General features: G+C 37.5%; 7 protein-coding genes and 1 non-coding gene across 10 annotated transcripts; 7 read left to right on the forward strand and 1 right to left on the reverse strand.

The window, feature by feature from the left end:
- Positions 1 to 2381: 2381 nt before the first annotated feature.
- LOC140885895 (small nucleolar RNA R71) lies at positions 2382 to 2487 on the forward strand. The gene has a single exon (XR_012151307.1). It is a non-coding gene; the product is annotated as a small nucleolar RNA R71 (small nucleolar RNA).
- A 20500-nt stretch (positions 2488 to 22987) lies between these two features.
- LOC140883473 (ran-binding protein M homolog) lies at positions 22988 to 26778 on the forward strand. Its single transcript, XM_073289954.1, has 10 exons — positions 22988 to 23447; positions 23648 to 23794; positions 24024 to 24110; positions 24195 to 24240; positions 24579 to 24655; positions 24855 to 25005; positions 25625 to 25693; positions 25760 to 25819; positions 25921 to 26007; positions 26211 to 26778. The coding sequence occupies exons 1-10, from the start codon at positions 23092 to 23094 to the stop codon at positions 26535 to 26537; spliced, it is 1407 nt and encodes a 468-aa protein (XP_073146055.1). The 5' UTR covers positions 22988 to 23091; the 3' UTR covers positions 26538 to 26778.
- An 843-nt stretch (positions 26779 to 27621) lies between these two features.
- On the forward strand, positions 27622 to 33806 carry LOC140879650 (O-fucosyltransferase 9). 3 transcript variants are annotated; one of them, XM_073283460.1, is made up of 10 exons: positions 27622 to 28441; positions 29103 to 29172; positions 29611 to 29687; positions 30847 to 30935; positions 31179 to 31328; positions 31633 to 31837; positions 31945 to 32112; positions 32504 to 32671; positions 32755 to 32945; positions 33029 to 33806. In XM_073283460.1, the coding sequence occupies exons 1-10, from the start codon at positions 27998 to 28000 to the stop codon at positions 33198 to 33200; spliced, it is 1734 nt and encodes a 577-aa protein (XP_073139561.1). In that variant the 5' UTR covers positions 27622 to 27997; the 3' UTR covers positions 33201 to 33806. The 3 variants fall into 3 exon arrangements, with proteins under 3 accessions (XP_073139561.1, XP_073139560.1, XP_073139559.1); XM_073283459.1 differs by having other exon boundaries at positions 29620 to 29687; positions 31131 to 31328; XM_073283458.1 differs by having other exon boundaries at positions 27623 to 28441; positions 31131 to 31328.
- Positions 33807 to 36647: 2841 nt separating this feature from the next.
- LOC140881728 (probable transcription factor At3g04930) lies at positions 36648 to 38231 on the reverse strand. The gene is made up of 2 exons (XM_073287263.1): positions 36896 to 38231; positions 36648 to 36802 (listed from the first exon to the last, which is right to left on the reverse strand). Exon 1 carries the CDS (start codon positions 38106 to 38108, stop codon positions 36915 to 36917), a length of 1194 nt encoding a protein of 397 aa, XP_073143364.1. The 5' UTR covers positions 38109 to 38231; the 3' UTR covers positions 36648 to 36802; positions 36896 to 36914.
- A 5685-nt stretch (positions 38232 to 43916) lies between these two features.
- LOC140882194 (uncharacterized) lies at positions 43917 to 47266 on the forward strand. Its single transcript, XM_073288015.1, has 2 exons — positions 43917 to 46691; positions 46792 to 47266. Exons 1-2 carry the CDS (start codon positions 43982 to 43984, stop codon positions 47130 to 47132), a joined length of 3051 nt encoding a protein of 1016 aa, XP_073144116.1. The 5' UTR covers positions 43917 to 43981; the 3' UTR covers positions 47133 to 47266.
- A 1253-nt stretch (positions 47267 to 48519) lies between these two features.
- Positions 48520 to 51717, forward strand: LOC140884471 (uncharacterized). Its single transcript, XM_073291245.1, has 2 exons — positions 48520 to 51230; positions 51327 to 51717. Exons 1-2 carry the CDS (start codon positions 48533 to 48535, stop codon positions 51677 to 51679), a joined length of 3051 nt encoding a protein of 1016 aa, XP_073147346.1. The 5' UTR covers positions 48520 to 48532; the 3' UTR covers positions 51680 to 51717.
- Positions 51718 to 60481: 8764 nt separating this feature from the next.
- On the forward strand, positions 60482 to 63976 carry LOC140878815 (uncharacterized). The gene is made up of 6 exons (XM_073282442.1): positions 60482 to 60612; positions 60805 to 61183; positions 61640 to 61875; positions 62026 to 62275; positions 62546 to 62673; positions 63226 to 63976. Exons 1-6 carry the CDS (start codon positions 60482 to 60484, stop codon positions 63974 to 63976), a joined length of 1875 nt encoding a protein of 624 aa, XP_073138543.1.
- Positions 63977 to 131759: 67783 nt separating this feature from the next.
- LOC140878816 (strychnine-11-hydroxylase-like) lies at positions 131760 to 133153 on the forward strand. Its single transcript, XM_073282443.1, has 2 exons — positions 131760 to 132762; positions 132863 to 133153. The coding sequence occupies exons 1-2, from the start codon at positions 131884 to 131886 to the stop codon at positions 133151 to 133153; spliced, it is 1170 nt and encodes a 389-aa protein (XP_073138544.1). The 5' UTR covers positions 131760 to 131883.
- The last annotated feature ends 11026 nt before the right edge of the window (positions 133154 to 144179 follow it).

The raw sequence follows: 144179 nt of genomic DNA on the forward strand, positions 1-144179 counted from the left end.
ATGCATCCTCCTGAAAGCAAACGTGCCATAGGGACACGTAAAAGTGGTCTTCTCCTGATCCTCTGGTGCTATAGCAATTTGATTATAACCTGAATACCCATCTAAGAAGCAGTAATAGCAATAACCAGAAAGTCTATCAAGCATTTGATCAATGAAAGGAAGTGGAAAATGATCCTTACGAGTAGCTTTGTTCAACTTCCTATAGTCTATACAAACTCGCCAGCCAGTTACTGTACGTGTGGAGATTAACTCATTATTTTCGTTTTTAACTACAGTAATCACACCCTTCTTAGGCACCACTTGGACCGGAGATACCCAACTACTATCAGAAATAGCATAAATCACTCCCGCATTCAGCAACTTTAAAACTTCTTTCTTAACTACCTCTTTCATGGCGGATTCAACCGCCTCTGATGATCAACATAAGGAGTATAAGACTCTTCCATCAAAATTTTATGCAAATTGTTGGACTAATACCCTTAATGTCAGAAATTGACCATCCTAAAGCAGTTTTAAATTTTCTCAGAACTCGCAACAATTTATTTTTTTCTACATCAGACAAATGAGCAGATATAATAACAGGACAAGTAGAATTTTCACCAAGGAATTCATAACATAGGTGCGTAGGCAATGCTTTCAGATCATGAGTTTCAGGAGATACCTCAGGTGCACTATTTTCCAATGCTTCAGATTCCTTAGAACTCACCATTTTTTCTTTCGGAGCGCAGTCTAGGAATATTTTTTGTTCATGTAACTCCCAATCTTCTTCCTTATCAACCACCTCGTCCGCCACCAAACACCTTTCTAGTGGGTCATTACTTCCTGCACATGAAAAGGAATTATGAGAATTAACAATTTCAATGCTCTTACATGTACTCACCTCTCTTGGCTCCCTCATGGTATGATAAATGTTGAAAATCACAGCTTCACCACCAACACGAAGTGTGAGCTCTCCTTTATGGACATCGATCAGTGCGCGTGCAGTAGCTAGAAAGGGTCGTCCAAAGATCAAAGGAGTTTCTTCATCTTCATCCATGTCTAAAATTACGAAATCTGCGGGAAAGATGAACTTGTCGACCTTCACCAAAACATCCTCCACAATACCTCGAGGATATGTGAGACTCCGATCAGCCAACTGTAAAGTGATGGTGGTTGCCCTGACTTCTCCAAGCTCTAAGGTCCTGTAGACAGAAAAGGGCATCAAATTAATACTTGCTCCTAAATCACATAACGCTCGATTAACTTTAGAACCACCAATAAAACAAGGGATAGTAAAACTCCCTGGATCCTTAAGCTTTTGTGGCAATTTTTTCTGCAGGATTGCACTACATTCTTCTGTCAAATTCACCACTTCATTGTCTTGCAATCTTCTCTTCTTGGACATTACATCTTTGATGAACTTTGCATAGTTAGGCATTTGTTCCAAGGCATCTGCAAATGGAATATTGATGTGTATCTTCTTAAAGATATCTAGAAACTTGGAAAATTGCTCATCAAGTGCCTTCTTCTTAAACCGCTGTGGGTATGGAAGTTGTGGCTTGTACATCGGTTTAGAGTCAGATTCCTTCTTGGGCTCTTCAACCACCATTTCTTCAGCCACTGGTTCTTCTACTTCTTTTTCTCTGCACTTCTCTTCATCTTCTAACTTCTTCCCACTTCTTAACTCAACTGCTTTGCATTGTTCTTTTGGATTCACTTCAGTATTGCTGGGAAACTGCCCTCTGTTTTGATCCTTCAAAGCATATGCAAGCTGTCCAATTTGTGTCTCCATGGATTTCATCATAGCTCCTAAACTGCACATGTGTGTCTCCATGCTGTCCATTCGAGTTTCAGTCCTCGACATTCGCTTGTTAGATTCAGTAACAAATGTAGACACCACATCTTCCAACGACGCTTTACCTTCCCCTTGATTTGTGTTGAATCCCGGAGGGGGTTTCAACACATTCTTGTTGTTGGCATAAGAAAAGTTTTCATGGTTACGTAAAACAGGATGATAAGTATTAGGAGGAGGGTTACCTCGATAATTTCCATAGCCTCTGGGATTGATATATTGAGCTTCCTCAGGTGGATGAGATTCTTCTATGGCAACTGATACACCTGCAGGTTCTGCGATATTCACCTTGTTCAGAGAAGCAACTTGTGTACTCAACGCAGATAACTGTGCAGTAATTGATGTAAGAGGATCCACACTGTACACTCCCTTCTTGACTCCCGTACGTTCAGATGGCCATTGATAACTATTCATAGTCATCTGTTCCAGCATATCATAAGCTTGAACGGGGTCCTTGGCAAATATAGTACCTCCAGCAGCAGAGTCCACCGACATTCTTGTATGCGTATTTAATCCATTGTAAAAAAACTCTATTTCTTCCCAATCTGCAATATTATGATTAGGACAACGCCTTAACAAATCTTTGTACCTTTCCCATGCCTCATATAGCTGTTCAGAATCATGCTGTTGGAAGGTACTGATCTCAATCTTCAACTGGGTTGCTTTGGATGGTGGAAAGAATTTCTCTAAGAATTTCACAGCCATGTCTTCCCAAGTTGTTATGCGTCCTAGCGGCAATGCCTGCAGCCAACTCCGTGCCTTGTCCCTGAGAGAAAAAGGAAACAAACGTAAGCGTATTATATCCTCAGAAACACCATTTATTTTAACAGTATCAGTAATCTCTAGAAAAGTGCGCAAATGTAAATGAGGATCAGCAGTGGCAGTTCCATTGAATTGGTTCTGCTGAACCATGTTAATTAATAATTCCGGCTTCAACTCAAAGTTGTTGGCATTTATTGTCCCTCGAGCGATTCCAGAATAGTGAGCCTGGATCGTCGGCCTGAAATGATCTCTAATTGGCACCAAGGGCAATTCATTAACATTTCTTCAGCCATGTTAAGTTGTTCTTCTCTCCTAGCTCTTCTCAAAGCTCGTGCAGTTCGTTCAATCTCTGGATCAAAGAGCAAAGAATTCGCACTTTGAGATCTTCGCATAAACTGAAATTAAAAACAATAACAAATTATTAGTAATTAGATTAAAATAAAGAAAAGCTCTAAATTAAAACTTCGACTAATTGGTAACAAGATTAAAAAATAATCAAAATTATTCCCCGGCAACGGCGCCAAAAACTTGTTGTCAAAAATTACTCACAAGCGTACGAGTATCAAGTTTTAGTAAAGTGAAAAATAGAGTGTCAATCCCACAGGAAATAATTTGAAAATATTCAATACTTGCAATTAAAATAGTCTTAATTTTATTTAGAAAATTAAACTTTAGAAGGGTAATGACAAAGTAAATAAATATAGAAAATTAAAAAGCACGCACAAACACAATCCTGTAAAGATTATCAATCAAAGGAAAATAGTCTAGAGGTTTGATTTCACCTGGTCTCAACAATATTTAATCTCAATCAATCTATTTTCATGAATTCATTTAAATTAATAACAAAGAACACATAGATTATACTATTTCTCTCTCCCGAGTATCAAATAGAATGTATCAATTACAGATCGATTTCAATATCCCTATACAAAATCTACTTGTAATGATATGTGTGAAACAATGTTCTTTTTAAGTTCTATTAAAGTTATAAGCTCTCCCGAGTCATATAAACAATTAAAAGTGTGAATTCTATTGATCATATTCTAAATCCCCTCTCCCGAGTGCCGGATTCTAAATAAATATGACAAATCAATTTATGGCCAGTAAATTGAAAAGACTATCAAACCTAGAATTACAATTAATTTAGAAGAATTCTATTCATAAAAATCAACCATTCATAAATATGTCTTGACCAGGCTACATCGACCTCTAGACTTAAAAAGTTTAGTTCATAATAAAATTCATAACAATATAAATCATGTTCAGAAATTCAAACATAATTCAATCTCAAAAGAAATAAATAAAGTAAAGATAACAAATCCGAAGTCTTTCTTCCGTGTCTGGTTGAAAAGTCTTCGTCTTCGTTCCAAGCAACTCCAAATCTCGATCGAAACTTTAACAACTTTTCTCTCAAGATTATTTTTGTGTAGTGGCCGCTTCTTCCTCTCTTTAGGTCTGAAAAAACCCTTAAATATATCCTTAAGATTCGTCCCAACACCTTCCAAAAGTATCCAAAAAATTCCCAAAATTAAACACAGCACTTCGTAATACAGACTACGACGCGCGGGCGCACCACAAGAGAGGCGGGCGCGCATAGCTTCCTGTGGAAAAATTGTTGAGTTTCACTTCAGTTGACGCGCGGGCGCACCACGACAGGCGCGGGCGCGCATAGTCGTCTGTCCAGGTTTCTTCAAACTACGAACCATCTTCGCTTGCTTCGCTCTTTACTTGACTTCTATGATTTCTTCTATCATACATTCATTATTTCCTGTAATTCCTGACATCCAACAAAAACAACAACTTCCACATAATACAGCTCGAAACCAAGCAATTATCCAATAATATCAACACAAATTACGTGCACAAAAAGCACTTATCAAGCGCTAACAAAGGCCCATTTACAAAAGCCCATTAACTTTCTTTCTCTGTACGTTCTTTTCTTCTTTTCTCTTCCTTTTTATTTTATTTTCTTTCTTCTTTTAATTTATTTCTCCATTTTCTCCTAAATCTCCATTTTCTTCTCTTTTCCGATTAAATTCAATAATCTCCTACAATCACAAAAACAACAAAACAACCACATAAATCTGCTCGAAACAAACAATTAACAAATAAAATCATATATAAATTAAGTGTATAAAATATACTTATCAATTATGCTCTCACACAAAATTCATTCACATAAAAGAAGGGTATGAGTTTTAAATTTTGAGAATTTCGATAATACTTTGCTCTTTTGTTAGTTTGTGACTGCGTGCGATTACGTGAATTGAATATCAATAGTTTAAAAATTCAGAAAACAAAGAAGTACAAAATTTACGAAAATACACAAACGCATTCAACAAAAAGATCCAAGGTATGAATTACAAGACTCTTGTTCAATTTTATTTTATTTTCTAATTTTGATATATTGTTTAATCCTATTTTGATTTAATGTTTTTGTTGGGATCGGTTCAGAGGGTAGAGGGGGGGGTGAATACACTCTGAAACTTTTCTTCTTCTTCTTTAAAATGATCAAGTGAGGTTTAGTTCACTTAATCTGTTTTCTCAACTTCTAAAACGTTTTGAACAACTAAAATAGTGCGGAATTAGTTCAGAGGTTTTAGTGATGCAAAGTTTATAAAGCAATGTATGAGCAGGATGTAAGATAAATGGCAGTAAAGGCTAAAGCACGATTTTATGGAAGTTCGAAGGCTTAATCCTTCTACGTCTCCCCTTCTTCCACTTAGGAAGGAATTCACTAGAAGACTTTGGTTATTACAACGTCTTGTAATACACCCACTTCAGACTTAGGACTTATCCAATGCCTAATCCGAAACTCCTAGATTTACACAGATAAGATTCTCAGTTCTTATCAGACTGGTGGAAGCTTTCAGAGCAGCTTCAAGTCTCTTCAACACTGAGTATAGTTGAGTTGAGCTTCTCAAACTGCAGAGCGGTCGAGAGGCTTGGAAACCCTAGGATGATCCTTGATGATCAGATACGTGAACTATAAGCGAGGGTTTATTTGAGCAGCAGATGAATGATCTTGTGAGTGTGCTCAAGTATATCAGATGAGGACTTCTGATATTACTCAAGTGATTGAAATGTCTCTCTTCGTTGTCTCGTATCACTTGTTGTTGTTCCTTTTTTGTTGTTATTGTTGTTGTTTTTCACTTCTTGAGCAATCCTCCCTTTAAATAGGTCAATCATCAACGTCTTTATTTTGAACGTTCTGATGCTGCATTGAATGCACATTTAATGCTCATAAATGCATTGATGATTCTGCATGAGGATCGTACACTGCAGACAACTTCCAGGGTCCAAAACTGGAATAAACGGTCGAGTGCTTTATCTGCAGTCATTCTGTGTTTTTGCCATTTTGGTGCAACCTGTTGTCTTGATTTGCAGGAGTCAACAAATCTTCTGATACGCCGGTTCTGCTTTTAATAAAGGATCCTGCAAAGAACATCTTGTCACAGGTACTTGTCTCGAGATATCTTGATAGGCAGTTGGCATTCTACCGGTAGGGATATTTGTCCTCTGCTGGTTTGAATAACCAGTCGATAGGCTTGAGACTTCAACCGGTCGAGAGACATAGGCGGTTGACAAGCTTCCGGTAGATGGATTTATCCTTGTGTCTTCAGCCAGTCGATAGGCTTGAGACTTCAACCGGTCGAGAGACATAGGCGGTTGACAAGCTTCCGGTAGATGGATTTATCCTTGTGTCTTCAGCCAGTCGATAGGCTTGAGACTTCAACCGGTCGAGAGACATAGGCGGTTGACAAGCTTCCGGTAGATGGATTTATCCTTGTATCTTCAGCCAGTCGATAGGCTTGAGACTTCAACCGGTCGAGAGACATAGGCGGTTGACAAGCTTCCGGTAGAAGTTGTAGTAGATTCCTGAAATACAATGGTTGGCAGCACATTCCTATACAATGAGTTGTTGTTTGTTATCACCAAAATATCGGATTCAACAATTTCCCCCTTTTTGGTGATGACAAAACTTAAGTGCCCCAAGAACAATATGAAAGCAGTACAATGAACTTCATTGAGAGAATGAATTTCATTAAGTACAATAAACATTTTTATTACACCTACAGAAGAAAGTCAAAATGAGATGCAGCTGAGATAAGTGAAGATTGTTCATCTTTTGAACCAACTGGCTCCTCCCGACCTATCGCCTGACCTGTCGCCTTCTCTTCTTCTTCTGTCGGCTTCTTCCTTTCTTTTGGACTCTTCTTCTCGTCTTCTTGCCTCTGCTGCTCTACGTTGCTCTTCTTCCCCCTTTTTGGCATCACCTTGGTTGAGTCGAACGATGATCTCAGTGAGTTGAGTGCCAAGGCAGGATTGCATATTGTCAATCTTTGCATCGAGTTGAGCAAGTAGAGTAGCTTGCATAGTGTCCATCCGATCATTCAACTGCTTGTGAAGGCGATTTTCAGATCGGACAACTTGTTCAGAGACGGTAGAGAGCGTGTTGATTTGAGTGCGATGATGATTAGTGATCTCTGTGGTCATACGAGCGAGGTCTCGAGACACGGTCTCGAAATGCCAAATCATCGTCTGGCGTGAATTATCAACGGAGAAGGAGGAGTTAGTGATATCTTGAGAGAAGGACCTAACCGTTTGCGTGAGCTCATGTAGCCTATTAATCAAGGTATGATCTAGAGCTGCGGCCATGGCGTCAATCAAAGACTCATCAGTCTGAAGCATTTGCCCTTGTTGGTCATTTCTTGGTGAAACCGGGCTAGACTCACGATGATGTGGTGATGGTGATCTGGCTGGAGAGCTAGATGATGGACCCTCCAATAATGGTACAGTTGGAGATGTAATAGTATCGACTGCAGCCAATATGGTTGGTGGAGTATCAGGATCAGCACTTGGTTCATCCATAATGAGATCTTCCATAAAATTTTCAGTGGATGGAGACGGTTGATGTGCTTGATCAGCATCAGTCACTTGCTGTACTGGAGATGCAGGTGATACAATAGTGCTTGGTGTCTCCATTGGGGGCACTATTGCTGCACTACTGCAAGGAGCCTCTGTCACAGAGGTGACAGGTATCTCTTGTGCAACCACTTCTGAAACATCTTGTGGATGACTTGGAGAGGTGAGAGCGGTCGTCACTGGAAAGGAGTGAGCAATCACAACTACTTCCGGTTGAGTGACTGCTTGGACTGCGGTGGAGGAGGGGTCGACCGATGAAGAGGCTGCCACACTCGATTTTAGAGCAGATGATTGAAAGAGGTCGGCAGTGATGAGATCGGTCAGAATCCCATCTGAAGAAGAAAAAGCATAGACGTCTTCCTCACCCTGATCTTGAGTGAGAAAGGTCTTCATCATCACTTGTCCTTCCAGCACATAAGCTTGTAAACAGGCTGCTGAAGCTGGTGTGTTGTCAATGTTGAGAGCTTGATAGTGCTGAAGCAGTTGAGTGATTTGACGTAGACTATCCTGTAGTCCAGTCAAAATCACAAAGTCATCGGCAGCGGTAGAACTCTTAGAGTTGAAATTCTTGGCACGCTCATTAATTAACAGAGATAGCAGGCTTCCTCGAAGCTTCAAGTCTATGAGCTGTCTTCTTCCCAAAGCCTCCACGATGTCTTTAGTATCAGCAAATAGAAGCATCTTTTGCTCAATAAGGTTTAGAGATTTCCATTTAGGAAATATTTGAGCCAGAGTCAGGTGTGTGCGGGAGTGATGCCATCTGACAAAGCGTTGTAGGTGACGCTTGACAGTGCGGAGGATATGTGAGATGATCAGATTGAGCTCTATCGTAGCTGCTGGTTGAGCCTTGGGTGTGTAGATCATCACACCTTTCCCTTTGTCTTTGGGATCAGCTAGAGTGACCTTAGGAGCTGATAAGGCACCTTCCCGGATTGTCACACCCTTTGTAGGATGAGGAGCAGTAGAAGCAGCAGCGGTAGTGGTCTCGACCGTTGGCAGGGTAGGAGCAAGGCCAGACAGAGACTTTAGCTTCTTGTGCTGCCTCTTCTTCTCGCCTGCAGGCGTAGATGACACAGCTGCTTTGGATAGAGAAGGAGATGATTTGCTGAAAGCTTGAATCAGTGGAACATTCTCACGTGATTCGTCTTCAGAGTCAGATTCGATGATCAGTTGGCGCTTGGCAGACTTTTTGGTGTCGACTGGTTTGGCCACGACCGGAACCGTTGAAAGCGGTTGTGGGATAGCAATAACCTTTGCGGTAGCGGGCAAGGTGTCGACCGTAGTCTCCTTTTTGTTCAGGAATTTGTGAATCGTGGACTTGTTGAGCCATTTGGTGGGATGCAGAGGCTCAGTTTTGGAGAAGTCCACTCCAAGGATGCTCAAAATGTGGCAAATTTGCAGAGCAAATCCCTCGGATTGCCCTTTGCCCCTGATCATTTCACATAGAATATTGAACAGAATGTCTGACCAGTTTATGTTGATCTTGGAGGCAATACACGCCATGTATTGAAATTTCTCCAGTGTCACTTTGTCGTAAGAACCAGCCTTGGCCAGAAGATTCTTGGCTACGATGTTGGTCAAGAGCCTGAATGGAGCTTTGAGAGATGTCTTCTGGGCCGGCAGTTTGATTGGAGCATCAGTGGTTGAGAACTCCTTCAACCAGTAAGAGCAGTTACCGTCTGGAAGATCCGTGCATTTTGTCAAACCCCTGGAGGGCAGATCAAAAGTGCTAGCAAAGAACTGCTGATTGAAAGAGTAGACTTCTGTCTTGATCACGCATTTGATAGTCCCATGCTCGATTTGAGCGGTAGTGAAGAACTCCTTCAAAACAGGCAAATCGCAGATGGCACTGCATTCCAGAAATTTCTTCAGTCCAGAGGCTTCAAGCATGGTGAAGACCTCTGTAATTCCTGCATTGTTTGCCTTAACCACGGAGTCAAAGTTGATTGCCAGGCAGGTCTTCTGGATCGACATGATAGCTGTAGATAGGAACTAGAGCAGAAAGTAAGCAAAATCTAGAGAGTAATTCGATGGAGCGTTTAGTGCAATATGAAAGCTTTAGCAAATGTGAAAGGTTGATATACGAGTGTAAAGAGGTATATATAGGAACCTATGGGCCATAGGGTGACGTCATGAAAAAGTGTTTTTGAAATTCAAAAAAAATTTTGAGGAGAAAAATCACCGCGCCCAATTAATGTCAACTGGTTCAAAGCACAAGGCTGCTAGTACTAAGCCTGTCAGACACTAGTTTAAGGCGGATGATAAGCCACTATTTATGGCAATGTAAAAGCTAAGCTATTAATGTCATAATGGCAATTATTCCCCCTAAACACATGCATACTAACTCAGATCTACTAAGCCAAGAATATTTCGAAAATAAGAAAACTTAGCGTCCGGTAGAGGCTTGGTGAATATGTCTGTTGCTTGCTGATCGGTAGAGATGTATTCCAGCTTGATTTCTTTCTTTAAGACATGATCTCGGATAAAGTGATGCCTGACATCAATGTGCTTTGTCCTAGAGTGCATCACTGGATTGTGAGTGATGGCTATGGCACTTGTATTGTCACAGTAGATTGGAGCTTCACTCGACCGGATTCCATAATCCTTAAGCTGCTGTTGAATCCAAAGTATTTGAGCACAACAGCTGCCAGCAGCAAGGTATTCTGCTTCGGCGGTCGAGGTAGCAATTGATGTCTGCTTCTTACTTGACCACGAAATCAGTCTATCTCCAAGGAATTGACATGTGCCGCTTGTACTTTTACGATCAATTCTACACCCTGCATAATCTGCATCTGAATAGCCAATAAGATTAAGATTTGAATCTTTGGGATACCAAAGACCCACATTAGTAGTTCCTTTAATATATTTAATGATTCGTTTGGCAGCAATGAAATGAGATTGCTTAGGTGCTGCTTGAAATCTAGCACATAGACAGACTGAATACATAATATCCGGTCGACTGGCAGTCAAATAAAGCAATGAGCCAATAAGGCCTCGATACATGGTTACCTCGACCGGAATTCCCCCTTCATCTTTATCAAGCTTGATTGATGTACTCATGGGGGTAGATGCAGTTGAGCATTGTTCCATTCCAAACTTCTTTACCAATTCCTTGGCATACTTGGACTGATTGATAAATATTCCAGTTTCAAGTTGCTTCACTTGAAGTCCAAGAAAGAAATTTAGCTCGCCCATCATGCTCATTTCAAACTTCTCCTGCATTAGCTTAGAGAACTTTGAGCACAACTTGGGGTTAGTTGACCCAAATATAATGTCATCAACATAAATTTGTACTAGTAACACATGATCACCTTTTACAAATTTAAACAGGGTCTTATCGACCGTTCCAATTTGGAAATCATGTTCCAGTAAAAATTTTAGTAATGTGTCATACCAAGCACGTGGTGATTGTTTTAATCCATAAAGAGCTTTGTCAAATTTATAGATATATTGAGGATGAGTAGGATTGACAAAACCTGGTGGTTGTTCAACGTACACCTCTTCTTGAAGTAGACCATTGAGGAATGCAGACTTGACATCCATTTGATAAACTTTAAAATCCTTAAAAGCTGCATAGGCAAGAAAGATGCGGATTGCTTCTAGTCTTGCAACTGGCGCGAAAGATTCCTCAAAGTCTATGCCTTCTTCTTGTCTAAATCCTTGAGCAACAAGTCGAGCTTTGTTACGCACAACAGTGCCATGTTCATCGAGCTTGTTACGAAACACCCATCTAGTTCCAATCACATTTTGATTTTCCGGTCGAGGAACTAGATGCCAAACATTGTTGCGGGTGAATTGATTCAGTTCTTCTTGCATTGCCTCGATCCAGCTGGCATCTGATAGGGCTTCATCTATCTTCTTGGGCTCTACCTGAGATATGAAAGCTGCATGCAAGAATTCATTAATCATTTGACCACGTGTTTTTCGAGGAGCAGAAGGGTCACCTATGACCAACCCAGGTGGATGATTTTTGTTCCACCTAAAATAATTCCCTAAAGGGTTGTCATCAATTGGTTGATGAACGTCCTCGTTTACTGGATCATCATTGGCAGGAGGATCGTTATCCACCGGTGGATCCACTTCTGGCCTTGTTTGATCACAAACGGTAGAGGGAGCTGGATCATCCTTCTTTGGAGGATATAGATCACTGTCACTCTCTTCCTGTAGATTTGTGTTTTCCAATCTGTGACTCAGATCATTTATGCTCCCTTGAGTTTGTTCTGTACAAAGAGTAGATTCATCAAAAATAACATGAATGGTTTCCTCGACCGTTAGTGATCTTTGATTGAACACTCGATAAGCTCTGCTAACGGCTGAGTAACCAATAAAAGTTCCTTCATCTGCTTTGGCATCGAAGGCTGTCAAATGGTTTTTGCCATTGTTGTGGATAAAGCATTTGCACCCAAAAATTTTGAAGTATGAAATATCAGGTTTTGTGCCATTCCAGATCTCATATGGAGTTTTGTTAAATCGTTTATTAATCATAGATCTGTTTTGAGTATAGCAAGCTGTGTTAACTGCTTCTGCCCAAAGCCTTTGAGAAACATTTGAATCAGCAATCATAGTTCTGGCTGCTTCTTTTAAAGTACGGTTCCTTCTTTCAGCCACCCCATTTTGCTGTGGGGATCTAGCAGCTGACAACTCATGCTTGATTCCCTGATCATCTAGATAAGTCATAAGAGTGGTGTTTAAAAATTCAGTCCCTCTATCACTCCTGATCCTATCTATCACAGTATATTGTTCATTTTGCAAGCGTTTAAAAAGCTTAATCAGGTGAGGTGCAGTTTGATCTTTTGAAGAGAGAAAGATGACCCAAGTAAATCGAGAAAAGTCATCTATAACAACAAGAGCATATCTCATTCCCCCTAAGCTTCTTACTGGTATAGGACCAAATAGGTCCATGTGAAGTAAGTCTAAACATTTGGAAGAAGACATACACCCTTTATTTTTAAAAGTTGCTCTCACCTGCTTTCCTAGTTGACAAGCAGGACAAACTTTGTCTTTTATAAAATCTCCTTCGGGCAGTCCAGAAACCAAATCATGCTTCCTCAAGTTAGAAATGGACTTAAAATTTAGATGATTTAATCGCTTATGCCACAGCCAATGTTTATCATGATGAGCAGTAAGACAAGTAGGTGAGGAAATATGTGAGCAAGACCAGTTTACCTTGTAGGTGTTTAGGTCTCGTACACCGGTCATAAGAGTCTCACCTTTGTCATTTTTTATGAGGCAAGTGTGTTTGTGAAACTCGACCGAATGATCATTGTCACATAGTTGACTAATACTTATCAAATTATAACATAGTTTGTCAACAAGTAACACATCTTTAATAATGATGTTACCATGGATAATGCTTTGTATTCATTAGCCATTTCCTCGAACTCCTTGGATAATGCTTTGTATTCATTAGCCATTTCGTGTAAAGCAGTAACCAAATCACTGTGAGTAAATTCAGGTGAGCCAAAGTCAAATACCTCCTCAGCTTCTTCTTCGATGTCAGCCATAAGGCATTCCACCTTTTCATCATCGCTGTCATCTGAAGAGCTTCCGGTATTGGAGTTGTCGGAGTCAGACTCGGCCCACTTGCTTTTGCTTTCGTCTGCTACTAGAACCCTTTGGTCTCTTCCTTTTCTAAGGGTCCTCTTGTCCTCCTTGCCCCTTCTTCTTTCAGAAAATTGCTTCTGATCATTGCTCTTAGGCTTGGTGCACTCTGCAATGAAATGGCCTGGCTTGCCACAGTTAAAACAAGTAGGACCATCGTTTGTATGGTCCGATTTATGATAATTTTTAAATTTAGAATTGTTTTTACGCATAAATTTACCAAATTTCTTGACAAAGAGTGTCATGGCTTCATTGCTGATTTGCTCAGCTGATCTCTTTGGAGCTTCCTCGACCGGTGGACGTATCACGGTTGAGGTTAAGGCCTTGGTTGGTTGAGAGGTAGATGGTTCATCTTCTGTTCTCATGTTGAGCTCGAACTCGTAGGCTTTAAGATCTGCAAAGAGATCATGCAGTTCAACCTTGCTCAAGTCTTTCGACTCTCTCATGGCCACTGTCTTGATCTCCCATTCTTTGGGCAGAGCTCTCATAACCTTCACAGCAATTTCACGGTTAGTATAAGTTTTACCTAAAGCAATAAGATCACAAATGATACTACTGAACCGTTCATCAAATTCAGCCATGGTTTCCCCTGGCTTCATTTTGGCGTTGTCATATTTTTGAATGGCCAAGGTGAGCTTGTTTTCCTTTGTCTGGTCATTCCCTTTACACAGCTGAGTGAGCTTCTCCCAAATCTCCTTTGCTGTGGAACATGACTTGATTTTGCTGAACATATTCTTGTCCAGTGTTTTGTATAGGATGTCCCGGGCCACATTGTCAAGATTGGCCTTCTTTTTGTCCTCAGTGGTCCACTCAGCTCTTGGTTTCTCAATCATTTGTCCTGCACCATCGGCTAGAGCTGGGTTGACCTTCATAATTTTGATAGGACCGTCTGTTATGACATATAGCATGTCATCATCCTGTTCTGCAAGATGTGCCTGCATGCGAATTTTCCAATCATCATACTCTTCTTTAGAAAACATAGGAATTCTGTTGAAAGAAGTCATGATTTTAAAACTTTAGATCAACAGTTGAGAAAGGAACCCGCTCTGATACCACTTGTTGGGATCGGTTCAGAGGGTAGAGGGGGGGAGGGTGAATACACTCTGAAACTTTTCTTCTTCTTCTTTAAAATGATCAAGTGAGGTTTAGTTCACTTAATCTGTTTTCTCAACTTCTAAAACGTTTTGAACAACTAAAATAGTGCGGAATTAGTTCAGAGGTTTTAGTGATGCAAAGTTTATAAAGCAATGTATGAGCAGGATGTAAGATAAATGGCAGTAAAGGCTAAAGCACGATTTTATGGAAGTTCGAAGGCTTAATCCTTCTACGTCTCCCCTTCTTCCACTTAGGAAGGAATTCACTAGAAGACTTTGGTTATTACAACGTCTTGTAATACACCCACTTCAGACTTAGGACTTATCCAATGCCTAATCCGAAACTCCTAGATTTACACAGATAAGATTCTCAGTTCTTATCAGACTGGTGGAAGCTTTCAGAGCAGCTTCAAGTCTCTTCAACACTGAGTATAGTTGAGTTGAGCTTCTCAGACTGCAGAGCGGTCGAGAGGCTTGGAAACCCTAGGATGATCCTTGATGATCAGATACGTGAACTATAAGCGAGGGTTTATTTGAGCAGCAGATGAATGATCTTGTGAGTGTGCTCAAGTATATCAGATGAGGACTTCTGATATTACTCAAGTGATTGAAATGTCTCTCTTCGTTGTCTCGTATCACTTGTTGTTGTTCCTTTTTTGTTGTTATTGTTGTTGTTTTTCACTTCTTGAGCAATCCTCCCTTTAAATAGGTCAATCATCAACGTCTTTATTTTGAACGTTCTGATGCTGCATTGAATGCACATTTAATGCTCATAAATGCATTGATGATTCTGCATGAGGATCGTACACTGCAGACAACTTCCAGGGTCCAAAACTGGAATAAACGGTCGAGTGCTTTATCTGCAGTCATTCTGTGTTTTTGCCATTTTGGTGCAACCTGTTGTCTTGATTTGCAGGAGTCAACAAATCTTCTGATACGCCGGTTCTGCTTTTAATAAAGGATCCTGCAAAGAACATCTTGTCACAGGTACTTGTCTCGAGATATCTTGATAGGCAGTTGGCATTCTACCGGTAGGGATATTTGTCCTCTGCTGGTTTGAATAACCAGTCGATAGGCTTGAGACTTCAACCGGTCGAGAGACATAGGCGGTTGACAAGCTTCCGGTAGATGGATTTATCCTTGTGTCTTCAGCCAGTCGATAGGCTTGAGACTTCAACCGGTCGAGAGACATAGGCGGTTGACAAGCTTCCGGTAGATGGATTTATCCTTGTGTCTTCAGCCAGTCGATAGGCTTGAGACTTCAACCGGTCGAGAGACATAGGCGGTTGACAAGCTTCCGATAGATGGATTTATCCTTGTGTCTTCAGCCAGTCGATAGGCTTGAGACTTCAACCGGTCGAGAGACATAGGCGGTTGACAAGCTTCCGGTAGAAGTTGTAGTAGATTCCTGAAATACAATGGTTGGCAGCACATTCCTATACAATGAGTTGTTGTTTGTTATCACCAAAATATCGGATTCAACAGTTTTTGTTCACATTATTTTGGTTTAAGGTAGAATGTTAATATTTGTTGTAATTTCACATAGATTCTGAAAATTCGAGGATTACGGGTTTGAAAATGAATATTTTTCCTATGATCGTGGTTGCGTATCAAATTTTATTGATTATTCCTGTAACTGTAGCATCAGTTGAGAAAAGTTTTTCCAAGTTAAAATTATTGAAATCTTATTTGAGAACCACAATGAGTTAAGAAAAACTGAATGATTGGGCGATCCTCTGCATTAAAAAAACATATTGGAATATATATCTTATGACGACACAATTGATGATTTTGTTTCAAAAAACATAAGAAGAGGCAATTTTAAATAATATTTTTTGTTAATTAAATTATTTTAAAGAATTATGTAAACTTTTTTTCATTTGTGTACTTTATTGATTTACGTATTTTGGTTTATTTTAATTATGTTATTTGAATTTATATATATATATATATATATATATATATATATGAATTTTCAAGTTAATACGAAAGAGCCCATAGTTTAAACTTTGCCCAGGGCCTCGTTTTTCTTAGGACCGCCCCTTGGACCGAGTCAAATAGGGAACAACTCTCATAAAAGTTTTGTGTTTTTTAATGAGAGAAAATCTATAAGATTTTTTAAATATTTTTTAATGTTTTTTAAATATCTATTACTATTATTAAATCTAAGACTAATAGAGTCAAAAAATGATATCATGGTCCAGTATTTTCTTTATTTTTTCCACATTCTTTTAAATTATTTCTTTATCCTTTAAAATTGCAGTTTAGTTCTTTCATTAATTTTTACAATTATGGTATAGCGTCGTATAGATATAATCAATTCAAATTGAAGTATGGTGAAAATTATGATATTTGCCCCTATTTTAAAAACAAGACGCTATGCAAGCATATGCAACACTTATAGGATTGCCAAAAATGAACCGGATCGTCAACCCAATACGAGTCGACTCGAAAACTATCGAGTTAGAATTGTGCGATTTTGGGTTGGGGTCAGATCGAGTTGGACCCAAAAGCTGACCCTAAAAATTAATCGAGTTCAGGATGGATTTGGGTTGACCCGAAATTTTTTTATCATTATTTTCATAATCGGGTTGATTCGGATTAAAAAATAAAATAAAATGAGGTTGATTTGAATTGATCGAGTTAGTCGGGTTCGGATTCGGATTGACCATTTTGGACTCGATTCAAGTTCGGATTATTTTCATAGTATCTTGTTAACTGGTCAATCATATATTTTTTCCCCCACAAACCATTATCATCATATAATAGATACACCCCATTAAAATCTCCAAGATTTATTTACGAGCCATTAAAACATTACTCGAAGAAGCAAAACATATTTTGAAAAAATATCAAATAAAGATGCATAATATAATGTATAATTCATTATATATATTCAAGAAAAACTTTATGATTCATTGATAATATTTCATTAACAATTGTCTTTATTATGGAAGGTTCTAACAATATGTAGTTTATCATATCAACTTAGATAATTATAGCTAGCAGAGATGGAAACACGGATGAAGAAGATTCTAAAATGGTACTTTAAATGGTTTAAGCCATGATTATTAAATTTGTAAAATACAATTAAACAAGCTTATGGTAGTGCTATCTACGAAACTCCGACCACAACAATTCTTATGAGATAATCGCACTGTTCATTTTTATCATAAGGATCTATCTCCTACTCAAATCGACTCATAAAAAAATATTATTTTTTATGTAAAAAATATTACCTTTCATTTCAGATATGGACCGTGTCTACACGTCTCACGAATTTAGACTTATGAGACCTTATCATAAAAGCCATACAAACTCCCAGATTAAAAAAAAAAAAAAAAAAGTGGAACTAAATAATTATAATAACATGTGTGTTTATGTGAATTTTTATGTATTTCAACCAGGTTACAATATGATAAAATAATCGCTTGCTAGTACCAATATAATGGGAAATCATTATTTTGATTGATTACATGGCAGGAACTGCAAAATGAAATTTAAATTGCATGAATTTAAAATCCAATTCCAATTTTAATTTCAATTCTAATGCTATACCAAATTTCATTTTTTTAGTTATCCAAATTACTGTAATTATTGGGTTACTTATTTATACTAGTAAATAGCACATGCGATGCACGTGGTGACATTTTGTTTATATATAATATATCTATTTATTATTTTTTATAATTATCAAGATTTTCACGGCATCATAATAAAAATCATATAAACTTTAATTATTAATTATGAAAATCAACTGAAATAATAAAATGATCATTTTTTTCACTTTTAGTCATGTTAACGGTGAATTTATAATTTCAATCCTGTAACTTGAATGTTTTCATTTTTAGTCATTTTATGATGCATTTTTATTTTTAATCATGTCACTTGTATATTGTTTTTATTTTGATCATTTAACTCCCATGTTTTTTTGGGTTTTGTACTTATGTTGTGGTATATATATTTTCATTTATAGTCATGTAACTTTTATATTATTTTTATTTTTTGTCATTTAACTTGTATTATATTCCTATATATTTTTATATGACCTTACTTATAGTGTAAATAAAATGGCAAATTTCTTATTTCACAATGATAAAACTTTACTTTTTTATTCAAACTTTTAGATAGGTAATAGATAATAGATAGATAGATTTCACAATAATAAAATTTTACCATTTTTATTCACATTTTTATGTAGGTAATAGATTTAATTTATTCTCCTACATTAATTTCGTAAATATATGTTTTTAACTTTAACTTTTAATATTATTACAGAAAATTTTAGTTTTTAGTTTTGTTCTTTTCAAGATTTATATTCTTATATTTTTTTTAATTTTAACTATTTATATTAATACCGTAAGTTTTGGTTTTTTCCTTTTCTTCTTTTCAAAATTTATTTATCTATTTGATTAACTGCAACTCGATTAAGTCACAAACTAAAATTTAGATTATTATTATATATTTTTAAATTGCCTAACATTACATAAGTTGTAATATAAATAAAGACAAATTGTGAGAAATTAAAAAATGGTTCTTTCAAAAAATAATAATTAAAAATGAATTATTTAATGACATTAATGGACGCATTAGTTGAAATTTAATGAAAGTGTAATTTATTTATGGATATTAATATTTACATATAATATAATAAAAATATTTATTTACTTTTATGTTCTAACTAAAATGTTGTTTTACTTTTATATCTTTTTATATTTTTATATGACCTTACTTATAGTGTAAATAAAATGACAAAGTTGTTATTTCACAATTGTAAAACTTTATCCTTTTACTCATACTTTTAGAGAGGTAAAGTAAAATTAATTTCAGTAAAAATAAAATTTATTTGTCAAACATATATATATATATATATATATATATTTTAGAGTGAAAATATTTATTATGTTAATTGTTTTGAATTGAAATAAAACACAATCTAATAAAAAATTATTTATTGTCTTTAATAATTTTAATAAATAGATATTTTAATTTTATTTTTAAAAATCTAATCATTTTTATGTTAATCAAAATAATACACAATTTAATAAAATAAATATTTATTATATTTAATAATTTTAATGAATATAAATTTTTCCAACATCTAATCAATTTTTTTTAATTGTCTTAGATTTTCCTAAGAAATATGTACGATAAAATATTATTTCTCAAATTAATTTTTATTATCAAATTTTAATTCAATTTTGGCGTATCGTTGTTTTCAAATTTTCTTATATTGTAACCAAATTTTATTTTTCTATTATATATATATTTTAGAAAAAACCACTTTGATGCTCACGTATTTTAAATTTTGTTTTCTTAAATTCATAGAAAATAATTCAAACCAATTCACTGAAGGTGAAATTTTATAATTAAATAAGATGCGAGTTAACACAATGTATTTTTAATACCAAAAAATTATATGAAAATAATTTATTCATTGATTGCATTTATATTGTAATAATATATTATTAAATTTATAAATATAGTATGATATTTAGAAAATCATTAACACGTGTCTCATGGGTTAGACACGTGAAAATATATTAGATATAACATAAGACAAATAATAAATTTAATTTATTCACCTTTAAAATAAAAATAAAAAAAGTAATAATTAAAATTTCAAATAATATTCATTTGTTTTATTGTTTCTAAGATATAGTGAATTTTTAATATTTGATAAGGTCTTATATTTGAGTCTTAAATTTATTTAGATTAAATGTGGATTACATTTTGACATTTATTTTTGGAAAAATTGCTTTTTTGATTCTATAAAATTCTTTATTTATAATTCCGATACTCTGTGTTATCAGATTTCAATGTCTGTTATATATTTTTTTTCTTACGATTTTAGAGTCTTTTTTTATGTGATATTTTTGTAGTGTAGACGTTTATAGTATTTCATCAGAATTTTTGATAAACAATAAGTAAAATTGGCAAAAATCGAAACACGCAAAACTAAACTGAAGTTGAAATTTTGATATCGCTAAAAGCCTTTTATATCTGTTAAGTCCTTGTGTTTCAAATTTTGGACATAAAACGCCTACAAAAATACGTATGGATAAGGGGATACGCTCAAACATAAAAACGTGAGGATATATGTGCTCAAGATTTGAAAATACAAGGAGTTAATAGATAATTCATTTTTCATAATGGATTTTTAGAAATTTTGAGATTTCACAGGGGTATGTATGTAATTATTTCATATGAAAATATAGACCCAAAATCATAATTATCAAATATTAGCAGACTAAAATTACAATAATTTTCTTTATTTTTCCATCATTATCTTTGATTTATTTATATTTATGAATAAAATTTATAATATTTAATTTTATTTAAATTCCAAATTATACATAAATTTTATATTATATATTTTTTTCTTATTTTTTTACGTTCATTTTTCACCAAGTTTTTGTGAAATTATTTATCGACAAATTCTTTAATGAATTTTTTTTAATTCTATTCACACTTTTAAAGATAAAATTATTAAATATACATAATTTTTTTAAAAATAATTAATTTAAAATATATTTTATTTTTCAAACATATATTCACTTTATATATCAATTTTTATATTTTTAAAACACTATGTAGAAAATCTCATCTCAATACAATTAATCGAATGAATATACAATCCAAATGCAAAATAAAAAATCCATACTAAAAAACTTAGTCATTCTATTTATACTTTTATAGTCATAATAAAATAAATATATATTATCTTTAATAATTTTAAAGAATACATGCATATTTTTATTTTCCAACATCTGAATCATTTTTATATGTTAATAGTTTTTATATTTTCCTAAGAATTATGTTTCGATAAAATTTTATTTCTCTAATTTATTTTTATAATCAAATATCTATTGAATTATGACGTATCATTATTTTCAAATTTTCTTATAAATATGTCGTAACTAAATTTTACTTTTTTATTATATATTTTTTTTAAAAATGTGTTTTAATTTTTTTTTCTTAAATTGATAGAAAATAATTCAAACCAGTTCATTGAAAGTGAATTTCTATAAATAAATAAGAGGTAAATTGACACAATGTATTTATAATAACAAAGAAACTATATGAAAATAATTTAATTTTTGATTTCACTTATATTGCTATAGTGTATAATTAATTTTACAAATGCAATATGATATTTAATAAATCAATTAAAATGTTGTGTTTAAAGAGTTCAAAAAATTTTAGTTTATTTTTTATTTTTTTTCTAATATAGCAAGTTTTTATTAATAGATTATTGCATTATGAAACTTATTCTTCATAAAATTTATGGTGATGTTATATTTCTATATATTATATTAAACGCAAATTTCGTAAAAGTGTAAATATTGCTTAAATATTTTAAATGATCAGTTATTTTATTGTCATAGTACAAAAAGTATGTGAATTATTTTGTTAGTGTAATTAATTATATTAATTCATCATTTTTATTAGCATCTTACTATTATATTATCATAATCATAATAGTTTTTTCCTCTTAATTTACCTCATAATTCTATATTTTTCAAGACAAAAAATCATTATTATCCATAAATACTAATATTAAAAATAAAAATAAAAATGATTCACTTAGAACATAATCCACAAGAGCTTTTTTTGCTTATTAATTATTAATTTACCCCATACTTTTACATTTTTTAAGACAAAAAATAATAATGATTAATTTATAAAATTAAAAAATAGTTTATAAGAAAAAATAGTTAGTAGAAATAATGCTTTATTTTATAATTTTCTTCTCATTATTATTTTTTAGAATGAATTAGGAATATGATAACAAGCATTAAAATGTATTCAATGGGTAAAATAATAATAATAATAATAATAATAATAATAATAATAATAATAATAATAATAATAATAATAATAAATGCATCAATTAAATGAATGAACAACACATTGTTTTATATAAATTGCACATCCCAAATTTGACCCTAAATTTTACAGCATTTTTCCACTTATGCCCATGCAATTAATACCAATCATTCATATCTTTTGGGCAATGTAGTAAATACAAAATGTAAAACTTTGCCCTTTATTCATACTTTTATAGTAGAAATAGATTAGTAGTCGGTTAAACAAACTAGGGGTGATCACATTTTTTCAAAAACCGCCCGAACCGACCACCCCGCACCGCCCCACACCGTCGTATCACATGTTTTGAAATAAACGCGGTTTTTTAAAAAAATGAAAACCGCCCCGCCGTCATGGTTTGGTTATAAATTTTGGCCTAAACCGCCCCGCACCGCACCGCCGTGGATAGAGGTATTTAGCTAGGGTTATATTTATAGCACATTGTATATACATTATGCACAATAGATTCGATCATATGCCGTCTTCACTCTCTTCTCTTTCAACTCTTTTCAAAAAAATTTCCCCTCTTTCTCTCTTCATAATCTATTTACTACTTCTCTATACAAATATTAATCTTCAACCTTGTCTAAACATATTATAGTTGATTAACTTTATTTTGTCGTTTGATTGTTATTTTATTTAGTTTTATTTTGTTTATTATAGTTTTCATTTATTATTTTAATAATTTGAATGGTTTTATTTTTTCTATCATTAAAAAAAATCGCGAACCGACCGCAACCGCTTAAAACCGCCGAAAACCGCGAAATAGATTTTACATATAAAACCACAACAAAAAAAATAAAATATAACCGAACCGCAATTGGCAATTCAATTTGAATTTATTATAAAAAACCGTCGAACCGCACAGTAATTATCCCTAAAACAAACTATTCAAATTCTTATTCTCATTTCACCTGCTCTCCACTCCACTGCCCACCATTTTCTTGAATTCTCGCCAGAAATTTTCCGACCACCGTGAATCTTCTTGATTCTTGAATTTCCGATCAAATGTCCGAACAACTTACGGCCTCCTACTTCCTTCGGGCATGGCACGACGCTTCCAGATCCTCAAAGCCCGATGATGGAGCTCAAAGTACTGATGGCGAGAGCTCCCCGAAGGCGCTAGACACCCAGAAGGGTTCGCGCGGTTTCGCTTTGATCGGACCCGACAGGCTCTCGGCTTCATACCCGCATGTGAGTAAACACATGCACGACGTGGGGATCGTGCAGGCCGATCGTCCAGCGCCGCGGAAGCGGCTGGTTTATTATTTCGAGGTTTTCGTGAAGAATTCCGGGTCTCCGGCACGAGTTTCCGTCGGATTTACTTCTGTTGCTACTTCTCCCAACATCCGCCATCATCCGGGGTATTGTCATTGAATGGACAATTTATAACCTCGAATTTGTACTGTTTCTGTTTTACATTTGAATTATCAAGTTCTTGAACATGTATGATATTGGTTTTCAAGGTTAAGAAGCGAATCAATCAAGAATCGAATAAAGGCGATGAATTGAGGTCAATCATAATATGACTGTTTCCGTTATGTTATGTTTTTCTGTCTGGCAGCTGGGAAGCTGGAAGTTGTGGATATTATGGATCGGATGGAATGGTTTATCGAGGACAGGGAGAGGGAGAGACGTTTGGCCCGACCGTGGCAATTGGTGATACAGTGGGCTGTGGTGTTAACTATGCTACAAACCAATTCCTTTTCACGTAAGTTTGGCAGATAGCCTCTTCGGAATCGACATTTTAAGTTGAAAGTCCCGCATTCTTTTAGAATAGTTTGTTGTGAGCCTTGATGGATGAGGCTGAAGTATAAAAAGCTCGCTTTATCCGACGGTTTTGTGCGACAGATGTCCATTAGTCCTGCAGGATGTATTCATTTGATGACAATTGGTTCCTTCACCATAAGATTTTCTATGATTTTTCCCCTTCTCAATAGGAAAAATGGAGTTCTGATTGGAAGTGTGGAGAAGAATGTGGAGGGTCCCCTGTTTCCGACGATTGGTCTTCAAACTGAGCACGAGGAGTATGGATCATATCTATGTGAACTTCCTATTTTTTCCCTTAGTTGTTTTGAACTCATTATTATTATTTTACCTATGTGTGACAGGGTGACTGTAAACTTTGGAAAGAAGCCATTTCTTTTTTATTTAAAAGTAAGATTTGGTTTCAGTTGTGTAATTTCATAATTCTCGGCTTTAATCATGCTAACCTTGGTCATGTTTTATTTTCTGATTTGTGAGAACACATCCATACAGGATAGCATACTGATACTTCCAAGCGAGTTTTCGTTGCTTGAACCGAGGATAATATAACAAACTACCGATACATTTGTTATGCTGAAAGAAGTTTCATTTGTCACTTTATCTCGATTGTGCATCTGCTTGTTATTTGCTATAAAAGAACTTCTTGTGGATTGATGAGGAATCTTGTTAATATATAGTGTCGTACTCAATTCGTTGGTCTCTCATGGTCTATTTTATCTATGAATCAGGCATACGAAGCTGCTTATCGAGCAGAGCTACGAAAGACTATTGATGAAATGGAAATACCTCGATGTCATGGTTTTCGGTTAGTATGAGTACTAAAACAGATAATTTGGACATGATATTCCGAAGTTGTAAATTTCCGTCTTGTGATACTTATTTGAACTTTCACTTGAGCTAAATTATCCTTCTTTTAAAGATAAAACTTCCGTTAAACTTATAATGGATCGTGATCACTAGCTTCTGGTACATTGATTAATACTGTTGGTATTTTGGTTTTCCAGAATGGTTCGATCATATTTAAAGCACTATGGGTATGAAGAAACACTTCTGTCATTTGATTTGGATACAGAAACTGCGGAATTGGTACAAGAAAATGTGTCCAACGAGGAAGCCGACAAGTATGCGTTGAGTCAAAGGAAGGGGATTCGTCAGGTATGAGCTAAAGCTTATATTCCGTCTCTAAAAGTTTTTTGAAGTGTTTATATTCTGGATTCCCTTGACGGCAGAATTTGGAAAAAAAACTTGATCAAAAGTGTAGTTTTCACCTCTTTAATTGTTTTAATCGTTGACTTATATTTCCTGTGTGACAGAGGCACAACATTAGCTAACATAACATAGAATATTAATTTGATTGCTCCAGATAGTTGAGTATTTAAAGATTCGATGCTGTTGCCCCGTAAATTTGTTGGAGATTACACGCGACTCCTGCTGAAACTTATGACCTGTTGTTTCTCTGAAGATGATGTTCGAAACTAATTTCCTACTGTTGGCTCTGACAGAGAAGGAGAATAATTGGTTGGGTGTTGCTAAACATTTCTTGGGTTTATTTGGTTTAGAAATCATTATGAATTCAATCACCTTCTGCATAATTATACATAGTATTCTGCAGCAGCAAGAATTGGTAGTAGTGGTTTTTACTTCACCAGTGAGTTAGTCGAATTGTTATGAGCGCAAGACAGTGATGCATTCGTAGTTGTTGATGAGCAGCCTTCAGAATTATGTCTTTGCATTAAAATTGTTGATTTATATTGACCTTTTCTTGTTGATGTAGATGATAATGCGTGGCCAGGTTGACGACGCAATAACAATGCTTGACGAATGGTTTCCTGACATTATGCAGGTAGATGCCGTCATGCTTGTCTTTTGTAGATGATTTCATGTTTTCATGATTGTGCTCTTTCTGCAGAATCATCTTTCGCCCATTTTCTTTTTTCTACATTCTCTGAAGTTCGTTGAGCTTGTCCGGGTAAAGATCCTTTTTTAGATCTATCCGTGGGTGGTAGAACATCTGATGAGTCGAAATTTTTCTGAAAATCTGATAATATATTCTGTTCATCCTTGCATCAGGCTAACAAGAAAACAGAAGCTATTGTTTTGGGTAGAATTGAGTTTGATAAGTTCAGGAGCGTGTTACAGATTGAAGATCAAGTTCAGGTAGATTTGTTTCACTGCAACATAAACTGGTTTCATGAACCTATTCCCTGCAAGCATGTAGTAAACTATTGTATGTAAGTTTGGTCTTATAGGATGTACCACATCTAAGAACAGATCGTCGTTGATTATCTTTATGCATTGTTGGATTTTGATCACCAGACATAATATGCGAACTTTAACCAGTCGGTTTCCATTCCTGGCAGGATTGTGCTTCCTTGCTGGTTAATGAACAACCACACAAATCCGATGTAAGATATCTTCTTGAAAAATCTCACCGGGAGCTGGTGGCTGATGCAGTCAATGCAACGATATTGTCCTCAAATCCAAAGAGGGATGAAGAATTTTGCGCGCAATCGTCTCTGGAAAGATTAATAAGACAGCTTACTACTTGCTTTTTAGCGCGTAGGGCCTTGAATATGCATCAGGGTGAGGCTTTTGATCTCCGCATATTTCTAGCGCGTAGGGCCTTGAATATGCATCAGGGTGAGGCTTTTGATCTCCGCAGATTTCTGGAGAGTCGTAACAAATGATTCCTGTTTCTTGAACAGGCTTGCGCACGCATGTATATTCAGTCTGTACTCTCTCACACAAATTAACCTTCATCATGTTACTACTAGATTGCTGTTGATTTGCAGCACTGCTTCGATTTTCCAATGAATTCCTTGCATTAGACGAAATTTTATTGCTTTCACATCTAGTTAGCATGCCAAGAATCGATGCATAAGTCAAATAAAGAGGGTTGTACTTGTCAGGAGACTTGGTTTTCCTTTAGATGTCGCGAGATTTCGTTGCTTTTTTATTGTATCAATTTGAACATTAGCATTCATTCTTTGTTATGTTTTCTGGTTTTGATGAATTGAAATGTATAATTCACTGTGGCCTGAAATAAGTTCTGTAAAAGAGAGTGAACAATGATTCTTTGGGCACTTCTGCTAAGCTAATATGCTATCAAGGCATGACAAATCACGTAGACCACATATGTGGCTTATGAGTTATGACATGAGCTCTTCTTTTTCATTCCGTTCATGCTATATGTATAGTAAAAATTACAAATATGATCACACACTAATTTTATAATTTCAAAATTAATATATAATTAGATATACCTTTTTCGTATATATCACTTTATTTTATTTGAAGGTGATTTGTAAAACATGGCTTTTTGGTGGAACACAATTTTTTTTTAGAAGAAAGGCCCCACTTATCCACCATATAAATTGCATTTGTACACCTATCAATGCGTGTCCTTAAATTCAGTAGTGTTTTTCGGTTAAAAAAATAAATGAGTAGTTTTCATTAGAGACAACGGTGGATCCAACATGATTGGATTTATTGTTTTTTTTTTAAAAAAAAATAATATTTTGGACTGTATTTGTTAAATAATAATAAACTGGAATACAGATTTCCATTCTATTCTAGAAAAAAAAGATTGCAGATTTTCTTGGAATCTTTGAAGTCGTATACCATATTGGGTGCAGTAATTTATGTGAAAAAGGACAGTTCTTAACTTTGTTTATTTAATAATGATCAATATAATAACAAAAAAAACTTAACTTTAACATTAATTTGATTCCTTAACTGTGTGAGCTTTATTAATTGTGAAATTAACTTTCCATATGCGTAGCCAACTACTTTAAACTTCTCCACTACCCCCCACCCTCCATTAATGTCTTCATATGTGATATGTCCCTTGTTTCTCGCCGCCACACACTTCCCTCTTCCACTGCCACGCCGCCGTGTCATGCTGCAGTTGAGTAGCGGCGAAACTACGCTACGCTGAGGCTGTTGGAAGTGAACGCAAGACCCGTTTTTTGGCAGGTTATGGTACTCACTATTTCACCGACAAGTTGACAATTTCACTTGGAAAAGTTGAGTCTTTTTCTACTCTGACGCCAAAGATCCGAGCTTTAAGTCGGTGGCTCTGCTCCATTCTGAATTTTACTGGAAACCCACTTTTTCTTGCTGAAATAAGTGGAGGATTTCGAGAATTATGCATGGGTTAAGCCGGCTGAGCAACGGGACGAGTTCTTTGTCCCCGCCTTCTTCTCCCCGCCACCGTCACAGCCGTGGAAAGGCCGCCTCAGCTACTACAGATTCCGGTGGCTGCGGTGGTGGAGGGGGTAGCTTCCGTGGCGGCGGTGGCGGTGGTGGTGGGGGGAAGGAGGAGTTGAAGAGTGTTGTGGAGAGGTTCGGATATTTATTGATTTCAATAATGTACAGGCGGAGACGCATGCTGTTGTTTGCTCCTTTGTTTTATATATCTGGGATGCTTATGTATATGGGTACTTTGGGATTTGATGTTGTGAATAAAAATTCTAGTAGTGGTAGGGGAAGTGGTGATGTAGTGGGGCCTGGATCTGTTTACCGGAGCCCTGAGGTCTTTGAGAAACTCTGGCCCTTAATGGAGGCTGAGAGCAATAAGAGCTCAAATATGGTAATTTTATTCTTTACATTCTGTTTTTTTTCCCCCATTTCTTGTGATATTGTATTGATTCCATGGTATCTGTTGCCCAATTTTGAAGAATTCTGCGCCAACTTTTTCGATCGGTTGGATTTTTGTAGCTCATATTGGTGGAAATAGAAATGCATTAGAAATTGAAGTTTTGTTTTATTTTACTTTAATTTTCAATGGATGTCGACGAGTTACTCCTCGGATATCAATGGCAATGCTGCTCAGTGTGAAATACTGATGTGAAAGAATGTGCCTGTCACAATTGGGTAGATAACAATTTTGTCAAAACAAAGTGGTTTTGGGAAGGATTACTGTATTATCGTGCAGTTCCATTTATGGTTGGGTTATCCAGTCACACAAATGGTCGATTTTGATTACTTCATTATTCAGTCTAAGAAGGGGTGAACTTTTCATTCATTGACTGTCAGCAATATACAATGCCATTTACATAAATGGAGAAATTCGAGTTGAAGGAGTGATGATGCTTATATCTTAGGTGGTGTCTTTGTATGGCTTTTTTAAACGTTTAGTTCTTCCTGTCTTCTTTGAGAATTTTGTGCTCATATGCATCCACAATGAAGTTTCATCTCTATATGAATTTAACTTGCTGACTCTAATATTCATGGATGAAAACTATATTCAGTTAATGAACGTATGGAATCCCAAGCTGCGTCAGTGGAAGCCTTGTCTTGGGCAGACTGTTTCTCAGTCAGGTTAGTTATAGGATTACTTGCTTATTTATTTGATTAGTAGATCTCTCAGTAGTAAACATCACACATCCTTTCGGATGCACGTCTTTTTGAAAATGCGTAATTGTTGGTATACATTGGCAGTTGAGACTGCGAGGTCTTACACTTCCAACAGTGCAAATTCATTTATTTCACTTACGTTAATGTGTTTTACTAGTAAAATCAAGCAACGTGCCGGTAGATGTGGCAGTTGGAAAATTTTGTGTAATCTTTTGTATCATTATGACATCCTAGACTTTTCCTAATTCCTAAAGGACAAGCATCTTTTTCCTTCATTTGGAATGCATTGGAAACTTTGAGGTTAGGTATTCAATAGTGTTAGTTTTAAGTTACTTGCAGAACAGATGGTTTGTCTTCTTACCTACTCAACTGATGTCATGCTTATCAATTCTGTGTTTCTAGAATTTTCAGAGTTGCCGAAGTCAAATGGTTTCCTGATAATTGAAGCAAATGGCGGGTTAAACCAGCAAAGATTATCGGTATGTCTTTTTCAATTAAATACATTTGAAGAAGAATTTAAGTAACTAACATAATTTCTAATTAATATATGAAAGAATATATGATAAATTATTGTTTGCTAGATCCTAAATTTTTTTTTAAAAAAGTGAACACAAAATTTCAACATCAGATGTTATTTCAAACATTCATTATCATAAAAAACATTATTTTATTGGTCATATTTTAAATGTTAATGATGAGAAATTAAATTCGATAATTATCATAAGAGATTATACTGCCATAAATAAGTAAATATAACTTTTGAACTTTGTCATTATTATGCTTTATTCACACTAATCTTGTTTTAGCCCTACGTAAATTAAAGTTAATTTGATGTTTTCATTTTTTTTTGCTCTTTAATTTGGATTAACATTCATTTTTGTCAATTTGTGTTCAATTCAAATATTGAGATGTTAATTGCATTTCTTTCAGTTCACATTCTTCTATGCTAACTTATAATTTTCTATTTTGATTGAAAGTAATTTTCTACCTTGATATTGCCAAATTCACCATAAATTAACTATTATAAATTTGAGCATGCAATATATGTCGTCTAAATTTTTTATAGTAGTTGCTGAAATAGAACAAGAAAAAAGTCGAAAAATTAGTTATTAGGAATGGGGAGAGAATATAAGGAAGATAAAATACTAAAAAGGAAAAAATTGATTATCATTTCAACTAAGTATCAATCAATACTCACCCGTACCTTTTCAAGAAAAAAAACTTGAACAAAATAATATAACTATTGATCAACATGGTATTTCTAAATCTAAATTTGTTCATTTGTATCATTTTTAACGGTTATTAATTATATCTATGTGCATTGTACATGCATTTGTTAGTTATAATATAATATAAATATCATATTTTTTAAGATTATCAGATTAAAAACTTCTTTTCCTATAGGAACATTTATGATCTTTGATTAATTTAAGCTTTCAAATATTCACTAGAAAAAGAAGTGGGGTTTTTGGTATGTCATCTTCGAAGGTTTTGAAAATATCATCAAATATATATTGATTTCAGACTGCTAAGGTGAAGTGTCCTGGCATCATGCTAGACAGGCATATTGGTTGCAAAGCGAGATGTATCTGTGAGTGCAAAGTTGGTGAAAATTATTTGTTTTCTTTTTTAATACAGATATGTGATGCGGTGGCCGTGGCAGGCCTGCTAAATGCTACTCTTGTCATCCCCATATTTCATTTAAATAGTGTTTGGCGAGATTCCAGGTGATGTAAGATGATTCCTTTTGATATTCGTCATCTGTTTTTGATGCTCTAAATATCATATTCTTCTGCATGCCTTTGGCATTCTGGTTCATCATATAGCCAATGCGATCAGCGATCAGCGATCCTCTCTTTTTCTTAATAGTCAATCATATTTGAATGCATTTTAAAATATATTTGTTTTCTCCTATATTGCAGCAAGTTTGGAGAAATATTTGATGAAGAGTTCTTTATATATGCTCTCAGAAATCGTGTTAATGTTGTTAGAGAGCTACCAGAGGATGTGCTCCAGCTATTTGATAATAATATAAGCAACATAGTGAATTTGAGAATTAAGGCGTGGTCAAGCCCCTCTCATTATCTTCAGAAGGTTCTGCCAAAGCTTCTGGAGCTTAAGTATTGCTCTCTCACCTTTTGTACTGTGATTAATCTTTAGTTTTTGTTTTGAATAATACCAAGCAATTTGGTTTGATTCTTGCATGATAAAATGAATTTGTCCAAAGCCCATTTCCAGAGTGATGTTAGATGTTGCAGTGCTTGTCGATCTTTGCATTTTTACAATGCTTCATTTACGCAAAAATGACATATTAGATGATAGCATGATACTCATTTGGTATAGTATATGCAGTTAGCTGGTATAAGCACAAAAAACCTACATTCTTGGAAAAATAACCTGCTGCTTTTAATGGTTACGGGGCAGGGCCGTCCGAATAGCACCATTCTCTAACAGACTAGCCCATGCAGTTCCTCCATCAATCCAAAGCCTCAGATGCTTGTGCAATTTTGAAGCACTTAGGTTTTCAGAACCCATACGGATGTTAGCTGCTAAGATGGTTGATCGGATGGTAAAAAATAGCTCCAAAACTGGGGGAAAATACGTTTCAGTACATCTCCGATTTGAAGAGGTGCCACGGTTTTAGTTGTTTATTTACACTTTACCCTGGAGAAATTGATTATGCTTTTTCGTGGTGTTAATTGCAATCTGCTTGAACTACAAAGCCTCTTCTTTCAGGACATGGTTGCATTTTCATGCTGCATTTATGATGGCGGTGAAGAAGAGAAGCACGAGATGGATATTGTCCGGGAACGAAGTTGGAGAGGAAAATTTCGGAGAAGAGGCCGAGTAATAAGACCAGGAGCCAACCGAGTAGATGGGAAATGCCCTTTAACTCCACTAGAGGTATGGTTCAAGCTACCTATTTTTCCTCCCTTCTATCTCAGTTCTTGTGTTGGTATAAGAATGTTGCCTGTGAAACATTAGAACTTGTCATTGCATTATCCTTTTTCAGTTAGAAATCGAATATCATATAATGAAATCAAATGTTTGATGTATCTTTGATACGATTTAATTGTGATATAGTATAGGGGAGATTCTATTAAATTTATCCCAATCTTTTTATACCTACACTTAGATACGAGGATTGTAACTAAACAAAAGAAATTAATAATGGTTTTATCCTTGAGGCATAAGCGGTGAATGTAGGTCTTCTTGAGCGAATACGTAATAATGTGTTATGTTGTATTCTCGTATTTTTACTACTTAAAATTCAATGGTTTACTCTATTCTTTAGGTGGGAATGATGCTACGGGGAATGGGATTCGATAACAACACCTCTCTTTTTGTTGCCGCGGGCAAAATTTACAAAGTGGAGAAGTATATGACACCCCTTAAACAGATGTTTCCATTTCTGGAAACAAAAGAAACTCTAGCCTCCCCTGAAGAACTTAGTCCATTTATGGTATGATTCAGAACCTATAGCTATATTCAATATTACTTTTCTTGTTCTCAAGGGGTCGAAACCAACAGAATCTTGTTATTCAGGGTCATTCATCAAGACTGGCTGCTCTTGATTATACCGTTTGCCTTCACAGTGAAGTTTTTGTCACAACCCAGGGTGGTAATTTCCCCCATTTCTTGGTAGGGCATAGGCGTTATTTTTACGAAGGACACGCCAAAACCTTAAAACCTGATAAGAGAAAGCTAGCCCAATTATTTGATAGCCCGAGTATCAGGTAACATATACACATATTATGGGTTGCAGATGTCAGTTTCACACCGAGTATCGCTAGCTTTCTTATATGCAATATATGTGCAGATGGCGAGATTTCAAAAGGCAGTTGCAGGATATGCTTCATCACAGTGACATGAAAGGGGGCGAGCTAAGAAAGTCCGGTAACTCCCTCTACATGTATCCCATGCCAGACTGCATGTGTAAAAAATCAGACACTAAAAGCGACTTGGGATTGGGAAACTCAACCAAGTTATAGCTTCATTCAAAGTATACAAGTTTTTGGTTCACAGGGTTCGTATAGGTATAACAACAATTATGCAGCATTCAATTCTATCATTATAAGCATTCAATTATTTCTTTTTTGAAGATGATCATAATATATATATTACACACACAACAATTGTTTCAGACAAAAGCCATATATATATTCATTAGTTTTCATTATTTGTCTTTTTTCCCTGTTCATTTCTTTATCTCAGATTCTAAATTGGTGTTATGGCAGACAACTGTAAGTTGGGAATAAAGATCATGTGATACAAGCACCCACCCTTCTTTATCTCAGATACTAAATACTAGCAACCTTTCATTATCAGCATCTTAAATATGCTTGAGTTTGATTGTTTAAGTATGAAAAGGAAAGAAAAGGTAGGCTAAATTCTTCTCCACATCTGGCCTACCAAAATTCAAATACTGTAGTTAATGACAAGCACTGCTCCAATCCCATAAAGGCTCCCTATGATCCACCGGGTGTATTTCACACGGTGTGTCTGGACCATTCATCATGCATGAGGCCCCACAAAATGTGTAGGTCTCATGTTCAACGCATGGTGGATGTTACATCGGGTGAAAATTCACCTGGTATAGCATAGCCTTTACCACCCTTTTATCAATCAAGGTGTACATCTGCTAGTACTTGGGAATTAAGTTTTGGGAGTAGTCCCAGCTTGTTGGATCGGCGAGTTCGAACAACATGAGCCAATCTTGAAGCTCGGAAATCAGCCACCATTTCTGTAAAGTAATGTCCAAAGGAGTGGCTGAGCCAACTTTCAAGCAGCCTATTTCTGGTGGTTGGTGTTTAGAAAGGATGGCCAACGTTGCCTGTGTTTCTACGGCAGCAACGGAACTCGACTACGTTTCTGTGGTCGGTTTCAATTCATTGATGAATATCTAAGTGGATTTCTTGATGGAAATTATTCTTGCTATGTTGGTTTCAATCTGGTAACAAGTGCCATGTGAAAGTTTTGAAAGGAAAGAGCATAATAATGCTTGCCAACTAGTATGAACTGAGTTTGCAGCGTGTTGAATTCTTCGGGAGTTTAGAGGATTAATTAATTAATTAATGGACAAATAAGTGTGAATCCTTTGTTCACACACACACACATGACCGAAGAAAGCAACTATTACTACTCTTCTAAATCCGTCTTTATCATCGTCCTCGAAACATACACCTTGACATCAAAATAAGACGCGGATTAGTTCATGGGACGAGACGAATAATTAAATATATGTCGATAGCATAATAATTTATAAATTTTATATTTTTAAAACTTCAGCTAAATCTCAAATTAAATGAAACAAAGATATGTAATTAAATAATTTATAATCAACAGTACTAAACGGTCTTATTGGATTCTTAAAAAAAACGTGTGATCAAATAATTCACGTCTTTATTAACATTTCATGTCGTAATTTGTGTATTTGACCAGAGAAATAAGGGGTTGTGTCATCCTAATGATTGTCTGCCAAGATAATTTGTTTTATGGTACAAGCATTTGTTTACGTGTCTATGCATGGAATTACTCAAATAAAAGTAAAAAAAAATTAAAAAAATTAAAATAATAAATTTGTCTCTTGTATTTTATCTGGCAGAGTTGACATATCCAAATAAATGGGTGCCACTTTGATATTATGTTACTTTATTGCAAGCCCCATTGACTCTGCCATTCGACTTCACCAAAATGAGGACCGAATCACCAATTCATGTCGGAACATAGATTTGACATAATGAAATGCGAATCATTAACGCATTATGTAACAAAACTTTAAAGTGAATATTTTAATCATTTATTTTCCCTTCGTGGATTAGGCCCAGTAAAATTTTTCATCCATTTGTGGATGAGAACTAACATACATTTTAATAATAATTTTGCATAAAATATTGGTTTTATATATATATCGAACCCCTACGTCCTTGCTGGAACCACTCCATCCTCTACCTCGATAACTTATTTTCTTGGTCTTAATTTATCCAAAAAAAAAAAAAGATTTAATCCATTGTTTCTTAGACGCGGAAAAGGTTTGGCACTTTTCAATCTTCATAGTCTTTTACACGTTTTCACTTTTCAAATTATATATTCGAAATACAATGTAGTTATAAATTTCCTTCCAACTTAATCCTCCTGACTGATGCAGGCAAACAGGAATTTGCCTGGCCCAGTTGTTCCATCATTTTCAACCGTGAATGATTTTATTTTATTTTATATCACCAAAAAATATGAGTTATATATATTATTATATTATATTATATAATAAGATTCATACCTATGTATGTATAAGCAATCAGTGTCCCACTGAAACTTTCTATATCAGAAAATTCATGGGATTGAACCATATGGCATATATTATATATACCACAAGAGCAGTTCAACAAAAGCTTCATATTCATTTTCTTTTTCAAACCCAAAAAGAGGGGAGAAAAGAAACGGAGAGAAAAGGAGAGGTGTAAAAAAATATCAGCCAAATAAACTGAAAATTGGGTATCACAATAAAATGAACTATGCGATGTAGTTATGATGAGTTGCTGCAATAAGATTGTTCTCCATAAAACATCCATATGAGGTATAAAAGGACATTTCCAAGTGTCTACAATAAGTTTGAACGTTAAAGACTGTACAAGGAAATGCTGACGAAAAACCTGGGGTGATCACGACTTATTAAGAACTATGAACCACAATACAGAGGGTATCCTCAATGACGTTGGACAGGTGAGGGAGGAAACATATAATGATATAAAATTACAAAAACCATGTAATAAGTGGCTTAGTTATATGAAATTCTATAGATTCTTGGAAAAGTTCTCCATTACTTGTATGTGTCTGGTCTTTGCTTATAGACGTTCACTCTGTTCCTGCTAGTTTGGGTTTTAAGTTTCTATCAGGAACCTTCACAGCAGGTATTTGCATCGACATTTAACACACCAAAACTCCAGCAGTAATTCACACCTTAAATAATCAAAATTGACTTGCCATGAAATTATGGTAACAGTATTTGTGTTTGCATCCTAATTATTTTGGCATGGAATATACATGCTAACAGTGCACATCAAGACTTAGATCCTAGATTACATAATTAAGATATCTCTAGCTCAAGAACCTTCGGCAATTTGGATTTGGCATCAATATTGATCAGTGACAGAACAGTAACACTTGTGAATCCACTAACTAATATTGATAAATAAAACAAATGCATATGTTCAGTTAACAATATAACACGATCATAAACATCATTAAGGAACATCAACTAACAGCTAAATAAAGTTCCATCAGTAAATTACAATGGTGAAGTTACTTCCTGAACTAGACCAAGAGACAATGCCCTGAAAGCTGCAAGATCAAAAACAAAAACATGCTCCTATATGTAGAGTGATAAGAGGAAGGATGTCGACAAGAAAAAAAACCACATACCGAATTTGGCAATCCATATATAAAGCAGGAGTCATCAAAATCAACTACTTATTTCTGTCAATGGATTCCAATATACATGTCAAACTATCCCTATGCAAGCATCAAGAGACAAGCAAGCCATCAACAGGCAGAACAATCACAACTCATTATTCACCGAGGGTTATCTAAACAGAATCTGCAGTTTCACATTTATCAACAAGCATTCAGCAATTCTACATATAAGCTTAAAGGGGTTAAGGGAAATGGGAAAAAAAGAAAATAAACATACTGCCAGATAAAGCTATCAATCACTTCCCCATGGACCTAAGTTCCAGTAATTGCTCTTTGATCTGATCCTGCATCAACTCCAACCGCTTGGAGAAAACTTCCAATTCCAATATCTGCTGCTTCCGCCACTTTTCGTCAGCCATTTTGGCTCCGCTCATGGCACCAGCAAAACCCAAAGGCATCGGACTTAGTGTCGATGCAAACCCATGTACACAGCAAGGTCCGTTAGGATTTGCGTTGGAACTCATCGAATTTCCCAACAACTCCTTGAATATGGGTGACAAACAGCTCTTCACAGTCTCTTCTATCACACTTGAAACAGACTGTGTCGTTCCTGCGGCCGCCACTGGAGTGGCGGCGATCGGCGTAGCTGCTGCAGATGGCTGGTTATAACTAGTATTACTATTGAAAACAGGCTGCTGTTTGTCCTCAATTTTCACTGCTCCAGTTCGGTTTCTCTTCCTAGGCCGAGGGGTTTTGCTATTTACATCAATGCCATTAGGGTTAGGGCTTTGACAATAAACGAAATTGGGGAAGCCAGGATCGTCGTCATCCTCGTACATGGAAAGAGGGGCAGGGGCAGAGATGGCAAGAACGGCGGAAGAGGAGCCATTGAGCACAGAGGTGCCCCAGATTTTGGAAGAGATTTCGAAGGTAGCGTGATCATGCGGGCTCTTAAAGGCATAATCTTTGCCGGAGCCAAATTTGTTGACAACATTCCGATACTTCTTCTTCAGCCTGCGCAGCTTCTCAACAAGCTGATTCTTATTGAAATCGAGCTGAAATTTGTCCCTGATCTGATCATAAAAAGCGGTGGTATCATGGTGGTGGTGGTTAAAGGAGCTGTGTGGTCCGCCTCGCTGGGTGGTATAGTCGAGAAATCCCTGCAAGAGCTCAATTTCGTCGCCGTCGGTCCAGAGTCGTTGGAAGAGCTTGCGAGAGTCGTCGAGCTGGGCCGGTTTCTTGGCAACGACTATATCCGGTAGCTGTTGCTTGAGATGCGGATCGGGGACGCCGGGAACCGCGATGGTGACCTGAGCTGCGGCGGAGGAAGTCGGAGGAGGGAGATCGACGGCAGCGGCGGCGGATGAGGCAGAGTCGTCCTCATCGCGATCGGAGCTGTCGTCGTCGTCGTCGTCGAGGAGGTCCTCATCCTCGTTGAATATATGGGCCGCGGCGGCGGAGGCGGCGGCGGGGTCTTCGGTGGAAGCCATAGAAAATGAATCGCAATGTGTTTGGGTGGAAGGGTTAGGCCAGGGGGGAGGGGAGGGGATGGGTCTGCTTTTGGTGAGGTGAAACCCGTTTGGTTTCGTTTCTTTGCCAACCACTTCACACCTAGGTTTCCTTTCTCACCATTTATTTCATTACTTGGGGGTCTCGGTGCACGTCCACGTTTCGATTGTTCTACTTATTTTCAATAATTGTATCTCAACTATCATACTTTAAATTTAAATAATTGTAATCTTTGCAATCCATAAAAATCAAACCCCTTACTCTGATACAAATTTTATGATCAAATGTTTGTCATTTTACAAAAGAGTATGTTTTTTTTTTATACGGTCTCACAGATCTTTATGTGTGTGGCGGATGTCAACTCCGTCCATATTAATAATAAAAAGTACTAGGGATGACGAGGGGCAGGTTCGAGGGGAGTTTGACTTTGGTCGGGTTTAGACTTGATCCGTTGTCATCTCTATGTGAGACGGTCTTACAGGTCAATTTTGTGATACGGATATCCTATTTATGTCACCATGGAAAATTATTATTTTTAGACAAAAACTCCTACGAGACGGTTTCAATGGTCATTTTTTTGAGACGAGTCTCTTATATGGGTTATCCATTAAAAATATTACATTGTATGCCAAAAATATTACTTATTATTATAAATATGGGTAGGGTTGACCCATCTCACTGGAGTGTTACTCATATTTTTATTATAAATATGAGTAGGGTTGATCACGTCTCATGAATAAAGATCCGTCAGATCGTCTCACAAAAAACCTATTCTAAAAAATAATATTTTTTTATATAAAAAGTAATATTTTTCTCCACTGGTTACCTATATAAGATATTGGTCTTACAAAATTGATATGTGATCGTCTCACAAGAGTTTTTGTGCTTGATCAAAATGTAAAGGTAGTGGTGACGATACACGTTGGAATAAAAATAATTATTTACGGTAAGAAAACGATCGAACCGTGACACTTGTACTGCTGTATGATTTAAAACATTTGAGCTGTATAATTAGCACAAGTTATATCTTTTGACATAACAGTAAGCGTTCGGTCTTACAATACAACTCATTTTTTTAAAAAAAAAAATTATACTGCAATGCAAACATCATGTTTCGATGGTTTTATCAAACAAAAACAATTATTATATCTTAACACTTGTTATATCCTTTTACCACGGTCAAGACTCAAGATTATATATACACAAAAATTCTTGTGAAGTGGTCTCATACATTAATTTTGTGAGATAAATATCATATTTAATACTATCTATGATATATTATTTTTCGTTGTAGATATGAGTTGTGTTATCATGAGAGACCTTATTTAACAATAATTTTAAAAATTCTACCTTTTACTATAATAATTACCAAATCAACACAATTTTATTACAAAATGACTTAACATCAAAGAAATATTATCACCGGGATCGGAAAAACCAAAATCGATAACCATATACTTCCTCATTTTAATTTTACACTATTACGTACACTCGATAAATTTGATCGAATTTTACAATGTAATGTAAAGAATCGAGTTTGATTCATTTTAAAATACCGTAATATAATAATATCATATTACATTCTCCGTGTCCCAATTTAAATATCTAATTGTCATTATCAATCGGTAATTTGATTCATTCTTAAGGTATAAATAAAATAACTAAGTTGGTTTAATCTAAACATTTTAATTATAATTTATAAATTATACATACAACATAAGTAAATACGTCTAAATTTAGTTTTGCTACAGTTTTGTAGTATTCTCTTATTGAGGGATTAAATTACAAATAGTGACAATTAAGAAAATAACTTACATTTGGGGTACAATGTAAGGTTATATTTGTCAAAGAACATAAAACACAACTTTTTATTTGAAAATTTAGGTGCAAGTGACATTTATCCACCCACATGAAAACCCAACAAAAAACGCATAAAGCTGGCCAATATGAAATCAATGAAATTTTAAAATACTATGTTTATAAAAATTGTAAGGTCCTATTATTTTAATTACGATTAATTAACAGACAATCGTAGTTAATTAATAAATAACGAAAAAGTAAGTTTAAGTTTTGCGTTTGGATGTATAAATTTTGAGAACATATTTTATTAGATTATAAAAATAGCTAAATGAGTTTTTACTCATTATTAATAATTTAGATTAACTAGAAAAGATCAATAATTTTTTAAAAAAAATAATAATTAATTATATTAGAAATACGAACACGTGATATATCATCTGTGTGGCTTACTAGTATAAATTATGTGTAAAACTCTCCACAAACGAGTAGAGTCATCAATTTAGATTGAACCTATCAGGTTGCACCGTCCGATCAAATAAATAGATTGAGTTGAAATTTTGTCATTTAAAAGTGAGCCTAAAGAACCAACTCGCGCGGGTCAATACGGGTTGGCCCATGGGCTTCGGAAATAAATTTTTTTAAAAAAATATTTGTATATTTTGGATTTATGATGATGATATATATATATACATTAAAAAAAAATTTGGATTTTTTTTGTATTAATTACTTTCTATAAAATATATACACGTGAAATCTATAATTAAGAATTTTATTGATGTTTTTTTATAAATATTTATTTAATGAAACGAAAATTATAATTATTTATAATGATTTTTCATATTTATTTTTGTTTATTTTTTTATTGGCCAATCCACCTAACTCGCAACCGATTTTGGGTTGGAGATTTGCAGCCTGTTGGAATGACAGGTCGCTGGTCGGATTGACCCGCTCAACCAAATGAACCCAACTTTCCCAGCCAAATAACGGGTTTTTGGCAAACCGATTCATCTCACCATGAGTTAGCCCTTGTGTGACAGCTCTACCAATAAGAAGGATGTGTCGACCTTTAGATAACACGGATTTAAAGACGCCGTTTGCTCTCATGGATAGGATGTATGTGCGATGAATAGAAGTGTGATAAAAACATGATGAAATATGGATAAGTAATTGAATACCGTTTGGTACATGAGATGATAGTGGGATAAGACACAAATTTTTACTCATCCATGTTTTTATCATTTTTTTGTTAACTCAATGATATCTCATGACCCGGTATAATATTAGATGTAGGCTTGATGACAAATACCTCTTAACACATAGTATTAGTGGAGGATGAGTGTCATATAAGTGAAATTATGTGAAATTGACAATGGTGATTAAGAGAATAAACACAATAATCCTACAAAATAAAAAACATACAAAACAACATATTATTCATATATATGTCTTGCTTATCCACATCTCATCATATTTTTATTCATCTATCGTACATCTCATTCATGATATCAAACGGTATCAGATATTAGTAATATGTTGTTTTGTATGTTTTTAAATTTGTAGGATTATTGTGTTTATTATTATAGAATTCTTAATTGCCCTTGCCAATTTCACATATATGACGCTCATCCTCCACTAATACCATGGGTTGGAAGAGATTTTTCATCAAGACCACATCTAATGTCATACCGGACCATGAGATGACATTGAGTTAACAAAAAAAATGAAAGAAACAAGGGATGAGTAAAAATTTGTGGATCATCCCACTTTCATCCAATGTATCAAACGGTACCAAAAAGATCTTTAATTTTACATTGGGCGAGGGAACAAAGGTGGTAAACGTAATTTGATGGGATTTATATATATATATATATATATATATATATATATATAGAGGAATTTTCAGCTGCCCAACCATGTTTTTTCACTTGGTCCGCGATCACTAAAACCCGGTAGTGGGTTTTAGTGATGCAAAAAAAAAACAAAAACCACTAAAACCCACTACCGGGTTTTAGTGGTCGCGGACCAAGTGAAAAAACATGGTTGGGCAGCTGAGCATTCCTATATATAACATTTTTTTTAAGAATTAAAAAAAACATTTTAAAGTAAATGATAATGAAATTTTCAAAGCTCACGCCTTACCTTTACTCTTTATCGCCTTCCATTTTTTATTATTCTTTTTATTTCCCGGGAATTTTTGACTCATTTGCAAACTTGTAGTTGACATTTTTTAATTTTTTCACATATCTTTTACTCCATTTGTACCAATTATATATTATATGTTTTTTTTTTGTCTCAAATATATAAACATATACTATATTTAGTAATATTTGTTTACACTCCTTTATCAATATACATCTATTAACTACATCATGAAAATTGTGCAATTTTTGAATATATTAAATAGGGATAAAATAGAAATTTTTTACAAAATTTGTTTTACCAATAATTTTTTTTAATTTATGTGAAAAAAAATAAGTCTATAATCGAAATGAATGTAGTATATTGATAAAAATAAAATTATTTTAATAACCAAGTTCATAAAGAATGCTAGTCATTGCTAGCAAAAAAAACCTAGACATGAATGGTAGGAGGGAATGAGATAAGAATAGAATGAGCATTCCCATTTCATTCTCTACAATCATGTTTGGTTTGAATTTGGAATAAAAATGTTCATCCCATTGGAATGACTATTTTCACTCCTAATTTTTCTCCATTTATAAAATATTTACCTTATTTAATTTAATAAAATACCTAAAATAATAATCATTATAATAATAATATCAAATTAATTCACTATCATTTATAAATATAAAATTATGATAATTGAATAATGATAATAATATTAATAACTAAATAAATAAAACAATCACTTATTAATCACGTATATTATAAAAATATATAACATAATAAAATAATTGTTAAATAATAACTATCATAATATTTTATTAAAAGACACTTATTTAATTAAATCAAATACTAACAATAATTACTAAACTAAGATTAATAGTTATATTAATATTACTATAAAGATAATTTTATAATGATTAATAGACTATAAATAGTTATAAATTATTTTTATTGTTTTTAAATAATAATTATAATAAATATTTTTTAAACCTATAATAAATATTTTTGAATAGCTACTATTTTGAATTTTAATGAAAGTATTATTTGATATTTTAAATAATTTTATTTTATTTCGATTTTATTTTTTTGGTATCAATCATTTGAATGAAATAAACTTATCATTCCCCTTTCCTATTCTTATTTCATTCCAAAGTTGATTCTATTCCACCTCTATTCCATTCAAGCATACCAATCATCCCCTAGATTTCAAATATTGCTGAATTTATATTTACATTTGGATTTGTACAACAAAAATTCTAACACTAAAGAAAAATAGATCTAGATACGTATACAGTGAAAATAACATAATTCTATGTATTCATTGTAGTTGAATTTCATTTATTTGATCCAAAAGATTTTATTCAAGGAAAATAATTTTTTTTTTGAAATAAGGAAATAATTTTTTGTGTTCACTAACTTGTCCTATTTTAACGCAACTTTATGAGATATGTCAACGATTTCTGATATTACGCAATTATTTTTCGATATCACACTAATATTTTTTGATGTTGTACAAATATTTTCCTGATACCATGTTAGTATTCTGATTGAGAAAAAAAAAACAAAAAGAAAAATCAAAGTTAATATATGGGAACCAAAATTTGAAACATCCTAGATCAACGTCCAAAATACGAGGTAAAAATAATGAATGGACAAGAAGTCAGAAATAGAAGACCAATGCGTCACTTAATTGGATGAACTATGAATATGAAATGAAGAAAAGTCGGAAGTTGTTAAAAAACAAACTCTTTGGTTCTGAATTTATAATTACAACATATATTACTTGTAGTATTTGTATTCTTCTGTAACCACCAAGATCTTCACGAGTCAACGCATTCACATGCATCTCCTCTAACAAGAAAAGAAAAATACATAATCTTTGATTCGTCACATTATTTGCCATCTTTGTACAAGAAAACCAAAAACAATGGCAACTTTAATTTTAACTTGTCCCAACAACATTAATCACATGTTTCTGATCATGTTATTCCGCTTCTTCTTCTTCTACTTGTACTTTGCTACGACCCCCGCGACTTGCTTGAGCAATGAAACAGATTTGGCAGCTCTTTTGGCCTTCAAGAGTACCATTGCTGATGATCCATTGGGGGCTCTAAGGTCATGGAATGAAACTGCACACTTTTGTGAATGGGAAGGGATTTTGTGCAGCCGAAGGCATCGAGGTCGAGTCGTGTCCATCGACTTGAGGTCTCAAGGCCTTGTGGGATCCCTTCCACCCCATTTAGGTAATCTTTCTTTTCTCAGAGCATTCATTCTACAAAACAACAGCTTTTATGGTGAAATCCCGGAGGAATTTGGTCGTCTGAGGCGTCTTGAGTTCGTCGAGTTTAGTAACAACTCTTTCAGTGGAGAGATACCAAGAAACATCTCCCAGTGCTCCAATCTTTATTACCTCAACTTGATAGACAATGACCTCACAGGAGTCATAATCCCAGAGCTAGGTTCTATGTTCCAACTTGAGGCTCTAGGCCTCACAACTAACAATCTCTCCGGAACTATTCCGCCGTTTGTGGGAAATCTAACCAATCTCTCCCGGTTATCTCTCTCGAACTGTGGGTTGGAAGGAGAGATCCCGGAGTCACTCGTGCAACTCCGACGCTTGAGATTCATCAATCTAAGTAACAACAAGCTCACTGGTGAAATTCCATATGGTCTATATAATATATCCAATATAACAGTTTTCTCTATGGGTTTGAATGGACTCCATGGAAACATCCCTCCAGATATAGGCTTCACACTTCCGAAATTGAGGGTTTTTGAGTTGGGAGGCAATTATTTTGATGGACGGATTCCTGTTTCGCTCTCAAACGCGTCGTTTCTTGAAAGTATATACTTGTTTTTTAATAGATTTACAGGGCAAATGCCGAATGATTTCCACCGGCTTCCGGCCCTTGAGGAACTTCTCATTCAGTTTAATAGTTTGGAGGGAGATGTTAGCTTGATTCTATCATCTTTGACAAATTGTACTAACCTTGAATCATTAGATGTCTCTGTTAATCTTTTGAGCGGTTCGTTGCCAGACTCCATTGCGAATCTTTCGAGTCAGCTTAGTCAGCTGTACATAGGAGGAAATCAAATACAGGGAACCATTCCTGCTGGTATCGAAAACCTTATCGGACTTACTGTACTTGATTTTCGAGACAACGGCCTTGAAGGTCGTATTCCTTGGGGCATTGGGAAGCTGAGAAAGTTGCAAGAGATCAACATGGGAACTAACAAATTGACAAATGAGATACCATCTTCTCTTGGTAACTTGACATTGTTGAACCGCGTATCCTTGAAGGAGAACTTCTTGTATGGAGAGATACCTCAAAGTCTGAGTAATTGGAAAAACTTGCTGAGCTTAGACCTCTCTTCCAACAACCTCAATGGCTCCATACCTCGAGATGTTATTAGCCTATCGTCCATTTCGATTTTGTTTAACATGTCATTCAACAGTTTTACAGGTCCTATTCCTGTGGAAGTTGGCTCTCTCAGAAATCTCAAGGACTTGGACTTGTCTCATAATAGGTTATCAGGACAGATACCAAGAACTTTGAGTAGCTGCGTCGTGCTACAACGCCTTCACCTTGAAAGCAATTTTCTTGAAGGAGAAATACCTGCTGGGCTAAGTGATTTGAAGGGATTGCAAGAATTGGATCTTTCACAGAATAACTTATCAGGTTCCATCCCAAGTTTTCTAGTTAATGAGTTGAATCTGATAAGTTTGAATCTATCCTTCAACAGGCTGCAGGGAGCAGTGCCAACACATGGAGTATTTCAGAACCGAAGTGCGATTTCACTTGAAGGAAACGACGACCTATGTGGAGGGATTGATTCGTTAAAGCTTCCTCCTTGCCCATCTACAAATCTGAAGAAGAAACACTTTTCAAATCTCTGGAAAATCTTGATCTCTGTGTTATGTTCAGGGGCCATATGCCTCACCCTCTCAATATGCATCTGCATACTCTTCTATAGAAGACGAATGTCACAAGAGGCTCGGTATTTAGTGCCATCACTTCCTGAGTCCTTCTTAAGGCTATCCTACGCAGATCTCGCCAAAGCCACAGATGGATTCTCCGAAGCTAATTTGCTTGGATATGGAAGATTTGGCTCTATTTACAAAGGAATTCTTGATGACAAACAAATGTCGGTGGCGGTTAAGGTTCTCAATCTTGAAATCAAAGGAGCTTCCAAAAGCTTCATGTCAGAATGCAATGCAATAAAAGGAATAAGGCATAGAAACCTTTTGAAAATACTGAGTGTATGCGAAAGCACGGACTCCCAGGGGAACAATTTCAAGGCACTGGTTTATGAATTTATGGCTAATGGAAGCTTGGACAAGTGGTTGCATAACGATTATGCGAAAAATGAACAGGGAAGCAGCAAAACTCTCAGCCTAGCTCAGAGATTGAATATTGCCATCGATGTTGCATCTGCAGTCGAATACTTACACACTGGCACTGATTCTGTCATCATTCACGGTGATTTGAAGCCGAGTAACATTCTCTTGGATGAACACTTGACTGCCCACGTCGGGGACTTCGGCCTGGCAAAAGTGATATCCAAGATATGTCCGCCGGATGGAACAAGCACCAACTCAGCCGCGATCAAGGGTACCATTGGTTATATTCCCCCTGGTATGAGATTCTTCATTTACATTGAAGAAACACGAATCAAAAGTCCCATTTCAAACATGTTATTTAAAAAGCCTAACTATGAAGTCCTTTACATTTTCAGAGTATGGCATGACTAATGACATCTCAATACAAGGAGACATATACAGTTATGGGATTTTTCTACTGGAGATGATCACGAACATTAGACCAACAGACGATGCAGCGTTTTGTTGTCAATCGAGCCTACGCGATTTAGTGAGCCATGCGTTGCGAAGCCAAGAAATAGATCAAATCATTCCACGAGAACACACGGTCCACATGGATAGTAAAATCAAGAATTGTATGAGTTGTATTCTGGAAATTGGAGTAGCATGCTCCGAGGAATGGCCTAAAGATCGAATGCAGATGAATGATGTTGTTAGAAAATTGCATGATATACAGAAGGCTTATTTAGCTGAATGATATTACTTAGACCGCTGAAAGTTGGATTGATTTGGGAAAAACCTAGCATTTGTAGCATCACAAAAACTCCTAGTGGGCCAATTTTTTGAACTATCGACAAAAATATTATTTCTCATGTCCAAATATGGATTGAGTCAACCCGTAGGCTGTGCGACTGTCTCTCAACAGACTTGCTCTTTTAATATGGGTTGTGCAATCATATCTCAAGAGACATGCTCTTGTAATATATGCATGCAATTGTGAACATGAACCAATTTACTTAACTTAAACACCAGCACATATAATTAGGAACTCAGAATATTTGAGTTTAAACCTAATTCAAAACCGGTTAAACCGGTTCATATATATATATATATATATACATATATATTTTAAAATAATATTTTTTACAAAAATTAAATTTTTTAAAATTGTAATTATTTCTTATATCCCTTCAAAAAATTATTTCCTATATTTAAAATTTAAAAGTTTTAATTTTGGTTATATATAAATGATTATTTTTTATATTTAAATTTTAATAGTTTTTAAAATACGTATCTGAGCCTATTTTGATTTATTTTTTCTTATAAATATGTAAATAATTATATTTGATATTTCTGATTATATATATTTTGTTGTTTACATTTTAAACTTTAATCAATATATATATAAATATATATATATTTATGGTTTTTAAAATTTAAAATATATCAAGTTATTATTATATTATTATTTTATACAATATTATAATAATTTGGTTCGACCGTCTGGTTGAACTGGTTTGACTGATTGAACCGTTTTTTTATGGATTTACCGGTTTGATTACCGATCTGGATATGAAAATATTGATGATGATAACTTGTCAACGCACCTAGGTTATACAGTAAAATTCAAAAAATTAATACTATTAAGATTATGAAATATTATTAATTTATAGAGTTATTAATTATTAGACTATTTATTATTTTAAAGATGAAATTATATAATCCTATCTACCCATTTGACTCCTCACACTCCTGTCCTCGGCAATTAATGTTGTACACTTACAGGAGTCAATATTTATATATTGTTTAATAAGAGACGTGAAATTAATTATATTTTCTCTTGTTGACTATGCATTTATTTAAGAGTTATGCATTTATTTTATTTATTTAATTGTGTGTGTATATATATATAATATGTAAGTACTGATTAGCATTGTAAAATTCACGTTCACATATTACTAATTGTTTGGTTTGACATATTCTTGTTTTCTGGGTCATTCCATTTCCAGGCGACAAGATTTTAATGGGAATTAATGTATTTTGTGGACGCCGGTCATGTCATGGATATATACTTGTTTCTTTCACTTGTCATACAAATATGTATTTTTTGTATTCTCTTGAAATTAATCTCATGAAATTAACAGTTTCGTGAAACCAATGGCGAAGCTTTCTAATTCTACCACGTTTCCAGGCCAGCTGATTTCACGCTGCTTCTTCTTATACATTTGCATTACTCCCGTCGTCTCTAGCGAAAACAACGAAACCGATTTCGCAGCACTCCTGGCCTTCAAGAATGGCATACAATTCGAACCACTCGGGGCCTTAACTTCCTGGAATGTATCCGTCCATTTTTGCGACTGGAAAGGCGTTTCCTGCGGCAAAAAGCATCGAGATCGGGTCGTATCGGTCGACTTGACGTCCCAAGGCCTTGTGGGATCCCTTGCACCCCATTTAGGTAACCTTTCTTTTCTCAGAGAGTTTATTTTACAAAACAACAGCTTCTACGGCGAAATCCCGCAAGAGTTTGGTCGTTTGAGGCGGCTCGAATATCTTGAGCTCAGCAACAACTCCTTCAGCGGAGAGATACCAAGAAACCTGTCCATGTGCTCGAATCTTTATTACCTCAACTTGATAGACAACAATCTCACAGGATACATAATCCCAGAGCTAGGCGATTTGTTCGGACTCGAAGCTTTAGGCTTGTCAATAAACACTCTCTCCGGAACTATTCCACCATTTCTTGGCAATCTCACTAGACTAGTTCTACTTTCTCTAGCACTCTGCGGGTTGCAAGGGCGAATTCCGGAGTCACTCGTCCAACTTCAGAGCTTAGAATGGATTAATTTAGGCCAAAACGATTTGGTTGGCGAGATCCCACCTGCTCTGTTTAATGTTTCCACTATGTTGGCTTTCTCAATGGGATCCAATCAGCTCCGAGGAAACATACCTTTTGATATAGGCCTCACCCTTCCAAAACTAACCATTCTTGATTTGGGAAGCAATAGTTTTGATGGGAATGTCCCATTCTCACTCTCAAATGCCTCTTCTCTTCGAAGAATATATCTGTATTCGAACAAATTTACAGGGGAATTAGGTATCGATTTCAACAAGCTGTCGGCACTCGAAACATTTGTCATTTCATCCAATAGTTTGGAGGGAGATGTTAACTTTTTGTCATCTTTGACAAACTGTACTAACCTCGACACACTTTCGATCTATGACAATCATTTTAGCGGTTCATTGCCAAACTCCCTTGGCAATTTTTCGAGTAGGCTTAACTTCTTTTCTGTTGGAAGCAATGAAATCCATGGAACTATTCCTTCAGGTATTCAAAACCTCACCGGCCTTACGCGGCTGGTGCTTGAAGGCAACTTTCTTGAAGGTTCTATCCCTGTGGTCATTGGGAAACTGAGTAAGTTGCAAGAAATTTACATGGGAGCGAACGAGTTGACGAATGAGATACCATCTTCCATTGGTAACTTGACATTGTTGAACCATATTTCTTTAGGGAATAACAATTTTGTCGGAACAATACCTCGAAGCCTGAGTAATTGCACCAACTTGCTAGCCTTAGACCTTTCTTCCAACAATCTCACTGGCTCAATACCTAGAGATATTGTTAGCATTTCATCAATTTCAATATCCTTTAACTTGTCACACAATGCTTTTACGGGTTCTATTCCTATGGAAGTTGGCGCTCTAAAAAATCTCAAGGACTTGGACTTGTCTCACAACAGATTATCAGGACAGATACCAAGAACTTTGAGTAGCTGTGTCGTGCTACAACGCCTTCACCTGGAAAGCAATTCTCTTGAAGGAGAGATACCTGATGTGCTTATTGCTTTGAAAGGATTGCAAGAATTGGATCTTTCACAGAATAACTTATCAGGCTCCATCCCAAATTCTCTAGTTGATTTGAATCTGATAAGTTTGAATCTGTCCTTCAATAGGCTGCAAGGAGAAGTGCCAAAACAAGGCGTGTTTAAGAATGGAAGCGCGGTTTCTCTCGAAGGAAATGCCAACCTATGTGGAGGCATTGCTCTGTTAAAGCTTCCTCCTTGTCCACCTACAAATTTGAAGAAGAAACATTTCTCAAATTACTGGAAAATCTTGATCTCTGTGTTGGGTGCAGGAGCCATATGCCTTGTGCTCTCAACGTGCATCTACAAATTTGTTTACAGAAGACGAACATTACAAGAGCCTCAACCTTCGGTGCCCTCATTTCCGGACTCATTTTTAAGGGTATCTTATGCAGATCTTGTAAAAGCCACAGATGGATTCTCCGACGCCAACTTACTTGGGTCCGGAAGATTTGGATCCGTTTACAGAGGAATTCTCAACGAAAAACAAATGGCGGTGGCAGTGAAGGTTCTCAATCTTGAAGTCAAAGGAGCTTCCAAAAGCTTCATCTCAGAATGCAATGCAATAAAAGGAATAAGACATAGAAACCTTTTGAAAATATTGAGCGTTTGTGAAAGCACAAACTTTCGAGGCCTTAGGTTTATGGCATTGGTTTATGAACTAATGGCTAATGGGAGCTTGGATATATGGCTGCATAACGACTACGCACGAGAAGGAGGCGAATCACACAACAAAAACAACATAAGTCTAAGCATAGCTCAGAGATTGAATATTGTCATTGATGTTGCATCTGCTGTTGAATACATACATCATGGCACTGACTCCATCATCATTCACGGTGATTTGAAGCCGAGTAACATTCTTCTGGACGAAAACATGACAGCCCATGTCGGGGACTTTGGATTGACAAAAGTGGTCTCAAAAATATTTCCACCACATGATGGAAGCAGCAACTCAATGGCAATCAAGGGTACCGTTGGCTATATTCCCCCTGGTATGAAATTTTCCATTTTGTTTTTCACATTATGTAACTCTTCAGTGATGTACTAAAAATTATGTCATCTTGAAATCTTTTCTATTATATTTGCAGAGTATGGGACGAGCAACGTTGTGACAATACAAGGCGACGTCTATAGCTTTGGGATTCTTGTGCTGGAGATGTTCACGAACATAAGACCAACAGACGACGCATCACTTAACAGCCAGTCCAGCCTTCACCATTTAGTTAGCCATGCTTTGCAGAAGCAAGAGATGAACATTGTGGATCAAATAATTCGGAATGAGCACAGGGATCAGGACATGCTATTTAAAATCAAGAATTGTGTGACTTGTGTTCTTGAAATCGGAGTAGCATGTTCAATGGAGTTGCCCAAAGATCGAATGATGATGAAGGATGTTGTTAGGGAATTGCAAAAGATTCGGAAAGCGCATTTTGTTGTATGATTTGCTAAATGGTGGCGGGGGCGGACCAGAAAATTTGGTCAGGGGGCACAATTACGGACGGAGCTATGTGTTGTTCCGTCCGGGTCATCGGTTGGACGATCTAATTTTTTTTTTCCTATTTTCTATACATTAAATTTAGTCAACTTTGTCAATATCCCCGTGAACAATTTTAAAAATAAAAAGATAAAATCTCAACACATAAAAAAATAGATAGCTTAGAAAATTTTAGTTTGGATAGAGAAAAAAATTTGGCTCCGTTATTGGATACAATTCATAAAACAATCATGAATGTGCATTTTATATCAACTAAAAGATGGCTAAAAAAGTTAAAACATTATAATCAATTCATAATAATTCATTATACAATTATTTGATGAGTTATTAAACATATTTTCTTTGAAATATAATACATCAATATTATTTAAAATTAACATGTATCATATTTTATTTTATTAAAAAATTAATATAAATATACACTAATAATTTTTTAAAAAATTTGAGGGGGGTCTATGCCCCCTGGACCCTACATGGGTCCGCCCCTGAATGGTGGTAGATGAGTAAATGATTGATATTTGAAACAAGCTATATAGATTTTTCCTTCTTCTTTTTTTTTTTTTTTTTTTTTTTGGAAAAAAACTACATTTTTTGGCTTCTACTTTTGTCACTTTAAGATTTTGTTTATTTATGTTATCAAATTTTAATTTTAATCATGTATTTAAATTTAAATTTTTATTTTTGAATTTTAGTTATTTTTCAATCGGAGTACTGTTGTGGTATCATACACGTCATCGTCACATTAACACTTATCAATGTTGAGTTTATAAAAGGACTAAAATTACGGAAAAAAGACAGAGACAGAGACAGAGGACTAAAACTAACATTTGAAAATGTAGAGATCACAATCGAAAGAGACAAATATATAAGACAAAAAAATAATTTTTAATATTGTGAAAACTACATTTTTTGGCTTCTACTAATCATACTTGGTAAAACTCATATTTGGTAAAACTCATCGCACTTTGCAGCTTGACTTTCGATCCTTAGGTCTTTTTGACGAAATAGTCGATCCTAGGAGTTTGGTTCCTACTGGTAATGCTTTGTCCAAGTTGAATTTTGATAACTGTATTTTGCGTCTTCTTGGGATTCTTCTACTCGTGTTAATTTAAAATTTATTAAATTTATTTATTGATCATTCTCTCTTTTCTCTTTGTGTTTGTTTGTAGGTGACAAAATAAGTTTGGCGGAGGTTCGCGCTTGCATAGAGAAAAACGAGAAGACTTCGTCAAATATGTCGAGAAAAGAGTCACCAATGGATCGAGGTAATCAAAATTCCCAAGGGGTTCCAAGGAGGAGGAATTCTCCCGGGCCATCCGACCGTGTCGATCGTTCTGGTCCTCCATCTAGAAATACTGACGCTCGTGACCGAAGGAATGGTGGTAGAAGAAATGATGCTGACCGTGATACCCGTATTAGGGAGAGTGATAAAAGTAGAATAAATCCAAAAAGAAGACGTGATGATGAACGAACAGTTCCTCCCGACACTCGTGAAGGTTGCCACTTGTTTTTGGAGGGTGTGAACCATAGGAATAATGCTGGCTCTTTTTGGAATTTGAAGGATCCAGAGATTGGTTGGAGAACGGAGCTAATCTCATTGGAGATCATGACAAGTTGCATCTATTGCCTCAGCCTACCGAAGTATTAACTCGGTCTCTTGCCTCGTTTGCCTTCCAGGTATATTATTATATGTTTGTTACTTGTTATGATTTTTATGTAGTAAATAATACTCTTTATCTATGGGTGTTTGCAGATTTTATCGCTTGCCCATACTTTTCAATTTCGAGAAGAGAGATCCCAAAATTCTGATAAAAGATTGGATGAAAAAGTAACGTCATTAAGGGGAGAGTGCAAAAGACTCGGCGAGGAAGGTGCTAAGGTTCGAGATGATTTTCTCAAGTCGCAAAAGGAGCTTGAAAAGAAATCCAAAAAATATGATGCAATGTGTAAAAAGATGGAGCTACTTAGGGGAAAATATTCCTATGAATCGGAGACCGGTGAAATTTTTCTCAATTCGTCAATAGGCAAGAATCTCTTGCGAAGCACCGAAGAAAAAGCAATTGAAGGCTATCGAGAATCCACAGCTTTTAGAGATGAAGTGATTCAGCGGGCGATTGTTATTGATGACGAAGTTTTCTTGGATTGTCGCAAAGAACTACGAGATACTAAACTAGTTCCGGAGGAAATTATTATGATGATTCACCCTAAAATTCCGGAGCCTAGTACTGCAAGAGTTGAGGATGACTCGGATCCTCCCTTAGGAGATTTATTGGGAGGTCTGGGTGATGAGGAGATGATCGAAGCTTTGCGTTCGAATTTTTAGCTTATACAATCAATAATGACGGTGTGTGTCGAAGCTACATGGAGACTACTCTTTGGAGCCGTGGAGCAGTTTAGCTTTATTATTTCTTGCCACTTTTGGGCAAAATTTTTTTTGTAACAAAGTCAAAGTCATAGAATTTGTTTGTTCTTTTTGAGTAAGTAAGTAGTTGGTGGAGGAGCAAAGGAAAAACATTAATTCCTTTATATATATATATATATATATATATATATATTCATATATATTCAATTTTGTCGATTATCATATCTCTTTTGCATTTTGAATTTGCTATTGCATACTTGTTTGATGAATAAAATACTATCGCTTTAATATTGAAGTATTTGGAAGGGGATCAGTCTCCCAAGATTTTGTCTCATAGGAAAGTCCTAAACCCACTTAGTACGTGGTGAGGTATCCCAGGACTTGTAATATTATTATTTCGTCTTGACCTCTTAAAGCGTCATAATTTCAAATGTCCCATGGGGCTGGCCAAGCCTCTTATTGTTGGGAATTTTTTTTATGATTGCTAGGGTCTATGACATTTACATCGTAAGTAAGCGTTAGTATAGGAGAGGAGATATGATAAGCTTTCGACAAAGTAATCTGCTTGTATAAAAAAATAATCATATTAGTTGAAAAATACATAACAAAATTGTAATAGCAAAACAAAAAGAAAATATGCTAATAAAAAAAGTTAAATTTAGCCTATTATTGGCGAGAGTTGCAGTTTATGCATAAAACTTCTTCAGGTTGGCCACGTTCCAAGGTCTGGGAAGTATTCTTCCATCTGAATGTTGGAGGCGATATGTTCTCATCTTCACAATCTCAATTACTTTGTACGAACCTTTCCATTTTGGGTCCAATTTACCCACAGACTTCAAGATGTCCGATTTTCTCAAAACCAGGTCTCCTACTCGAAAAGATCTAGGTTTGACTCGGTCATTGTATGCTTTAGTCATACAAGCTCGATATCTCTCGGCTCGTGTCGAAGCTTCATCTCTCAGTTCATCCACCATGTCCAATGAAATTCGAAGGTCTTGATCATTCCCAGATGAAGTGTACTGTTTCACTCGCCATGATTGCTCTTCAATTTCGGCAGGAGCCACAGCTTCCGCTCCGTAGGCCAGGTTGAAAGGAGATTCTCCAATTGAAGAGCGTGGAGTGGTTCGATATGCCCATAGAACACTTGGCAACTCATCCACCCATTTTCCTTTGGCATTGCCCAGGCGTGTTTTGAGGTGCTGCAGAATGGTCCGGTTGGTGACCTCGGTTTGCCCATTTGCTTGAGGATTCCCAACAGAAGTGAAAAACTGCTTGATGGAAAGTCATTTGCACCAATCTGAAAGAGTTGATGCCCCGCTAGCCAATTGTTGTGGCTAAGGGCTTTGAGAGTCTCTTATTGTAAACAATCTTTGTTTAATATAATTTACATTCATTAATGACATATTCTTTATCTTTCTTCATAATGTTATATTGTGATATACTATTGTTGTTTTGATAAAGACCTTGAATATACTATAGTGTAAGTAAGATGAGATAGTGAATAAAGAGAGATCACTATCATGAAACACATCTTATAGTCACTGTATATTCTAAACAGTTCCTAGTCAATTGAGCCGTCCGCAAATAAGGATAAGGATCGCTCGAGATCGAGACTAACATTTGCGATGCCAAGTACCACGTTTTATTGGTATGGAACATAGAGATGTTCAAAGAATGCAAATGGATATTCATATGATGAATGATCGAACTACCCTATTCGAACTTTTCAAGTGGTTATTATTAATTGAGTGGATAAGTCCGCGGTTTTGGTTGTACACTATTAGTCCTTACTACTTGAAACATCATGGAGACTCTATATGCTAGTACTATACTTTGACTCGTTTACCGACTCTATGAGGGTCATCAGGTATCGGGATTGGGTATAGTTACGACACATATAGGAGTCGATGTTTTGTTGTCAAGGATTCACCACACGCTTGCGAGTGTGGATATCCTATACGATCTGAGGATATATTAGTGTGACAAATCTCTGGCCAGAGTACTCGATGTGATTTAGGTTACTTGGTTTCCTAGTAGCACATGCGATGTCACTATTTGATCTTCAAGATGCATTGCATAGTTATCGAATCTCGAACGACTCCCGATGTACCAATGGTTGTTGATTCGATCAGGATATTTGGATGAAGGGACCGTACTGTACGCTAACCAAAACCTACTGGTTCTTGCAGGCACTATCAGTGATACCTAGGGAATCATGGGGCGATGTTGCTAGGCGCTCTTACCATGATTCGATGGGTAAGTCGGAAATTGTTGTTTCGAGTCACAAGGAGTTGTGAGCCCACGGCTAGCTGTATCCCTGAACCATTGAGGATCACACAAGTAATGGATTACTAATCCCCGTTGAGATAGTTAAATTTAAAGAGTTAAATTTAATGAAAGAGAATTTGGACTTCTTAACTAAAGGGAGTGGAATTTCCTAAAATGACATAGGGATGGGCATTTTTTAAAATCACTGAATTCGAATTCAGAAAAATTATCTTGACTTTAAAAGGTGGAGAAATGGTTTCTGTGCACATTGGTGAAATCAGTTTATCAATCAGAGTCATGATGAATTTTATATTAATTTTTATAATAACAGGCTTGGCTTGTTGGGCTTAAGTTATGGATTATGGGCCCTAAGGAGTTAGTGTCCTAATAGAGATATAACTTAATCCAGTCTAGAAATTATATATATATAAATATAAGTATAATTTTCAAAAATAACATTAATTCAAACCTTGAGTTTTCGAAAATCACACAAAATTAAAAGAGGGTTTTTTCAAAAATCCTCTCTCCCTTTTTGAGAGAATTCAGTCTGTAATTTTTATGAAAAATTACATGCTGAATTGACAGATCAAATCTGTTTAATCTCTACGATAAACATCTGATTGATTTTTAGTGCAATCAATCAGAGGGTTTCAGTTTTCTGTTCGTGGACCTAATTTCGGAGATTGATCGAGTAGTTATCAGTTCCTGGGATTTACAACAAGAGAAGATTTAATCTGTTGGAGTCCATAATCAAGCCATAGCTTGAAGAGGTAAAATATTTAATTGTGATTATTATTTTACTTGCATAATTTAATCGTTAGGATTTGATACCAATGATATGGAATCGTTCCATATAAAAATTTTTAAACTTCCCCTTCACCAGGTATCAGATCTATGATATGAAAACGTGTTCCAACAGAATCTTTATTTTCGCTCCAGAAAAACGAGTTCCATTGTCTCAAACCAAGGTTTGAGGAATGCCAAATCTGCATACTATATTCTTCCATAAGAAATTGATTACATCCCTTTCGGATATTTTGGCCAATGGTTCAGCTTCGACCCATTTGGTGAAATAATCCACAGAAACTATCAGAAATTTTCTTTTTCCGATAGCAGGAGGAAAAGGACCTACCAAATCCATTCCCCATTGAGCAAAAGGTAAAAGACTTTCCAGGGGCTGTAAGATTGTAGCCGGCTGGTGATGGAAGTTAGCATGCTCTTGACATGCGTGACAATGTTTCGCTAACTCGATAGCGTCTTGCTTCATCGTTGGCCAGAAGTATCCTTGGCGTAGTGCTTTCCCTGCGAGAGCTCTGCCAGCTAAGTGATTTCCACATATTCCTTCATGAATTTCACGGAGCACATAGTTTCCTTTGGCTGGCGTTATACACTTTAGGTAAGGTGAAGAGAAACCTATTTTATACAGTTATCCATCAATGATCGTGAACCGAGAAGCTCGCACTCTAAGTTTTCGAGCTTATACTTGGTTAGCGGGTAGGTTACCCCGCATCAAATAGTTGATTATTTCATCTTTCCAACTAGGTTCTTCGCTGTTAGCACAAAAGATTATAACATCACTTCCATCAGTTTTTTCCTTGCCATAAGTTAGGAATGTAATTTTCCTATTATCAATGTTGGCCAAGGAGCTTGATAACTTGGCAAGACGGTCTGCTGACTCATTTTCCCCTCTAGGTATCTGCTTTATATCATAGCTGTCTAAACGCGAGAGAAGCTCATTCACTTGAGTGAGGTATTCAAGCATTTTATCTTCCTTCACTTCATAATTTCCATTAACCTGACTGACGATAAGTTGGGAGTCACTATGTATCGTCAGTCTTTTTGCTCCGACCGACATGGACAATTTAATTCCCATGATGAAAGCTTCATATTCTGCCTCATTATTCGTTGCAGGGAATAGAAATTTGACGGCATATTGAAATTTATCTCCCTGTGGGATATCCACAACTATACCTGCACCGCTTTCTGTAGAGGTTGATGACCTGTCGACATAAACCATCCATGTCTGGGTGGAGCTTTCTTCTTGAGTTACTGTCATCTCTACTAGAAAATCAGCCAAAATTTGTGCTTTAATCGCTGGACGCGGGCGATATTCAATTCCATATTGGGTCAATTCAACAGCCCACTTAACCATTCTTCCTGATGCTTCAGGACTCGAGATAATTTGTTTGAGAGGATGATTGGTGAGTACAATTATTGGATGAGATTGAAAGTAAGGACATAGTTTTCTCGTTGCAGTTACCAAAACCAGTGCCAGTTTCTCGATCTTTGTATATCTTAATTCTGCTCCGTGTAAAGTTCGACTGATATAATAAACTGGTTTGTGCTCACGTCCTACTTCAGAGACCAATACTGCACTTATCGCCTCCGCAGATATTGCCAGATAAATCAACAGGGTGTCACCTTCGTTTGGTTTTACCAACAACGGCGGAGAGGTCAGATGCACTTTCAACTCATCAAATGCTTGCTGACACTCTTCTGTCCATAAAAAACCTTTCCCACTCCTCAACATTTTGAAAAATGGTAAACCCTTGTCTGCAGATCTTGAGATAAATCGGTTGAGGACGGCCAAACGTCCTGTCAACTCTTTGATGCCTTTTACACTCTTCGGAGGATTCATGTTTAAAATTGCTTTGATTTTTTCAGGGTTGGACTCTATTCCTCGTTCTGACACCATATAACCAAGAAATTGCCTCCTCGTACACCAAAAGTGCATTTATCCGGATTAAGTTTCATCCTGTATTTTCTGAGTATATGATAAGTGCATTTTATGCGCTTATATTGTTAGTATTGTGCTTGACTCTTGTGTTTTATTGGTCGATTTTATGCGCTTTTCTGTTGTTTTTGTTATATGAAGGAAACAAGGCGTGGGAATCGAGTTGATGGATATAAGTGCAAAAGAGGGAAGAAAAGATCAAGAATTGAATGCTTAAAGATTTGAAGAAAAGAAGAAATTCGAGAGCGAGGAGCGCCCGCCCTGCTGAGTGGCGCGCCCGCGCGATGATCTAGAGGAACATGGAATTTTTGCGTGAGGGTTGAGCGCACGCTCTATACCAAGGAGCGCCGACGCCATTTCTGAGAAGAAAAGAGGAGAAAGTGCGTAGATATTGAGCGCCCGCGCAGGAAAAATGAGCGCGCGCGCCATTCTGAGGAATGAAAGAGCGTAGAGGTTGAGCGCGCGCGCCACTATATGGAGCGCCCGCCCCGTCGGTCGCACAGACTTATTTTTGGAAGAATTTTATGTTTTGGAAACTCTTGTTTTAATTCCTAGGCTTATCTTTGGACGATTTGTTACCAAGAGAGAGGGTTTTTATTATTGAAGAAAGGAGAAGAAACGTAGGGGAAGACTAGGTTTTTTCTAAGAATTCTAGAATTTCATTTTTTTCTTATGATTTTATCTTGTTCTTCATGAATTGTGTTGGCTAGTTTTTAATACTTGGTTAAGGAAGACGAAGCCCTTGATTAATTTACTCGTGAGATTTTTGTTTTACAGAGTTTGATTATTGTTGAGTATCAAGTATTATTCTGATTTATTTCATGATTGTATGTTTGATTATTAGATTGATCACCTGATAATTCTTATATATAATCTACTGCTAAATTAGAGTTTGAATCCGTAATTGTTCGAATTATCTGATTTGCGAAGCAACTACAATTAATAATCGTCCGCTTGTGAGGTTAGGAATTATAGGGATAATAATTGACTAGGATAAATTCATCCGCTTGTGTATGGGTTGTCTAGATTTATCAGTTTTACTAGTTTGCATGCTATCGTGAGTTTAAATCTAATCGCTTGTATTGGGTTGATTCATTGATAAGGGTTATCTTAGAACGCTTGTGTCTAGTTAACTAAGATTAAGGTAAAACAGAAATTTAATTTCCAATGATGAATATTCAACGTGATTAAAGATTTTTAGATAATCGATGATCGAACGAATGAAATCAAGGGTGTAGTTGACCGAAACCAAGTCTAGTCTCCTATTGAATTTCTCCAATCTTTATTTAATTTTTGCATGCCAGTGAATTTTAGTTGCTTAAATTTCTTAGTAGTTAATCCAAACTTGAAAACCCCCCTTTTTCTAGGAGCATCAATCAATGTCATGCCATACTCTATTTATGCATCTTTGAAACTTGGCCCACTGAATAAGACTGGCATTGTCATACAATTAGCTGATAGGTCTAATGCATATCCTAGAGGCGTGGTGGAAGATGTGCTGGTGCAAGTGAATGAGTTAGTTTTTCCTGCAGACTTTTATGTGCTAGACATGGAAAACGGTGATCATAATAGTCCTATTTTGTTAGGCAGACCGTTTTTGAAAACATCCATGACTAAAATTGATGTTCACAGTGGCACACTCACTATGGAATTTGATGGCGAAGTTGTGAAATTTAATATCTATGATGCTATGAAATTTTCTGATAGTGATGATTGCATATTTTCTGTTGACATTGTGGATTTCTTGGCCCAAGATGTTTTTGAGCATGCAGGAAAAGATGAGCTAGAGGTGGCTATTACAGCACCCACTATGAAGATGGAAGAAGGAATTAGATGCAGCCGCGAAGTGGATGAAATTGAGGATATTCTGAACAGTGCTCCTGAGCTACCACAGTCAGGTGATGTATCTTATTTGTCTTTACCGATCTCTAACACTCGGCGCCTTCCATCTGTTTTGCAGGCACCAGTGGTTGAGCTAAAAACGCTTCCAACCCACCTTAAGTATGTGTTCCTTGGAAAAGGAGAAACGCTACCTGTCATCATCTCCAACAGCTTGGAAGCCGAGCAAGAAAGACAACTGGTCAAGGTTCTAAAAGAGAATAAAACTGCTATTGGGTGGACCATAGCAGATATCAAGGGAATTAGCCCTTCCACATGCATGCACCGAATTCTGATGGAAGATGGTGCAAGTCCCTCATGGCAACCGCAGAGGAAGTTGAATCCACCTATGATGGAGGTGGTAAAAGCTGAAATTCTGAAGCTACTTGAAGTTGGGGTCATCTACCCAATTTCTGACAGTCAGTGGGTCAGTCCGGTACAGGTGGTACCCAAGAAAACTGGAATTACAGTGGTGAAAAATAAGGACGACGAATTGGTTCCAACCCGCATTCAAAATGGGTGGAGGGTTTGTATTGATTATAGGAAGCTTAATGCAGGAACCCGAAAGGACCACTTCCCTCTCCCCTTTATTGATCAAATGATTGAGAGGTTAGCATGTCATCCTTACTATTGTTTTCTTGATGGTTATTCTGGTTATTTTCAGATTGCAATTGCACCGGAAGATCAGGAGAAAACGACATTCACATGCCCATTTGGAACTTTTTCATACCGCCGCATGCCCTTTGGACTATGCAATGCACCGGCTACTTTCCAACGGTGTATGGTTAGTATATTTTCTGATTTTTTAGAGCACATATTAGAAGTCTTCATGGATGATTTTACTGTCTATGGTGACTCATTTGAAGATTGTCTGTCTAATCTTGCTCTAGTTCTTAAGAGGTGTGTCGAAACCAACCTGGTTCTTAATTCTGAAAAATGTCATTTTATGGTTGGGCAAGGTATAGTGTTGGGTCATGTCGTCTCATCTAAGGGGATAGAGGTAGATAAAGCAAAAATTGATATTATTCAATTTCTACCTTACCCCGTAAGTGTGCGGGAGGTGCGCTCTTTTCTTGGCCATGCAGGTTTTTACAAGAGGTATATTCAGGATTTTGCCAAGATTGCATCTCCTATGTGCAAACTGCTGCAGAAGGATGTGTCGTTTGAATTCAATGAGTCATGCAAAACTGCTTTTGATAAACTCAAGGACTCATTGACTTCAGCGCCAATCATCCAACCACCGGATTGGACCAAGCCATTTGAAATCATGTGTGACGCTAGTGATTATGCCGTAGGAGCGGTATTGGGACAAAAAGTTGGGAAAACATCGCACGCTATTTACTACGCTTCGCGCATTCTGAACGATGCCCAACGAAACTACTCCACTACTGAAAAGGAGCTTTTAGCAGTAGTTTTTGCTTTAGAGAAATTTCGTTCATATTTACTTGGTGCTAAATTTATTGTCTATTCTGATCATGCAACTCTTCGTTTTCTGATGGCAAAGAAGGAGGCAAAGCCAAGGCTAATAAGATGGATACTACTGCTGAGCGAATTTGATGTGGAGATTAAGGATAAGAGAGGAACTGAAAATCGTGTGGCTGACCACTTGAGTCACCTAGTTCATGTTGAAGAAGAGCTGAAGTTGCGAGAAGAATTTCCCGATAAGCAGTTATTCTCAGTCAGCACGGAATTACCATGGTACGCAAATATTGTGAATTATTTAGTTACTAATGGATTTCTGTCTGAATTCTCTAAGGCACAAAAAGATAAGGTCCGAAGTGATGCTAAATATTATGTGTGGGATGATCCATACTTGTGGAAGCACTGCGCTGATCAAGTCATACGATGATGTGTATCTGCAAGCGAGGTAATCCCAATTCTCACATTTTGTCACTCATATGCTTGTGATGACCATTTTGGAGCAAAAAGAACAGCTAGGAAGATATTGGACTGTGGATTTTTCTGGCCATCCATATTTCGAGATGCTTACATGTTTTGTAAGTCATGTACTCAATGCCAAAAGACAGGTAATATATCCCAGAGTAAGGAGATGCCTCAACAACGCATTTTAATATGTGAAATCTTTGATGTATGGGGTATCGACTTCATGGGTCCTTTTCCTAGTTCGTACGGATTTATTTATATATTACTTGCTGTGGATTATGTCTCAAAATGGGTGGAAGCCAAGGCCACCCGTACTGACGATTCGAAAGTGGTTGCAGATTTCATTCAACACAATATTTTTTCTAGGTTTGGAATCCCAAGAGCCCTCATTAGTGATAGAGGAACGCACTTCTGCAACCGGACTGTGGCTAGTTTATTGAAGAGATATCATGTGACGCACAAACTCTCCACTGCGTATCACCCGCAATCGAATGGCCAAGCTGAGGTCTCAAATCGAGAAATCAAATCCGTTTTGGAGAAGACAGTGAATCCTACTAGGAAAGACTGGAGTTTGCGTTTGGATGATGCATTGTGGGCATACAGAACCACGTTCAAGACACCGATTGGGATGTCCCCATATCGGTTGATTTTTGGGAAACCATGCCATCTGCCTGTCGAATTGGAGCATCGAGCCTACTGGGCTATTAAAAATTTCAACATGCGGATGGATGAGAGTGGAGCGCACAGGAAGCTGCAGTTGCAAGAATTAGAAGAGATACGCAATGATGCATATGCGAGCTCAAAGATTTATAAGGAAAAGACAAAGGCTTTCCACGACAAGATGATTTCTAGAAGGGTCTTTGAAGCCGGTCAAAAAGTTTTGTTATATCACTCACGACTTCGATTATTCCCAGGTAAGTTGCGTTCTAGATGGATTGGCCCGTTTGTTATCACTAATATTTTTCATCATGGTGCAGTAGAGATAAAGAGCTTGGAAACGTCGAAAATATTCAAGGTGAATGGCCAACGCCTGAAGCATTACTTTGAAGGGGTCCAAGCGAATGAGGAAGAGGATGCGCATGATCTCACACTCGATGATCCGCCACAGATTGATTAACTCATAGCATCCAGTCGGGCTGACGACTATAAACCAAGCGCTTTTTGGGAGGCAATCCAAATTTTATTCTTTTTCTCGTCTTTACACCTCTGTTTCATTCATTTTTTGTCATTTTATCTTAGTTTTTACTTTATTAATTTTGCGTAACTTGAGAGTTGATATGGTTTTACTCTTCCTCGCAGAAAATTGGACAATTCGAAGCCATAGAGCGCGCGCCCCACTCTATTGCGCGGCCGCGCCACCTCTATATCAGAAAATTTATATTTTTGCGTAGGCCAAGAGCGCGCGCCCCACTCTAACGCGCGCTCGCGCAGCTTTAAAGTCAGGAAATTTCATTTTTGCGAAGCTAATGCGCGCGCGCCCCACAACATTGAGCGCCCGCGCAATCCCTGGGCACCAAGTCTTATAAAGTCGAAGCACATGAGCGCGCGCCCCACTTTCATGCGCGCCCGCGTGATCTGACATATCGAGAGATAAATTGTGCGAAGCCTATGCGCGCACGCTCCATCACCACCGAGCGCCCGCGTGACGGGATATATAAAACACTTTTTCGAGTTTGTTGTCTCACTTTCTCCCCCAACTTTTGCAAACTTCTCTAAATCCCTAATCTCACGAGATCGATTTCATTCACCAAATCCCTTCTTTGGAGCGATTTGTCTAATACAATCTCCCAAATCCTTTCCCCAATTTATCTCAACCCGTCGAAGAAGCGTGGATTTTGGTCGGATTGCTCATATTTTTAGTAGGAGTTGTTTGGAGCTTTTCAAGTCGGACATCGAGTTCGTTCTTATATTGGGTAAGTGTTTGTTTTCATCTTCGGGTTTGAAGCTTTCATTCAAGCCGATATTCATATTGTGAAGTTGTGAAGTTTGAATTTTGTTGAAGTTTGGGGGGGCATATTATTTATGAATTGGTTGTTTGGTGATTGTGGTGGAGTCGTGCCGTGGGTGTATTGTTGAACTTCGGGGGAAGAAGGGTGTGGTATTGTGGTTTTTGTGAATTTTCAGGAGTGCACACCACGTGTTTGTTCTATGGCGCCCACGAAGAAAACTAAGTTTGGGGCCTCTTCTTCTTCTACTCCCGCCCCTTCCGCAGATAGTAAGCGTTTCTGGAACGCCCAGGCGGCTGCAATTTATCAAGAATGGCTTGGGAAGAATATCCTCGCCGAACGAGGATTCGACGCATCTATTGGTTTTGACCCTAGTACTTATATGACGAGTGTTGGTCGGGAAATTGTTGCCCGAAAATGGCAGGAGTTTGCAAAGCAACCTCAGGACGCAGTTGTTCCTTTGGTTAGAGAGTTCTACGCCAACCTCAAGGTGAAACATGTTCAGTTGAAGGTACTCGTGCGTGGGAAAATGGTTCCATTCGAATCCCACACCATCAATACTCTCTTTAAGATTCCTCCGGTGTATCACGACGAATATCAAGAATTCAAAAACAGTGACATTGATTACGACGCTGTTATTTGTCGCATCTGTCGACCGGGGGCTGAGTGGCGCTATGGGCGAGATGGTATGCCATCCAAGTTAAAGAAGACTGAGCTGCAATATGAGGTCAATCTGTGGTATAATTTTATTTGTGCTCGTCTGAAGCCGACCGACCATGAGCACGAGGTTACACGGGATCGAGCTTTATTGCTCTATTGCATTGTGGAGGGGAAGTCCATTGATTTGGGAATCATTTTTCAAGAGACTATTCTGCACGTAGTAGGCGGCAAGACGAGTGGTGGTCTTGCATTGCATGTCATTATTTCTGATCTTTTTGAGGAGGTCGGAGTGGAATGGAGACCCACGGAGGAGATTTTGAAGCCCATCACCTCCATTGCATTTGACTGTAATACCCGCTTGATACCTCCAGCGGTGCAGCGAGCGAGAGACGAGAGAGCTACAGGACGTCGAGCACAGGCACCCCAGCATCAGTCGGATCCTTCTATGATTGATCGATTGGCTAGACTCGAGGAGGAGGTGTGCCTATCACGACAGGAGCAGCAGCAGCAGAGAGAGGAGATTCGCACTATGCAGCAGACGTCTGGAATCTTTATGAACTACATGATGGACCTCTCTGCAGCTGTTCTCCCGCACTACTTTCCTGATGGTGCCAGCTTCCTGCCCCCGCGACCACAGTGGCCTCCGATGTTTGGCCCGACTGACCCTCCTGCTGATCCACATCCTGAAGGTGATGGTGGTGACCACTGACGGTCATCACCCGAGGTACATGTCCTGGTTCTGTTATTTTATACTGTCATATCATTGAGGACAATGTATGTACCTAAGTTTGGGGGGAGTTCCGTAGGATGCTAGGTGTTGCTTTGTTTTGCTTTGTTTAATTGAGCGTTAGTTGTGTTTGTGTGTCCATGTCTAGTTTGTTAATTTATTGATTAGTGGTTTTTGTGTGAGTTGTATGAGTTGCATCACTTTTGAGAACAATGGTAAGATAACCAATGTTTAGTTGTTTTAATTGGGAAATTGAATCCTTGAATATCTGCCTCCTGACAAACAAATTTTTTTGAAACTTCGACCAAGTGGACTTGAAACTCTTATATACTCTGTGAATTTTGTTTGACCCTGAATTTGAAACAGACAGAAATAGAAAGGATTGAGGTGTCGTTTGGATCAATTGGGCCTTTACTTATTTATTCATGCATTATCCATAGTTGCCCTTTAAGCTATCACATATACATGAGCACAAGAGGTGCATTTGCTGAGTTTTTGTTGTGCAAAATCACCGTTTACTGTTGGTGATTTCTTCTTTTTCTGCACTGGTCGAATTCATATGAGTTAATTGTGGAGAGAGATTAATCTAGAACTAGCTTGAACATCCCTCGAGGTGCAATACGGGTATACTATGACTTAGGAATGAGATAGACAATTTTTCTAATTCGATTGAGCCTTTCAAGCCACCCTGAATACATTATGTCCCTAGTACCCCTTTTGAGCTAATTAAAAACGAATGACATGCGTGAAAACGTGTGATAAAACCCCATTCGGCATTATTTCAAGGTCCTATAATTACTACCTGCAGCTTAAACATTATTTCCTACCTTTAGGGAGTAATTGCATGTTTGATTTTTATACTCTTGATTTGAATACTTAAATGGATAGTGTGTTGAGAATTGCAATGAAAAATTGACAGAAGTGTAGTAGTAGAAAAAAAAAAAAGAGAAAACTGTGGAAAAAAAAAAAGCGGGATGAAAATGCAAAGAAAAAAAATGGAGTTGAAAAGAATGAAAAAGTTTGCCGTGTGAATGAAGAGGAGTGGATTTAAGAGATAAAATCATATTTTACTCCCTTTTTGAATTCTTTCCTTCGTTTGTAACCATAAGCCCAGCTGTACATTATAAGCCGAATAAGACCTATGGACCAAGTCACAGTCGCCTAATATACTAGTGGAGAGGGGTTGTGATAGTTTAGCCTATGGATTGTCGATTGACATTTTTGATGAATATGCATTTTGATCAAAACACGCACACACTTTATTCTTTCTTGAGCTAATTTGATTGTGAGCGTTTTTGATTGAATGTCTTTTGTGTTGATCCCGAGTTACCTTGAAAGTCCTCATGATCTATAGATGTTTGCGTTGAGTTTGGGGGAGAATGTTGCGAACGTGAGTTGCAGAGTCTAAAAGCCTATAAGGTTGAGCTATGTTTTTTGCTTAAACAATTTTTCAATGTTAGGAGGATGTGATGTGATTGGATTTAAAAATTTTAGATTTCATTGCTGAGGTTATTGATACACGATAATTCTTGATGATTCTGGGGTGTTGTGTAAGTTTATTTTTAGACAGTTGGTTTTGTTCGGGACGAACAAGAGTTCAAGTTTGGGGGAATTTGATAAGTGCATTTTATGCGCTTATATTGTTAGTATTGTGCTTGGCTCTTGTGTTTTATTGGTCGATTTTATGCGCTTTTCTGTTGTTTTTGTTATATGAAGAAAACAAAGCGTGGGAATCGAGTTGATGGATATAAGTGCAAAAAAGGGAAGAAAAGATCAAGAATTGAAGGCTTAAAGATTTGAAGAAAAGGAGAAATTCGAGAGCGAGGAGCGCCCGCCCTGCTGAGTGGCGCGCCCACGCAATGATCTAGAGGAACATGGAATTTTTGCGTGAGGGTTGAGCGCACGCTCTATACCAAGGAGCTCCCGCGCCATTGCTGAGAAGAAAAGAGGAGAAAGTGCGTAGATACTGAGCGCCCGCGAAGGAAAAATGAGCGCGCGCGCCATTCTGAGGAATGAAAGAGCGTAGAGGTTGAGCGAGCGCGCCACTATATGGAGAGCCCGCCTCTTCGGTCGCACAGACTTATTTTTGGAAGAATTTTATGTTTTGGAAACTCTTGTTTTAATTCCTAGGCTTATCTTTGGACGATTTGATACCAAGAGAGAGGGTTTTTATTATTGAAGAAAGGAGAAGAAACGTAGGGGAAGACTAGGTTTTTTCTAAGAATTCTAGAATTTCATTTTTTTCTTATGATTTTTTTTTTGTTCTTCATGAATTGTGTTGGCTAGTTTTTAATACTTGGTTAAGGAAGACGAAGCCCTTGATTAATTTACTCGTGAGATTTTTGTTTTACAGAGTTTGATTATTGTTGAGTATCAAGTATTATTTTGATTTATTTCATGATTGTATGTTTGATTATTAGATTGATCACCTGATAATTCTTATATATAATCTACTGCTAAATTAGAGTTTGAATCCATAATTGTTCGAATTATCTGATTTGCGAAGCAACTACAATTAATAATCGTCCGCTTGTGAGGTTAGGAATTGTATGGATAATAATTGACTAGGATAAATTCATCCGCTTGTGTATGGGTTGTCTAGATTTATCAGTTTTACTAGTTTGCATGCTATCGTGAGTTTAAATCTAATCGCTTGTATTGAGTTGATTCATTGATAAGGGTTATCTTAGAACGCTTGTGTCTAGTTAACTAAGATTAAGGTAAAACAAGAATTTAATTTCCAATGATGAATATTCAACGTGATTAAAGATTTTTAGATAATCGATGATCGAACGAATGAAATCAAGGGTGTAGTTGACCGAAACCAAGTCTACTTGTTGTGAAATTTCCTCGCAAGTGTACGAGTGTCAAGTTTTAATATAGTGATTAATTCAGATATCGATCCCACAGGGAGTAAAATGAAAATATTTAGTACTTGTAATTAAAATAGTCTAAACTTTATCTAAAAAATCAAACATTGAGAATTTTGCAGAAATAAAATAATCAGATGATTTCAAAGTACGCACACAAACTTCAGATTAAAAATCAATTAGAGAAAAATGGTCTAGAGGTATAGATTTCACCTGGTTTCAACAACAATCAATCCTAATTAATTAATCTTCATGAATTCCAATCAATTAATAGCCAAAAACACTTAAGTTTATTATTTCCTTCTCCCGAGCAACAAATAATGTTTATCAACTACAATTCAATTTCAATATTCCTATTAAGAATTTATCGCAGTGATCTAGCACAAAACAATGTTCTCTTTAAAAGCTCTGTTAAAATCATACACTCTCCCGAGCTGTATAAATAATTAGCAGTGTAGTTTCTAATGTCCTATTCAAAATCCCCTCTCCCGAGCAATGATTTCAAATAAATATAACAAATCAATTATTGATCAGATAATTGAAAAGACAATCAATTCTAGAAAAAACAATTAATCTAAAAGAAATCCAATTCAATAAAATCAAAAATTCATGAAAGTGTCTACACCAGGTTCCATCCGACCTCTAGACTATAAAAATTAGTTCATAATAAAATTCTGAAAAAAATAAATAATAAATCCAAACATGTTCAGAATTAAATAAAAGATAAGAAACAAATCCGTCGTCGACGCCGTGTCCGGACTATCAAACTCCGTCTTTGTTCTTCAATTAAGCTCCAGAAATCTTCTCAGGAAAATCACGATCACAATCAATCTCTGTTCTCTGATATCTGTATTATGAGTGTGTGGCGGCTCTTCTCCCATAGTCTGATCAAAATTCCCTTTTATACTGTGCACAAAAGCCCGCTCAAAAGCCCATAAAATAATTGTCCGATTTAATAAAGTTTCCAAAACACCATCAGGGCGGGCGCTCAAGGGAAGGCGCGGGCGCGCCTTCTGTTCGACTTCAATTCTCTCGCCTTTCCAAATCTTGCGCGATAGCTTTGAATGAAGCGCTAAAGAGAAGCGCTGATAACAGGCCCAATGAAAAGCCCAATAACTTTCTTTCCCCATGTCTGTACGTTCTTTTCTTTCTTCTTTTCTTCCCTTTTCTTCTTTTCTCTTTTTCCTCTCTTTTTCACATAAAATCAATAATTTCCTACACTCACAAAAACAACAAAACACCCACATAAATCTGCTCGAAACAAACAATTAATAATTAAAATCATATATAAATTAAGTGTATAAAATACACTTATCAAATACCCCCAAACTTAGACTTTTGCTAGTCCCGAGCAAAACTATTAAATTCCAAAAACTCATTCTATCAAAAACCAACAAGAATAGTCAAGAAATATTATGGAACAATGACCTCATCAATGATTTCAAAAAATATCAAATCCAATCATATCCAACCTACTAACACTTGAAAGTTTTAGCCAATCACAAAATAATAACCGCATAAACTCACAATCTCCGCAACTCACGTTTCAAAACACCTTCATCCGAATTCAATTCAAACATTCATAGATCATGAGGACTTTTCAAGGATAGAATAGGATCAAATATAGGATATAAATCAAAAACACTCACAAATAGGTAAATGCAAAGAATAATAGTGTGTAAGTGTTTAGATCAAAATTCATAATCATTAAAAGCATCAATCAACAGTCAATAGGCTAAATTCTTGCAACTCTTCTCCACTAGTATATTGGGCAACTGAGACTCGGTCAATAGGACTTAATTGGCTTATAATGTAAGGTCTGGCTCATGGTTACAAATGAAGGATAAGAATTCAAATTAAGGAGTAATTCACATTCATGCTCTAATTCAAATTTCAACTCCTTTTCTTTCACACTTATTGATTTTTCAATTTTTTCACAACATCTTTCACAAATTTTTTCATTTCTTTCACAACTTTTTCAACCACATTTTTCAACTCTTTTTTCTACTACCTTTTTTTCATCTTTTCAATTCATCCACCACACCAATCCTTTTTCTCACAAATAAAACTAGGAGCATAAAACATTTTAGCATTCAAATTACTCCCTTAAAGGTAGGAAATAGTTTATAGGCTATTCAGGTAGTCAATATAGGACCTTGAAATAATTACGAATGGGGGTTTATCACACGTTTACATGCATGCCATTCGATTTTCAATAAAGCTCAAACAAGGTACTAGGGATAAAATAGTAATAGGTAGCTTGAAAGGCTCAAACGAATTCAGAAAAATCGCCTAAATCATTCCTAATCTCAGTTTTGCCCGTATTTCGCCTCGAAGAGTGTTCGAACTAGTTCTAGACAAGTCTCAATCCACAATTAAATCATACAAATCTCAATCAGTGCAGAAAGGGATAATCATCAGCAGTTAAAGATGATTTTCACAAAAAATCAGAATTTTCTCGTACCTCAATGTACTAATAAACGTGTAGGCTCAAATAGGCAACTAAGGATAAATTCAATGAAAATTAGGCCCAAAAATTTCAAACAATGCCTCAATCATATCTATGTCTGTATATCTCAAAAATCAGATTCAAGTATTAATCACAGAGTATATAGAAAATTGTTCATCTAATTGGTTTCATATTTTCAAAAATATTTGTCACATAGGTAGACAATCATGGATTTCAGTTACAGCACAAAAATATTTTTCATTGGCCATGCATCCATATATTTCTCAACTTCTTTTAAATTCAACTCAACTCAACCAAAAACAACTAAACTCAACAAAAATTTTATCTATGAAATTCAAAACTCAACTTTCAACCAAACAATCAAACAACTAAATCAAACTAAATCAAACATTGATTCATCCCCCCAAACTTAATGTAATCATTGTACCTAATGATTAAAAACAATAAAAAGAACAAGGGACTCATACCTTCGACACCGAGCATCAGGACTCGGCGTCATCATCATCATCTCCATGGAACGAAGGTGCAGCAGCAGCAGTATCATCAGAAGACCACTGCGGAGGAGCTGGATAGGGCACAACAGTGGGCGGATAATTCTGGGCAAGAGCGGCAGTGAAGTCATGCATATATGTCATGTGTGCTCGCATCATCTTCCACTGCTTCTTCATCTGAGAAAGCACGGCCGTAGAATCATCACGAGTAGAATACTCAGTGGCCGGATGCATCGGTAGTGACATAGGTCCTTCCAAATAGGAAGGTGCTGGCTCAAAGTGTGGTAGTGGCTCCAAGGGTTGCGGTGGTTCAGCTGCCTGTTCAGAAGTACTGACTGCTTTCTTCTTCTTGTCCCGTCTCAATGCACCAGTAATTCTTATAGGACCTCGAATTGGAAGAATCGGCTCCGTATCATCCCACACAACACCAGCTAACCGGCAAAGTTGAGTAATCAAAGACGAGTGGGGTAAACTAATAGTCGAGGAACCCCTAACTGCAGCAATAATAGACTCCTGAATCACCCTCCCAGCATCAACAGATTTTCCAGTGACAATGCAGTACACCAGACCAGCTCTAACCTTAGTCACATCAGATGTATGCCCAGATGGCAAAATTCTGGCAGCCACAAACTCATGCCAATTATTCGCTTCTCGTCTAAGAAAGATGGATGGAAATGTAACAGCTTCATCCTTTGAATTCCTCTTCCATTCCGCCCCATCGTGACACAAAGTCTGAATTATAATATTCTCTGGATATGACTCATTCTTAAATACCTCATACTCATCATCAGAAATGTCCAAATCCAGCATTTCATAGAGACGGTTAATTGTACTCTTATCAAAAGGCACCAATTTCCCTCGAACTTGAACTTTCAGATTCACGTCTTTGACCATCAAATTTGCATAAAACTCATGAATCAATGATATAACAGCATCTGGTGGACTCCTAACAAATGTCTCCCAACCTCTTCTCTTAGCTTCAATTAACGCCGGCGCACTATGCTCTCTCAAACTCATTCCTCTTTCTTTGTGCATCCCTCGCTCCATTACATCAAAACAATATTCCTCTGCTGTGGCATTCCAAAATCTGTGTCTATCATATGAAGCAGCAGAGGACGAAGAAATTGCTCCTTTCCCTTTGGTTTTCGGTGGCATTGTAACTCAATAATTCAACTCAAATCAATTACAGATGGAATTCTCACAATCCCAACACTAAACTTCAACCGACTCCAGCAATGTGCAAACACAATTTTATCCAAACAATTCAACAAACACTTGGCATGCATGAAGACAATAATATAGAAAGTTCACTGCCAAATGTTCTTCACCCCACAATTCAAACACCCAAACAGCCTCAACACACCAACTTTTATCACGACATAAATGTAATACATAAAATTTTAGCTTTGTACCATTCAAGAAAGAAAACGTCCCAAACCCCGGTAGATTCCCATGTTCTGTGCGAGGCGTGGATGGAGCAAGATCAAATTCTGAGAATCCCAGATTTACAATGGCCTTGTAATGAAGATCAAAATCCCAGAGATGATGACATTTTGTTGAGTGCAAGATTTTCGATGATTGTGCCAAAATGTGAGATTTAGAGCGGGACTCAAAAGAGAGATCGTGACTTTTGAAGTCTGGGAGGAGCAAATTAGGATTTTAAATCTCAGATGTTGCGCTTTAAATCTCAGATGTTGCATGATAGCGCCTCGTGGAGCGCAGACAGATAGAGCGATAGCGCTTAGATTAAGCGCGGTTGACGTGCGCGATAGCGCAAGATCTTACGCTTAGAGGGAGCGCGTTAGCGCTTGTGTAGCGCGGTTCCGGAGAGCGATAGCGCTTAGATTGGCGCTGTAGAAGGAGCGCGTTAGCTCTTGTGTGGTAGAGGATGCGCGTTAGCGCTGTCTTAGGCGCAATTGAGAGGGCGCGATTGCGCTGGTGGATGAGCTATTGTGTATTAGTGCAACGAAGGGAAGGCGCGGGGGCTCGAATGGAGTGGCGCGGGCGCGCCTTTAAGTCGCAAAATAACTCCACTTTCGTCCAGGTAAGGCGCGGGCGCTCCCATAAATGGGGCGGGCGCGCCTCTTGCTCGAATTTGAGATTTCTGGAGCCTGCAAATTTTTGAAAATTAAGAAAAATTAGCTCAAAAATTTAAAATAAAAAACTTAAAACAATTAAATAACAAAAATTAAATAAACTGAAAATAAAAACAAATAAAATAAAATAAAATAAAATGCTTGGGTTGCCTCCCAAGTAGCGCTTGGTTTAAAGTCGTCAGCCCGACTTTCACGGGATTAATTCCTCCCCTTCTCTTTTACTCGCCAAATAAATTCCACGAACCGCCTTTTAAATTTTGCTTTTTTCGTGGCCTTCTTTGGTGGTTTTGGCGCTCTCGCGTTCGATGAATCAACCGCAATGTCGGCTTTTGAACGACCCTCCAAATTCATAACCGGCTCTATCAAGCATAATTTTTCAATAGGGGTGTTAGATAACTTCATGAATATATTAAAAATTACACTCTCACCGTCCACACCCATTGACAATGCACCTCTCTTCACCTCTATCTTGGCATCGGCAGTGGCCAAGAAAGGTCTTCCAAATATCAGGGGAATGTTTGCATCCTCCTCCATATCTAACACAACAAAATCCGATGGAAAAATAAATTTATCTACTTTTACCAAAACATCTTCAATGATTCCAAGCGGATATGTGATAGATCGATCAGCCAACTGCAACGCGATCATGGTGGGCTTCACCTCACCAAGTCCTAAGCTCCTGAAAACAGTCAAAGGCATGAGATTAATGCTAGCTCCTAAATCGCAAAGTGCATTATTAAAATAAGAAGAGCCAATAGTGCAAGGAATAGTAAAACTCCCTGGATCCTTAAGCTTTTGTGGTATCTTCTTTTGGAGCACCGCACTGCACTCTTCCGTTAAATTCACTACCTCGTTCTCTAGCAGCCTCCTCTTCTTGGACATCACCTCCTTGATGAACTTCGCATAATTCGGCATTTGCTCTAAAGCTTCAGCAAAGGGAATGTTGATGTGAATCTTCTTAAAAATCTCCAAGAACTTGGAAAATTGCTCGTCCAATGCTTTCTTCTTGAACCTTTGCGGGTAGGGAAGTGGAGGCTTGTACATTGGTTTCGGCTCCAGTTCAGGCTCCTTCTCTTTCTCCTCAACTTTTTCCTCAAGTTTCTTATCCGCAACAGTAGGAATTTGAACTCCAACTTCTTTGGAACTCCGCACTTTGATGGCATTGCACTGCTCCTTGGGATTCACCTCAGTATTGCTAGGGAACTGGCCGCGATTGTTGTCCTTCAGTGCGTTCGCCAACTGCCCAATACTAGTCTCCATGGATTGAAACACTGCGCCCATGTTGGCCATGTGCGTCTCCAAACTGTCAAGTCGAGACTCAGTTCTCGCCATCCTCTTACCTGATTCCTGCACAAAAGTACTAACCACATCCTCCAAAGATGGCTTACCATCACCCTTATTAGTATTGTTAGTATATGAAAAATTTTCATTATTCCGCAAATTAGGGTGAAAAGTATTGGAAATAGGATTACCTCTGTACGCTCCATAACCTCGGTAGCCATTTGGATTTATATAATTGACTTGCTCTATGGCCGGTGATCCTTCAACTCCAGTTGAATCTGCAATATTAATTTTATTCAGAGAAGCTACCTGTGTAGTTAGTGCAGATAACTGAGCAGTGATGGACATGAGAGGATCCACTACATACACTCCAACTGGTTTCTTTACTCCTATACGCTCCGATGGCCATTGGAAACTATTGACCGTCATCTCCTCCAACATATCATAAGCCTGAACATGATCCTTCGCAAATATAGTACCTCCAGCAGCAGAATCAACATTCATCCTTGTAGGCGCATTCAGTCCGTTGTAAAACCACTCGATCTGTTCCCAATCTGCAAAATTTTGGTTAGGACAACGTCTTAATAATTCTTTATACCTTTCCCACGCCTCGTATAACTGTTCCGTGTCCATCTGCCGGAAGGTGCTGATCTCGATCTTCAGTTGGGTGGTTTTGGCAGGAGGAAAATATTTTGCAAGAAATTTTTCTGCCATCACCTCCCAAGTAGTGATGCTTCCAAGTGGCAGTGATTGCAACCAACTTCTGGCTTGATCCCTGAGAGAAAACGGAAACAAGCGTAAGCGTATTATATCCTCAGACACACCATTAATTTTTACCGTATCGATTATCTCCAAAAAGGTGCATAGGTGTAGATAAGGATCGGCAGTGGCGCTCCCATTAAATTGGTTCTGTTGAACCATGTTGATCAATGCAGGCTTCAGCTCAAAATTGTTTGCATTGATAGTTCCTCGAGCGATTCCAGAATAGTGAGCCTGGATCGTCGGTCTGAAGTGATCTCTAATTGGCACTAGGGGAGCTTGATTTTCTTCTTGTTCAGCCATTCTTTCAATTTCTTCTCTTCTAGCTCGTCTTAAAGCACGTGCAGTGCACTCGATCTCCGGATCAAACAGTAGAGAATTAGCACTTTGAGATCGTCGCATAGACTGCAATTAAAAGATAAGAAAAAATTAATTAGTAACTAAAAAAAATAAAATAAAAAACTCTAAATTAAAATCTAGACTAATTGGTAACAAGACTAAAAAAAATAATCAAAATTTACTCCCCGGCAACGGCGCCAAAAACTTGTTGTGAAATTTCCTCGCAAGTGTACGAGTGTCAAGTTTTAATATAGTGATTAATTCAGATATCGATCCCACAGGGAGTAAATTGAAAATATTTAGTACTTGTAATTAAAATAGTCTAAACTTTATCTAGAAAATCAAACTTTGAGAATTTTGCAGAAATAAAATAATCAGATGATTTCAAAGTACGCACACAAACTTCAGATTAAAAATCAATCAGAGAAAAATGGTCTAGAGGTATAGATTTCACCTGGTTTCAATAACAATCAATCCTAATTAATTAATCTTCATGAATTCCAATCAATTAATAGCCAAAAACACTTAAGTTTATTATTTCCCTCTCCCGAGCAACAAATAATGTTTATCAACTACAATTCAATTTCAATATTCCTATTAAGAATTTATCGCAGTGATCTAGCACAAAACAATGTTCTCTTTAAAAGCTCTGTTAAAATCATACACTCTCCCGAGCTGTATAAATAATTAGCAGTGTAGTTTCTAATGTCCTATTCAAAATCCCCTCTCCCGAGCAATGATTTCAAATAAATATAACAAATCAATTATTGATCAGATAATTGAAAAGACAATCAATTCTAAAAAAAACAATTAATCTAAAAGAAATCCAATTCAATAAAATCAAAAATTCATGAAAGTGTCTACACCAGGTTCCATCCGACCTCTAGACTATAAAAATTAGTTCATAATAAAATTCTGAAAACAATAAATAATAAATCCAAACATGTTCAGAATTAAATAAAAGATAAGAAACAAATCCGTCGTCGACGCCGTGTCCGGACTATCAAACTCCGTCTTTGTTCTTCAATTAAGCTCCAGAAATCTTCTCAGGAAAATCACGATCACAATCAATCTCTGTTCTCTGATATCTGTATTATGAGTGTGTGGCGGCTCTTCTCCCATAGTCTGATCAAAATTCTCTTTTATACTGTGCACAAAAGCCCGCTCAAAAGCCCATAAAATAATTGCCCGATTTAATAAAGTTTCCAAAACACCATCAGGGCGGGCGCTCAAGGGAAGGCGCGGGCGCGCCTTCTGTTCGACTTCAATTCTCTCGCCTTTCCAAATCTTGCGCGATAGCTTTGAATGAAGCGCTAAAGAGAAGCGCTGATAACAGGCCCAATGAAAAGCCCAATAACTTTCTTTCCCCATGTCTGTACGTTCTTTTCTTTCTTCTTTTCTTCCCTTTTCTTCTTTTCTCTTTTTCCTCTCTTTTCCACATAAAATCAATAATTTCCTACACTCACAAAAACAACAAAACACCCACATAAATCTGCTCGAAATAAACAATTAATAATTAAAATCATATATAAATTAAGTGTATAAAATACACTTATCACTAGTCTTCTATTGAATTTCTCCAATCTTTATTTAATTTTTGCATGCCAGTGAATTTTAGTTGCTTAAATTTCTTAGTAGTTAATCCAAACTTGAAAACCCCCCTTTTTCTTTTAAAGAACACTTTTAAATTTCCCTTTCCTCGTGGAAACGATCCCTATTCACACTACTACATTAATTTGTTTATCTGATTAAGTCGGGTAATTTGGGCGTACGCGATAAGCGCTACCAGTATACTGAAGCATTCCTCAAGATCTTCCAAGTGATTAGATGCTTAAATACTTTTGACGAGCATGTTATCTATATAAACTTCCATGTTACGCCCAATCAAGTGTTCGAACATGGAATTTACCAGACGTTGATAAGTAGCTCCAGCATTTTTCAACCCAAACGGCATTACATCATAACAATAAATTCCTCGATCAGTGATGAAACTTGTTTTTTCCTAGTCTTCTGGCGCTAGGCCGATCTGATTTTATCCTTGATATGCATCAAGAAAAGTAAGCAGCTCGTATCCTGCTGTCGAATCGACTAACAATTCAATTCGAGGGAGTGGAAACGGATCTTTGGGGCATGCTTTATTGAGATCAGTGAAATCTATACACAAACGCCATTTTCCTCCAGGTTTTGGTACTAAGACAACATTTTCAAGCCAATCTGAGTATGTAACTGGCCTGATGTATCTTGCTGCTAAGCGTTTTTCCACTTCAGCGGCTATATGTCGATTTTTTCTCTGGGCCAAATGCTCTTTTCTTTTGCTTCACCGGTCTCTTTATCCGTTAAATTAGATTTTATAAAATTGATTATTTTGGTACAATTGATGATAAGATATGATCTTATGAAAAGATTAGATAAAATTTGATTTTATCTTTTTAATTATGATGCCATTGCATGTTATCCAATTATTTAATTATTGAATTAATTATTGGATAAAAGGATGATCTATCGCCATGACCAAGTTTGTAGGTGTATGTTAGGTTGTTTACATTTGGTTTTATTGTTGTTGGATTTTATTAATGGGCTTGGTTTATGGCCCAATTTGAACTGTCATTTGTAATAAAAAGTGGGCATGGTTTATGGACCGTTCCCACCCTTAAATATGTATCCCCTACTTGTCATCAAAATTTATTGTAAATTTATTAGACTTAGTGGGAGATAAAGATTTGAAGGCAAAGGTGGGCCCAGCAGACAATAAAGACCGAAAAAATGTAAATTGGAAGAACAATGTAATAGGATTGCATTGCATACTTGCATATCACCTAGGATTGGACTTAGACTCGTGATTGGCAACCACGGGTCGATTAGTTTTGGGGTCGATCATCCTAAATATAATATATGATATTATTGTTGTATGCATGTTTAGACTAAATTGCATGAATCCCGCAAGCATACAAATATGATATGATGAGACAATTTTTCAAAATTAAAATCCCTCATTTTAAATATGATTTAAAATTGATATCAAGATAAAAAAAAGGGAATTTAAATATTGTTTAAATATTCCTACCTTCCATCAACGATCAATGGATGAGATGCTACCCGCGGGCACGGTCCGGCTCATATTATTGGGGGGGGCCCGTTCGTCAGAAAGTTGTACATTGGATCGACACATGTTGTAAGTTGGGTGGAACTTGGGATTGACTCATATTATTGGGGATCCACATGGCGACCGTCCATCACAACTTAATATTGATGGGTCATCTTGACATGTCACAATAAACGGTGTCATATTATCGGGCCCTTATTGGACATGAGGTAAAAAAACATGGGGGTTGATTTGGAAGCAATTGGGCTCTACCTTTTGAAAATTATGGTTGGCTGATATTATTCGGGACTATGATTTGTCAATTGGACTCCATGTTTCCACTAAGGAAACCAGTTTCTCGTTTTCACTAGAGGGTAGTGAAATCGTTAAAATAGTGGGAGTGAAATTCATAAAATTAAATATCACCATATTTTATGTCTTAGTAAATTAATTAAGCAATAACTGATTATTGTCTGTTTCTTTTCAGTATTTCATTACAATGAATTCGCGCAATCCACTATTCTCAATCCTCGAACAAAACAAACTGACTGACGCAAACTATACGGAATGATTCCGTAAGTTAAGGATTGTTCTTAGTTCGGAAATGGTTTTCTACGTGTTAGAAAAGCCTCCTCCGAAAGAAGCCCCGGCTGATGTGAGTCCGGAAGAATTGGCCAAACTTGACAAATGGTGGGACCATGATATCAAGGCCAAATGTTACATGCAGGCTTCGATGTCTGATGAACTTCAGAGGCGATTTGAGAATGCAGTGAATGCTGCTGACATTCACGATACTCTCAAGGAACTTTTTGGAGCTCAGTCAAAATCGAAGAGGTATGCCACCGTCAAAGAGCTCATGACATGCCGCATGCGAGATGGGACTTTGGTCCGTGAGCATGGGGTACACATGATTGGGCTCATTGAAAAGTTGGTAACACTCGACTTGACATTGGAGCATGAACTAAACGCGGACTTGTTACTTCTTTCTCTTCCTTCGTCGTTTGACGGCTTTGTGATGAACTTCAATATGAACAAGATAGAGGCCACCCTTGAAGAGATGGTCAATATGCTTGTGACTTATGAGGCCACATTAAAGAAGGATAAACTGGTACTCTTGGTTGGTTCCTCTTCTAACTCTAAGAAAGGGACTAGTGGAAAGGGTAAGAAACGTTCTGCCCCACCCAAGAAAATTATACCAAAGAAGAAGAGCAAGACAAAGGCTTCAAATGGGAACGGATCTGAAGACGTTTGTCATCACTGCAAGAAACCCGGTCATTGGAAACGTAACTGCAAAGTATATCTCGAGCAGTTGCGAACTGCAAAGGGTATGTTTTACATTGAAATAAATGTTTCACTTAATACTACTTCTTGGGTATTGGATACCGGATTTGGATCTCACATTTGCAATGATTTGCAGGTGATGACAAAAAGTCGTAAGCTTAGGATGAGTGAGACCCAGCTAAGGCTCGGAAATGGTTCTAGAGTTGAAGCCAAAGCTGTGGGAGACGTTTATTTAGTTTTGCAGAACGATTTTAAGTTATTTTTGAGAGATGTTTTACTTGTGCCAGATTTAGTTAAAAACATTATTTCTGTTTCTATGCTTGATAGAGATGTTTTTTCTTGCAATTTTGTGAATGGGATTTGCAATATCTACAAGAATGAATGTTTGATTGGAAATGGACAACTTGAAAACGATCTATATAACTTAAAATTAAAAGACGTTCCAATTAATTATGTTGATAAACCGGTAACAACAAATAAAAGGAAAAACGATAGTCAAAACCCGGCAAACCTTTGGCATGCTAGGCTGGGTCATATTTCCTCAAGGAGGATGAACAAGCTAGTGGGAGAGGGCATGTTTGATATGTCTGATATTAACTCTCTACCTACTTGTAAGTCCTGCCTAAAAGGAAAAATGACTAAATCTCTTTTCAAAGGAAAACCTAAGCGTAGTCAAAATCTGTTGGATTTGATCCATACAGATGTTTGCGGTCCATTTAGTATTGGTACTAAATTTGATCACACCTAATTCATTACCTTTACTGATGATTATTCAAGGTATGGGTATTTATATTTGATGAAATATAAGTCTGAAGCATTTGAAAAGTTCAAAGAATTCAAGGCTGAAGTAGAAAACAAACTAGGTAAGAGTATTAAAGCACTTCGATTGGATCGAGGTGGAGAATATTTAAGTACCGAGTTTTTGGACTATCTAAAAGAGAATGAGATTCTCTCTCAGTGGACTCCTCCTATGACACCTCAGCTCAATGGTGTTTTGGAGCGTCGCAATCGAACTTTGTTGGACATGGTACGATCCATGATGAGCTTCACTGAGCTCCCACCTTCGTTTTGGGGCTATGCGCTTGAAACGGCGGTATTGTTGTTGAACAATGTCCACACTAAAACAGTGGATAAAACTTCATACGAGTTATGGAATGGCAAAACTCCTAAGTATTCATACTTAAGGATATGGGGATGTCCTGCTTACGTGAAGCAGACAATGATAGATAAGTTGGATAGTCGATCCACCTTATCTTATTTTGTAGGATATCCGAAGAATTGAATTGGATATTATTTCTATCATCCTACTGAAACAAAAGTGTTTGTTTCGAGGAATGTCATCTTCATGGAGAAGGAGTTCTTACTTGATAAGAAAGGAAAGATGATGGAACTCGAAGAAATTCGAGAAGAACCCGAGATACAAAATAACGATCCTACACCTCAGAAACCATTAAACGACATGCCTATTCCTAGAAGATCCGAGAGGACTTCTAGACATCCTATTCGATATGGTCTACTTCTTGAAGGGGATCAAAGTGAACCTGACATTGGATATGATCCAAGAAACTTCAAGGAAGCAATTTCTGATGCGGATTCGAATTTATGGCTTGAAGCTTTGCAGTCGGAAATAGACTCGATGCATACAAACCAAGTTTGGTCTTTAGTAGATCCTCCCGATGAAATTGTTCCAATAGGGTGTAAATGGATCTACAAGAGAAAACTTGGGCCTGATGGTGAGGTACTGACCTACAAGGCACGATTGGTAACAAAAGGTTATACTCAAAGACAAGGAGTTGACTATGATGAAACCTTTTCACCAGTCGCAATGTTCAAGTCCATAAGAATCCTTATTGCCATAGCAGCTTGGTATGACAATGAGATATGGCAAAAGGATGTGAAGACTGCATTTCTTAATGGAAACATTAAGGAATAAATCTATATGATGCAGCCCGAGGATTCACATCCATGGGAAGCGAGCATAATGTATGCAAGCTTCAGAGATCAATTTATGGTCTCAAACAGGCATCAAGAAGTTGGAACCAGAAATTTGATGAAACAATAAAGGATTTTGGTTTCATCAAGAACCCGGAGGAACCATGAGTGTACAATAAAGTAGTTAAGGATGCTGTGACATTCTTAGTACTTTATGTTGATGACATCCTACTCATTGGGAATGATGTAGGGATGTTGCAGTCAACAAAGATATGGTTACAGGTAGATTCTCGATGAAGGATTTGGGTGAGGCGTCCTATATTCTAGGAATACAGATCTAAGAGAATGATAGGACTCACTCAAGCAACCTACATCGACACCATATTGAATAGGTTATCTATGGATGAGTCCAAGAGAGGACATCTACCTATGTGTCATGGAGTTTCTCTGTCCAAGTCCATGTCTCCCAAGACTGACGAAGAGATAGAGAAAATGACACACGTACCATATGTGTCAGCCATAGGTAGTGTCATGTATGGAATGATATCTACCCGACCGGATGTGGCATTTGCTCTGAGTGTCACGAGCAAATATCAAGCCAATCCCGGTCAAATGCATTGGAAAGCCGTGAAGGATATTCTTAAGTACTTGAGAAGGACTAAGAATATATTCATGGTTTATGGAGAAAGAGAATTGAAATTGGAAGGCTATACCGACTCTAGCTTCCAAAGTGACGTGGATGACTCGAAGTCAACCTCTGGATTTGTATTCATGCTCAATGGCGGTGCTGTCTCTTGGAAGAGTTCCAAGCAGGACACCACAGCGGATTCCACCACTGAGGCAGAATACATTGCAGCATCAGCTGCTACTAAAGAGGCTGTTTGGATGAGGAATTTCGTCCAAGAGTTGGGCGTAATTCTTGAAGCTGTTGGTCCAGTCCTGGTGTACCGTGACAACACTGGTGCCATTGCTCAGGCAAAGGAACCAAGGTCTCATCAAAGATCCAAACACATACTGAGGAAATACCACATCATCCGGGAGATCGTGGAAAGAGAGACATCACTGTCGAGAGAGTGGCCTCTGCAGACAATATTGCTGATCCACTTACTAAGCCCTTTCCAGGACCATTGTTTGACAAACATCGCGAAGCAATGGGACTACGTAGTATGACTAGTCGGCTATAGGACAAGTGGGAGATTGAAAGAGTTGATGCCCCGCTAGCCAAGTTGTGGCTAAGGGTTTTGAGAGTCTCTTATTATAAACAATCTTTGTTTAATATAATTTACATTCATTAATGACATATTCTTTATCTTTCTTCATAATGTTATATTGTGATATAATATTGTTGTTTTGATAAAGACCTTGAATATACTATAGTGTAAGTAAGATGAGATAGTGAATAAAGAGAGATCACTATCATGAAACACATCTTATAGTCACTGTATATTCTAAACAGTTCCTTGTCAATTGAGCCGTCCGCAAATAAGGATAAGGATCGCTCGAGTTCGAGACTAGCATTTACGATGCCAAGTACCACGTTTTATTGGTATGGAACATAGAGATGTTCAAAACATGCAAATGAATATTCATATGATGAATGATCGAACTATCCTATTCGGACTTTCCAAGTGGTTATTATTAATTGAGTGGATAAGTTTGCGGTTTTGGTTGTACACTATTAGTCCTTACTACTTGAAACATCATGGAGACTCTATATGCTAGTACTATACTTTGACTCGTGTACCGACTCTATGAGGGTCATCAGGTGTCGGGATTGGGTAAAGTTACGACACATATAGGAGTCGATGTTTTGTTGTCAAGGATTCACCACACGCTTGCGAGTGTGGATATCCTATGCGATATGAGGAGATATTAATGTGACAAATCTCTGGCCAGAGAACTCGATGTGATTTAGGTTACTTGGTTTCCTAGTAGCACATGCGATGTCACTATTTGATCTTCAAGATGCATTGCATAGTTATCGAATCTCGAACGACTCTCGATGTACCAATGGTTGTTGATTCGATCGGGATATTTGGATGAAGGGACCGTACTGTACGCTAACCAAAACCTACTGGTTCTTGCAGGAACTATCAGTGATACCTAGGGAATCATGGGGCGATGTTGCTAGGCGCTCTTACCATGATTCGATGGGTAAGTCAGAAATTGTTGTTCCGAGTCACAAGGAGTTGTGAGCCAACGGCTAGCTGTATCCTTGAACTATTGAGGGTCACACAAGTAATGGATTACTAATCCCCGTTGAGATAGTTAAATTTAAAGAGTTAAATTTAATGAAAGAGAATTTGGACTTCTTAACTAAAGGGAGTGGAATTTCCTAAAATGACATAGGGATGGGCATTTTTGGAAATCACTAAATTCGGATTCAGAAAAATTATCTTGACTTTAAAAGGTGCAGAAATGGTTTCTGTGCACATTGGTGAAATCAGTTTATCAATCGGAGTCATGATGAATTTTATATTAATTTCTATAATAACAGGCTTGGCTTGTAGGGCTTAAGTTATGGATTATGGGCCCTAAGGAGTTAGTGTCCTAATAGAGATATAACTTAATCCAGTCTAGAAATTATATATATATATATATAAGTATAATTTTCGAAAATAACATTCATTCAAACCTTGAGTTTTCGAAAATCACACAAAATTAAAAGAGGGTTTTTTCAAAAATTCTCTCTCCCTTTTTGAGAGAATTCAATCTGTGATTTTTATAAAAAATTACATTTTGAATTGACAGATCAAATCTGTTTAATCTCTACGATAAACATCTGATTGATTTCTAGTGCAATCAATCAGAGGGTTTCAATTTTCTATTCGTGGACCTAATTCTGAAGATTGATCGAGTAGTCATCAGTTTCTGGGATTTACAACAAGAGCAAATTTAATCTGTTGGAGTCCATAATCAAGCCATAGCTTGAAGAGGTAAAATATTTAATTGTGATTATTATTTTACTTGCATAATTTAATCGTTAGGATTTGATACCCATGATATGGAATCGTCCCATATAAAAATTTTTAAACTTCCACAGCACCGGGTATCAGATCTATGATATGAAAATGTGTTCCAACAGAATCTTTTATTTTCGCTCCAGAAAACTGAGTTCCATTGTCTCAAACCAAAGTTTGAGGAATGCCAAATCTGCATACTATATTCTTCCATAAGAAATTGATTACATCTCTTTCGCATATTTTGGCCAATGGTTCAGCTTCGACCCATTTGGTGAAATAATCCACAGCAACTATCAGAAATTTTCTTTTTCCGGTAGCAGGAGGAAAAGGTCCTACCAAATCCATTCCCCATTGAGCAAAAGGTAAAAGACTTTCCAGGGGCTGTAAGATTGTAGCCGGCTGTTGATGGAAGTTAGCATGCTCTTGACATGCGTGACAATGTTTCGCTAAATCGATAGCGTCTTGCTTCATCGTTGGCCAGAAGTATCCTTGGCGTAGTGCTTTCCCTGCGAGAGCTCTGCCAGCTAAGTGATTTCCACATATTCCTTCATGAATTTCACGGAGCACATAGTTTCCTTTGGCTGGCGTTATACACTTTAGGTAAGGTGAAGAGAAATCTATTTTATACAGTTATCCATCAATGATCGTGAACCGAGAAGCTCGCACTCTAAGTTTTCGAGCTTATACTTGGTTAGCGGGTAGGTTACCCCGCATCAAATAGTTGATTATTTCATCTTTCCAACTAGGTTCTTCGCTGTTAGCACAAAAGATTATAACATCACTTCCATCAGTTTTTTCCTTGACATAAGTTAGGAATGTAATTTTCCTATTATCAATGTTGGCCAAGGAGCTTGCTAACTTGGCAAGACGGTCTGCTGACTCATTTTCCCCTCTAGGTATCTGCTTTATATCATAGCTGTCTAAACGCGAGAGAAGCTCATTCACTTGAGTGAGGTATTCAAGCATTTTATCTTCCTTCACTTCATAATTTCCATTAACCTGACTGAAGATAAGTTGGGAGTCACTATGTATCGTCAGTCTTTTTGCTCCGACCGACATGGCCAATTTAATTCCCATGATGAAAGCTTCATATTCTGCCTCATTATTCGTTGCAGGGAATAGAAATTTGACGGCATATTGAAATTTATCTCCCTGTGGGATATCCACAACTATACCTGCACCGCTTCCTGTAGAGGTTGATGACCCGTCGACATAAACCATCCATGTCTGGGTGGAGCTTTCTTCTTGAGTTACTGTCATCTCTACTAGAAAATCAGCCAAAATTTGTGCTTTAATCGCTGAACGCGGGCGATATTCAATTCCATATTGGCTCAATTCAACAGCCCACTTAACCATTCTTCCTGATGCTTCAGGACTCGAGATAATTTGTTTGAGAGGATGATTGGTGAGTACAATTATTGGATTAGATTGAAAGTAAGGACGTAGTTTTCTCGTTGCAGTTACCAAAGCCAGTGCCAGTTTCTCGATCTTTGTATATCTTAATTCTGCTCCGTGTAAAGTTCAACTGATATAATAAAATGGTTTGTGCTCACGTCCTACTTCAGAGACCAATACTGCACTTACCGCCTCCGCAGATATTGCCAGATAAATCAACAGGGTGTCACCTTCGTTTGGTTTTACCAACAATGGCGGAGAGGTCAGATGCACTTTCAACTCATCAAATGCTTGCTGACACTCTTCTGTCCATCGAAAACCTTTCCCACTCCTCAACATTTTGAAAAATGGTAAACCCTTGTCTGCAGATCTTGAGATAAATCGGTTGAGGACGGCCAAATGTCCTGTCAACTCTTAGATGCCTTTTACACTCTTCGGAGGATTCATGTTTAAAATTGCTTTGATTTTTTCAGGGTTGGCCTCTATTCCTCGTTCTGACACCATATAACCAAGAAATTTACCTCCTCGTACACCAAAAGTGCATTTATCCGGATTAAGTTTCATCCTGTATTTTCTGAGTATACTGAAGCATTCCTCAAGATCTTCCAAGTGATTAGATGCTTGAATACTTTTGACGAGCATGCCATCTATATAAACTTCCATGTTACGCCCGATCAAGTGTTCGAACATGGAATTTACCAGACGTTGATAGGTAACTCCAACATTTTTCAACCCAAACGGCATTACATCATAACAATAAATTCCTCGATCAGTGATGAAACTTGCTTTTTCCTGGTCTTCTGGCGCTAGGCCGATCTGATTGTATCCTTGATATGCATCAAAAAAAGTGAGCAGCTCGCATCCTGCTGTCGAATCGACTAACAATTCAATTCGAGGGAGTGGAAATGGATCTTTGGGGCATGCTTTATTGAGATCAGTGAAATCTATACACAAACGATATTTTCCTCCAGGTTTTGGTAATAAGACAACATTTTCAAGACAATCTGGGCATGTAACTGGCCTGATAGTTTTTTCACTTCAGCGGCTATATGTCGATTTTTCTCTGGGCCAAATGCTCTTTTCTTTTTCTTCACCGGTCTCTTTATCCGTTAAATTAGATTTTATAAAATTGATTATTTTGGTACAATTGATGATAAGATATGATCTTATGAAAAGATTAGATAAAATTTGATTTTATCTTTTTAATTATGATGTCATTGCATGTTATCCAATTATTTAATTATTGAATTAATTATTGGATAAAAGGATGATCGATCTCCATGGCCAAGTTTGTAGGTGTATGTTAGGTTGTTTACATTTGGTTTTATTGTTGTTGGGTTTTATTAATGGGCTTGGTTTATGGCCCAATTTGAACTGTCATTTGTAATAAAAAGTGGGCCTGGTTTATGGCCCGTTTCCACCTTTAAATATGTATCCCCTACTTGTCATCGAAATTTATTGTAAATTTATTAGACTTAGTGGGAGATAAAGATTTGAAGACAAAGGTGGGCCCAGCAGACAATAAAGACCGAAGAAATGTAAATTGGAAGCACAATGTAATAGGATTGCATTGCATACTTGCATATCACCTAGGATTGGACTTAGACTCGTGATTGGCAACCACGGGTCGATTAGTTTTGGGGTCGATCATCCTAAATATAATATATGATATTATTGTTGTATGCATGTTTAGACTAAATTGCATGAATCCCTCAAGCATACAAATATGATATGATGAGACAATTTTTGAAAATTAAAATCCCTCATTTTAAATATGATTACGATGAGAGCCACGATAGCGGAGGCGGCGGTCGATGGGGCGATCCAAACGATCGTAGATGTCGTCGAGGCCATCCTGAGGAGAGCAAATGAGTGAGCATGCGCAGGTTTAAAAAGGTGAGCCCGAAGCCCTTGATAGGAGATGAGACGCCTGAGGAGGCTGAGGATTGGCTCGAGAGAATGGAGCAGTGTTTTCAGGAGTTCCGTTGCACAGACGAGGATAGGATTGAGATTCTTGCCTTCATTCTTGAGGGAAGCGCGAGGAAGTGATGGAGATCTACTTCCACACCATTCATAGCAGTGAGAGGAGCAGCTACGTGGGTCGAGTTCCGTACAGCTTATCAGAGACTGTATTTTCTTTCAGCTCTTCGACAGGCGAAAGCCAGTGAGTTACTGAGTCTGCGACAGGGTACGATGACGATTGAGAAGTACCAGCAGAAATTCTTTGATCTGCTACCTTATTGTCCTCACATTGGTGATAGTTCTATGGCGAAGTACGACCATTTCCTTCAGGGTCTAAACCCTGATATTCATCTGATGGTTGCGGTGGGCAGTGATATGACCTACGAGGGCTTGGTGGACCGTTGTCGCCAAGCAGAGGACAGTATTCGGAGGAACAGGGGACTCTTCTCTTCTTCTTCCAGGCCAGCGAGTTCTAGTCCTTTGGGTCCGAAGGGCCAATCTTTTAAGAAGCCATGAGGTACTTCTTCTTCATCTGGATCCGGCGGAGTGCATTGTTTTGGTGGACAAAGACCGAACCAATGTAGTCAGTGCAGACGCAGGAATCCTCCAGGACAGTGTGGTCGATCGACCAGTGCATGTTTTCAGTATGGCCATGTAGTGACCCTACCCGGATCCACTACCTAATCAGAGTTAAGAGCATAATTAAACATGCATTAAATAATTTCGCTGCGGAAGACTTAAATAAAAACAGACCGGCAAAATATAACCGGTTAAACCAATTCGATTAATACAACCAAATCGAATAAATAGCCTAAAGGCAAAACCTACAGCTAATCCTGCTGTCTTCACTGGTCACTGGCTACTCCAATCTCCTGGTGCTCAATCCTGCACCTACACCTGCCCCGTCGAATGGGGTGTCCAGATACATAGAAAAGACTGGACGTGAGCTCTAAGCTCAATACGAAAGCACTGGGTAAAACATACAAATATGATGCATGCAAATGATAGGGTATCCATATCTGGGATAACTGTATATAACTGCTCAGTAATGGCGCCTAGGACATGAGTGGTACAACCCGGGGAGAAAATCCTGCGTACACTGCTCATTCCTACAGGACGTGAATCGTGTCCCCCGATGCTAGCCACCCATGACCCGTCAATCACTAGGCCCTAGATATCAACCGTCCTAACAGGGCTGAGCGGCCCTACATGGCTTATCTCAAAAGATAGACAAGCACAATATGATATGCACATGCTGCATAATAATATGACACACAAATGCAACATATAAGCATGCAAACCCGCTGGCTATCTCAGTCTGTACTTACGTACCTTACTACAGGCAGTTCCTAGCAGTCCCGCTCTAGGTTCCAAGCCTATATCAGTTCTACAATGCAAATACCCATGCATCAATAATTAAGCTCTAAAAGCCTTAACTAAGCTATTGCATACTCCTAAATAATTTAAGGAGACCATAGCTATACATGCGTCCGTCGTCAGCCCACTGATGGCGACTATCCCGCAATTAGGGGCACACCCCTGCTGCAGCTCCACAGCCTCGAGCACTACTCCACTACACGAGCATTGCTCCGCTACTATGTCAGAAACTGTCTGACTATGCTAGAATATTTTCCTTACTTCAACTCTAAAATAAGAGTACCCAAAGCCCTAAAATAGAGCCACGTGGGCGAAGGAGAGGATTTCGGAATTTGCACCAAATGAGGATCTCGGACCTCATATTTATAGAACACGTTCGGATCGTCCGAACTAGCCTTCGGAGCGTCTGAACTGATTCGGGCCGTCCGATCGTCTCATCGGATCGTTCGATCTCCGCCACGTGTCAATCCAATTGCATGCAACCATGCACCTGTCCGATACACTGTTCGGATGGTCCGAAGCCACCCTTCGGGTCATCCGAACTTACCCTGAATGACTTCACTGATGACATAATATTTAGGACAGCTGGCTGGGTCATGGTTCGGATCGTCCGAACCCACTTCGGATCGTCCGAAGCCTTCAGAGCCTCCGAAGCCTGACTCCGTCCATGTTCGTATCCAGCATCCGAACCCCTCGAACCTTACCCACCATTTTTTAGTGTTCTGAATCCATTTCTGGACTTCGTTAACCCATTTGGAATTTCTTTAATCATGTTTTACTTAATCTAAACATGATTACACGATTTATTACTCATTAATCGTCAATTCTGGATACGGGTCACTACATTCTCCCCCCCTTAAAAGATTTCGTCCTCGAAATCTAGGGTAAAACCTCGAGAACGTACAAGAAACCCTTGTTCGAGTGTCTGGTCAAAATATTCTCCGACACACTCAGACTCCCGTCGAATTCTCTGCAAGCTCCATTAATGCTTAACCGCATTAACATTTTCCCAACTGAAAATTACTGCGCTACTGGTCGACAGTCGAACTCCTCTAGCACTAGCATATCACAACATTGATACGTCTTCCAAACTGACCCCAATCTCTCTGGTCACGAAAGATACCAACACCCACTTGATCGAGATTATCGTCTCAAAGGAAATCTTATACTGACGAAGACCAAGTCATGAACTGACTGGTTTACGACATTCGTCGAATTACTTATCGAATCTAACCATCTAATGGTTCTAAAATTTCTCGGTGCTCAACACCTCTAGTCAGGAAAACACTAATCCCCAACATTGTGCTGACACATTCTAACATGAATCTCGCTTTAAGATAATCCAGTTGACTCAAGTCTATACTTCAACGTAACTGCTCACAATGTTTCCTAGACTGGTTACCCTTCCCACTCTCCCTGAAGCACAACCAGCTTCCCAAGAAATTCTAGGAACTTAAACCATCATGTCTAGTACATTCTGCTGTCCACGTTTCTTAGTATAACCTCAACACTATGATAACTATCATCACTTGCAATTCATGACGCTATGTCATCTCCTAGCCATTGGCCTGCGAAATCACGCATACATTGCAATAGAAGTCATTACGCCTCTGATGATCTACATCACCTCGATCATAGGTTATTCACCTCATGAATTCAATCAACAGACATCCTCTGGTTAGTTATACATACTCGCAATCACTGTACACACATCAAGACTAAGGCAAGCTCCCACCAATATGCTCGACAGAAACATTCCACAGTGCACAGACATATGGAAACGTTTCCTATTTCGTCTCAAAACTCGACAGTCATTGCACCTGGTATAACTCAACTCAGAGTCTCTGATAATACCATCAGCTCATACCAATCTCCCAAGGTTGAACATACTGATCCTGGAACTAAATCCCAACGGATTCTCAATAGTCAAATCGCTCCCTTGCCAAACGCATCAGTCTCAGCACTGAACGATCTAACTCGTCGATTCCCTAGTCAATCCTGGGAAATACTTGTGCTCAAAGTAACTTGCCACACAATGCGTCTCTGATTGTCGTTTATTGGTACAACGCAATATCTTTGACAAATAGTCTGCATAGATGTGACTCACTGACTCGAAAAAACAAACTCGATCTGTCACGATCTTGCGAAATCTTCAATTCCCAAAGGCAAACCTCGTTGGCTACTAAGTTGATCCTTGACTATCTCAGGAACATATCGCACATTACTCGCTGGAAGATTAGTGACACAACCTGCTAGATCTCAAGGATCAGATCCTAGCTAACGTCACACAGATCAGACAACTGATGTTTCCTTGCTAATGTCCATTAGCATTTCCAACTACTCGTCGGATCCAAACACAACGGTATACATAGATGTCCTCGCAGGAACACTTCATCGAAATGTCTGGTTGACACTCTTCACTATTGTTGTTTAATGGACAATTCCCACATGAAACAACAACATGATCCTTTCCTGACCATACAAGTCAATTGCAATCTTTTGATAGATTCGTCTCTGGCAAACCTAGAGATTCTAAATCATCCAAATTGTCGAATGCTCTGAGACTATACCAAGTACTCATCTCCTAAGCACTAAGCGACAAAATACTATCCCAAGTATTCCTTAATTGCTACATCCTGATCAACCCTGATTGGCTCAACCAATCGAATTCGTCGATCTACTTAAGCTCGCACTTATCAGATCAAACCACCACTGATCATCCACCCTACATGGCTCGGTCAATAACTATGACTTAACTGCCACAAAGAACCATTTCCAAACGGTGTCAGATCACAGTACATAAGTAGTTTACTTGGCACAAGTCCTGCGCCTTTTCAGCACTACTTACCGCTGCTTCGTATTTTGAACTTAATCATCCTAACTCTGACAGAGTTACCCAATAACCACTAGTAGTCACTATCACAGATCCCGTGCCACCTTAGCACTACTAATCGTTGTCTTGTTCACCCAAGGCAAACATCAAGATAAACTAAGCCCATTTCCATCTCATGGAAAATCTTACGCTCAACCTCTGAATATCAAACAGTACTTAGCGCAACCATTGGACTCACTGTCCTTGCCTTGTTCATTCAGAATGAACATCACGGCTCGTTTAAGTCCAAAACATTACAATAATGAACCCCAAAGATCTCCACAATCTTCGGACACTCTCCTGATCATATCCCTTGTTAAGATTGTGCAACCGTTCAAGACTAAGGTAGCTTACCTCAATAACCCACCTGGACAACCACCAAGGTTTCACGGTCATAGGCCATGCTTCCCTCACATCTTAAATAGTCATGTACAATCCTTAACATTTGATATAATCCCTCGCAGATGAAGTCATTCATCATGGAGTAGTCCTCACATTCGAGTCGAAGTCTTAGAACAACATCCTATCCAAGTTCTTGGATAACTCCTATTACAGGAAAATTCTAACCACAACCCTGATGACAACCCATAGCCATCGCTGGTAGAAATCCGTCCACCTACTAGATTCACACGTCTAGCAGTAACCCAAAGGTTAAAACCTATATGCTCAGAGTACACAATTGTCAAGAAAATCCCTCCATGACTGGTTCCTATAGCAGAACACTCAAACTATATCTCTGGCACACAAGATGATATCAAACCATCGATATCAAACTTGATATCTAATCCAAGGTCATACCCTGTCGTGACTGTCACCAAATCCCTAGACTGAGTAGCCTTCCCACTGCGAATCCTGAAGCACAAGGCTCCCAGATAACCTCTGAAGTACAAGGACTCCCAGAGTAACACTGGCATAGGGTCGCGCCCCATCACGTCTAGTCATGGTCATAATCCACAACTCTCGGCATATACTGGACCTGGTATCCCGATGAAAACCCATCATCACAAGCCTCAACCTAACAAAGGTCAGACAGCCTAATGTTCCAAGAAACAACCTAGAACAAAGCCCAAATGTTCTAAACCTAACAATACCCTAATGCCCCTAGATGAGTCCTGTGACACCCGGGGCTGAAGAGGCAGGGAGTGATCACCGGTGCCAAGAGGTTGCACGGACAATGAGCGGCTCCTGGTAGGCTTCTAGGCGGAGGGAGACATGAATGAACCGATCCCGTGCCGGAATGAGAGGGATTCTGAGACTGTGTAGGTATGGGACTACACGGTTGAGGAGGGCTTAAAAGATTTCATATGTACTATTCATATCAAGAAGGTGCATCTTCTTTTCGGGAGCTCATCACATAAGAACTCCAAAGTTAAGCATGCTTGACTTGGGGCAATTATAGGATGGGTGACCCCCTGGGAAGTTTTCCAGGGTGCGTGTGAGTGAGGACAAAAGCACGCTGAAAAGACCCGTCTTGATACAGTGGGGCGTTACAAAATGGTATCAGAGCTGACCTCTCTTAGTACGGTATGGTTCGGGGACGAACCAAGCGGAAGCTGGTGGGCATGTGACGCCTGGGGCTGAAGAGGCAGGGAGTGATCGCCGGTGTCAAGAGGTTGCACGGACAATGAGCGGCTCCTGATAGGCTTCTAGGCGGAGGGAGACATGAATGACCGGGGCTGAAGAGGCAGGGAGTGATCGCCGGTGCCAAGAGGTTGCACGGAAAATGAGCGGCTCCTGGTAGGCTTCTAGGCGGAGGGAGACATGAATGAACCGATCCCGTGCCGGAATGAGAGGGATTCTGAGACTGTGTAGGTATGGGACTACACGGTTGAGGAGGGCTTAAAAGATTTCATATGTACTATTCATATCAAGAAGGTGCATCTTCTTTTCGGGAGCTCATCACATAAGAACTCCAAAGTTAAGCGTGCTTGAATTGGGGCAATTATAGGATGGGTGACCCCCTGGGAAGTTTTCCAGGGTGCGTGTGAGTGAGGACATAAGCACGCTGAAAAGACCCATCTTGATACAGTGGGGCGTTACAAGTCCACTCATCGCTGGCACTAACTTAGTCCACCGACTAACTGGGTCAATCCTAGGAAAATGCCTAGACTAACCGCAAGTCACACTGTCACAGTTGGCCCACTCAAATCCCATGAGTTACCACAGTTGAACACTAATCAACTAAAACAATGCCAATCCTAACAAAATCACTCGCAATCATTCACCAATTGCTGGATAAATAAAACATGTATCATTGCTTCCATTTATGTACAATTTCTCCATTACAATCCCATGTAATACATATAGTATTCAAAATACAGTGAAATGTACAATCGAACTTGAAATGATACAACCAAAGTATGATGATTCATTACAACTGAAATACTGTTTACAACTACATCAATACAGTATTTAAATCATCGTACTAATCTTTGTTTCTTGAGCATGAAGCTTCTAATCAACACACGCATCGATGCAAGCATACTCCCATCCAAGTCTCTCTACATGTCCTCCTACGAAGAACTCCGGAGAAATGGCACGTGATAGTTAACCAGCTATGCTCTGCATCAGTGCATGTCAGTCGACCCCTTCTGCTCACGATCTACCATCAGCGTTCTTCTTGTATCCAAATCATACTTTTGAACATGAAGTTTCCCGTGTGCCTACCGAACGCATCGGTACAAGCATATCGGCAAAACTATGTTCCGCATGAAAATCTCTCCAACTACGACTGGAGAATCTTCAGAGTAGTGTCATCATGGTAATGACTGTACAGATGCAAGCATCAAGTAAGTCCCCACCAATTCTCTACCACTGCCTCTGGCATCCGGTACTCGATCCAAAACTAGGATCCACATGAGTAGAAATCTTGAAAACTCGGACACGATCCATCACTCCTGTCCGCACTTGCTGGAATCCCATAAGCCAAATCTTTAGAAATCTTGTCGATGATGATAGTCTCTGGGCAAACTAATTGCCGCATCATAACCTCTTCCAAGGTCTCATTCATCCTATAAGGATAACCCAAAGTCTCATTACTATATCCCAAGTCTCTTGCATGAATATGCTCTGATACCAAAAATGTAGTGACCCTACCCGGATCCACTACCTAATCAGAGTTAAGAGAATAATTAAACATGTATTAAATAAATTCGCTGCGGAAGACTTAAATAAAAACAGACCGGCAAAATACAACCGGTTAAACCAATTCGATTAATACAACCAAATCGAATAAATAGCCTAAAGGCAAAACCTACAGCTAATCCTGCTGTCTTCACTGGTCACTGTTTACTCCAAGCTCCTGGTGCTCAATCCTGCACCTACACCTGCCCCGTCGAATGGGGTGTCTAGATACACAGAACAGACTGGACGTGAGCTCTAAGCTCAATACAAAAGAACTGGGTAAAACATACAAATATGATGCATGCAAATGATAGGGTATCCATATCTGGGATAACTGTATATAACTTCTCAGTAATGGCGCCTAGGACATGAGTGGTACAATCCGGGGAGCAAACCCTGCGTACACTGCTCATTCCTACAGGACGTGAACCATGTCCCCCGATGCTAGCCACCCATGACCCGTCAGTCACTAGGCCCTAGACATCAACCGTCCTAAAAGGGCTGAGCGGCCCTACATGGCTCATCTCAAAAGATAGACAAGCACAATATGATATGCACATGCTGCATAATAATATGACACACAAATGCAACATATAAGCATGCAAACCCGCTGTCTATCTCAGTCTGTACTTACGTACCTTACTACAGGCAGTTCCTAGCAGTCCCGCTCTAGGTTCCAAGCCTATATCAGTTCTACAATGCAAATACCCATGCATCAATAATTAAGCTCTAAAAGCCTTAACTAAGCTATTGCATACTCCTAAATAATTTAAGGAGACCATAGCTATACCTGCGTCCGTCGTCAGCCCACTGATGGCGACTATCCCGCAACTAGGGGCACACCCCTGCTGTAGCTCCACAGCCTCGAGCACTGCTCCACTACACGAGCACTGCTCCGCTACTATGTCAGACACTGTCTGACTATGCTAGAATATTTTCCTTACTCCAACTCTAAAATAAGAGTACCCAAAGCCCTAAAATAGAGCCACGTGGGCGAAGGAGAGGATTTCGGAATTTGCACCAAATGAGGATCTCGGACCTCATATTTATAGAACACGTTCGGATCGTCCGAACTAGCCTTCGGAGCGTCCGAACTGCTTCGGGCCGTCCGATCGTCTCATCGGATCGTCCGATCTCCACCACGTGTCAATCCAATTGCATGCAACCATGCACCTGCCCGATACACTGTTCGGATGGTCCGAAGCCACCCTTCGGGTCGTCCGAACTTACCCTGAATGACATCATCGATGACATAATATTTAGGACAGCTGGCTGGGTCATGGTTCGGATCGTCCGAACCCACTTCGGATCGTCCGAAGCCTTTAGAGCCTCCGAAGCCTGGCTCCATCCATGTTCGTTTCCTCCGAACCCAAGTTCGGAGCGTCCAAACCCCTCGAACCTTACCCACCATTTTTGAGTGTTCTGAATCCATTTCTGGACTCCGTTAACCCATTTGGAATTTCTTTAATCATGTTTTACTTAAATCTAAACATGATTACATGATTAATTACTCATTAATCGTCAATTCTGGATACGGGTCACTACAGGCCAGGTGGGTCACATGAAGAGAGATTGTCCGATGCTGATTGGAGCAGCGGGTGGTTCATGAGGTTCTCAGGCATCTGTTCAGCCACCTCAGTACCAGAAGCCACCTTATCAGTAGCAGTATTTGCAGCAGCGCCAGTAGCCACAGCATTCTCAGCGATAGCCTACTCAGACTCCTTCTCGGGGTCATTCTTCCTTGCAGCCACGTGCTCAGGGGCAGGTTTTTGCACTGAAGCAGGAGCAGGCAGAGGCTGACAGTGATCGGATGATCGCAGGTACCTGTAGTTTGTGTGGTTTTCTTGCGTATGTTTTGATTGATACTGGTGCATCGCTTTCTTTCGTCTCAGCACATTTTGATAAGAAGTATAAGTTGCCATTTATTCCCTTAGAAATGTTTATATTGGTTTCTACTCATATGGGTAGCGAGGTTTTAGCCAAGCGTCTTGTGATGAGTTGTGTTTTAGACTTCGAGGGGCATCGGCTTAGTGCTAACCTGATGATTGTCGCTATGGAGGATTTCGATTGCATCATTTGGGATAGATCTCCTGACTACCTATCGAGCGATAGTCGATTGCTATAAGAGATTTTTTCAGTTCCGTTCGGAGGATGGCGAGTCTTGGTATTTCTATGGTGAGGGAGCGCGACCCCCGATGCCAGTGGTTTCTGCTCTAAAATCTTGGCATGCTTTAGAGTCTGGCGGGGAAGACTACCTTATCTACGCCATTGACACATCCTTAGGGGAACAAGATATCCGGGAGATACCAGTGGTTCGTGATTTCCCAGATGTGTTTCCGAAGGAAATTCCAGGTTTGCCGCCAGTACGGGAGATTGAGTTTGGCATTGAGTTACTGCCAGGGACTGCACCGATTTCCAGAGCTCCTCACCATTTGGCACCGTCAGAGATGAAAGAGCTGCAGAAGCAATCGCAAGATCTTCTTGAAAAGGGCTATATTTGACCCAGTGTTTCACCATGGGGAGCCCCAGTGCTGTTTGTTAAGAAGAAGGATGGTTCGATGCGGTTGTGTATCGACTACCGTCAGTTGAATCAAGTGACATTAAATAATAATTATCCTCTTCTGCGGATAGATGATCTCTTTGATCAGCTGCAGGGTACTTCAGTTTATTCGAAGATTGATCTTCGGTCTGGGTATCATCAGTTGCGAGTTCGGAAGGAGGATGTTCCTAAGACAGCATTTCGTACACGGTATGGACACTATGAGTTTCTAGTGATGCCATTTGGTCTGACGAATGCTCTAGCTGTCTTTATGGATCTGATGAACAGGGTGTTCCGCGACTTTTTTGATAAGTTCATGGTGGTGTTTATCGATGACATCTTGGTTTATTATCGCAGCATGGATGAGAATGCATATCACCTCTACACTGTACTTCAGGTCTTGAGGGAGAGACAGTTGTATGCGAAGTTGAGCAAGTGTGACTTCTAGATTGACCGAGTTGTATTCTGTTGTGAAAAATACTCGCAAGCGTACGAGTGTCAAGTTTTAATATAGTGATAAAGAGAGTGTCGATCCCACAAGGAGTAAATTGAAAATATTCAATACTTGTAATTAAAATAGTCTTAATTTTATTTAGAAAATTAAACTTTAGAGATTTGCTGACAAATTAAATTAATAATGAAGTTTGTAAAGCGCGAACACACACAATAGTTAAGAGATTATCAAGCAAAGAGAAATAATCTAGAGGTTTGATTTCACCTGGTCTCGACAATGTTTATTCCTAATTAATCTATTTTCATGAGTTTATTTCAATTAATAACCAAGAACACATAGATTATACTATTTTCCTCTCCCGAGTATCAAATAGAATGTATCAATTACAGATCAATTCTAATATCCCTATTAAGAATCTACTTGTAATGATATGTGTAAGACAATGTTCTTTCTAGGCTCTATTAAAGTTATAAGCTCTCCCGAGACATATAAACAATTAATAGTGTGAATTCTATTGATCTTATTCAAAATCCCCTCTCCCGAGTGCCGGATTCTAAATAAATAAGACAAATCAATTTATGACCAGTAAATTGAAAAGACTATCAAAACTAGAATCACAATTAGTCTTGACTTTCTTCTACTCCATACATCTCCTCCATCTTTATGCCTTGTATTTGCACTAGGATTTCAATACACTTTTTTCTTTTCAAGGACTCCCCTCACCTTACTTTCTCCGCCATTACTTTTCTTTGAACTTTTTAGCTACTCAATTTGTTTTGGATTTTTCATGATTTATATGACTAACAAATGAATAATGGCGAAAAAGGCTCAACGAATTCAAAAATGTCTAAATCACTTCTGTGCTCTTAAAAATCTACCTCAGTTTCAAGGAAAAATCACAAGAGTTAAGAACCAAATCCTCTAATCCACATCACAAATTCACATAATTTCTCTAATTGCTAGGAGTATCGAAAATCATGGCATTCGTGCATGTAAGTGAGAACTCAAGATTAAATATCGCTAACATAAACTTTTCAGCAAAAAAAATTATTTTCATCATAGGCCAACACAAGTACACATCATTTATTCAACTCAAACTAACTCATGAAAAATTTTCAAAATTATCATACCCCCCCAAACTTAAATTGTGCATTATCCTCAATGTACAGTAGTAAATCAAAACAAGGGCATATACCTTGTGCTCCGAGCGTCAGTACTCGGCACCATCTTAATCAATCAAAGCTCTTCATGCAGGGGTGGCATCTAAACTTTCACCGCTTCAAATTTTTTACCTACACAACTCAAAATTATTATTGATGTCTAGTATCAACATGCACAAAAGATAAAAAAAATAAAATAAAATAAAAATAAAAATAAAAACAAATCAAAATAAAGAAAATAACAAAAATATTTGGGGTTGCCTCCCAAGAAACGCTTAGTTCATAGTCCATAGCCCGACTCTATGCCGCTTTCATCCCGCTTCCCTCGATTTGTTGGAGTTTTTTCCATTCTCCTTCACCCTCCAAACAAACTCAACAACCCTCTTGAACTTAGATCGCTTTTTCTTTTTCTTCATCTTCACCAACTTCGGATTATTCTCTTTTGGAAATTTTACAGCACTAACAACTTCGCAGCAACATTCCATCTTCTTTGATTGTTCAATCAGGAACACCTTCTCCGTGGATGGTTTTTTAGCCTCCTTAAACACATTAAAAGTAACTTTCTCACCGTCTACACCCATCATCAACGCACCTTTCTTAACATCAATCTTGGCTTCAGCAGTATCCAAGAACGGTCTCCCCAAAATTAAAGACATATTTCCGTCCTCCTCCATATCCAACACAACAAAATCAGCCGGAAAAATAAAATTATCTACTTTTACCAGAACATCCTCAATGATTCCATGGGGATATTTGATAGATTTATCGGCGAGCTGCAATGCGATTGTCGTCGGCTTCACCTCCCCAAGTCCAAGACTTCTGAAAACAGACAAAGGCATTAAATTAATGCTAGCTCCTAAATCACAAAGTGATTTATTAAAATTAGAAGAACCAATATTAAAAGGAATCATAAAACTCCCTGGATCGTTTAATTTCTATGATAGATTCTTTTGTAAGATAGCACTGCACTCTTCAGTCAGGTTAACAGTCTCGAACTCCTCCAACTTTCGCTTCTTAGACATCACCTCCTTCAAGAATTTAGCATAATTTGGCATTTGCAACAAAGCATCAGCGAATGGAATATTGATGTGAAGTTTCTTGAAGATCTCAAAAAACTTGGCAAACTGTTCGTCCAACACCTTCTTCTTGAATCTCTACGGGTATGGAAGTGGCGGCTTGTACATCGGTTTTAGCTCAGGTTCACACTGTTGCTCCTCGACTTCTTCCTCAATTTTCTTCTCTTCAATAGCAGGTTCTTCAATATCAGGTTCTATGGTTGTTATCTTTCAGTGCGTTCGCCAACTGTCTAATGCTAGTCTCCATGGATTGCAACACCGCGCCCATGTTGGCCACGTGCGTCTCTAGGCTTTCTAGACGAGTCTCAGTCCTCGCCATTCTCTTACTCGATTCCTACACGAAAGTACTAACAACATCCTCCAAAGATGACTTACCCTCACCCTTATTTGTAATGAACCCCGAAGGATTCAACACATTATTCACTACAACAAATATGTGAATTAACCACACTAAAAAGACAACGGTTTTATACACAAACTGTTGTCTTTTGGTCTTTAACAACGGTTTTCACAAAAACCGTTGTCGTTAACCGTATTTTAATGAAAAACGACAACGGTTTTTTAAAAATCGTTGTCTTTTATATGTAAAAGACAACGGTTTTTTAAAACCGTTGTCTATTAGCGGGTTTTTTATGACCTAAGACAACGGTTTTAATTAACCGTTGTCTATGTGCGCGTTTTTTGAGCTCTATGACAACGGTTTTTTTAACCGTTGTGTTTTTGCATTGCTTTATGTAGTCTAAGACAACACTTTTTGTAAACCGTTGTCTTTAGTATTTTTTTTGTTTTTTTAGGCAATATATATATATATATATAATATAATATATATATATATATATATTATATTATATATATATGTATTATATTAATATAATACATATATATATATATATATATATATATATATATATATATATATATATATACCCATACACACACAACCTATATACACCTACACGCGTGAAGAATGAAAAGGAAAGAAAAGAGAAAACCCAAACCCTAGCCCCAACCCATCTCCCCTTCGATCCAGGTCAGATCCGGCGCCCTAGCCGCCGATCAATCGCCGGAAACAGGTCGTCCTACTTCCTTTCTGCTAGCGTCGTGCTCATGGATTTGGATCCCGGGGACCATGGACAACGTCAGATCTGGTACGTACGAGCATATTTTCCAACCTAATAACTTCGTTTTCGTACAGTCTGGGACAGGGAACAACTGGGCGAAGGGTCATTATACTGAGGGAGCCGAATTGATCGATTCGGTGCTCGATGTGGTGAGGAAAGAGGCGGATAATTGTGATTGTTTACCAAATATGTTTTAATTTGTGATGCTTTTGTTTTTGAAATGCCATTTTCGCCTGAGCTTTGTGGAGTTTTTTCGTTCTTTTAGGTAATTTTTCATCAGTATGCACGTACACTGAATTTTTTATTCTTTTTGTTGGGGTTAAGTGTGATTTGTAGATCTCTAGTTTTATTAGTGCATTTTTTTGGCCTTCCATTGGATGAGTTTAGTTACAATTCTTCAAGGCATTGTTTTGAGTGATTATTGGTCTGTTTGAGTGTAATTTTAGTCAATCTGGTGATAGAAGTGCAGTGTTGTGGTTGTCACGTTATTTTTAAAGTGAACTGAATTTGTGATAGTGTAAGTGTGTGAAAATTGTGATGATCCACTCGTGGATGATCTCACAATCCAAAATCAGTGCATATAGTTTTCATGCTCGAATTTATTAATATATATATATTAGAAGAGGAAAAAAAAATACTGATCATTGAATTTTTTTTTGCTTTGTTTAAGTTTTTCTTTTTGTTTATTTTTTAGTGGCAGAGAAAAAGACTTTATAGTAAATCAGGGGCACTCAAATCCTTTAGGCCACTCTAATCTGGAAATATCCAATCCATGTAAAGCATGAACAGGTATGCCACGAAACTGGGAACAAAGTAGACCTTGGATATCGTTGTCGTGTTGTTATCCAAATTGCAACGTAGATAAGTGTAGTTATTTGTTGCGTATGAAACCACGGATTTTCCCATGGTAGCTTTTCTAAGTCTGATTTTTTTTTTTTTTTTTTATCACATATCAGTCTGATTCCATATAAATTTATGTTCAAGTACAAGGATGACATTTTATCTAAGAAACTATTTTTTGATTTTGTGGATGTGATTTGGCATTTTATAGAATTTCGATAATAAACACGAGTGAGAAAGTCATTGGTATTTTTATTTTCTTTCCTGTAGGATGAAAGCTCGTGAAGGTCTTTAAAGTGCAAGGAGCTTGGCTTGTCAAAGACGGAGATGAAGAAGCTTCTACCTATTGTAGATGCTAGCTTGTCAGATTCAGGTTGTATATTTGCCAAAATCTTTTCTTCCCACATTTGCTTCTAAAAATAGCTTTTAATGTGTTCATCTCGCAATTAATAATTTTTTCACAATTCACTGAACCGAAGTGTCTGTGTCATACTGCAAATATTTTGGTTCGATATGGTAGAAGTCTCCCTGAAGCTATAATGATGATGATTCCTGAAGCTTGGCAGAATGATAAGAACATGAATCCTCATCGGAAGTCCTTTTACGAATATTTCTCTGCTCCTATGTGGAACCATGGGATGGCCCTGCTCTTATATCATGTATGTTTGCAGTAGCTCTACTGAATAATTCGTGCCAAGTACGTACATTTCTTTTAATATATTTTAGTAAATGCCACTAACTTTCTTGCTCGTAGTTGTTCATGCATTTATTTATTTCTCGTAAATAAAAAAAAACATGATTCGACCAATTATATATCATAAAAAAAATATAGTTAACATTTTGATTATGCTAACTTTGTTAACACTTTTGATGCCAAAATATCTGGATCAATATGATTATTAAGAATGATGTAACCAAAATTCAACCAAAATCTGAAGAGGAGAAGAAACTTAGACGTCGGATTTCTATCAAAAGTGTTTATTCTCAGCATTACTATGTTTCGAGTCTCCACCATCATCATCATGTTGCTGTCGTGAATGATTTTGGAATAATTTTTTAATGGTATTTTTTTCCCAAGTAATTTTATTGTGCCTTTGCACTCCATGTAATTGAACCAACATACTAGGTCCACGAACGAAGATGTGGAGAACATTTATCTATACTTCTCTACATTGTCTTGTTAACGTTATTTCCTTAATTGTAATATTTAGACAGGGAAAAACTCCTTTTGGACGATTTCTTTGATCAAAATTCAATAATTTTCATGCATTTTATGTTTGACTAGCATGCTAACTTCATCCATGTTACATGTTGGCTAGTTTCTGTAGGAAAAATTTGAAGTTTTGCTCCTGTTCTGATGAAACAACTATTGAAGTCTGGGATTTTTCTAAGTGTCAATAGGAGCGATCATTATTGGAAAGGACAAGGCCTCCAAAAGGCTGACATTGCAACAGGTTCATGAAAAATTATTGGAAAGGACAAGGCCTCCAAAAGGCTGTCATCGTGTCTGGAGGAATACTGGGCTGCTTATGACGTATCAAGGTAAGTTTGCCTTGGTGGATAACTGGGAAACATTTTTTGCAGTTCATATAATAACATTTCTGTTCGTCATAAAATGTTGGGGAGTCACAATTGGCATTATTGTCACCTGATTGCCAATTTGGTATAGCACTTGAAATGAGGTGTTGTGTTATTAAATACTTAAAAAATTTGAGTTGCATAGGAAGAAAAATGAGATATGTTGTTAAATGACACAATGAGTAATAATATAGTATCAATTTACGCGTCTGTCAACTTTCTCAAGCAGCGACCTTCAGAAAATAGGTGAAAGAAATGAACCTGATTCGGCACAATCATTTCTTATTAATGGCGGAAAAAATCCATCTTTGGTTATGGATGCTAGGTAGATTTTGGCAGAATTGAAAACGAGAGATAGACAACCGAACAGGTCAACTCAAACTGAGGTATGGGCCATATGGCTGATGGATAAATGCCTCAGAACTGCTGTAACATTTCTACTTTAACTAATTTGTTTGTTCTTGAACCAAACACATCTCTTAATTACTGGTTTATTTTTTTTTTATAAAAAGAGTGATTTCTGAAATTAACTTCTAATTCGCCTTCTTCTACAAGTATATAATGAGCAACAAATCGGGCTGGAACCGCAGATGATTCGGAGCATCCTACCACACCCATTCAACAGTGTTTTTTCAGAAAGACAACCGCATATTTAATTGCTACGAGTGTTGTGAGTCTACTTATCCTTTATACATATCTGTATTTTTTTTCTTGTCCTTGCTAATTATGCATTCTGGATCACTTGATATAGAATATTTGTATGGGTACTCAGCTGCTATTTATAGATATATTGGATTCCCTGAGGCTTCTGACCAAGCAATTATGCTGCCATAAAATTACAAAGCGGGAGAGGAGAAAAATGCAGAGAACAGCCACCGATGTTGTTACACTTGTCCCAATAACAATTTTAATGCTAATTCCAGTAAGTTCAGTTTTGATGCGATCTCCTGAATTTTGGAGTAGACAAACTATGGTGAAGAGAGCACTTGATGTAATACACGATTTTCCCAATTAGGCTACTGTGGCCTACTACCTGCATGACACAATAGCCATAGGGCTATTCATTTTATCTTTGTGTATACTGCAATATTAACACTTATACAGGCAGGGATTTTTTCCTTAACTTATAAGAAAGTAAAATAATATAAAAAATGCATCATAATTAACAACCAATGTCATGATTTGCAAAGTTACTCCCAATGTTTGGTTCTTCTTTGTGACTAACCAATTAGCTCGATATATGGTGGTTCACTTGGTTTCTTGGAAGTCAAAACTTAGGTCTTGCTTGGTTCATATTATATTTGTGGCTTGTCTAATGAGTGTGTGATGTTAGAAAATTTAGATTTTGAACAGAATGATCATGATTAATATGACTTATCATTTTTAATGGTGATTTTTTCTGAACAACATTTTCATATTCTTGAAGGATTCAGATGTGCCTCTGTTGACTATATCAAACTGACGAAGTAATTTGTATGTTGTAACTGCTTGCCGCTTTATTTACGTTATTTATTTGAAACTTGCGGCTTGCGGCTTGCTATATATATACTTCTTGAACATTTGCATTTACTGTTGTAATTTTGTTTTGAATTGTTGCAGGAGATACAAGTGGATGTTGCTGAAACGAGTGATCCAATATAATTTATATAAATTAGTTCCTTGCTTTATTTTATAGTGTAGATTGAATTAGAATTAGAGTTTTGATTGATTTGTAATATTGAAAAATGTATATTAAATTTAATTTTGGAAATTTTAAATTTTCATTTATTTATAATATTGAAAATTTGTATATTAAATTTTTTTTTGTTTTTTATTTTAGAAACGACAACGAATTTTATCCATTGTCTTTGTCATTTTAAAACTGTTGTATTTTTCAGTGTTGTTAAAAGTTTGTTAAAAGACAACAGATAAAATCCGTTGTCGTTGAGAGATACGACAACGGATTTTATCCGTTGTCTTTGATACCTACGACAACGGATAAAATCCGTTTTCGTAGGGCGCACTTTCAACAACACTGAAAAGTACAACGGTTTTCTGCAGCCTACGACAACGGATAAAATCTGTTGTTTTTAGCCGTTTTTCTTGTAGTGATTATTGTTAGCATAAGAAAAATTTTCATGATTTCTCAAACCTGGGTGATAAGTATTTGGAATAGGATTACCTCTGTAGCCTACATAACCTCTTTGATTCATGTAATGCTTTTGTTCAGGATTATGAGATTCGTCCATAGCACCCGGCACACCTGCTGGTTCTGCAATACTCACTTTATTCAACGCGGTCACCTGTGTAGTCAGTGCAGATAATTGGGTAGTGATAGATGTGAGAGTATCCATTGCATATGAAAGAGTGGGTGCCCGGTGAGTCAACTTGTGGCTAAGGGCTTTGATGACTCTTTGTATAAACAATCTTTTGTTTAATATAATTTACACTTTTATTAATGGCAATGACTTTATCTTTCTTCATATTGTTATATTGTGATATTCTATTGTTGTTTTGATAAAGACCTTGAATATACTATAGTGTATGTAAGTTGTGGTAGAACATGGAGATGTCTATCATGAAACACATTTTATAGTCACTGTATATTCTAAACTGTTCCTAGTCGATTGAGCCGTCCGAGAATAAGGATAAGGATCGCTCGAGTTTGAGACTAGCATTTGCGATGCAGAGTACCACGTTTCATTGGTAAGGAACATAGAGATGTTCGAAGCATGCAAATGGATATTCATACGATGAATGATCGAACTACCCTATCCGGACTTTCCAAGTGGTTATCACTTATCGAGTGGATAAAGTCCGCGGTTTTGGTTGTACACCATTAGTCCTTACTACTTGAAACATCATTGAGACTCTATATGCTAGTACTGTGCTTTGACTCGTTTACCGACTCTATTGGGGTCATCAGGTGTCGGGATTGGGTACGGTTACAACACATATAGGAGTCGATGCTTTGTTGTCAAGGATTCACCACATACTTGCGAGTGTGGATATCCTATGCGATCTGAGGAGATATTAGTGTGACGAATCTCTGGCCAGAGTACATGATGTGTTTTAAGAAATGGTTTCTTAGTAACACATGCGATGTCACTATTTGATCTTCAAGATGTATTGCATAGTTATCGAATCTCGAACGACTCTCGATATACCAATGGTTGTTGATTCGATCGGGATATATGGATGAAGGGACCGTACTGTACGCTAACCAAAATCTACTGGTTCTTGCAGGCACTATCAGTGATACCTAGGGAATCATGGGGCGATGTTGCTAGGCGCTCTTACCATGATTCGATGGGCAAGTCGGAAATTGTTGTTCCGAGTCACAAGGATTTGTGAGCCCACGGCTAGCTGTATCCCTGAACTATTGAGGGTCACACAGAGTAATGGATTTTTAATCCCCGTTGAGATAGTTAAATTTAAAGAGTTAAATTTAATGAACAAAGAAGTTGGACTTCTTAATTATGAGTAGAGGAGTAAGATTTCCTAAAATGACATAGGGATGGGCATTTTTGGAAATCACTGAATTCGGATTCAGAAAAATTTATCTTGACTTTAAAAGGTGCAGAAATGGTTTCTGTGCACATTGGTGAAATTGGTTTATCAATCGGAGTCACGATGAATTTTATATTAATTTCTGAACATGCGGGCTTTGCTTGTCGGGCTTGAACTTATGACTAATGGGCCCTAAGCTGTTAGTGGCCTACATTATAAATAAGTTATTGCAGTACAGAAATTACACACAACAGGTCACAAAGTTTTCGAAAAACCCTAGTAATTTTCTCTGAAGTGGCCGACCCCCTCTCCCCTCTGCTCGGTAAAATCCAGTCTGTGAATTTTGAATTGCAGTCTGGTTTAACGGATCAAATTCGTTAATCTCTTCGTAGAAACTTCTGATAGATTTTCTAGTGCAATCTATCAGAGGGATTAAATATCCGTTCGTGGACCTGATTGAAGAGCAGTTCGTCCATCAGTTCCAGGGATATACAACAAGAGCAGAGCAATCTGTTGGTGTCCAAAATCTCGATTCGAGATTAAAGGTAAAAATTTATAATCGTTATTTAATTTTTACACACATACAATTTAATCGTAAGGTTGATACCCATCATGGAATCGTTCCATATAAAATTTTTAAACTTCCGCTGCACCGGGTATCAATCCTGATTGATCTGATCGCCGAGTTCTCCAACAGTGGTATCAGATCCAGGTTGCTCAGATCAAGCGATTAAATTAATTGATTGTACAAAAATTTTTGAGCCTCGGTTTTTGAAACAAAATAAATATTTTAAAAATAAAAAAAAAATTTCGGGCAAAAACCCGGGCAGCGATTGGATCGCTGCCCGGGGGGGGGGGCAGCGATGGTCGCTGCAGATGGGCAGCGATGTGATCGCTGCCCAGGGCAGCGATCGCCGCTGCCCTAGGGGCAGCCGGGCAGCCCGGCCCGAGCCCTATGGAGCGCGGGCAGCCCGGGAATGTCCCGGGCGGCCCGCGGAAAAATTAATTTTTTAATTTTTAAATTAAATTTTAATATGTTAAAATTCTATTTTTGGTCCGATCGAAAATTGTTTTGATTGGTCCACGAGGCGTCGGATCGAATTGTTCGAATCCGAAAATTTTAAAATTGATTTTTGGATAAATTTGAATTTTTGGAAAATTTAAATATTTTATCCGTTAAATTGAATTTTGAAATTAATTATTTTTGGTACAATTGATGATAAGATATGATCTTATGGAAATATTGAGTAAAATATGATTTTATGTATAAAATTGGATTTTATAGATAAAATATGATTTTATTCGATAAAAAGATAAAATATGATTTTGTATATAAAATAAGATTTTATGTATGAAATATGATTTTATCCTTTTAAATTTAAATTGTCATTGCATGTTATCCAATAAATTAATTTTGAATTAAATGTTATTGGATAAGGATGATCGATTGCCATGACCAATTTTGTAGGTGTATGTTAGGAATTTACATTTGTTTTTATTGTTGTTGGATTTATTAATGGGCCTGGTTTATGGCTCAATATGAATTGTCATATGTAATAAAAGTGGGCTTGGTTTATGGCTCGTTCCCACCCTTTAAAAATGTATCCCCTACTTGTCATTGTTATTTATTGTAAATACATTAGATTTAGTGGGAGATCAAGATTTGAAGGTGGGCCCAGCAGACAATAAAGACAGAAGAAATGTAAATTGGAAGCTCAATGTAATAGGATTGCATTGCATACTGCATATTACCTAGGATTGGACTAAGACTCGTGATTGGCAACCACGGGTCAATTAGAAATGGAATCGATCATCCTATATAATATGTGATATTATTGTTGTATGCATGTTTTAGACAAAATTGTGTGAATCCGGCAAGCATACAAAATTTTAAAAATGATGAGACAAATTTTCATAATTAAAATCCCTCATTTTAAATATGATTTAAAATTGATATCAAGATAAATAAAGGAAATTTAAATTTGTTTAAATGTTCCTACCTTCCATCAACGATCAATGTATGAGATGCTACCCGCGGATACGGTCCGGCTCATATTATTGGGGGGGCCCGTTCGTCGGAAAACTGTACATTGGATCGACACATGTTGTAAGTTGGGTGGAACTCCCATGGGATCGGCTCATATTATTGGGGATCCACATGGCGACCGTCCATCACAACTTAATATTGATGGGTCATCTTGACATGTCACAATAAACGGCGTCATATTATTGGGCCCTTATTGGACATGAGGTAAAAACATGGAGGTTGCTTTGGAAGCAATTGGGCTCTACCTTTTGAAATTATGGTTGGCTGATATTATTCGGGACCATAGATTGTCAATTGGACTCCATGTTCTCACTAAGGAAAACAGTTTTCCGTTTTCACTAGAGGGTAGTGAAATCGTTAAAATAGTGGGAGTGAGATTCATAAAATAAATATCGCCTATTTTATGTCTTAGTAAATTACTTAAACAATCACTGATATTTGTCTGTTTCTTTTCAGTATTTCATAAAGATGAATTCGCGTAATCCACTTTTCTCGATCCTCGAACAAAATAAGTTGACTGGCGCAAACTATACGGAATGGTTCCGTAAGTTGAAGATTGTCTTGACTTCGGAGAAGATGCTCTACGTGTTAGAAAAATCTCCTCCGAAGGAAGCACCAGCTGACATAAGTCCGGAAGAGTTAGCCAAACTTGATACATGGTGGGACCATGATATCAAGGCCAAATGCGATATGCAAGCCTCGATGTCTGATGAACTCCAGAGGCGATTTGAGGACACCGTGAATGCTGCTGACATTCACGTACAACTCAAGGAACTTTTTGGGGCTCAATCGAGGGCTGAAAGGTTCGCTACTGTAAAGGAGCTAATGACGTGTCGCATGCGTGAAGGGACTTCGGTCTGTGATCATGGGGTACGAGTGATTTGGCTCATACAGAAGTTGGTAACCCTTGATTTGGTGTTGGAGCATGAACTCAACGTGGACTTACTACTTCTGTCTCTTCCTTCTTCGTTTGACGGATTTGTGGTGAATTTCAATATGAACAAGATAGAGGCCTCCCTTGAAGAGATGGTCAATATGCTTGTGACATATGAATCCACATTAAAGAAGGATAAACCGGCTTTCTTGGTGGGCTCCTCTTCTTCTGCTAAGAAGGGGCCAAGTACAAAGGGTAAGAAACGTTCTGCCCCACCCAAGAAAATCGAACCCGAGAAGAAGTACAAGACAAAGGCTTCAAACAAGGAAAAATCCAAGGATGTTTGCCATTACTGCAAGAAGCCCGGTCATTGGAAGCGTAACTGCAAGGAATATCTAGAGCAGTTGCGAACTGCGAAGGGTATGTTCTATATTGAAATAAATGTTTCACTTAATACTACTTCTTGGGTATTGGATACCGGATGTGGATCTCACATTTGCAATGATTTGCAGGTGATGACAAGAAGTCGCAGGCTTAGAATGGGTGAGACCCAGCTGAGGCTCGGAAATGGTTCCAGAGTTGAAGCTAAAGCTGTGGGAGATGTTTATTTACTTTTGCAGAACGGTTTTAAGTTACTTTTGAGAGATGTTTTATTTGTTTCGGATTTGATTAAAAACATTATTTCTGTTACTATGCTTGATAGAGATGGTTATTCTTGCAATTTTGTGAATGAGATTTGCAATATTTACAAGAATGAATGTTTGATTGGAAATGGACAACTTGAAAACGATCTATACAACTTAAAACTAAAAGACGTTCCAATAAATTATGTTGATAAACCGGCAACAACAAACAAAAGGAAAATCGATAGCCAAAACCCGGCAAACCTTTGGCATGCTAGGTTAGGTCATATTTCCTCAAGGAGAATGAACAAGCTAGTGGGAGAGGGAATGTTTGATATGTCTGATATTAACTCTCTACCTACTTGTGAATCCTGCCTGAAAGGAAAAATGACTAAATCTCCTTTTAAGGGGAAACCTGAGCGTAGTCAAAATCTGTTGGATTTGATCCATACAGATGTTTGTGGTCCATTTAGAGTTGGTACTCAATATGGCCACACCTACTTCATTACCTTTACTGATGATTATTCGAGGTATGGGTATTTATATTTAATGAAATATAAGTCTGAAGCGTTTGAAAAGTTCAAAGAATTCAAGGCTGAAGTAGAAAACAAGCTAGGTAAAAGTATTAAAGCACTTCGATCGGATCGAGGTGGAGAATACTTAAGTACCGAGTTTTTGGACTATCTAAAAGAGAATGGGATTCTCTCTCAGTGGACTCCTCCTATGACACCACAGCTGAATGGTGTATCGGAGCGTCGTAATTGAACTTTGTTGGACATGGTTTGATCCATGATGAGCTTCACTGAGCTTCCACCTTCGTTTTGGGGCTATGCGCTTGAAACGGCGGTATTGTTGTTGAACAACGTCCACACTAAAGCAGTGGACAAAACACCATACGAGTTATGGAATGGCAAAGCTCCTAAGTATTCGTACTTGAGGATTTGGGGATGTCCTGCTTACGTGAAGCGGACAGTGGGAGATAAGCTGGATAGTCGATCCAGCTTATGTTATTTTGTAGGGTATCCGAAGAATTCAATCGGATATTATTTCTATTATCCTGCTGAAACAAAAGTGTTTGTTTCAAGGAATGCCACCTTCTTGGAGAAAGAGTTCTTATTGGATAAGAAAGGCGAGATGATGGAACTCGAAGAAATTCGAGAAGAACCCGAAATACAAAATAATGATCCTACACCTCAGGAACCATTGATAGACACGCCTGTACCTAGAAGATCCGAGAGGACTTCTAGACCTCCTATTCGATATGGTCTTCTTCTTGAAGGGGATCAAGATGAATTCGATGTTGGATGTGATCCAAGAAACTTCAAAGAAGCAATTTCTGATGCGGATTCAAATTTATGGCTTGAAGCTATGCAGTCGGAAATAGATTCGATGCATACAAACCAAGTTTGGTCTTTAGTAGATCCTCCCGATGGAATTGTTCCAATAGGGTGTAAATGGATCTACAAGAGAAAGCTTGGGCTTGATGGTAAGGTATTGACCTACAAGGCGCGATTGGTGGCAAAAGGTTATACTCAAAGACAAGGAGTTGACTATGATGAAACCTTTTCACCAGTTGCAATGTTCAAGTCCATAAGGATCCTTATTGCCATAGCTGCTTGGTATGACTATGAGATATGGCAAATGGATGTGAAGACTGCTTTTCTTAATAGAGACATTAAGGAAGAAATCTATATGAAGCAGCCTGAGGGGTACACATCCATGGGAAGCGAGCATAAGGTATGCAAGCTTCAGAGATCAATTTATAGTCTAAAACAAGCATCAAGAAGTTGGAACCAGAAATTTGATGAAACAATAAAGGATTTTGGTTTCATCAAGAACCCGGAGGAACCATGCGTGTACAAGAAAGTAGTTAAGGATGCTGTGACATTCTTAGTACTTTATGTTGATGACATCCTACTCATTGGGAATGACGTAGGGATGTTGCAGTCAACAAAGATATGGTTATCAGGTAGATTCTCGATGAAAGATTTGGGTGAGGCATCCTATATTCTAGGGATACAGATCTATAGAGATAGATCTAAGAGAATGATAGGACTTACTCAATCAACCTACATCGACACCATATTGAAACGGTTTTCAATGGATGGGTCCAAGAGAGGACATCTACCCATGTGTCATGGAGTTTCTCTATCCAAGTCTATGTGTCCCAAGACGGATGAAGAGATAGAGAAAATGACACATGTACCATATGCGTCAGCCATAGGTAGTATCATGTATGGGATGATATCTACCAGACCGGATGTAGCATTTGCTCTGAGTGTCACGAGCAGATATCAAGCTAATCCCGGTTAAATGCATTGGAAAGCCGTGAAGGACATTCTTAAGTACTTGCGAAGGACTAAGAATATGTTCATGGTATATGGAGGAAGAGAACTAAAATTGGAAGGCTATACCGACTCTAGCTTCCAAAGTGACGTGGATGACTCGAAGTCAACCTCTGGATTTGTGTTCATGCTCAATGGCCGTGCTGTCTCTTGGAAGAGTTCCAAGCAGGACACCACAGCGGATTCCACCACTGAAGCAGAATACATTGCAGCATCAACTGCTGCTAAAGAGGCCGTTTGGATGAGGAATTTCGTCCAAGAGTTGGGCGTCATTCCTGAAGTTGTTGGCCCAGTCCCGGTGTACTGCGACAACACGGGTTCCGTTGCTCAGGCAAAGGAACCAAGGTCTCATCAAAGATCCAAACACGTACTGAGGAAATACCACATCATCCGGGAGATTGTGGAAAGAGGAGACATCACTGTCGAAAGAGTGGCCTCTGCAGACAATATCGCTGATCCACTTACTAAGCCCTTGCCAGGACCATTATTTGACAAACATCGCGAAGCAATGGGTCTACGTAGTATGACTAGTTGGCTTTAGGGCAAGTGGGAGATTGAAAGAGTGGGTGCCCGGTGAGCCAACTTGTGGCTAAGGGCTTTGATGACTCTTTGTATAAACAATCTTTTGTTTAATATAATTTACACTTTTATTAATGGCAATGACTTTATCTTTCTTCATATTGTTATATTGTGATATACTATTGTTGTTTTGATAAAGACCTTGAATATACTATAGTGTATGTAAGTTGTGGTAGAACATGAAGATGTCTATCATGAAACACATCTTATAGTCACTGTATATTCTAAACTGTTCCTAGTCGATTGAGCCGTCCGAGAATAAGGATAAGGATCGCTCGAGTTTGATACTAGCATTTGCGATGCAGAGTACCACGTTTCATTGGTAAGAAACATAGAGATGTTCGAAGCATGCAAATGGATATTCATACGATGAATGATCGAACTACCCTATCCGGACTTTCCAAGTGGTTATCACTTATCGAGTGGATAAAGTTCGCGGTTTTGGTTGTACACCATTAGTCCTTACTACTTGAAACATCATTGAGACTCTATATGCTAGTACTGTGCTTTGACTCGTTTACCGACTCTATTGGGGTCATCAGGTGTCGGGATTGGGTACGGTTACAACACATATAGGAGTCGATGCTTTGTTGTCAAGGATTCACCACATACTTGCGAGTGTGGATATCCTATGCGATCTGAGGAGATATTAGTGTGACGAATCTCTGGCCAGAGTACATGATGTGTTTTAAGAAATGGTTTCTTAGTAACACATGCGATGTCACTATTTGATCTTCAAGATGTATTGCATAGTTATCGAATCTCGAACGACTCTCGATATACCAATGGTTGTTGGTTCGATCGGGATATATGGATGAAGGGACCGTACTGTACGCTAACCAAAATCTACTGGTTCTTGCAGGCACTATCAGTGATACCTAGGGAATCATGGGGCGATGTTGCTAGGCGCTCTTACCATGATTCGATGGGCAAGTCGGAAATTGTTGTTTCGAGTCACAAGGAGTTGTGAGCCCACGGCTAGCTGTATCCCTGAACCATTGAGGGTCACACAGAGTAATGGATTTTTAATCCCCGTTGAGATAGTTAAATTTAAAGAGTTAAATTTAATGAACAAAGAAGTTGGACTTCTTAATTATGAGTAGAGGAGTAAGATTTCCTAAAATGACATAGGGATGGGCATTTTTGGAAATCACTGAATTCGGATTCAGAAAAATTTATCTTGACTTTAAAAGGTGCAAAAATGGTTTCTGTGCACATTGGTGAAATCGGTTTATCAATCGGAGTCACGATGAATTTTATATTAATTTCTGAACATGTGGGCTTTGCTTGTCGGGCTTGAACTTATGACTAATGGGCCCTAAGCTGTTAGTGGCCTACATTATAAATAAGTTATTGCAGTACAGAAATTACACACAACAGGTCACAAAGTTTTCGAAAAACCCTAGTAATTTTCTCTGAAGTGGCCGACCCCCTCTCCCCTCTGCTCGGTAAAATCCAGTCTGTGAATTTTGAATTGCAGTCTGGTTTAACGGATCAAATTCGTTAATCTCTTCGTAGAAACTTCTGATAGATTTTCTAGTACAATCTATCAGAGGGATTAAATATCCGTTCGTGGACTTGATTGAAGAACAGTTCGTCCATCAGTTCCAGGGATATACAACAAGAGCAGAGCAATCTGTTGGTGTCCAAAATCTCGATTCGAGATTAAAGGTAAAAATTTATAATCGTTATTTAATTTTTACACACACACAATTTAATCGTAAGGTTGATACCCATTATGGAATCGTTCCATATAAAATTTTTAAACTTCCGCTGCACCGGGTATCAATCCTGATTGATCTGATCGCCGAGTTCTCCAACAGCATACACTCCAACTGGCTTCTTAACTCCCATACGCTCAGATGGCCATTGAAAACTATTGATCGTCATCTGTTCCAGCATACCGTAGGCCTGAGCGGGATCCTTCGCAAATATAGTACCTCCAGCCGCGGAATCCATAGACATCCTCGTAGGCGCATTCAGTCCGTTGTAAAACCACTCGATCTGTTCCCAATCTGCAAAATTGTGGTTAGGACAACGTCTAAGTAAATCTTTGTACCTTTTCCACGCCTCGTAGAGCTGTTCAGAGTCCATCTGCTGGAAAGTGCTGATTTCAATTTTCAGTTGGGTGGACTTGACAGGTGAAAAATATTTTTGCAAGAAATTTGACCGCCATATCCTACCATGTAGTAATGCTCCCTAGCAGCAGTGACTGCAACCAACTCCTTGCTTGATCCCTGAGAGAAAAAGGAAACAAGCGTAAACGTATAATATCCTCAGACACACCATTATTTTTTACCGTATCAGATATTTCCAAGAAAGTGCGTAGGTGTAGGTGAGGATCAGCAGTGGCACTCCCATTAAATTGGTTCTGTTGAACCATGTTGATCAACGATGTCTTCAGTTCAAAATTGTTGGCGTTAATGGTCCCTCGAGTGATTCCAGAATAGTGAACCTGGATCGTCGGCCTGAAGTGATCTCTGATTGGCACCAGGGGAGCTTGATTCACATTCTCTTCAGCCATGTTATTGACTTCTTCTCTTCTAATTCTTCTCAAAGCACGTGCAATGTGCTCGATCTCCGGATCAAAAAGTAAAGAATTCGCACTTTGAGATCCTCGCATAAACTGCAATTTAAAAATAAGAAGAAATCAATTAGTAACTTAAAATAAAATAAAAACTCTAAATAAAAACTTAGACTAATTAGTAACAAGACTAAACAAAATCAAAATTTATTCCCTGACAACGGCGCCAAAAACTTGTTGTGAAAAATACTCGTAAGCATACGAGTGTCAAGTTTTAATATAGTGATAAAGAGAGTGTCGATCCCACAAGGAGTAAATTAAAAATATTCAATACTTGTAATTAAAATAGTCTTAATTTTTTTTAGAAAATTAAACTTTAGAGATTTGCTGACAAATCAAATTAATAATGAAGTTTGTAAAGCGCGCACACACACAATACTTAAGAGATTATCAAGCAAAGAGAAATAGTCTAGATGTTTTGATTTCACCTGGTATCGACAATGTTCATTCCTAATTAATCTATTTTCATGAGTTCATTTCAATTAATAACCAAGAACACATAGATTATACTATTTTCCTCTCCCGAGTATCAAATAGAATGTATCAATTATAGATCAATTCTAATATCCCTATTAAGAATCTACTTGTAATTATATGTGTAAGACAATGTTCTTTCTAGGCTCTATTAAAGTTATAAGCTCTCCCGAGACATATAAACAATTAATAGTGTGAATTCTATTGATCCTATTTGAAATCCCCTCTCCCGAGTTCCGAATTCTAAATAAATAAGAAAAATCAATTTATGGTCAGTAAATTGAAAAGACTATCAAAACTAGAATCACAATTAATTTATAAGAACTCAATTCAATAAAATCAAAAATTCATAAACATGTCTTGAACAGGCTACATCAACCTCTAGACTTAAAAATTTTAGTTCATAATCAAAAATAGTTGAAACCAATTCATATTCATGAAACTAGACATAAAATCAATAATATAAATTCAAGAGAAAAAAAACAAATCCAAATATTCGATCTTCCATGTCCGAACGATCTATCTTCGTCTTTGTTCTTTGATATTCTTCCAACTTGTGCAGAATTTTCTTTTTTAGAGTCTCCAAAATCTTCTCTCGTTTGATCCTTGATGTGCTTCTCTCTATGCGGCGGTTTCCCCTTCAATTGTGTGCAAAAGAATCCCTTTTATATGTTCTTCAAATCCAATAAATAAAAGCCCACGAAAGTTCGAAGGTTTCCTTCCCGAAAAACCCAAAAAACTGACTTTCGCGATGGCGCTCCCAAGCCTGAAGAGAGGGGCGCCCAGCATGTTATTATGTCTCCTGGATGCTCAAAATTTCTCATTAGGAGCGCCCGCGCGTGAGGTTAGGCGTGCCTGCGCATGCCTCTCGGGTTAGAAAATCTGCATCGCGTGACAAGTTTAAAAAAATCATATTACACAATCTAAACGTCGGATTGAGTTGAAATTTTGACAGCAGCTTCCAAACATCCTAAAATATATTATGAACGGTGGAGATTGGATTTTGATGCCTCAATAATTCCAAGTAATTTTCTGAATTTGATACTCCATAATGCATCCTTCCGCTTCTTCTTGCTACTTTTGCGTCAATCCTTGCAACTCACAAAAACAAAAACTAATACACATAATATACACTCGATACATAAAAAATTCAATTCAAATCATATATAAATTAAGTGCATAAATTGCACTTATCATATTCCTTGGTCATGTCATTTCTCAGGAGGACGTATCTGTTGACCCCAGCAAGACATCTGCAATTTTGAATTGGTCGCGTTCGACTACAGCTTCTGAGATCCGTAGTTTCCTCGGTTTGGCAGGGTACTACCGGCGTTTTGTGGAGAATTTCTCTCAGATAGGTAGGCCTTTGACACAGTTGACGAGGAAAGATGCTTCTTTCATGTGGTCTGATGCTTGTGAAGACAATTTTCGTGAGCTGGGGCGTCGTTTGACGACAGCGCCAGTTCTTGATTTATCGTTTGGATCAAGTGGGTTTGTAGTCTACACTGATGCTTCTCTCCAGAGCTTGAGGGTGCGGGTTGACTCAAAATGTCCACGTGATTGCGTATGCTTACAGACAGTTGAAAACTCACGAGGAGAACTATCCCGTACATGATCTAGAGCTTGCAGCCATTGTGTTTGCTCTGAAGATATGACGTCACTATTTGTATGGAGAAAGATTCGAGATCTTCACTGATCATAAGAGTTTGAAGTATCTGTTCACTCAGGCTGAGTTGAACATGCGGCAGTGTCGTTGGATGGATCTGTTGAAGTATTATGATAGTGAGATCAAGTACCATCCATGTTCATCATACCCCGTTGCTGATGCGCTTAGTCGCAAAGTCTATGCGAGTTCTCTTCGTACTAGTTCAATTTCGAAAGTAGTTGAAGAGTGTTGTTCTTTGGGATTTACGTTCCGTCATAAGAAAGAACAACAAGGGATTCGTGTTTCTTCTGTGCTTGCAGAGCCAGCATTGTATCGACGGATCCGGGAAGCTCAGGATTCTAATTTGAGGACTCAGAAGTTAGCCCGTTTGGCTGAGGGTGGTAATACTTCTGGTTTCCATCTGCAAGGAGACGGTCTATTGTGTCTTTCTGGTCGAGTAGTGGTACCCGATGATTTTGTTTTGAGGGACGAGATCTTATTGCAAGCTCACCGCAGTAGATTTTCTGTAAATCCAAGCAGCATGAAGATGTATAAGGATCTTCGCACTCGATTTTGGTGGAAAGGGATAAAGCGCAGTGTCTATCAGTTTGTATCCCGATGCCTTGTGTGTCAGCAGGTCAAGGCAGAGTTTAGACGACCCGGAGGGTTACTTCACAGCTTAGAGATTCTTGAGTGGAAGTGGGAGCATGTGACGACGGATTTTGTCACCCACTTGCCCATGTATGCTATTTGGGTTGTTGTGGATCGATTATCTAAGTCAGTGCATTTTCTTCCCTATAACCGAGATTATACCTTTGATAGGATAGCACAATTGTATGTGCGGGAGATCGTTCGATTGCATGGCATTCCGTTGAGCATTATCGGTGATAGAGAATCGAGATTCACCTCGAGATTCTGGGGTAGTTTCCAGCTTGCCCTTGGTACTACTTTGAGCTTGAGTACGACTTATCATCCAGAGACAGACGGACAGTCCGAGCGTACTATTCGCACTTTATAGGATATGCTTCGCGCAATGGTGATGGATTTTGTTCCAGCGTGGCATGATCATTTACCATTGGTGGAGTTCGCTTACAACAATAGTTACCATCACAGCATTGACATGGCACCATTTGAGGCTCTTTATGGATGACATTGTCGTACGCCTTTGTTTTGGGACGAGGTTGGCGAGCATCAAGTCAAAGGTCCTCAGATGATTCCGCAGATGACCGATGCAGTGGAGATGATCCATAAGAGGATTAAGGAAGACCAGGATCGACAGGCTAGTTACGCTAACACTCACCGCAGACCATTACATTTCGAGGCAGGGGGGTCATGTGTTCCTGCGAGTGTCACCTTTCCGGAAGGTGATGAGATTTGGACTCAAGGGCAAGTTGTCGCCGAGATTTATCGGTCCGTTCAAGATTCTTGAGAAAGTTGGATACGTGGCTTATCGTCTAGCTTTGCCACCGTATATTTCCAGTAACCATGATGTGTTTCACGTGTCTTTGCTGAGGCAGTACGTGGCGGATGAGTCGCACATCTTGCATCTGACAGAGGTGCAATTGGATCAGGATTTGTCCTACGTGGAGAGACCTCTCAGGATTCTTGACAGGAAGGACAAGGTGCTTCGCAATAAGAGCATACCCTTGGTGATGGTGCAGTGGCAGCGCAGAGGTACAGAGGAGGCTACTTGGGAGCTGGAAAGCCGGATGCGAGCCGAGCATCCAGAGTTGTTTTGATGTTTTGTACTTTTCTTGGTAAGGAAGATTTGTACTTTGTAATGTTCAGTTGTAATAAAGAACATTTAGTTGACTTTTCATGTTTTCCTCTAGACTTAAATTTCGAGGACGAAATTTCTTAAGTGGGGGAGAATTTAGTGACCCGTATCCAGAATTAATGATTAATGAGTAATTAATTGTGTGATCATGTTTAGATTTAGTAAAACATGATTAAAGGGTTTCCAAAAGGGTCTAAGGAGCCCAAAAATGGGTCCAAAACACTCGAAAATGGTCGGGAAGGTTCCGAGAGTTTGGAGGGTTCGGACCAAGTTAGGAGGCTTTGAACGGGTTCGGAGGATCCGAACTCGGATCGAAGGCTCCGAAGATAATGCGTCATTAGTGACATCACTGATGGGACTTCGGGGGATCCTAAGTCAGGATCAGAGGTTTCGAACAGGAACGGAGGCTCCGAAGTCAGGAGCGGAGGGTCCGAAGTCGAGTTCGGAGGCTCCGAACTGTGGCTATAAATAGGGGAGCCGAAATTCATTTTTTACTCGCACCTCTCCTCTCTTCTCTCTTGATTCCTAGGCCTTCTAACTCAGATCTATGGAGATATAGGCGTCCTATGTGGAATCCGGAAGTGGCATAGCGATCCAGGCGTCGTAGCGGAGCTGTGGCTTAGTTTTGAGGCAAGCGACAGCAAAGGGCTAACGACGGACGCAGGTATAGCTTTGGCTTCCTAAAAATATTTAGGAGTATGCAATAGATTAGTTAAGGCTTTTAGAGCTTAATTATTGATGCATGGGTAACTGCATTGTAGTAGCAGTAGACTGGACTAGTATGCATGGGATCTAGACCGATGGTGCTAGGAATTTCCTGCAATTGTTAGAGGTACGTAAGTACTGACCGAGATAGCCGGCATGATATATTTTCATGTATTTTGCATGATTATTTGCTATATGTTTTATTATGTTTTAGCATGTTTTATCGCCTTAGCACATGCACGATTTTATGTATGACTGCATCCCGAGAGATGTGATTCATTGACAGTCTCCATAGGGAACAGTGATCTCATGTTGGACTCGAGTCAGGTATGACAATTTTCATATGGGACTTGTATCATGTTTTGGATTCGGGTCAGGATGGGGTTGGCTCAGCCCTGATATAGAATATACGAGTACCTCGGGAGTCGCTCTCTAGCCGATACTGTATATTCCTAGCTCCTTGAGCAAGTGTTTTACCTGGGATTTTAAATCATCTGTGTGCGCATATTTGTACTTATATCATTGCTTATGTATTGAGCGTAGTCGCTCACGCCCCTGTGTTTGGGTATTGTGGTGTACCTTGTGGCGGGGCAAGTTTGAGGCTGGACGGTCCAGGCGGCTCTCAATAGGATTGAGGATCCGAGAGAGTGAGGTTTTAGACGGTAGGGATTTGTTTACCCTGAACCTTCGATTTGGTTGTATAATGGTATTTATACACTTATGTTATCGTCGGTTGTATTCTGCCGATTGGAATTGTTGTATTTTAAATTATCCGCTCCTTACGCTTTAAGTATTATTGCATGCGCTTTATTATAACTCTGATTAGATATTGGATCCGGGTTGGGTCACTACACACCTTCTGGAAGAACGTTAGCACCGAGCAGCGTGCGTGGTACTCGGAGCAGTTCGTGGTATGTTATTTGAAAAAATTATATAATATTTAATAATATTTTATTGTTTGTTATTTTTCATATATGATGGTTATATGTGTTTGTTATCTTTCTTACAAAATTGGAGGGGCAGTAAAGATGGGATGAGCGATACGATGCAGATATCAAAGACATTTGATACACCAAATGTGCTAGCATCTACCGTCGCACATTGCACGAGTGGAGACTCATGGGAATGTGCCCCATACTGCTGGATCCGGCTGTCTGAGCGACATTGCTCGCACACTAGGAGACTGATAAGTGGAAGGCTTCAGCGGCGAGCTACAAGGAGAATAGGCGTAGCGAGCTTGCTGGCCCTGGGACTGGTCCGACGAAGCACAGTGGCGGCTCGAAGCCCTATGTCGTGCACACTGCAAATCTGTTAAAATATAATATCATTAATTAATAAAAAAATTTAATTTCAAATATTTCAACTCACTGTCCGTATACTACAATTATTTATACGTACGTGCATTGCAGCATCAGGAATTGAACAGAGAACCCAGTAATTGGGAGATTTTTCAGAAGATGCACAGACGGCTGGATGGGACATTCGCCGACGACAAATCCAGGCTGATTAACGTACGTACACCATTATTCTTATTTGTCTACTCGGTTATATTAGTTTATTTAATTCTCCAAATTTAAATTTCATGAACAATTTTTTATCGTCGTAACTGTTGATGAGATAGGAGGAGATGGAACATCGCATCTCAGAGCATTACACACTCAGGAAGAGTGAAGGAGATGCGTCTGGCGAGCATTTGTCGGTCGAAGAGGTCAACACCATTTTTATGGATGTCGTAGGTGGTGTAAATCATTGACGGGTATATGGCATCGGGTCTGTCGCACAAACCATATACCCGGATGAGATGATGCATCGTTGTTGTGAAATTTCCTCGCAAGCGTACGAGTGTTAAGTTTTAATATAGTGATAAAATCAGATATCGATCCCACATGGAGTAAAATGAAAATATTCAGTACTTGTAATTAAAATAGTCTTAATTTTATCTAGAAAATCAAACTTTGGAAATGTGCTAAAAACTTAAATAAATAGTGAAGAATTATCAAGCTCACTCACACAAAAATTTTGAGAAATTATCAATTAGAGAAAAATAGTCCAGATGTTTTGATTTCACTTGGTCTCGACAATATTCAATCCTAAATAATCTATTTTATAAATTTCTTTCAATTAATAACCAAGAACATTTAAATTATTCTATTCCCCTCTCCCGAGTAACAAATAGAATGTATCAACTACAGTTTGATTTCAATATCCCTATTAAAAATCTAGATGTAGTGATATGTGTAAAACAATGTTCCTTAAAGGTTCTATTAACGTTATATACTCTCCCGAGCTATATAAACAATTAACAGTGTAGTTTCTATTGATCCTACTCAAAATCCCCTCTCCCGAGTGCCGGATTCTAAGTAAATATAACAACTCAATTTATGGCCAGTAAATTAAGAAGACATTCAATTCTAGAAACACAATTAATCTATAGAAATTCAATTTATTAAAATCAAAGATTCATGAATATGTCTCAACCAAACTACGTGAACCTCTAGACTAGAAAAGTTTAGTTCATGCTCAAATTCATAAAAAACCAAATCATGTTCAATATCTCAAACATAATTCAACAATCAAAGAAAACAAATAAATAAGAAGAAATAACAAAGCCGTAGTCTTTCTTCCGTGTCCGGTTGAAAAGTCTTCGTCTTCGTTCCAAGCAATCTCCAATTCTCGATCCCAAACTCTCACAAAAGTACTCTCAAGAATATTGTGTGTATTGGCGGCTGATAGCCCTTTATTAGGTCTGAAAAATCCCTTAAATATGCCCCTAAAATTCGTCCAAAACAACTTCCAAAGATATCCAAAAGTTTTCAAAATTATACACAGCCCTCGTCACACAGACAGCGACGCGCGGGCGCGCCACTCTTACGTGCGGACGCGCATAACATTATGTCCCGATAATTCAAATAACTAAATCACGCGCGGGCGCGCATGGCTTTCTGTAAAATTTCCAACACTTCTCATCAGTTGATGCGCGGGCGCGCCAGATCCAGGCGCGGGCGCGTATAGCTTGCTGTCCCATCTTCATCTAATCTTCAAAATACGAACCATCTTCGCTTGCTTCACTCTTTTTTTGACTCCTTTGATTTCATCCATCATAACTTCAATATTTCCTGTATTTTCTGACATCTAACAACAACAACAACAATTTCCACGTAATTCCGCTCGAAACCAAGCAATTATCCAATAATATCAACACAAATTAAGTGCACAAAATGCACTTATCAATCGTCCTCGCGGTCCTACTCAGATGAAGTCGTCACTTGTGGCACATGATGAGGCGATTCATGCCGCATGAGATGAGGCGCAGACATCCAGACAACAGTTGCAGCAGATGGCAACTGAGTTGCAGGGGTCCAGAAAATAACAAAATATGATGCAGGGACGCATTAATCATTTGGAGCGATTGGTGACGAAATCGATCGGTGTCTGCCATTCAAAAGGGTAAGCAGAAGCCCGTTGAGGACACACGTGCTCAAAAAAGCAGAGGCAAGAGCACGTTGCATATTGAGGAACCCACCACAACGATGACGACGAGACAGAGCCTCCTCCGGATTTCTCACAGTTTTTGTCGTAGTATTGTGAACCGTAACTAAATGTTTGTACTATTAATTTGTTATGAACGTTTAATTTGTTTTTTATAATTATGTTTTTAATATTAATAATAATAAAAAAAAATTAAAAAATCAATAACAATTAAAAAATTAGTATTTATATATATCTGGCAAGGTTAATTAAAAATATAATATTTAAGTTTTTGCTACGGTATTACAAAACCCGTAGAAATATGTGCGGAGGTTTTTAAAAAACCGTTGAAAAATGTTTCAACAGTTTTTTAAAAATCGCTTCAATATTTGCAACAGTTTTTTTTTAAACAGTTGCAGATATTTTTACAGTTTTAAAACACCGTCGCAATGTGTCCCAACGAAAGGTTTTCAAACGATTTTCAAAAAAGCGTCGCTAAATTAAATTTGCGACGCTTTTTTTTTTTCCGTCGCCACCACCGAGAAATTTTTGTAGTGTTGGTTAGTTTTCCTTCTATTCAAATATTAATTTTATGATGATAAAAATCGCAATCATTATTCTTTAATGTACATAGATAAACCAAGAGTTATTCAAATGTCGACTCGTTGAATTGTAAGAAGAGTTAGAGTTGTAATTGGTATACAAACTTTGTTGAATGATCAAAATTCAATTTGATGAGTATTGGCTGAATTTTGTCCAAGGATATATATAATCGTGGGATTGGTTAACTTGATCCATAATTATCGTTAAAAATAATAATTTTGATATATAAATTAATATTTTTCAGGGATCGGGTTGGATAGGGTTAGAAACTCATTTCTAAAAATTAACTCTTAAGACCGAGTTATATATATATATATATGTGTGTGTGTGTGTGTGTGTGTGTATTATAGTCTAGTTACCCTACACACTAGTGTGCAGGGTAACATGGACCGTGTGATGTTCGCGCGAACATCTAAGATATTTTACAAGATGTTCACTCTGACATCTCTTTTTTTTTTTTGAAAAAAAAAAACTGGCCGCCAGCATGATGTTCGCGCGAACAGCAAGCCGGCGCTCATGGTTTTCCTGCACACGAACATTAAGCTGGCGCCCATGGTTCCCAAAATCTTTTATATATACTAGTAGAAAGATTCACACGCAAAACAATGACCAAATCAAATAATTTTTACGAAAGAAAATGGCGTGAAAAATAAAGGTAATCGGTTTCTTCAATTTGAATTTTGAATTTCAAATTTGAAGTTAAACATGATTACGTGAAAGGATGTGTATTTATTTTGACCATTTTGCCTAGAGATAATATGAAGTAGAGTGTAATTTTCTAGGATATATTGATAATTTGATTTTGATGTAAACAAGTCGGACCAAATCGGTTTCTCTGTGGGGCTGAAGTTTTATAATATAGTAAGGTACCGTTTGGTACAAGTACAATTAGTACTTGTACAACTTATCATATCAAATCCCGCGTTCTTCTCGTCATATTATTTATCCAATCTATTAATTATTTATTTCACATCAATCAAATCATTAATCATTTATCTTACATCAATCAAATCATTGAATTTAAATTACTATATTACTCTTATAAATAATATTATTCATATTTTATTTATTCTAAAAAGGACAAAATAGTAATTTATATTTTTAATATAAAATTCAATCAATCAAATCCAATAAACTATAATCTATCAATCAAATCAAATACTAAATTAATTATCATTTTTATTTATTTTATATTAAATTATATTACTTATCCAAATATTATTTATCCTATCCTCGAACCAAACAGTACCTAAAGATATACACACACACGGATTATTCTATGCTACACCTGGAGTACTTCTTCCCCCCATGATGTGGTAAAATATCAACAATTGGATTATCAAGACATATGTCAATTTTCATAAAAATATATGGGTCCCATATGATCTAATGATATTGAAATAGGGGAAAAAACACTTTCGATGTAGCATAGGCTAACCCCACACGGACATAATGCTACACAACAAAGGGGGTGTACCATGGTGGACACTTCTGAACTGACGCCTACCTCAATTTTCTTAAGTTTTATTTTTAAAACATAAATAAAATTAAAAAAAAAAAACTTATTTCCCTGGTCATAACCCAATTAAAGAAAGAATTTGAGGCGGCGGAATTGGACTTTTGTGGGTAGCGTATGACATATTATGCACATATAAAGACTTTTAGGCAGGAGATTAATGGAGGTGGGGAATTTTCACGCGAGAAAGAAAGAAAAAGGCAAAATTGCCATTAATATATATTATAGGATTTTTCTACTTATGAAATGACAACAATGTCATTTTACCTTACATACATTATATTTGATTATTTCAAATATTTTTCACATCTACCTCTATCTTATGAATCAATCTTATAATTTAATCAATCAATTAATAATGATAATAATTATAAGAACACAAACAATAACAAGCGATACGTATGGTACATGCTTATATAATCATTTTTTATGATTAATAATTTTTTATGAGTCGAATCGAATAAAATATATTTTTACAAAATTGGCTCGGATCATAGGATTTTTATGTTAAATATATGGTCAATAATATTGATTTTTATGAAAAATTAAAATGATACGAGAATTTTTCAAGCTTTTGAATTTGATATCTTATACTTTGAAATTTGCATTATCATATAATAATGAAAGTGATCCAAAGCTAAGTCTAACTAGGAAAGGAATAAGTTTCTATTTAATACTTAATTATTCACTTATGAATAAGTAAATTTGTTTGTACATACAATTAAACTACTTACTTAAACACAAAAACTTATGTGACACAGTCTCATATACTAATTTTGTGGAAAAATATTTTTTTTAGGTCCATTAACTTGTTCATGTATTGGTTTTGGTCTATTAATTTTTCAAATTTTGGTTTTGGTACACTAATTTTAATTTTCAGTGATTTTGGTATAACTGCATACGTGTCAGCTAGACATTGGCACACGTCACTCGAAAAATGCTGACGTGTGCCAATTTCTAGCTGACACGTATGTAGTAGGACCAAAATCACTGAAAATTAAAAGTTAGTGTACCAAAACCAAATTTTGAAAAGTTAATGGACCAAAACCAAAACAGGGAAAAGTTAATGGACCAAAAAAAATATTTTCCCTAATTTTGTGAGACATGTTATAATCAAATTGATATATTATTATAGATATTGATAAGTTGGATCGATCTGTCTCACGGATATAAATCCATAAAAACATCTTATAAGAGGCATACTCATTCCTAAATGAGAAAAAGTTATGTTAAAAATCGACAAATATATAGGATTCTTATGAAACAATTAAAAAAAGTTTATTTCATCAAACCCCCATGTGAAATATTGAAAATATACATTTCTCTCCTATGAAATTTTAATAGTCACTCAAGCCCTTAACCTTTTGTAATAGTTGTACGTTTAACCCTTGTCATGACGATTTTATTAAACATGCGCGGTTTTTGCCAAAATAACTATTTTTTATAATATTAGGATTATTATACGAAAATGACATTCTATTATTTTAATAATGTTCATATCACATCACATACATCACTCACATCAGAATATATAATTTTTCTTCACAAATACACGTGATGTATTTGAGTAAATATGAAAAATACTACAATAAAAGAATGACAATTTCGTACTATAGACGTAATATTGTATCATAGACCTAACATTATAAAAACAAAATGATTTATTAGGCATCATAGAAATGCGTGCTCAAATAACTCGTCGTGGCAATGGTTAAACGTGCAACTATTAATTACAAAAAGTTAAGTTCTAGTGTGCTTATTATTTTTTTTTACAGAGGTGCCTATTAAAATTTCACAGGAAAAAAGTATGTATTTTCAATATTTCACAGAGGGGTTTGCTGCAATAAACTCAATAAAAAATACTGAATGGTTTATGTTTACTAGTAGCAGGTACGTGCGTTGCACGTGAGTATCAAAATTAAATGTATTATGAATAGTCGTAAAATATTTCAAATGAACGTCGATGCACAATTTTTTTCACCTCTTATTCAACCATTTTAAACAACCATGATTTATTCAATCCTTTTTTTGTTTTATTTTCTAATCATTCAATTTTTGTTATCTTTTATTTTTATTTTTCCTGCTTTATTTTCGATTAAATTCAAAAATATTACCAGGTCTGATGATTTCCCTGTTTCTTTGTCATTATCGGATTTGATGTTAATTAGTTTCTTTGATACTTACCTTTTTTTAATGGTGATATTATTGTTTTATTTATTTGAGTCGTTCACGCTTTGAGTCTTCTTTCATATTTCTCCACTTGGTTTTTATGAAGAATCACCGAGAAAAGCTATATTTATATTATTAGACAAACACTATATATTAAAACTAATTTATCCATGCTTACTTTGTTTTTTATGAGATATATCTACGTTCAATGAAACTTCCTTATTTATTTATTATTATTATTATTATTATTAATTATAAAATGTATTTATTATTTTATCATAAATTAATAGTTGTATGAATTTTCGTGCAATGACATTTTTTATTTTTTATTTGTATTACTATTATTAGTATTATTAACAATATAATTTATTTATTTATTTATTTATTATTATTATTATAATTAATTATTAATATTGTATGGATTTTTTATTTATAATTTTATTATAATTATTATTAATTATTAATGTTGTATGTATTTTTCATTTATAACATTTATCATAAATTTGGTTAAAAACTTTCCATGTATCAAATTGAGGGATAATAATGTAAAATCACAATTCAAATTCATACATTTATAGTAGATTATTATTTTATTATAATTATTATCATCAATTATTAATTTTGTATGTATATTTCATTTATAACATTTATTATAAACTTGTCTAAAAACTTTACATGTACCAAATTGAGGGATAATAATAATGTAAAATCACAATTCAAACTCATACTTTTATAATAGCGTGCATGTGGGTCTGCTTAGTACGAATGATGAGATTATTAATAAAATAATAATTTAGTGATAATTAATTTGTATGTAGGGAGTATACGAGAGACATGGACCTGAGGGAGGAAGCAACATGACCAACCCCCAGAGTATACCCCACAATATTTTAATAGGAAATATATTCCACACAGAATCGAACCCGCAACCCTGAAAAGTTACCTCGGGTCTTACATCAATTATTGAGACCATCAATTATGGCATTAGCCGTCACATCAAAACCTACAAAATTGTGTTCCTCAAACTTTTGTCTAAAAGAACAGAAACGTGATTGAATGGTTTAAAGAAGTTTCCCCAGAGAGTGCTTCTCTCTGGAGTTCTTCATCAAATTAAACTCAGTTCTTTTATGAAGAGATTCAACTTGATCCTTCATATTAAAAATCAAATCCGCATTAGTTTTTACCAAAGGATCTTCATAATACGTTTTAAAGAATCAAATTAAAACAAATCGAAATTACATAAGACTAGTTAAATTATTTTAACGATTACAACAATAGAATTATTTGATTACAACAAATCAAATTAATAATTCACTGCATTACACTGCATTTAAGACAAGCTGTATGCATATAATTCAATTCGATTAGTCCATGGCTGCCGTAGGCCTCCTGTATAATTCAATTTGATTTGATTAGTCCAAGCTGCCGTAGGTCTCCTCATGTCATGATCAGCCCTTGTTTTCTTACGAGAAACTACGACAGATTTATTTTCGAGAAAATAAATATATATTTCTGATATAAAATATAATACTTGTTCATCACACAAAATTTATCATTGAAGTTTTTGTGTTCTACTATTAGTTCATGCAACAATATATGTTGTTGCATAATCAAACGGCCAATTATCTTATCACCAACTATTTTCCTGTAAATATCAGAAGAAACCTATCTGAATTCTGAACTGACCTGCAGCATTTCTATAGCTTAATTAGTTCAATCAAGAAACGTAACCATGTTTCTTCTTCTGGTTGTACTTTGTTTCTCCATATTTTTCCTTTACAAACTCTTCAAACACAAGAACATCAACAAAACTGGCCTACTCCCACCAGGTCCGAAAGGATTTCCGATAATCGGAAACCTGCATCAGATCGATCCTGCCTGTCCCCACTTGAGCCTCTATGATCTTGCAAAAAAGTATGGCCCCCTTATGTGGATGAAGTTCGGTTCTCGAGCCGCCATAGTCGTCTCCTCCGCTAGAGTGGCGAAACTGGCCCTGAAAAACAATGACATGGCACTCTCAGGGAGGCCAAAGCTTGTTGGCTTAAATAAAGTAACTTACAATGGCTCAGATATTACAGCCTCTTCCTACAATGAAAGCTGGAAGGAAATGAGAAAAATAGGCCTCCTTCATCTCTTTGGTGCTAAGCAAGTGGTCTCATTTCGACCCGTTCGAAAAGAGGAAGTTTCTAGCATGATTAGAAATATGATCAACAAGTCCAATTCCAATGAGTTGATAAACTTGAGCCGGGCCGCGTTCTTGCTCACCAACGGCTTTATATGCAGAGCCGGATTCGGGAAGAAGTACGACGAAGAGGGAGAAAGGAGTTTCAATGAACTTTTCATAGAAACTCAAGAAATGCTAGCGGGGTTCTTTGTGGGCGATTATTTTCCTTCATTGGGTTGGATTGATAAATTAAGTGGAATGAATTCTAAACTAGACAAGGTTTTTCGGGATTTCGATATGTTGTGTCAAGAACTTATAGATGATCATCTTGATCCAAAGAGGCCTAAATCACTGAATGATGACATTCTTGATCTATTGATTAGGTTGAAACAAGACGAAACCTCTCCGGTTCATCTTGAATGGGACAACATCAAGGGACTCCTCGTCGTATGAATCATCAATTCAAATATTACTTGTTCAATTATCCTTATAATTAGAAGGAAAAATATATATTGGCATGTTGTTAATTATTGTATGATTATTACAGGATATATTTATAGGTGGAACAGAATCAAGTGCAGCAATGATTGTTTGGACAATGACGGCTTTGATGAAGAGGCCCAGCGTGATGAAGAAAGCACAAGAAGAAGTCCGAAAATCCGTTGGAAACAAAGGCTCAGTGGATGAAGATGATGTCCCAAATCTTCCTTATTTAAAAGCAATCATCAAAGAAACATTCAGATTGTTTCCTCCGGCTCCGCTCTCAGTCCCAAGGGAAACCACTGAAAAATGCACCATAGACGGATACGAAATCCCACCAATTAAGACAATGAAGTAGAGTATATATATAGTCACATATAACAAATGTAATAGACAAGAAAAACAATAAATGAAAAATTCCCTAGACGTAAAGTTTTTTTTTTCTTTATTTTTTCCACTGAAATGGAGAAGATAAAAGAGAGAAACAAAATATTAACTGATCTTTTGGGCAATACAAAAAATAGAAAGGGGAAAAGAAGTATCGTTTTTCATACAATGAGTATTCAATTTCTAAATTAAATGTATTATATTAGAAATCTATGTATAACTTATCCTAATCAATTTTGCCTTATTTTCGTCATATTATTTATCTATTTGTTAATTAATAATTTTACATCAATTAAATCAAATAAATTATAATCTATCCATCAAATCAAATAATGTATTAACCATTTTTTTTATTTATTTTTAATTTACATTATATTGTTTATCTATGGATTACTTATCCTATTACTTAAACCAAACGGTGCCTATATGTACTATCCAAACTTTATAAATGCAATGGATTTTCTCAAAATAAAGATACACAAATTATTTCATGAAGATATATAAACAATTAATCAAGGAAGTCAAAGATATTATTATCGAGAGATAATCAATATGACTTTAGTAATTTAATTGTGCTTATCAGTTAATATGAGATATTTAAATATATTTTATAAGAGTTAGAAAAAAGATGATTTAGTTCCAAAAAAATATTATTATTATAATTTGTAAATAAATTATAACATTCAATCAATATCTTTTTATCAGAACGACAATACTTTTATATGCTGGTAGATTGTTATAATAATATGAAGATTATATGTTATCGAGTATAAATATCTAATAAATTAAAGATGACTATGAAAGTACACACATCCAGTAGCAATAATTGTTACTCTACAGAAAAGAGAATAGGGAACGCTATTGTAAATAAAAAAGTGTAGACCATTGATTACCTAAAAAACGTATAATTGAAGAAACTATGAAAATAATGCATTTGTTGAGAGAATCTAACAAAATAAAATTATACGATAAACAGATACGAGAAAAAAAATTAAAAAAACATGTTTTTATCAAAATTAGTTACACATGAGTAATTAACTTTAATTGCAAAAATTTACAATACTATTGTCAGTATATTTTTTTGAGTTAATTAATTTTGAAGTAGCTCTTTTGTGAGACGGTCTCATGGATTTTTATCCATGAAACGAGTCAACGTGCTCATATTTACAAATAAAAATAATAATTTTAGCATAAAAATGAATTATTTAATGGATGACTCAAATATGAAATCTATCTCATAAAATTGGTTCGTGAGACCGTCTCACAGAAATTTTTTTATTAATTTTGTTCGAATTCTAATTACTGCAACGTATGTTTCCCACATACAACACATGTGCATAATTTCTAGTGTGTAGGAGTATATATATATACATATATATATATATATATCCAATTGTAAAAAGGCCCGAAATCTTTGAAATGACCAACTAAACCGTATGAAAATTATCTTATTAAGGTTTATTTTATGTATAATAATTAAATTATTTCATTGATTTATTTTATGATTTAGATTTTGAAGTAATGATTTTAACGTTCTTTTTGTGAAAGGTTTTAATGATTTTCAGGAGATGGGTTCGAGGTGACTGTCCGAGGAAGATGTTCGGAAACGGAGAAAAACACTGTTGGATGAAGATTTCGTGAATGGTTTTAATGATCTTGCAAAAAATTATGGCCCCTTATGTGGATGAAGTTCGGTTCTCGAGCAGCCATAGTTGTCTCCTCCGCGAGAGTAGCGAAACGTAACTGGCCCTAAAAAAAATGACATGGCATGCACTCTCAAGGAGGCCACATCTTATTTGCTTAGGGAAATTAACTTTCATTTGCTCAGACATTACTGCGTCTTCCTACAATGAAAATGGAGGGAAATGAGAAAAATAGGTCTCCTTCATCTCTTTAGTGTTAAGCAAGTTGTCTCATTTCGACCCGTTCGAAAAGAGGAAGTTTCTAGCATGATTGGAGATATGATCAACAAGTCCAATTCCAATGATTAGTTGATAAACTTGAGCCGGGCGCGTTCTTGCTCACCAACGGCTTTATATGCAGAGCCCGGATTCGAGAAGAAGTAAGACGAAGAGGGAGAAAGGAGTTTCAATGAACTTTTCATAAAACTCAAGAAATGCTAGCGGGGTTCTTCGTGGGATATTATTTTCCTTCATTGGGTCGGATCGATAAATTAATTGGAAATAATGCTAGACTAGAGAAGGTTTTTCGGAATTTGAAAGTGATGGGTATAAGTATATTTTTAATATATTTAAAAAATATAAATAAATTAAGTGGGTCAATTTGAGATATTTGAATTTTTGAAGGACAAATTCTTAATTTTGGAATCCTGAATGGCTAATTTGCATTTTAGACCTTAGCAGGGTTAATTATCAATTTTTTTGCATTGAAGGCTTAATGTGCAATTTAGCTCAATCTCATCTATAAATACCACTCAAACTCTCCATTTTGGAGGTAAGTGACTTTTTGGTTTATAAATGCTCTCTGTTCTCCTGTTTTGTGTGGAGGTTATCGCTGACTGGAGCGTCGGAGGGTTTTCGCCAGGTGACCACCTGGCGCCTCTAACGTATGTTCGTGAATCAGGTGACAGCCCAAAAGAAGATCGTATGACTTCTTCAGGTGACCAATGGAGTAGGAGATCAGGAGATTGTTCACCCTCTACAGGTGACCGAGGAAGCAGGAGACCAGGAGAACGTATGACTTCCCAATTTATTTGCTGATTAGGGAGATAATTATTTTTCTCGCATCAAAAAAGAATTAATTATTCCTTAATATTTCTTCATGATTTGAAACATTCTCTTTAAAGACTTTTGCATTTCTTGGATTAATAGTTAAGATCTTCATCATGTATATATTTCATAATGGGTTAAGATATTATTGAATTGATAGACTGAAATATTCCTTTATACCTATGTCAATTTTTAAATTAAAATTATGGGTACCGGAAATGTATTGACCCGTACCGTGATCACCTACAAATTAGAAGCTTAAGCATGTAATTAATCAAAAAAATAAACTTAATCAGAGTAAATTGCGGAACTTAAATAAATCAATACCAGAAGAGCAAAATCTAGTGGTCAACCCTGCCATCCAGCCTTGGTCATCACCTAGACTCCCTGCCAAAAGGAGAACTAGCTGCATCGGCCCCATTGAATGGGGTATCCAAATAACATAAAATAATCAGAAGTGAGCCTAACACGCTTAGTACGAGAGTATGAGTATATACTAATGTGTGCATGTATGCAATTAAACTGGGTACCAAGACACTCAGGTCAAAAAACTGGCTAATAGACCGGGCCCAGGGTATATAGCACGCTGTGTCGTCGCATCGGGAGGTGACTCCTATACCCAATGGATAATGTTGGCCTGATACTAGTACAAGTGTCCAACCATAACGGTGACCTAACATAAGACTTACGTATCTAACCATCCACTACTCGTAGGGTGAGCGCCCTACTACTACAGGATATTTCAAAGATACTGGATCAATATGCTCATGTATGCAACATAGAGTCATGTCATGCTGTATATAAAGGCATATAAAACATGCAATCACATAATACATGCATACTTATTTTGGATATCTCGAAAAATACTTTCGTACCTTACTAAGACAGATCCTAGAAGCTCCCCTCTAGGTCCAAGCCTACCATGCAGTACTACAATACATAAATACATGTATTATATAGAATGCCAAACATCACCTATCATGCTCTAATATCCTTAATTAAACTATAGCATACTCTTTATTTACTATAAGGAGCCAGAGCTATACCTTCGTCCGTCGTCAGTCCGCTGATGTCAAATGCCCAGAGCTTGGGCATAGCCTTGCTACGATCCCTGGACACCTTTTCGGAGCTCCGCCGCCTGGCCATCACTACGGACACTGTTCGTTATATAAAAACTAATACCTACTCTAACATTTAAAATAAGAGTACCCAAAAGCTCTTAAAATCGAGCTAACATGGGCTGAGGAGGTTAAATGGAATTTCAAATGCGATCCCTTGAATCCTTATTTATAGGGTATGATCGTACGCTCCGATCGTCCAAATCGAATGGTCCGATCTACATGTCTTGGCACGTGTCGTGATCTCATTGACACTTGTCCCGCCAACACATCGGACGCTCCGATCTCAGATCGAATGCTCCGATCCCAGATCGAACGCTTCGATCTCCACCACATGTCAGCTCCAAATTGACACCTCATCAGAATCTCCGATCCTAGAATGGACGGTTCGATCCTGTCCGAGTACATTTTGCATTTTAGTCCCTTAGTTAATTCCTTAATCACATTTAAGTTCCTTAATCTTGAAAAATGGAATCGGGCTACCACATTCTCCCTTACTTGAGATAATTTCGTCCTCGAAATCATATCTTAAGTACCGAATGAACTTGAATAAGATCAACAGGTTCTTATTCTCTCATATCATTTTAAAAGATCTCATTGAATTCAAATAATTGCTAGTCTGTACTATATCTTATTTATTGTCCAACATCCCAATTGGACCAATAAACTCTAGAGATATCTTTCTGGTAAATCAACTATATCAACCCCCGGTTGAATTAGTTCTGTTCCTTCAACCTGTCGTTTCCCTCATTTCTTCCCAGAACAGTGGAGTATGACATCGTCGTCCATACAATGCCTCAAATGGTGTCACACCATTACTGTTATTATAAATTGTTGTACGCGAAATCAATCAGTGGCAGCTGATCTTATCAAGCTCGGCCAAAGTTCACACTTGTTACATATCTCCAAGAGTACGAATCGTGCATTCTGACTAATTATTAGTCTTCGGATGATAATCAGCACTCGAGCCATGAATAGTACCCTTATCATGTTACAAACTCCCCTAGAATCTGAAAATATATCTGGAGTTCTATTCCCTGAAAATTCCTACTGGTATGTCATGGAAACTCAGAATTTCCCAAATGTAAAATCTATCACTACTGTCAAAAGTGAAGTCTCGATTACACAAAACGAAACGTGATATCTCGGTGAGTCGATACATCACAACCCTAATAGTATCATAATTCCTAGAGAATACTAGCAAATGGGCCACAAAGTCCATCGTTATAACTCTCATTTCTACTCAGGAATCGATAACTTATGATACAAACTTCCAAGTTTTCGATGTTCAATCTTAATCTGTTGACACACCCGATATCAAGAATCATGCTGATACACAAAGCGCTTTATACCTTTCCACCTGAACTGGGTACACAAGTCCTTGTATACCGAAAGGATTTTCATACTAATGACTAAAACTTGTCATAATGCAGGTGACAACGTCGTTGATAAGTGCAATTTTGAACTTATATTTTATTTGAATTAGCTTGGATTTTGTTATGATTTGAGCGATATTATGCATTTTTCTTGTTGTTAGTGTTGTTGCAGGAATTTGAGTGTTAATTATTTTATTTTATGAAAAAAAGGCAAAATAAGGTGAAGAAAAGAGTTGAAAAATGTAATTTAAAAGTGAACAGGTCAGCGCCCCAGGGCCAGAATCCCACTGCTCCAGCGCTATACGGAGTCTTCCAAGGGTGCAAAAGTCGAGGAAATAGTGCTCCAGCGCTATCATACCAGCGCTCCAGTGCTGTTGGGAAAAAATATCGGGCGCTCCAGAGCTGCGTAGTCTCCTAAAATTTGGAAAGTCTCTAATCGAGTTTAAAAAGGATTTTATAGCTTATTTTGAGGGATACGAGGGTTTAGAGTGTATTCAGAATATAGGGATGGCTATTGAGAGTTTTGGAGTGCACAAGAGCTCAAGAACTCGGTACGAAGACGAAAGACGGCGTCATCCGGCGACAGAGAAGCTTAATCCTACTTCGTTCTAGTTTCTCTTTGAACTCTATTTTTCTAGCTTGATGGATTATTTGAAGAACATGTTTTGTTTGATCTTTGAATTTATTATGAACTAATTTCTTAGTCTAGAGGTAGATGGATCTTGATTGAAAACCATGAGTGGGATATTTTGATTTATATATTTGAATTCTTCGCACAGTTTATTTTTGTTTTCCTGATTTTAATGCTTTCAATTTACTGGTCATAGATTGAATGATATTTTATTTAGAATCTATCACTAGAGAGAAGAGATTTTGAATACGACATAGGAAAATACATCTTTGGTGTTTATATTGTTCGAGATGCATATAACTCCATAAAAGTCTTTAGAAGAATTCTCGTGCCATTTACCGGATTTAATAGTTAAACTTAGATAGACATATTGAGTTTGCTATTGAATACGAATTTTTGCTTAATACTCGAGAGAGGCAGTAGAAAATAATAGAGATTCTTGGCTAATAAACTAGAAGAATTTATGATTAAACAATCATTAGAAATAAATTATGGTGGACAATCAAGTGAAGTCAAACTTCTAGCATTCATTGATTATTGAATTTTCATCTCGTGAACTCTTGGTTATTTAATTTTATTTCTTGAAAAATTTTAGTTTTATTAAAATCAAACCATTTTCGTCGCTCTACATAGGATTAGGATTTTATTAGTTTCAAATATTTGATATAATATCATTTATTCATTCTTCGTGGGATCGACTTGGACTTAATTTCTATATTATAACTTGACATCGTGCGCTTGCGAGCAAAAAACACGCAACAGTCGTTGTCCACAATTTCTGATTTCCTGAACCCTTCAGGTTCTCTTCTTGGAAATAACATTATTGATTCTGTTGACTCAAGAGTCGATTAGTACAATCCCCAATACTAATATAATGACATTTATCTCATAACTTGAAATAACACCTGAAAATGAGAATACTGATTATCCTACCATGGATAATAATAATTCCTTGCTGAATTCTGATTGCGCTACTAGACGAACAAAAGTGATTCATTCCTATTTGGAAAAGTCCTAAAATCAATTGTAGTGACCCTTACCCGGATCACCTACTAAACAGAATTTAGGCATGCAATTAACTTAATTAAACAGATAACAGAATAAAACTGCGGAAACCATAAGCATTATACAATCCCAAGAAAAAAAGAATCTGTAATTTAACCAATAATATACAACCAAATCGAATAGCTGTATAAACCCAAAACAACAGTAATAAAACCTAAGCGAAGCTCCAGCTGGCCAACCACTGACTAGCCCCTCCTGGATCCACCCTCCTCGTCCAATCGTAAACCTGCCCCATGGATTAGGGTGTCCAGAAACACAGAGTATGAGACGTGAGCATAAAACGCTCAGCACGAGAGTATGAGTATACATGCATGCAAAGTGAACTCCCTAAAGACTCGAGGTCAAGGATCAGATAACAGAGACAGACCGGGCCCTGGTATGTAGCACGCTGTGCCGTCGCTTCAGGAGGTGGCTCCCATACCGAGATAACCGTGGATACGCCGGACCCAAATCGATGGAAGTCCATTCCACTAACAGGATAGGGAAAAACCCTACTAACAGACATCTCGAAGGAGATAGCTCAGTATGCAAATGAATGCAGCATAAATCAATGACATATAAACCATGCAGTCACATAATACATGCATACTCAGTCAGGATATCTCGAACAGTACTTCCGTACCTCAAATCAGTGCAAGCTCTACCAACCTAGGTCCACGCCTATAGTCTGCTCTACACTGCCAAATGATACTACTATCATTAAAGCGCTCTAAAAGCCTTAACTAAACTATTGCATACTCCTAAATATTTATAGGAAGCAAAAGCTATACCTTCGTCCGTCGTTAGCCCTTTGATGTCGATGCCTCCAGAACTTGGGCACAACTCCGCTACGACTACCGAACGCCTCGCCAACCGCCGGGTCAAGCCTAGGAAGGCTAGAAAAACTCGAATAGACTAGAAAGGAGAGGGAAATACTTGGAATTGGCAATTGGAAATGAAGCCTCGGCCCTCTATTTATAGACAACGATCGGAACTTCCGATCCTTGATCGGAACGTCCGAACCTCGATCGGAACGTCCGATCCTGCCATCGGAGCTTCCGAAGATCCTGATCTTCCACGTGTCAAAATATCACTTGTTGACTCCGGATAGGGGTGATCGGAGCTTCCGATCTTGCCACATGTCATGCCTGACGTAATATCGATCGGAGCTTTCGATCCTGTTCGGAACTTCCGATCCTGATCGGAGCTTCCGATCTCACCTTCGGAGCTTCCGAACTCTACCCAAGTAATTATGAATAATCCCTTAGTTACTGATTTTGGTTACGGGCTACTACATTCTCCCCCACTTAAGATATTTCGTCCTCGAAATCAGATCTTAAGTACCGAATGAAAATACAGAAATCAGAAACATTCTTTATTCAAATCAAACGTTTACAGAGTTTGCAACTGAATACAACTTAAAGAATGAAATCAAAACAACTCAGGATGGTCTTCACGCATCCTGTCCTCAAGCTCCCAAGTAGCTTCCTCAGTGCCTCGGCGCTGCCACTGAACTAAAACCAAAGGAATGACTTTGTTCCGTAAAACCTTATCCTTATAATCCAGGATACGAATAGGTTTCTCAACATAGGTCAAATCCTTGTTCACCTGAACCTCAGACTGCTGCAGAATATGAGATTAATCCGCCACATACCTTCGCAATAGAGATACGTGGAACACGTCGTGAATACTGGATAGATGCGGTGGTAAAGCTAGTCGATAATCCAAATCTCCAATGCTCTCCAAGATCTCAAACGGACCGATAAATCTGGGAGACAACTTGCCCTTAAGGCCAAATCTGAGAATCTTGCGGAAAGGTGACACTCTCAGAAACACTTTCTCCCCGACCTCGAACTGCAAAGGCCTACGCTTGATATTAGCATAGCTGGCCTGACGATCCTGTGCAGTCTTAATCCGTTTCTTGATCTGATCAACAATGTCTATCGCCTGCTGGATAAACTCCGGTCCTTCAGCCTGTCTCTCCCCCACTTCTTCCCAGAAGAGTGGGGTACGACAACGTCGCCCATACAACGCCTCAAAAGTTGCCATCCCAATACTAGTGTGATAGCTATTGTTGTAAGCGAACTCGATCAACGGCAATTGATCCTGCCAGGCTGAACCAAAATCCAAGACGCACGCTCTAAGAATATCCTCCAAATTACGGATAGTGCGCTCTAACTGACCATCAGTCTTCGGATGATAGGCAGTACTCAAACTGATAGTAGTACCCATCGCACGCTGAACACTCTCCCAGAATCTAGAAGTGAACCTGGGGTCCCGATCGCTGACAATGCTCACCGGCACTCCATGATGTCGAACGATCTCCTGAATGTACATCCGTGCCATGCGATCCACAGAGTACTCTCGTCTATACGCAATGAAATGAGCTGACTTGGTGAGTCGGTCCACTACAACCCAGATAGCATCACAGTTCCTCGGGGATACCGGCAAATGGGTCACAAAGTCCATTGTGATAAACTCTCATTTCCATTCAGGAATAGGCAGACTGTGAAGCAATCCTCCAGGTCGTCGGTGCTGTGCTTTGACCTGTTGACACACCAAACATCTCGAAACAAATTGATAAACACTGCATTTCATTCCCTTCCACCAGAAATGAGTACGTAGATCCTTGTACATCTTGTTGCTCCCAGGATGAATACTCAACTTAGTGCGATGTGCCTGAGACAAAATCTCCTCTCGCAACTCTTCATCCTGCAGAATCACAAGCCTATCAGACAAACACAGAAAGCCATCTGACTGATAATGAAATCCAGAAGAGCTACCCTCGTTAGCTAGACGAGCTAAACGTTGGGTCTTCGAATCAGACATCTGAGCATCTCGGATCCGTGAATACAAGACTGGCTCAGATAATATCGCAAACATCTGGATACTCTGCATACCTTTCTTATGCTTGAAGGTATAACCTGAAGTACAACAGTCACTGATCGCACTAGACATCGAACAAGTCTGAAGTGTGGATAGTCGCACCTTGCGACTCAAAGCATCAGCGGTGAGATTAGCAGCTCCCGGATGGTACTTAATCTCGCAATCATAGTCCTTAAGCAAGTCCATCCAACGTCTCTGCCTCATGTTCAACTCCGCCTGAGTGAACAAATACTTGAGACTCTTATGGTCGGTGAAGATCTCAAATTTTTCGCCATACAGATAATGACGCCAGATCTTCAAAGCGAACACAATGGCTGCTAACTCCAAATCATGGACTGGGTAGTTGTCCTCGTGAAGCTTCAGCTGTCTAGAAGCGTATGCAATCACATGCCCATTCTGAGTCAGGACACAACCTAACCCCTGAAGAGAAGCATCCGTGTAAACTACATACCCTCCAGATCCTGACGGTAATGCCAACACCGGCGCAGAAGTCAACCGCCGTCGAAGCTCACGGAAATTCTCCTCGCACTCGGAGGACCACTCGAAATCCATACCCTTGCGGGTAAGCTGCGTCAACGGTCGAGCTAACTGAGAGAAGTTCAGAATGAAGCGACGATAATATCCTGCTAGACCCAGAAAACTACGGATCTCAGCAACTGTCGTCGGACGCGACCAATTAAGTACCGCTTCAATCTTGCTTGGATCAACAGAAATCCCCTCCCTGGATATGATATGGCCAAGAAAAACCACTCTATCCATCCAGAACTCACACTTGCTCAGCTTGGCATACAACTGCTCATCTCGAATAGTCTGTAGTACCAACCGCAAGTGAGAAACATGTTCTTCCGTATTACGCGAATACACCAAGATGTCGTCAATGAAGACCACGACAAACTTGTCCAAATAGTCCCTGAAAACATGGTTCATCAGATCCATGAATATAGCCAGTGCATTAGTCAAACCAAATGGCATCACTAGGAATTCGTAATGCCCATAGCGAGTACGGAATGCAGTCTTGGCTACGTCCTGATCACGGACTCTCAACTGATGATACCCAGATCTCAAGTCAATTTTGGAGTAAACTGACGTGCCCTGCAGCTGATCGAACAAGTCATGAATACGAGGCAACGGATACTTGTTCTTCACAGTGACTTGATTCAGCTGCCGATAGTCAATGCACAGCCGCATCGACCCATCCTTCTTCTTCACGAAG

Source organism: Henckelia pumila, chromosome 2 (genome assembly GCF_033568475.1).
Source record: "Henckelia pumila isolate YLH828 chromosome 2, ASM3356847v2, whole genome shotgun sequence".
NCBI lineage: Eukaryota > Viridiplantae > Streptophyta > Magnoliopsida > Lamiales > Gesneriaceae > Henckelia > Henckelia pumila.

Excerpts from the sequence above, each read along its gene's own strand:
- LOC140883473 (XM_073289954.1), top strand. The coding sequence starts at position 23,092 with ATGTCCGAACAACTTACGGCCTCCTACTTCCTTCGGGCATGGCACGAC. Across the intron at positions 25,006-25,624 it reads AAAGGAAGGGGATTCGTCAG|ATGATAATGCGTGGCCAGGT; the intron begins GTATGAGCTAAA and ends TTGTTGATGTAG. Across the intron at positions 25,694-25,759 it reads GGTTTCCTGACATTATGCAG|AATCATCTTTCGCCCATTTT; the intron begins GTAGATGCCGTC and ends CTCTTTCTGCAG.
- LOC140879650 (XM_073283458.1), top strand. The coding sequence starts at position 27,998 with ATGCATGGGTTAAGCCGGCTGAGCAACGGGACGAGTTCTTTGTCCCCG. Across the intron at positions 29,173-29,610 it reads GCAGACTGTTTCTCAGTCAG|AATTTTCAGAGTTGCCGAAG; the intron begins GTTAGTTATAGG and ends CTGTGTTTCTAG. Across the intron at positions 32,946-33,028 it reads TTTGATAGCCCGAGTATCAG|ATGGCGAGATTTCAAAAGGC; the intron begins GTAACATATACA and ends ATATATGTGCAG.
- LOC140881728 (XM_073287263.1), bottom strand. The coding sequence starts at position 38,108 with ATGGCTTCCACCGAAGACCCCGCCGCCGCCTCCGCCGCCGCGGCCCAT.
- LOC140882194 (XM_073288015.1), top strand. The coding sequence starts at position 43,982 with ATGGCAACTTTAATTTTAACTTGTCCCAACAACATTAATCACATGTTT. Across the intron at positions 46,692-46,791 it reads CATTGGTTATATTCCCCCTG|AGTATGGCATGACTAATGAC; the intron begins GTATGAGATTCT and ends TTACATTTTCAG.
- LOC140884471 (XM_073291245.1), top strand. The coding sequence starts at position 48,533 with ATGGCGAAGCTTTCTAATTCTACCACGTTTCCAGGCCAGCTGATTTCA. Across the intron at positions 51,231-51,326 it reads CGTTGGCTATATTCCCCCTG|AGTATGGGACGAGCAACGTT; the intron begins GTATGAAATTTT and ends TTATATTTGCAG.
- LOC140878815 (XM_073282442.1), top strand. The coding sequence starts at position 60,482 with ATGCCATACTCTATTTATGCATCTTTGAAACTTGGCCCACTGAATAAG. Across the intron at positions 61,184-61,639 it reads AAGAAAGACAACTGGTCAAG|ATTGCAATTGCACCGGAAGA; the intron begins GTTCTAAAAGAG and ends GGTTATTTTCAG. Across the intron at positions 62,674-63,225 it reads GTCAGCACGGAATTACCATG|GTTTGGAATCCCAAGAGCCC; the intron begins GTACGCAAATAT and ends TATTTTTTCTAG.
- LOC140878816 (XM_073282443.1), top strand. The coding sequence starts at position 131,884 with ATGTTTCTTCTTCTGGTTGTACTTTGTTTCTCCATATTTTTCCTTTAC. Across the intron at positions 132,763-132,862 it reads ACATCAAGGGACTCCTCGTC|GATATATTTATAGGTGGAAC; the intron begins GTATGAATCATC and ends TGATTATTACAG.